The 144,179-nt window shown below is 38.8% G+C and overlaps 1 protein-coding gene across 1 annotated transcript; it reads right to left on the minus strand.

Moving 5' to 3' along the window:
- Window positions 1–18,227: 18,227 nt before the first annotated feature.
- MOXD1 (monooxygenase DBH like 1) lies at window positions 18,228–109,447 on the minus strand. The gene is made up of 12 exons (XM_036248802.1): window positions 109,129–109,447; window positions 80,497–80,643; window positions 78,566–78,733; window positions 78,326–78,409; window positions 38,364–38,543; window positions 37,976–38,078; window positions 36,442–36,608; window positions 34,892–35,083; window positions 33,660–33,719; window positions 27,795–27,937; window positions 18,846–19,014; window positions 18,228–18,551 (listed from the first exon to the last, which is right to left on the minus strand). Exons 1-12 carry the CDS (start codon window positions 109,390–109,392, stop codon window positions 18,384–18,386), a joined length of 1,845 nt encoding a protein of 614 aa, XP_036104695.1. The 5' UTR covers window positions 109,393–109,447; the 3' UTR covers window positions 18,228–18,383.
- Between the last annotated feature and the right edge of the window lie 34,732 nt (window positions 109,448–144,179).

The following is a 144,179-nucleotide window of genomic DNA, read 5'->3' on the forward strand; positions in this document are numbered from 1 at the left end:
GATGACCTCGCCCTCGCCAGCTCCGCCCCGGTGCGCTCACCTCACTGTTCCAGCGGCCTGCTGTGTCCGGAGCAGACCACAGACCTGCCTTCCTGCTGACACCATGGACCTGTGCTCTGGGCCTTTCTCCCTAGGTCCCTACTGTCTTTCCGGAAACACCAACTGGGATTCAGCCTCCCGGAAAGCAGGTTGGAACACAGAGCTCGGAGGCCGCCGGCCCGTGGTGCGCTGTGGCTGGAGCCGGTTCCTGCTGGATGATAAGGACAGCTTGGGGGTCCTGTAAGATTCTGCTCCCCCAACTTATGTCTGCTCTGAGCTTCTTATTGTTTTTTTTTTTTTCATCCTAAAAAGGAGATAATACAAATGCCCAAGGACCCATTAAGTATTCTCTTCAAAACCTTTAGCCTGGCACATGGTGCTAAGGGCAAGGGTGTGGAGAAAAGGGAACCCCTGTGCACTCCTGGTGGGAATGCAGACTGTGCAGCCACTGTGGAAAACAGTGTGGTGTTTCCTCAAAATATTAAAAATGGGACTGCCATTTGACCCAGCAATCCCACTTCTGGGAATATATCCTAAGATTTCTGAAACACCAATCAGACTATATCCACCCCTATGTTCTTAGTGGTGTTATTTACAATAGCTGAGATCTGGAAACAGCCCAGTTGTTCCATCAGTAGATGATTGGATAAAAAAAGCTGTGGAATACTATATGGTTGTAAAGAAGAAGGATCTGTTACCCTTTGCGGCCGCATGGATGGACCTGGAGAGTATTATGCTAAGTGAAATAAGCCAGACAAAGAGAGACAAATATCACATGATCTCACTTATATGTAGAATCTAATGAACAAAATAAGCTGACAAACAAAATAGATCCAGAGCCAGGGAAGCAGGGAACAGACTGACAGATTTCAGAGGAAAGGGGTGGGGGAGCCGGAGGAGATTAACCAAAGAACACATATGCCTGTGTGCGCAAACCATGGACACAGGCAATAGTGTGGGAGGGGTGAGGGCTGGATGTGGGGGTAAAGGGGAGAAAATGAGGGACATCTGTAATACTATCAATAATAAATAAAATTAAAAAGAGAAATAAACAATTCTTAAGTTGTAAAAAAAAAAAAAAGATAAATAATTAAATCCTTTTGAGATGTGTGGTTTTTAAGAGGAAGCTCCTGGAGATGATATGTCTTCACCAGAGAACTTGTCAGTCTGTACCAATATTCACCAAGTTCTCCTTGGCGTGTACAGGCCCTGCTGTGGGAGAAGAAATACGAAAGGGGCACAGTCGTGGCAAAGTTCTGGGCCTCTGAGTCCAGACGTAAGGGCATCCCAGCAGAATGCCAAGAGCGTGGGCCTACGGCTCAGAAGAAACTGGGTCTAAATCCCCACTGAGCATTCTTATTCTTTTTCGGAGAGATGAAAGGGAATTATTTAATCTCCGCGAACTTCTGTTTAGTCACCTACAAAGTAAGAATGATTATGTCTGCTTAATAGGATTGTTATGTAATATAGTAAATGACATAATTGAACCTCAAGCAATTACAGCTCCTAGTTATTATAATTGCATTATTATTATTATTATTATTATTATTATCTTTGTTATTTGTATCCCAGAATCTCTGCATAACTAGTGTATGACCTTTAACATGCTATACTTGTATGTCTGGAAACTCCTGACAGACTTTGAGGGTTAAACAAGAAAATGCAGGTGAACAAGGCGGCCCTGGAAAGTGCTCACCGAGACTCTGAGCCTTCCCGCAGCTTGTACCTTTGTGACATTGATGGTATCCCATGCTCTACTGGCCCCCAGTGTTCCTTATATTGAGACTTTTCATTTTACCAGACTGGAAATCCTGAAAAGCAGATTGTAAATTCTCTGCCTTCACTCTACTCTTTTTCTAAGTCCCTAGATCCTGCTAAGCATGTGGGAGAGTCTTGATCCACTGTGTGGAAGGAAGAATAGAGTGGTAGGTATTCAATCAGACCTGCGTGGGAGAACTTTTCAACCTAGCATTTTTCTAGAACACTGCAAATCGAAACCAAAGAAATACCCTTTTTACTTTTGTGTTCCAAAGTGAACAGGCCCCGCCTCTCCTGTGGAAAAGAGAGAATATAACTCCTGGCATACTTCATTCTTTTTGAATTAAAGTATTTATGTTAAATAGGTCTTAAATTCAATAACAGAGTCCCCAAATTGAGGAAGCAAAATCCAAAGAGTATGTTATTGCGCAGAATCCTGTCTTCCCAGATAGTCTGCTAATTTCCAGGCCTTCAGTAGCTTCTAAACAGCTACAGAATAGTTAACCGCAGCTCCTGAGGCAAAAAATCAATGCCACCTACTCTGTTCTGAAATATTTGTGCTAAGATAGTTATATGAAAAAGGAAACCGATTATATCTGAAAGTATTGTGATCTCAAATCTCTACCTTCTATCACTGGTCAGAAGACAGAAATAATCCTTGTTCATTTTATGTGTGAACATGACTGGCTAAGAGATGCCCACATGGCTAGTGAAATATTATTTCTGGGAGTGTCTGTGAGGGTATCTAAGGAAGAGATTAGCATTTGAAGTGGTGAACTGAAGAAAGCCAATTGTCCTCACCAATGCGTTGGACCTCATCCCGTTCTTTGGGGGCTAAACTGAACAAAAAGGCAGAGGAAGTGTGAATTAGTTCTCTCTCTCTCTCTCTCTCTCTCTCTCTCTCTCTCTCTCTCTCTGTGCTGGAGCTGAGACATCCATCTTTTCCTATCCTTGGCCATCAGTGCTCCTGGTTTTTGGGCCTGAGGTTCAGATCAGGACTTACACATCAGCCCATGGTTCCAGGCCTTCAGATTCAGACTGAATTATACCACCAGCTCTCCTGTTTCTCCAGCTTACAGACAGTCTTCTCCATCCTGTGATCCAATCCTACAATCATTTTCCTTTTAGAAATACCTAAATGTAACCTATTGCTTCGTTTGGTCTGGAGAATCCTGAAAATACACATCTCATAGGATAGCCATTCTGTGCAAACAGTTTTATATTAACTTAAAAGTTTATTTAAATTTGGGGAACTGCAGGGTGCGGGGGCACCAGAGAGGCCTGTGCGACCCAGCAGGGACTGTGCCATCCAGTTACCAGTGGAACCTGCGGGGTGCTGAAGCACCAGAGAGGACTGTGCAACCTAGCAGAGACTGTGTGATCTAGTTACCCCCAGGACCTGCTAGATCTAATGGATTTAATAGATATCTGCAGAGAATTACAACCCAAAACTGCAGAATTCACATTCTTCTTCTCAAGTGTACATGGGACGTTCTCAAAAATAGACCACATGTTAGGGCACAAACTAAGTCTCTACAAGTTCAAAAAGACTGAAATCATATCAAGCGTCTTCTCAGATCACAATGGCATTAAACTAGAAATCAATTGCAACAAGAACATGCAAAGACATTAGAACACATGGAGGCTAAATAGCATATTATTGAAAAATAAATGGGTTACCAGGGAGATCAAGGAAGAACTTAAAAACTTCCTGGAAACCAATGAAAATGAAGACACAACAACACAAAATCTATGGAATGCAGCGAAAGCAGTTCTGAAAGGGAAGTTCATAGCACTACAGGTCTACCTCAAGAAGCAAGAAAAATTTCTTACAGAATATCTAACCTCACAACTTAAAGAACTAGAAAGTAAACAAAAAGAAAACCCCAGAGCAAGTAGAAGGAAGGAAATAGTAAAGATCAGAGCAGAAATAAATGACATGAAGACCAAAAAAACAATTCAAAGGATCAATGAAACAAAGAGCTGGTTCTTTGAAAAGATAAACAAGATTGATGGACCCTTAGCTAGACTCACCAAGAAACAAAGAGAGAGAACCCAAATACACAAAATCAGAAATGAAAGAGGAGAAATAATAACTGACACCACAGAAATACAAAGGATTGTTAACAAATATTATGAACAATTATATGGCAACAAATTTGACAATCTAAGCGAAATGGACAAAGTTCTAGAAAAATATAGTCTCCCAAAACTGAACCAGGAAGAGACAGAAAACTTGAACAAACCAATAACAACAAAAGAAATTGAAGATGTAATCTCCCAGCAAACAAAAACCCAGGCACAAACGGCTTCATGGGGGAATTTTACCAAATACTGAAAGAACTAATAACCATTCTCCTCAAACTATTTCAAAAAATTCAAGAAGAAGGAAGACTTCCAAACTCATTTTATGAGACCAGCATAATTCTAATTCCAAAACCAGAAAGAGACACTACAAAAAATGAAAACTACAGACCAATATCCCTAATGAACATAGATGCCAAAATTGTGAACAAAATACTAGTAAATTGAATCCAGCAATACATCAAAAAAATTATTCACCATGACCAAGTGGGATTCATCCCAGGCATGCAAGGATGGTACAATATTCACAAATCAATAAATGTGATACACCACATAAACAAAAGAAAATATAAAAATCATATGATCATATCAATAGATGCTGAAAAAGCATTCGACAAAGTCCAGCACCCATTTCTGATAGAAACACTCAGCAATCTGGGAATAGAGGGATCATATCTTGACATAATAAAGGCCATATATGAAAAACCTACAGTCAACATTATACTCAATGGGAAAAAACTAAAAGCATTCCCCTTAAGAACTGGAACAAGACAGGGATGCCCACTTTCAACACTCTTATTTAACATAGTACTGGAAGTCTTAGCCACAGCAATCAGACAGGAAGAAAAAATAAAAGGGATCCAAATTGGAAAGGAGGAAGTGAAATTGTCATTACTCACAGATGACATGATACTATACGTAGAAAACCCTAAAGAGTCCATCAAAAATCTACTAGACTTAATAAATGAATTTGGAAAAGTAGCAGGATACAAAATTAACATCAAGAAATCGATGGCATTCTTATACACCAATGATAAAATCACAGAAAGAGAAACTAAAAAAACAATCCCATTTACCATCATGGCAAAAAAATTAAGATACCTAGGAATAAACTTAACCAAAGAAATAAAGGATCTATTCACAGAAAACTACAGGTCATTGAAAAAAGAAATAGAGGAAGATATAAAAAAGTGGAAGCACGTACCTTGTTCATGGATTGGAAGAATTAACATATTAAAATGTCCATACTACACAAAGCAATCTATAAATTCAATGCAATCCCATCAAAATGCCAATGAGATACTCCACAGAAACAGAACAAATATTTCAAAAGTTCATATGGAACCAAAAAAGACCCCGAATAGCCACAGCAATCTTGAAAAAGAAGAACAAAGTAGGAGAGATTACATTACCAGATTTCAGGTTATACCACAAAGCCACTGTAATCAAACAAGTCTAGTACTGGCACAAGAACAGGCATACAGACCAATGGAATAGAACAGACAACCCAGAAATGTACCCAAGACAATATGCTCAATTAATATTTGACAAAGGTGGCAAGAGCATACAATGGAGTAGACACAGCCTCTTTAACAAATGGTGTTGGGGAAATTGGACAGCTACATGTGAAAAAATAAAACTAGACGATCAACTTATACCATTCACAAGAATACACCATAAACTCAAAATGGATAAAAGACTTAAATGTGACTCATGAATCCATAAAAATCCTAGAAGAAAATGTAGGCAACAAAATTTCAGACATCATACGCAGCAGAATTTTCACTGATACATCATCTAAGTCAATAGAAACAAAAGAGAAAATGAACACATGGGATTACATCAAACTCAAAAGCTTCTGCACAGCAAAAGATACAATCATCAAAATGAAAAGGCAACCCACTGTATGGGAGAACATAATTGCCAATGATATATCAGATGAGGAGTTAATTTCCAATATATATAGAGTGCTTATACAACTCAACAAAAGGAAGACAAAGAACCCAATTAAAAAAATGGGCAGAGGAGCTGAATAGACACCTCTTCAAACAGGACATACAAATGGCCAAGAGACATATGAAGAAATGCTCAACATCACTAATCATCAGAGAGATGCAAATTAAAACAACAATGAGGTATCACCTCATACCTGACAGAATGGCCGCCTTCAACAAATCATCAAACAACAAGTGTTGGCGAGGGTGTGGAGAAAAGGGGACTCTAGTGCACTGCTGGTGGGAATGCAAACTGGTGCAGCCGCTATGGAAAACAATATGGTGTTACCTCAAAAAATTAAAAATTGAACTTCCATTTGACCCAGTGATCCCACTTCTAGGAATATACCCTAAGAAGCCTGAAACACCAATCAGGGAGAATATATGTACCCCCATGTTTGTAGCAGCACTATTTACAATAGCTAAGATCTGGAAACAGCCCAAGTGTCCATCAGTAGACGAATGGATAAAAAAGCAGTGGCACATATACACAATGGAGTACTACGCAGCTGTAAGAAAGAAAGATCTCTTATCCTTTGAGATGACATGGAGGGACCTGGAAAATATTATCCTAAGTGAAACAAGCCAAGCAGAGAAAGACAAGTACCATATGGTCTCACTTATTTGTGGAATATAATGAACATAACAGTCTGAGGAATGGGGTAGTCCCAGAGATGTGGAAGTGGGGTACAGACTAACAATCCCCAGAAAAGGGGGTGGGGGGAGAGATAAACCACAGAACTTATATGCATGTATGCATGAACAATGGACATGGACAACAAAGCTGGGGACAGGGTGAGGAGGGTGGAGGAGGGGGGAATTAGTGGGGGGGAAAGGAGAAACATCGGTAACAAAAAAAATTAATTAATTTTTTTAAAAAAGAAGAGAAAATTGAGGTTCAGTGAGAAACTCATCCAAATCTACAGGGATCTTAAAAGGCATTGGCAAGATGCTGACCTTTTTTTTCTAACCATAAATTATATCTTTCTTTTTTGGTACAAACATCTTTTGCAGCATATAGAATATTTTGGGGGTGGGGGAGAAACAATAAAATTAAAGTTTTTTCCTCATAAAAAAAAAGTTTATTTACACTTCATTTTTGAAAGTTGAAAAAATAGGAAAATTAGCCATAAAAGTATACTGCCTTTTGGAAAAACTAAATTAGCATGTAGTTTATTTTAAAACAAATCTACAATCTAAAAAATTATTTTTTAAAATGAAACATAGCAGTAGTTATTTGCTTCCTTAGTGAGTGTACTTCTAAAGCAAGGACTTTAACTTTTCTCTCTAGACAGCTTGTATGTAGTGCTGTACCTCACACTAATGTATTTAGCAGGCACTAAATGCATTTTTATCATAATGATATCTCTTCGAGTAAATTTAAAATATAAAAATTAATTTACACAGCTTTTATTATCTAACTCATCTGTTTCATGAGGACTATGAATTCTCGCAGACAGGTAATATAATGCTAAGCTTTCTATTCCGTCAGTGAAATTCAATGAAGACAACATTATTATGCCAGATATCTGCTAAACATTCAGATTCTTGGGACAGAAAATTTGAAATTAGCAGTATTTCTCATAAAGGGACATTAGCAATAATTCTAGAGATGTTTTATTACTTGTTTAATTGTTTCAACTTTACGTGGCTAGAAACATTTGGTCACGTCATTATGTTCAATAGATTCCACTAGTGTATACAAGACAAGAGACTAAAGAAAACACTATTTGGAGTCAAAACTAATATTTTATAACGAATGTCTTTCGAAAGGCTGTATTAAGATAAGCTTTCTTGTTCTTATTGCATAATACTAATAGAAAATGTGAAATTCTATTAGGGTTGCATTAAAATTTTATGCAGATCTTCTAATGCACACCCAGCCACTTAACAATATTCAAATCCTTCTTAAATTCTTTCTTGGGAATCCTAGAGAAAATCAACACTCTCTCTGCAAAGTGACAGTCTACCACAAGAGGGCACCATACCCCGAATTCACTGCAAAAGAAGCTAAAATTAAAATCACTCTGCCGTGGCTTACCGCAGATTCCAGATGTTGCAAAAAGAACGTTTGCACGTGTCTATTGTATTCGGATGGAGATGAAATAGAAGCCATTATGAGCTCAGTTCTTCCAAAGGCAAGAAAACAAAAGTAATGAGAACTATTGGTTTGTCAGAACATCAAGCCATTTTTCATTCGTCCACAAGGTGGCACCTCTTCCTGGATGATATCCGGGCTGACCAACTGAACCTCCTGTAAATTTCTTTTTTAAAACTTTGTCTTGACCGTCATTTTGAAAAAATAATATTTCTGACAAGTAGATGCTGTATTAAGAAACTTTTAAAGATTTTTTCATCTACTTATGAAAATATTTTATCTTTAGAAAATGTGTTTCTGTTGAAGATAATCAAATATGAGAACAATGAAATAGGGACTATTTTCACCAGTGCGAGCAGAGGTTCATTAACGTAGATAATTCTGACTCTCGTGTCTCTCGTTCCCAGTGCTCGGTTCAAGCTCTCTCAACAAAGCTGACACAAATCCTTATTTTAAGTAACAACTTAGCTATGAAAACCATGAAAAAGCTAAACTATATTTTGAGGACTGGGATTGTATTAGTGTTGCAGTTAAGTTTTAAACTCTGCTGAGTTTAGCTGGATACTTTTCTAACTCATAATGGTCTCATTTTGCCTTGTGACTTGCATGGTTCATTATTAAAGTTCTCAAGCTTGAGGCATTTCTTGGTTGGATTGTAGCTCCTTGAACTCTGGTCTCTTTTTGTCACATTAGGGTGACACACTCTCCCCTTCAGGAAGAGGAAAGAAGAGAGTGGGTTGAAGTGAGAAACGTAGACAGACATGATGTAACAATAAGAATATTGATGAGCATTTTTGAGAAACCACCACATTGCTATCATGTCCACTGTGAGTGTCCTAGGCCCGCCCCTTCAGGTTATGTTTCAGGAGCTTGGATGCAGGGACTGGCACCGGGGAACCTTTATTTATACAAAATGGGCAGGTGATTCTAACTCACAGCCAGGTTTTAGAATCACAGACAACGAAACTCTGGCAAAAAGCCTGTTGAGAGAACTTGAGGATGGCAGAAAACATTCAGGGGTCTACAAGACATCGGGATGAGCAGACAGACAAAGAGGATTAAATAAATGGGTGAAATCTATGTTGAGTTCAAATTTCAGTGTACTGAATGCGAAGAGTATGGTGCCAGATTACAAGAGGAAATAGATATGAACCTAGACTTTTCTGAGCTAGATGAGTTCCATTTGGGATATAATCACTTTGAAATATATATACATAGAATTGAATATATATATATTTATTTGCTATATATTATTATATAATAATATAATATATAATATAATTCATGTATATGTATTCCAAGTTGCTATATTTGGTCCAATATGTTGGATACCAGGAATTACTCTGACAGAAACAATGGTGAACCCCGTGGAGAAGACAGAACTCTGATGAGTACCAGAGTTTTAGCTTAGAAGCTGCTAAAGCACATGTGGTACGAGCTACTGAACATTTATTTAATTTAAAAAGATGAAATCTTGCCCTGGCTGGTATGACTCAGTGGTTGGAGTGTCGGCCCACGGACCAGAGGGTCCTGGGTTTGGTTCCCAATAAGGACAAGTACCTTGGTTACAGTTTGTCCCCGGCCCTGGTTGGGGTCAGGTTGGTGGCAACCACTCGATGTGTCTCTCTCGCATCGATGTTTCTCTTTCTCTCTCCCTCCCTCTCTCCTTCCCCCTTTATCTAAAAATAAATGCAAAAAAAAAAAATTGTCCTTGGGTGAGGATAAAAAAAACTATTGAAATCTTTAGTTGAGGCTTGTGTTCTTCAGTTTGTTCAGAGACCTCTTTATTTCAAATGTTCTTATAGTTGATAAGAATGTTTATTTATATTACGAACTTGGCCATGATGGTTATTGACTTTGCCACCCCAAATTCAAGGAGTGGGAGGGGTGTCAGGAAAGAAATACTGGGGAGAGTGAGGAGAGAACTGCATTGTGTCTCCAAGGGGGGGGGGTGTGAAGGAGAAAGAAGGGAGTGATCATGATTTTCAGTTCAACAGAGAAGTTAGACAAGGCTGGTTTCAGACACGATCTGATTTTTTATCTGATAATGTATGAAAGAATGCAATTATTGAATATTTTCTCTGTGCCTTGGGAACAAGTGAGATAATGATCATTATCATCCTTGTCTTCATGGAATGTACAGGCCAGAAGACAGAAGAAACATACAGGGAATACACAGCAACAAATTCTCTGACAAGTCACGGATGATGCAGTTGGGCAAGACGAGGAGCGGCTGACCCAGCGTGGGATGCAGGGTCAGGACAGTGTCCTGGAGGAAGGGACTCTTACAGCTGGCCATTCTGTGTGGCTGTCCGGCGTGGTTGCCTTGGACCAGTCTGACTTGGGCTCTGGCTGTCTGCTCCTGTGGTACTGCGCCTCCCTGGTCTCGCTGTTTCCTTCAAACTGGGCCCCATGAAACGGATGGAAACTTCCCCTCCCTCCTGTGCCCTTCCCAAGGAGCCCCACTGACCTGGTAGATAAGACTGTGTCCGTATCTGTGGGAAAGAAAGAATTCAGACAGAAACCAGTCATTTCGGATATCAACTCTTAAAGAGATGTGTTGACATACATGCTTATCCGTTTCGTGAGACTTCGTCTAAGCTGCTGTCTGTTGGAGCTCAGCGGTCTCCCTGAGTTGCGCAGACAGGACTAAGGTTCCAGGAAAGCGAGGATGCTCGAGGTCACGGGAAGAGCAGGAGACGGGAGAGAAATGCCCAGAGAGAAAACTCCGAGAATCTGCAGGGTTCCAGTCGGTATGCAGTGGACTGCTAATGAGCTCGTGCAGAAGCCAGGGGAAACCACCTGAAAAAATGTGAGGGAACAGTGCCTGGAAGTCACTCACTACTGGGCATGAGGCGAGTGCCTCTGGCGGCAGCCAGAGCGGAAAACTCATAATTCATGGGGAACTGGTTAAAACGCTGAGAAAGAGCTTGCTTCAGGAGCGGGGAGAAATTAACCCCAGACTAAATGCTACTTTTTTTTCCACCCACAGAGCTGAAATCTGGGGGTTTTATTTTTTAAAGCAAGATCTGGGGATTAAACTGCTTCTGGGTAATTTAAGAGTGTTCCACAAAACATTCAAGAATATTTATAGTAATACAAAGATATCCAACAACCAACAAGGCAAATTTCAAAATGTGTGGCATTCAATAAAAAATTACTGCGAAAGCCCGGCTGGTGTGGCTCAGTGGATTAAATATCCTCCCATGGACTGAGAGGTCTCAGTCTAATTCCCCATGGGGCACATGCCCACGTTTCAGGTTCGATCCCCAGTAGGGGGCATGCAGGAGGCAGCCGGTCGATGTTTCTCTCTCACATCAATGTTTCTATCTCCCTCATAAAAAAAAAAAAAAAAAAAAAAAAAACTACTGCAAAAAGTCCTGCAAAGAAGCAGTTCACAATGGAGAAAAAGTCAGTCAGTTGAGAATGACCTAGAGATGTGAAGGTGATGAGGTCAGGAGACTAGCACAATGCAGTAGCTACTGGACCTCTAGGCCAGGTGGCCAGGGAACTAGAGTAAAACTTGAGCATATTAGAAATAGAGAAGATTCAGCCCTGGCCGGTTTGGCTCAGCGGTTAGAGCGTCGGCCTGCGGTCCTGAGAGACCCGGGTTCGGTTCCCGCTAAGGGCACGTACCTCGGTTGCAGTTTGTCCCCGGCCCTGGTTGGGTCGTGTGGGTGGCAACCACTCGACGTGTCCCTTTCACGTCGATGTTTCTGTCTCTCTCTCTCTCCCTCCCACACTCTATCTGAACAAAAAATAGAAAAAATGTCCTCGGGTGAGGATAAAAAAAAAGAGAGAGAAGATTCAGTTCAAATTTCTAGAGATGAAAACCAGGGTATCTTTGATGAAAATACATTGGATGGTAATAACAGTATACAAGACATTGCTGAAAAGATATAGCAATAAAAATAAAACAAAACACAGTGAGAAAAAAAAAAGGACACACTGAGACAATAAATAAAGTCCCAGTAACCCTGGGACGAGTTTAAGAGGCCAAATGCACAAATGCTTGGAGTCCATGAAGGAGGAGGAGGAGAGACAGAAAAACCATTTGAAGAAATAGCCAAAATTTTCCCCAAGTATGATGGAAACTAGAACCCCAGATCCCAGAACCTCAACAAACCCCAACCACAAGAAACAAGAAGAAAATTACATGAAGTTGCTCAAACTAGTGATAGAGAGGCAGATAGTATAGATAAAGGTATAGGTATAGATACAGATATAGGTGTAGGTATAGATATAGACATAGACATAGACATAGATATATCTACCTACATACTTTTCTGTGGTTCTCCATTTTTTTTTTATTTAGGCTTAAAAAAAATTTGTAAGAAGTTGAAAAATCAGTACAAGCCCTGGCCGGTTTGGCTCAGCGGTTAGAGATTTGGCGTGCGGTCTGGAGAGACCCGGGTTCGGTTCCCGCTAAGGGCGCGTGCCTCGGTTGCAGTTTGTCCCCGGCCCTGATTGGGTCGTGTGGGTGGCAGTCACTCAATGTGTCCCTTTCGTGTCGATGTTTCTCTTTCTCTCTCTCCCTCCCACTCTATCTGAACAAAATATCAAAAAAATGTCTTCAGGTGAGGATAAAAAAAAAAAAAAATCAGTACAGACAGTCTGGGTACCATGCACCCAGCTTCCCGCAGTGATAACACCTTCTATAATCAGTATGTTGTCAGAAGCAGTGCATGGACATTGGCATAATACAACTCACGGGACTACACACAATGTTTGCATTTCCCCAGGATTCGCATGTGCTCTTTATTCTGGAGGAGGAGAGGGGCACATAGTTCTATGAAATCTCATCACACGTGTATATTGTGTAACTATCGCAGTCGGGAAACAGCTATTCCATCACCACACAGGCACATCCTCATTGTACTTCTTTAGGGCTAATGACATCGAGAACTGTCCCGTGCTTGAAGCAACACTTCATTCCTTTTCCCGCCGAGTTACCACTGCTGCCTGGAGCCCAGTGTGCTGTTCATTTATCCATTTGAGAACATTTGGGTTGTCTCCAGCTGTAAGTCATGACAAATAAAGCTGGTGTGAACATTCGCGTAGGTTTTCATGTGGACAGAAAGTTTCCTCTCTCTATAAATACCCGGGGATGTGGTGGCTGACTTACACGCTAAATGAATGTTTCACTTTATAAGAAATTCGCAAACTTTTTATTCAACTGCTTGTACCATTTTGACATTCCCACCAGCTAAGTGTAAGATATTTATGCATTTTTGCTTGACAGCCTCCCCGGCATTTTTTCAGTGTTTTCTATTTTCGCCATTCTCATAGGTGTACAGTGGCATTTGTGTGATGATTGTTCATTGGATTTTGCTCCTACTGGGCTGTCGATTCTAGAATGTCAGGAAACTTGTCATATCTATGGACTGACCAAGTTGGGTGCTCAATAAATGTGTGCTGTCTAGCTGCAAAGGACAGAGTTCTTCCTATGAGGACTAAGCGGTCTGTGGAAAGCAACATGGTTTTTGAAAATCCAGTGTGCCATCTGAGCAATGCGGCTTACAACTCGAGCAAGATTAAGAAATGACGTCAGGCATGGGAAGGTCACCCCGCTCTGTCCTGGGGGCTCCTTTACAGAGATGCAGAGATCCGGGAAATGCTTCCCCCTCTTGTGCACAAAGCCCGCGCTCACCGCTGCTCATGACTTCACTTAAGTGCTTCAAACTTTGATTAGACTAAAGAAGTAAATATATATATTTAAAATGTAGAACGAATGGACTAAGTAATAGATTGACAAGTAATACTTAAGATGGTTAGATCAGAATTGAAAGTGGACATTAATTAAAAAACAAAAGAGTAAGAGATAAGCGAGGTTAAAAGATAAGTTAAAGATCTAAATAATCTTAAAAGAGAAGGTGAAGGATAACACACAAGCTACAGTAAAATAACAATTTGGAAATTGAAAAAGGAGACTTCGCATCATCACAATAAAGGGTTAAGAGTCATAAGATTGATCGTAGAGCTAAATCCTCAAAGAGAACATTTTAACTTCAGGTAACTGAATTTAGAATTAGCCCCAGTAAATGTATAGAGAAGGAAGAGGCGCAGTTGGAGATGAGCGGGGTCACTCCAAGCCCTGGTGCGGAGCCGGCTGGATTTACAATCAGATGCACAATGCGCCCTCTAGTGGCTAATAGAGAGAAACACTTTCTTATTGAATACGGATAACCTCTCCTACCCAAGTCTTTTATTTCCCACGTCTTTGCTCATATTTTGGTTCACAGAATAGCATTATGTTCAGTAGGGTTATTTTAAAGAGTCTATTTTTTCAGACATAATACTACAAAAGAAGACATCTTATGGAGTAATTTCTCAAGGGGAGGTAAAGATATCATAATCAAACATGGAAGAAAAAAAACTCATGAAGCAATAAAAAACAGCAGAATTTTAAAGCTATTCACATAAAAAACTAGTCATATAAAAAAAAAGGAATTGGTTCATTTTAACTCTGAAGTAGCATTAGTTTCAATAAGAACAGATTATTTCCAACAGGGAAAAAAAAACCCAGCAAAATACAATGTTTTTTTGTTTTTTGTTTTTTCTTTGGGAACATAATGCACATACCAACAAGCCAGCCATTAAAAATTTTTTTTTGAGTGATTGATGGCCAAATTCACTCAGACCTGATATTCATTTGATTAAGTATCACTCAGCAAAAGTGGTTTGGTTAATATTAAATTTCAGTTGATTGTGTTTAAAAGGTAGGAGAGAAAATCTGCACTTTTTGTCAGATATCGAGCACCTTCAATGTGAGATATTGCTAAGGGGGGAAGAAAGTGAATACCAATGGCTCAATGTGCCAGGCGCTGTATCTTCATCATCACATTTAACCCACATGCAACTTTATAAGGTTAGAAATGATTATCCCTACTTTACTGACCGGAAAACAGAAGCTTTGTTAAGTCCAGGTAATTTGGATCTAGTTTATATAATGTAGTTTGTAAAGGAATTGAAACTTAGGTCTCGCATGCTTATTGGAGTACAAAGTGCTGTTCACCTTGCTTTTCTGAATGTAAGTATTCACCTGTAAGAACAATTTTAAACATTAAATGAAAAATATTGTAAAAGGACTGCAAATTTCAAAGCATATGTAAATTTATGCCATTAATTTTGGCTGTCAATATTTAATGGGATTATTTAAAAATATTAAGGGGGGAATTGGTTCAATTCATGCTTGCATCCTACATTTATATATTATTCTACTTAATTTCCAATTTATTTTCATTACTTCACATCCACACAATTAGTCTGGGCTTATAGTTTAAAACATTGCATAGACTATAGCCTTATTTGTCAGTATTTCTCAAATACCTTACTATGCCATGTCATTCATTTTAGTATATTCTTTTTTTAAGGGAAGTTCCCTTTTCTTTGCTGTCTGTAAATTGTACTAACTCTAGATAAATATCTTTGTTGGCAAAATAAAATAAAAGGACTAGACCAGTGAACACGAGCGAAGCCCATCTGTTGGGCTGTTTGGCAGTTGCCCGTGAACAGCTCGGAATCTTCAGGAGACGCGTTCCAGAAACTGGCCATGCTCCACCGGGAGAGCTGTGTGCCCCAAAGCGTGTTCCTTGGGGACTGTCCCCCCACCGCAACACAGTGCAATGGTCATGTTTCACACTGTGTGACTTCTCTTCAACTTTCAAACACACATTTTTATGTTACAGACTGAGAAGTTCTGCCGTCATCCTGCTGAACTTTGTAAACAATCTTCCATGATTCTCTGTATTTACCGTGGAACACAGCCCTGGCCGAGGGAGTTAGGGATGCTGCCCTGAGTCTATGCAACTGACTATTTTCTGCTCATAAAGTGCCAGGTTGACTGCTGGATTTGGAAGCAACTGTTGATCAATGTCTTGTAGGGCTAAGATGATCAAACTAACATATAAATTAAGTTTGTGGTCCAAATAGTCTATGGAGATGTGATGGCCTATGATGATGAATCAGCTTTTCATTAGCTAAAGGCTGAAAAAAATAGTATTAAAAAAACCTCCTGTACCCTTTATTCAGAGTCCTCAATGATCATTTTACCGTATTTCAATTATCATACTCTCTATGTAGACAGACAATAGATGGATATATTCTTTTCTTAACCCTTTGAGAATAATTTGAACAAGTTGAAGACATCTAGCAATTTCTATCAAAATTCTCAAAAATATACAATGATTAAGTCTGCAATTTCACTTACAGTATCTTATTGTAAGGAAATATTCATAGATATAAAAACGTTTTAATTATAAGAAAGTTAATCATGACAATGTTTATCCTATTGAAAAACTGGAAATGGCCAGTATGTCCAACAGTAAGCGTTTGGTTGAGCAAGTTGTACCGTGCAACTGTAAATTGCTTGTAAATGTCTTCCGGTCTGCCACTTGTCATTGGCCTCTGTAGCCATTAAGACAAAGTTCAAACTCCTAGTAGGTCTGCAGCTGTTGACCGCATGACTCTTTTTTTTTTTGCTTACTAGGACTCCTTTAGTCCTGTTTGATGTTTCTTCAGAGAAACAGATGACTTCAGACACCCTCACCCTCACATAGCCTGGGTGAATACTGGTTTCATCATACACGCCTCACCCACTCTCCCTGCACCAAGGATCAAACTAGGGACCATTGTGCATGGAGACTCCGTTTTGCCTCAGGTCTCAGGCCCTCCTAGCCTTGGACAGATAACGTGAGTTAATCCAGGGCAGCCATGAAAAGCCTGGGCTGCTCAAAAAGGGCTTCCTAACTTAGAATATAATCAGGATCCTACCGAATTTTCAATAGATAGCCTACCCTCATTCCAAAAAAAGAGTCAATTCCTCAAATTTAGATATATTCATAAGAATTCCTAGCAGAACAATGTCCGCTTTATTCTTAGTAACTTTGACTGGAAAACTAGATTCCTGTGGCTTCCAAAAGCTGTTGTCCTTCTCCAGTGGGTCCGTCCACCTTCCTTACCAAGAGCAGTTGAAAACACATATACTGTTACATAATTTCCAAAGGAAGTCATTTTACTTTGACATCTCAGATTCAGATGTTCTGAAGTAAAAATAAACATAAAATTTCAGATAGGGAATATGTGAGGTTATCATATTTCTTACATAAATATTGGAATGGAAAAATCAAAGAGTCTGAGCTAGCAGTTATGAAACAAAAAAAAAGAAAAGTAAACTATAAAATATGCCTCATAAATATTACAGACATTTCATTATATGGACAAAATTCTTAGAATCAGGAAGGAAACACACCCAAAACATAACATTTATTTAAAAGACAATGTAGTTAGTATTGAAGACATTGATTGTTGGGGAGAAAGGGCTTAAACACGGAATAGAAAATTGCAATGTGCTTAACTGATCCAATTAGAAACAGTACAGAATCACTTGCTTCTCAAGGAGTATATGAGACAGCACAGAAAATTTTACTTTTATTTTGTTTATTCATACGATCCAAACTTAAGAAATGAGGACAGGACACACAACGAGATTAACTGAACTATGTGAAGAGAGCCCAAAAAGTCACAATATTTTCAACCGGTAACAATTTGATTATGGGAAGTTCGCCTGTTAACTAATATAAAAATCAATCTGCAAGAGCAACTGTGACTCAGGTTGAGCCCAGAACGCAGAACTGCGGGCGGTCGGGGAGGGCTCCACTGCCTGGCCTTTGGCCTGGGACCTCGGAAAGGACCCTCCCAGCACAGGTGTGCAGCCAGTACACTTTCTCTGAGCCTGCCCTCAGGTAGCTACCGTTCCCGTTTCCCACAGCCCCTTTCTTCTTAGGTAGTGCAGAGCTCAAGAGAACCCGGCCAGTGCTGCGCAGGGGAGGACACAGAAGTCCTCCGACGTGGGGGAGGGCGCGTGGGAGTAACAGGCTCAGAGAAATGAAGAGTAAAACGGGCATCCCCAAAAGGCACTGAGGCATGCAATCCACGGGGAATTCACAGAAAGGACAGACTGGAAAGCGGTTCGGAGGGACCATTGTCACACTTGGAAAGTCACACCCACAGAGCAATAAAGAGGAAGGAAACTGGAGTGGAGAGCACTACCTTTTATATTTTTAAGAGGAAAATAGAAGCCAAACTAAAAAGTGTAATAGCAATGGTGGGTGTTTAAATAAAATGTGATCCAGAAGGAAGTATCGTTTTCTGTCTACTTTGTCCCAACTATGATAAACTTAAGAAATTATAAACTTATATTAAGTCAGGCCAGTTTTGCTTTATTGGTCATCGATACATTTTGTCAGGCATTTCTGAGGAACACGGAATAGAGGGAGACAGGGAGTGGGGAGGGAGTATATGCCACGTAAGCCTCCGGTCTTCACACTCCTTGGGCCCAAGGTGTCTCTGACTTCCACCTTAAATGACAGTTTTGCATCACAGAAAACATCGTCCCCAGGACAACAGAATTAGGCCCCCGAGTGGACGCTGCTCAGCACGCTGCCCAGCACTGTGAGGCCCGCCAGCAGCCCGGGGGAGAGGTTCCCGTGCAGAGAGGGGGAAGGAGAGGTGCACTCCGAGGGCTCTGCTCTGTGCGGTCTTTCTATAGCTGGAGGTGAAGCTGCCATCCCTTGGATCTGAAAATGAAGCAGCAGACAAGGCCAGTGAGCGTGTGATTTGCGAGCAGGGCTGTGGCCAAGTTTGCAGGGATCAAAGGGGTGCAGGACCGGGAACAGATGGCTGCCGAGGCTGTCAAACATCAGAGAGGCACACCTCGGGAATTCCAAGGGCAGTGGAGAGGAGGGCCAGACACGCCTCTGGGAAGGAATAAAATTCCTGTAATCTATAAAATTTATAGATTTTAACTGTTGTAGATTCAGGTAAATGGGATATCTGGTTTCCACCAAAGACTGAAACAAAGTGGGGCTTACCGACCACTCTGCATTGTCCGCCCTGGAGCATCTCACGGTCACCGGCAGGTCCAGGACAAGCTTATTAAAGGACAGACCTTCCTTTTCAGTCCATTTAAATTTATTCATTGCATCCATGAAGGAAAGGTTTTTATATTGCTTGGGGCTTTTGATAATGAAAGGCCAGGTCCTGAATTAAAAACAACAACAACAAAAAACACAGTCATTTTCAGAATAAAAACATTATATGTTTCCATTACTTTTCAACAGACCTCATACTTGTTCGTTTTTACAAACTAAGGTGACGAAATACATACCAAGAAAGGAGGCATCTTCTTGAAAAGTGAAACTCCTTGTTTCAGTAGTGTATGGGTATTACTTTTAGACAAATAATTCTGGTTCAGAAAGCTTCCCCAGCGTCTCACAATTCCTCATTTATGTGTTTTGACTCTAGCTAACAATACAACTGGTAGGCAAACAGTTCTAAATAGTGAAATGCTAATGGTGAGATAAAGAAATGTGGAGGATCTTAAAGGTACTGTTACAGATGGAAATTTCAGTTCCATAGAGCTGAGAAGCCTGACCCCTGGTGGCTGCCCTGTTTGGGCTTGCTGACATGGAGGTCCATTCAAAAGATTTGAAATTGAAAGAGTGTTTTTAAAATTTTACTGAGAAAAAAAATATTCTTCAGATGATATGCTTTGCTTCTATTTGCTGTTCTAAAAAAAAAAGTAAAACATGTAAGAAAAAAAAAAAAGTAAAACATGTTAAATGTCCAAGAAAGAAAGAACAAATCACAGAGGAATGATAGGACCAGCTCGAAAATATACTCTTCATTAAATACAAGTTTATATTACTGACTCCTGAAAAAGGAAAAGTAAGTGTTGGCAAATAGCAAAACTTTACATAAGCTAATCCATAGACCTTCTGGCAGATTATCATGGGTAATCAGGAGGTGTCTGGCTCCCATGGCACCCCAAGATGTTCTAGTAATTACCAAATAATTAATCTCTAGCTAAGAAATCTACAACTTACTATCTGATCTTCGTAATTTCTTCTTACACACAAACCTATTCAGGCACATTGAATATTATCTTTTAAAGTAAACATCCTTTATTAATTTTTTAGTTATAAAGATAAATTTTTAATGTCTAAATTAAAATTATTTCCTCCATACTCCAGTAATACAGTAGAAGCAATGCATAATACATGATGATTTTTCTATTCTTCAGTCCTAACTTCCTTTTTCCCTTTAACTGCAGTCAATATATGGTCACTTGGTTTTAAATGCACCGTTTGTACAGACTTAGAAATGAATGCCACAAAGAGCCACCAGATCACACTGCAGCATGCACGTCTACTGAGGGCCTCGGAGCCACCCCATTTTGGAATTAAATATGCTGTGAAGACTTGTGGAGATGCAATTCAGAATTAGTGTAAAATTAAAGCTTGACTTTAAAGGAGTCCATTATGTTTATATACAGTGTTCTTTTATTTATTTTTTCCTTTATTGATTTTAGAGAGAGAGGAAGGAGAGGAAGAAAGAGATAAACACATCAATGAGAGATAACATCAATTGGCCGCCTCCTGCATGCCCCCAACTGGGGATTTGGCCAACAACCTGGTCATGTGCCCTGATTGGGAATCGAACTGGTGACCTCTTGGTGCATGAGTCAATGTTCAACCACTGAGCCACACAGGCCAGGTACAATGTTCTTTTACAATAAAAGCTACTTGTAGGTTTTATTAAATATAAAGTAATTTTTAAATCAAATGATAAAAATAAAATTTACTTTTCAAAAGAGTAAGGTACCTGGAAAAAAGGAAAATCAACATTATAACTAGAGAAGTACTGGGGTGTGTGGGACCCAGGTAGGGGGGTTGGGGGAGATTGTCAGCCTGTAACCATCTAACACACCACAAGGTGACACTAGAATCTCTACTAAGGATCTCAGGTGGCTTAAATCCTTTGAATTTTCTGCAGACCTGCTGGTATTGTACCTAGATAAAATCTTAAAATCTTTGCTGCTAGAATATATCAGTAAACTCTTATTTCTTGACATGAGGTATAAACACATTTGTTAATTTACTATAAATATGTGGAAAGGATGTAAAAAGGAAAGCTTCAAGGGTTCATATGTTGGAGACAGCATAGCGTGACTGAGGAACCTGGGGATGGAGTCACCAACCTCCCTGAGATGACAGCACTGTCTCATGTTTGTCTCCTTTCCATCCCTACCAACATACATTACTCAGGCTCCTGCTCTATGCTACCACCGCTCCGTCATTCCAGCCTGACCTACACGCTTCCAGGTTACCCCTGGAGAAAAGGGCAAAGCAGACAGAGAGGAAATCCTGAAGAAGTGAATATTTCTTTAGTATTTTTCCTTATAAGACTTTAAACCAGAAATAGGTAACCGTGAAGTAGCAATTTCCTCTGCTATCACTGGGACTGGCAGTTAGTTAGAAATATTAGAATGTTCCAGGAATTAAAGCAGTTACATTTTTAGACATCTTGGTATAGTGTAAATGTCTACCCAAATAAACATTTTTAAAAGGGTATTATTTATATATCACGGTAGTTAATAAAAAATAAACCATGTTAATATTAATATTGAGTAATTTTTCTTTGTAAGTTTAATCTAATGATAAGTTGATTTAAAAGAATACAAAAATTAAATAAACTTAGGTTATCCAAAATAATTTTGGGAAAATAAAAAATGACAATGTTTGGGACTTCTACCCTCTTATTTAAAGACAAGCTATAAAACTATAATAATTGAGCGTGGCATTATATTAAGGTTAAACATATACAACAATGATATGGAATTCAGAGTCTAGAAATAGTCAACCCATGGTCACATGATTTTCAACAAACATTCCAGTGTAATTCAATAGGAAGAAGGTAGGTTTTCATCATCAAATGGTTCTTAAACAACTCGATATCCATACGAAAAACCACGAACCTCAGCATTTGTCTCATACCACACACAGATAATTTACTCAAAATGTATCATCAACCAAAATGTAAAACCTGAAACTATAAACTTCTTATGGAAAAAAAATAAAACAGAAGGAAATCTCCATGACCTTGGGTAGGCAAAGATTTCTTACAGAGCATATCAAAAGCACAAAACAAACCAAAAATGATAAAATGGACTTTAAAAAAACAAACAGCTAAAAAAAATGAAAATCAGATCATAGACTGGGAGAAATTATCTGTAAAATACATCTGACAAAGGATTTATATCCAAAGCATAAAGAACTCTTTAAAAATATAAAGAACTCGCCCGGTCAATGTGGCTCAGTGGTTGAGCATTGACACATGCACTAAGAGGTCGCCGGTTCCATTCCCGGTCAGGGCACATGCCGGGGTTGTGGGCCTGATCCCCAGTGGGGTACATGCAGGAGGCGGCCAATTGATGTCCTCTCTCATCCATGTTTCTCTCTCTCTCTCCGTCTCTCTCCTTTCCTCACTCTAAAATTAATAAAGAAAAATATTAAAATAAATAAATAAAAATATAAAGAACTCTTACAAGTCAATAATAAAACAAATAACCCGACTAAACAATGGGCCGAAATTTGAACAATGAGGAGGAACTTGTATACCTGACCAAGAGACAATGTGAAAAGAGGCTCAACATTGGTAATCATAAGGGAAATGGAAAATAAAACCACAATGAGATATTCCACTACATACACATTAAAACAGATGAAATTTAAAGTACTGGAAATACAATACATTGAAGGAATATTAAGCAATAGGAGTTCTTATATATTACTGGTGAGAATGTAAAAAGGTCCACCACTTTGGAGAAAATGTTGAGGGTCTTATGAAACAAATGTAAATTTGGTACTCAATCCAGTGATTCCACCACTAGGTATTAACCCAGAAAATTGAAGACATATGTCCATACAAAGACTAATATTAATGTTCATAGCAGTTTTTTTCATAATAGTCAGAAACTGGAAACAATCCAAATGTCTTTTACCTGGTGAACTGATAAACAAACTTTGGTATATCTACATAGGGGAATACTACTCAGCAATAAAAAAGAATGGACTGGTGATACATACGCTAGCATAGCTGAATCTCAGAAATCTCTAAGTTAAAAACAAACAAACAACAACAACAAAAAAAAAAAACAGGCACAAAAGAGCACATACTATATGATCCCATTTTTGTAAAATCTACAAAAGATTAAGTACTCTAGTGACATAAAGCAGATTCGCAGCTTCATGGAGCTTTGTGTGTGAGGTGCGATTGTCTCCAGATAGGACTAAGAGGGCTTTTGGAGGTGATGGAAATGCTCTATATCTCATTTGTGAGGGAATGAAATAGGTGTACACATCTGAGGAAACTTTATAACAAAAAGAGGTGCATTTTGTTGTATATAAGTTCTGCCCCAAGCAATTTGACTGTTAAATAGTAAAACAGAAATAAAAACATATTAACAAGCCATGAAAAAAGATAATGCCACAAACTTTCCAGTTTAATTGTTAAAGAAGGGAGCCAGCATAATCCGACTTGACAAGGTATAACTCCTGGTCCTCTTGACACTAAGGAAATGTGTGATGGGAAGTACACAGTGAGGCTGAGGCTCCCTAGAAAGAAGTGAGGAATCGAGGGCTGTAGCAGATGCAACCGCAGATATAAGACCTGGGACATTCCTCCATGGAGAGGGGTTCAGCCCTTACCAGTTAGCAAACCTCCTCCAACAGATTTTTAACAACATCTGTGGAAGGATCAACCCATGCATTGCAACACAGAGTATGCGGTCCCACCTCTATGCCCATAGCCCTTTGCCATCAAAATATTAAAAAGTATGTACATAAAACATATCACCTAAACCTCAAACTAGGGTGTCGCATGAAAGAAAGCTACTCTCAGATTTGCTTAGAAGGAAGTCAATACTTCACCTACATTTTATCAAAGAAGTTTTACAGAAAAGTGACTCAGCAGAAGTAAGAAATGACATAACCACCATGCAAACATAGGGCAAAAGGGAAGTTATTTCACACTTCATGTGAACAGACAGCAAAAACTGACTCTAGAGGACAATACAAACCAATTTTACTGGAGACAATTCCCACAAGTGTTTTATGTTATAAGCTTATTTAATAAGAACATGAATTGAATTAACCAAGAGCTCAAATAAAAGATCATGGAACAACAGAATGAGGTGAAAAGGGAGACAGCAGACCAAAGGAAATAAATTTAAGACAAAACAACTTTCTTAATCTTCTGGTAAATTAAAACAAAATTAAATGTTAATGTTCTCGTTTAAAACAGTGAACAAGTTATAATCTTTATAACAATAATCTATTCATCTTTATATTAATACCTACATGGGAAGATGTCAGCAATAACTTTCAATGAATGTTAGTATTATTTTTTCTAACAGAATTTGAGATGATGGCTTTTGTCTTTTTAAAACTTTTTTCTGCATTACCTAAACTCTGTAAAATAGCCTTTGTAATTTTCACACATGATAAACAGAAAGTGATTTTTCCTATAAAGAAAAGGAGAAACATCTCTCTTGATTCTTTTTTAGAAATAGAACAAATAACACAGGAGCTTTCCATCCTATAAACCTGCCTGGAACAGCATGGATGTGTGGTGTTGCAGAGAATAAAGAATTTATATAAACTCATTATCTATTCCGTTATCTAATCTTTGTGAGTTTTTGTTCTTCTTTAAGTCTTGCCAGATCTGTAGGAGGCAAAGAAAAACTGCATCTCCCGGAACAGACAAATCCTGAAACAGGATGTAGTTGTCTCTATTTTTCTACCAAGTCATCCTCTAATCTTAGGATTGCTATGGAATGTTTAAAATGAAATAGGGCACCTAACTAATTATTATATTAAAAGCACAAAATAAGAGATTTGGGGTTATATGTTATATGACATTCCTTTTTAGTATTATATCCTGAAACCAAATTAGCAATTTTCTTCTAAGCAAAACAGAAGCAGCACCCAAGCCATCCCTCTCCTTCTGATCTTTTAACCAGTACCCTGTTAGCTTGGCCTTCAATCAGATTTATGTCACTGGGATGATGAGCGAGATTTGAAAGTTTGATTTGAAGTTCAAACATGTATTTTATGATAGAGGCTCTTTTTCACTCATATTTTGAAGAACAAATATATTTCACCTGTAGTTAAATGGTTTCATGTGGGCAATGACATCTTAAAGGTGGCCTTGGTCTGCGAAGCAATTTTCCTGTCCTTCTCAGGAGGACAGACCCAGCCTCAGTCTTTCCTGGGGGAGGCCGAAGCGTGGACACTGGCCGAGCTCCCTGGGACTTGGAACCGAGCACCTTCAGCGGCTTCACACAGATGAACACAAAAGGGAAAACTAGACTATATCCTACCGTTTTTAGAATATTTTATGTGTTGTTTTTATTTTCATTACTATTTTATTTGTATATATTTTTAATAAAAGGCAGATATATACATATATATATAGAGAGAGACATTGACCACAATACAAACCCTTGCTCTGATACTTATTGTGAATTATAGAATGTTGAACAACTTCTCAATCTCTCAGTTTCTAATTCCTCCTCTATAAAACTAGGATCGCAAGTCTTGCTCTACCTATTGGAATTGTGTGGGAATAACTTACATGAAATCATGCATTTGAAAATACTTGATAAATTGCAAACTAATTTACATAAGCTTTTTGTTATTTGTATTTTAGTAGATCCAGACTTTTGTTGTGGCAGTCAATGGGTTGGGTAGATAGAAACTCAGTACAACACATCTATAAATAATAAGTTTAATGTAAAAAGAGTATTTTTAGTTCATAATTTATAATCCCTATAATATTTAGAAACAAAAGTAGACCATACTTGTATTCTCCTTTAGCATCTGAATTTTACTACATTCTCACTGTTCTTTTACCCTTCCTTAAATACACCCCCTCAAAAATTTATGCATAACTTTTGCCTAATTACATGTCTCTTTCATTTTGAAAATTACTAGAAAATTCTCTTTATATTAAAACAGAATATATATGCCCAAATCTCCACTAGGCACCCTGATTCTCTTCTGTGGTGTTATTTTTTTCTACATCTATCTTAATATATCTAAAACAGAATTTTCTATTTTTTCTTCATTTTTTTTTCTTTTCCTACACCATTCACACATCATTTTTCCTTCACTCTTCTCCTTCTCTGATCAACTCCTTGAGCTCCAATCAATCAACAAGTCCAGTGAGTGCTACCTTCAACATGTAACCTGAACGTAACCATTTCTCATTAACTCGACTGCCTCCACCTTGGTCCAAGGTGCCATTACGTCTCACCTGGGCAACCACAATTGTCTCCTAGTTGGTATTACTCTTTCCAATCTTACCCTCCTAGAGTCTTTTTCAACACAGTAGCCAAATTGACTTTTAAAAAATATGCTACAGTGGTTCCTCTTTTCACTTAAAAACTTAAGTCTTTATGTTGCCTATAAAGTCCTACATGGTCTGGTCCCATTAGCTGTCAGACCTCCTCACTCATTTCCACCACATTTAACTGCCCCCGCCAAACTCCCCTTCTTGTTGCTCTTTGAACATGCTAGCTTCATATCCACAAGAGGGTCATTACACGGACTCTTCTCTATTTATACAGTATACTTGGATATCTTTTCCATGGCTGGCTTCTCATCACTTAGGTCTCTGCTCAAAAATATCACCTCTAGCCATAGACTAAATGTGTGTCCACCCTAAATCCATGTTGAAACCCTAACACCCAATGTGACGTTTTTAGGAGATGAGGCCTTTTGGAGTCTCTGCCCTCATTTATGGGATTAGCTCCCTACAAAGGCAGCTTGAGAAAGCTCCTTTGCTCCTGCTGCCACATACGGTTACTATGAGAAGATGACCGTCCATGAGGAAGTGGGGTGTCACCAAGCACTAAATCTGCCCATGCTTAGTTCTTGGACTTTCCAGACTCTCAAACTGTGAGAAATCAACTTCTGGAATTTATTAATCACTCTTGTTTATGGCATTTAGGATACAGCAGCCCAGACTAAGACATCTCACCCAAAAGACTTTCACCACCCTATTGACAACAGCTACACACATCTTTCACTGTTTCGATTCCTTTCATAACATCTAATATCTGGAATTTTGTTTTTACATTGTTTGTTTGTTTAGTGTCTCCCCATTCTAGAATATAATCTTAAACTGTCAGGAATAATATTTATCTTGTTTATTATTTTATCATAAGTAGTTCCTATGATATGCAATTGTGCAGAAAGAATTGACATATGCCATGTGAGACTGTTACTCTTAGAAATACCTACTTGGATGGTTGACATGTGGCTGGCATCAGGGAATTTAAATAATAACTCACTTCCCATATTAATATAAAACTTTCTCTAAATGATAAGAGTGACTCATTGTGCCTAGACTGTTTGTTCAAACAGTGTAGTTTATATTGAACACCTGTTTTCTTCCTGGGAGTCTGGAATTCAGGTATTTGCTGAACAGAGGACACTTATGTGACCAGCTCTCAATAAAAGCTCTGGACACTGAGTCCCTAACGAGATTCTCCAGTTCACAACAATTCATACATGCTTTCATAATCTGATGCTGGTGGAATTAAGCGCATTCTGTGTGCCTCCACTGAGAGGGGTTTTGGGGAGCTTATTCCTGTTTTCCTGTTGACTTTGTCCCATGTGCTTTTTCTGTTTTGTTCATTTTTCTTTATATTCTTTCACTGTAATTAGTATTAGCCATGAATATAACTATATGTTGAACCCTTTAGGTCTCCCTAGAAAAATCTCTGAACCTGGAGGTAGTCTTGGGGGGCCTGGACAAAGCAACCAAGAAGCTCACTGGGTATTCCCAGTTGAAAATAATCAAATAGAACACCACATAAAGGAATTCCATAAAACAGTGATAAATCCAATATGAAAATAATGTCCATCCTTTTCTAAAGTACGTTGCCTCTACCATGAAATTCATTTATTACTTACGTGACTGGCCTGTAGATCTCCTTAACTCCAATGAATTGAAGTTGTTCCATAATGTCTAGAATACTTGAACATCGAGCAAGATTAATTCTTGGGTAATAAAGAATGTATGCAAGACACATTTCACTCCTGGTGCTTAGTCCTCCCTGAAATGGAGATGTTTTATTTAGAAAAGAATATTCCACTAACTGTCACACTTAAGCACACAAACCACCAAGGTCATACAGTTCCTTCCAATATTAAAATAAAAAAAATTTTAAAGCTGAATAATAATCTAAATGACAACTTAATTTTTTTTAAGTTAGTGACATTTAAAATTAATAGAATTACTTCTATCTCTTTAAAAGTTGCCTTTCTTAAATAATATCATAATCTCCTTAAGTTTCTGTTAATATGATGTTAACTTCTCACCACAGGGAACATTTCAGAGGCTTATGGGAGTATTTGGTTAACATGATAACAATCAGTCAGTTTGATGTAGATTTGCTCAGTTGCACTGGATTTTCTATAATCTTGCTGTCGTGTATGTAAACATCATCAGCTGCATACCACAGGGGAGACATATTTCAAATTCTAAATCTAGGTAGTAAATTACCTAGTAGAATATTTAAATATTAAAGATCCTCAGAAGAAGAGAATCTAGAATTGTTACAACTGTCAATTTTTCAACCAAATGTTATTAAATTTTAAAAGAAACAGGAAACTATAATCTGTACTCAGGAGGAAAAGTTAATCAGTAGAAACTAATTATAAGAGAATACAGATGCTGGATTTGGCAAAAACTTAAAAGCAGATATAAGTATGTTTGAAAAGTTAAAGAAAGATATTCAAGCAATTAAAGGTAAATATATTAAAATGAATGAAAAACAGAGAATGACATCAAAGAAAGAAAAACATAAAAAAGAACCAAAGAAAATTCTAGATTGAAAGATACCATAATTGAACAAAATATTCACAGGATGAGCTCAACAGCAAATTTGAGATGGAAGAGGAAAGAATCAGTGAATTTGAAGATATATCAACAGAAATTTTTCAATTTGAAGAATAGAAAAAGTAAAAAAATAAAGACTAAAGAAAATGAAAATTCCTCAGAGATCTGTGGAACAATAGTAAGTGTTCCAACATATATGTAATTGAAGTTTCAGAATGAGAAAGAAGAAAGGGTAGAAAATATATTTTTAAAGATAGCAGCTGAAATCTTCCCAAATTTAGTGAGAAACATTAACTTGACAGACCCCCAGGTACTCAACAAATGCCAAAGATAAATATGAGGAGAGGCATAATTAGACACATTATAGTCATATTGCTGAGAGCCACAGACAAAAAGAAAATCTTGAAAGCAGCAAGAGAAAAATGACATATTACATATGGGAGAACAATAATGCAATTGACAGCTGACCTTTCATCATGAGTGATGAAAGTAACAAGAAGATGTTGAAATTACATACTCAACTGTCCCAGAAAAAAAAGAAATTAATCAGGAATTTTGTATTCAGCAAATTATTTACCCTTCAAAAACGAAGATGAAAAATTTAGTAATATTTTTCATGGTTATAAATTAATGTAGTGGCAAACATGAAATGACTTTGCAAATTGCAAAAATATAATGTCTTACACTTGATGAGTAAGGCAGGATTGAGCAAAGGGAGAAGCCATTCTACACATGAGGCTACAATTGATGCCTCAGTAAATATCATATTTAAACTATTCTTGAGTTGGGGTGGCTATTCAGAGTTTTACCAAATTGTAGGAAGAAAGCTGGGTTTTCATAACCTCATATCAACCAATCATCAGCTGCTGGCTGCCCTTCTGGAGGAAGCGTAACTTTAAGTGAGGCATTCCCTGACACCAAGAACAATACCTAGCGACAGAAATAGTTGTGAGCTCTTATTATCTGATATTTCCAGTGGCTGATGTTTGCTGTCTTGGCCCTGAAAAGAGGGAGTATCCAGGCACCAAAATATACACTAAAATTATAATTTATTATATATTTAGCAAAATATTTCATGTAAACAAATTATATATAAGATATGAGAAAAATAAAGCCAATTCCCGTGTCTTGACTACCTTTTGTATGCTAATCTACAATTCTCCTCTTCCCCACCCAAACCAAAGATGATTATCTTAATATTTTGTTTATTATTCTTTTGCTATTCATCACACTTTACATTCAGTTCACTGAGGTATGTATGTATCCCTAAACAATATATTGTTTACTTTTGTATGTTCTTGAACTTCAGATACATGATATCACAGCTACATAGTCTGCTGCAAATTTACTCTTTTCAACAACATTGTGTTCTTCGGACACATTTAATAGACGAATAACTTTAGTTCATTAATTTTCACAACTACATACTATTTATATATTGTATGGCCATATTATAATATATTTATTTGTTTTTCTTTTGATAAATAATTGAGCTGTTCCCAGGCTTTTGTTCCTGGGTTGTTACATGTTGCTATGAATATTTTATATATTCCTTTCCTGGAACACTTCCTGCAAAAGTAACCTCAAGGTTAAATCCACATAGAAATGGAACTGGGTAGAGCATATATCAACCTCCAATTTCACTAGAAAATGCCATGGTTTTTTCCAAAGTGGTTTTATGAATTTATATTCAGCAGCATATGAGGGGTACAGTTTCAGTACATTGGATTACAATTATAAATATTGGCAAACTAGTACATAAAATATTTCATTCTGGTTCATATTTGCATGACCCTGGTTTCAAATAAAATCAATGATCCGTTCATATGTTTTTTATTTGTTTGGGCTTTCATTCCTATGAAATATTTTTATCTTTTGTTCTTTTTCTATTGTATGTTTGTTTAGTGTTATTGAATAATAAAAAATTTTTAAATATTGGATAGTAATGCTGCTTTAATCTATTATTGTAAATATTTTTTCCATTTAAAACTTCTTTTCACTTACTTAACCATGTTGTTTTTGTAACCAAAAGCTTTAATGTAGTCAAATTCATCAATTGTTTAATTCATAGTTTGTGCTTTTTATGTTTTGTTAAACAGTTCTTACCTATCCCAAGGTCATAAAGATATATTCATATATTTTTCTCCTAAAGATTTTAACATTTTGATCCTCACATTTACTTATTTAAAAATTTTGATCTTCATATTCACAGTTCCTCCTGGAATTGATTGTCTGTATATCGTGCAATATAAAAACATAATTTTATTTTTGTCATTTGGATACCTAATTGTGTCAGTATTCTTTAACAAAAAGTTGATCCTTTTGCACTTAGCTGAATGCCATGTCTATCCTAAACCAAGTTTTCATATAAAGGATTTGTAGGTCTGTTTTTGGGACCCCTACTCTGTTCCACTGTTCTAACCCTGGACTCAAAACATACTATTAATCACCATAGTTTTAAAATAAGTCTTTGTCTCCAATAGTTTGTTTCTCATTTTGTTCTTTTTAGTAGTGTCCTACTTATTATTAACACTTTGCTTTTCTATGTAGATTTTAGAATCAACTCCATGGAAAAGCAAAAACTGAAAAATGTTTTAAAAATTAAAAAAGTGGAGAATATCTTTGAAGCTATGGCTAGGCGAAATTTCTCAATACCCAAATCCCAAATCATAAAATATCTTTTTTACTGAAATTATATTATATGTATAGGTCGATTTAAATAGAATTATTGTTATTTTACTGAGCTTTTCTATCCATGAACACAGTCCTTCTTAATTTCTTTAGGTGTTTCCATGTCTTGCAATACAGATTTATAACTTTTTTCCATAGAGATCAAACACAGCTAATGTTAGATTTTATTTCTATAGAATGTAAGAGGTTTTTTTTTTAATGCTTGATGGCTTATTTTATTTTACCATTTTATTTTTTAATTAATTAATTAATTTTTGTTATAGATGTTTCTCCTCTCCCCCCCATTGATACACTTCTCCTTGTTCCTGTCCCCCCCTCCTTCACAGTATTGTTGTCTATGTCCACCGGTTATGCATATAAGTTCTTTGGTTTATCTTTTCCTGCCCTCCCCTCCTCTTCCTCTGAGGTTTGTCAGTCTGATCTTTACTTCCATGTCTCCAGGTCTATTTTGTTCATCAGCTTATTTTGTTCATTATATTCCACAAATAAGTGAGAACATGTGATATTTGTCTTTCTCTGATTGGCTTATTTTGCTTAGCATAATGCTCTTCAGGTCCCTCCATATCGTCTCAAAGGATAAGAGATCTTTATTCCTTACAGCTGCATAGCATTCCATTGTGTATCTGTACCACAGATTTTTTATCCAGTCATCTGTTGTTGGACACTTGGGCTGTTTCCAGATCTTAGCTATTGTAAATAGTGCTGCTATGAACATAGGGATGCATATATTCTTTCTGATTGCGAAAAGTCAGAAAACCTGAACAGACCAATAACAACTAAGGAAATAGAAGCAATAATCAATAGACTCCCAGCAAACCAAAGCCCCAGTCCGGATGAATTCACAGGGGAGTTTTACCAAACATTCAAAGAAGAACTAACACCTATTCTCCTCAATCTATTCCAAAACATTTAAGAGGAAGGAAGACTTCCAATCTCTTTAAATGAAGCCAGCATAATCCTAATCCCAAAACCAGATAAAGACACTACAAAAAAAGAAAATTAAAGGCCAATATTCCTAATGAACATAGATGCCAAAATCCTCAACAAAATTATAGCAAATCGGATCCAGCAATATATTTAAAAAGTTATACACCATGACCAAGAAGGATTTATCCCAGGGATACAAGGTTGGTACAATACCTGCAAATCAATAAATGTGAAATGAAAGATAAAAATTATATGATTATAAAACATAATTAAATTTAGATATTACCAATTTTGAGAAGATTTTTGATGCAGAAAATTACATATCTGTGAATAAAGTGTTTCTCCTTGTTGTTTCTTTTTTTCTGACCTAATTTCTTTCTTTTCCAGTACAATGTTGAATAGAAATAGTGATAATAAATATCCTTGTCTTCTTGATTTTCAAGAAATACATCTAGTACTTTATTTAGTTTCATATTTGCTACCGGTTTTTCATAACCAATTTTTACCTTAAGAAAATTCTCTTTTTCTTGATTTGCTAAATGTTCTTTTTTTCCTCCATGACTAAATTAAATTCTATGTTCTTTCTTCCCCAACTGAGGTAATCATATATCTTTTTCCTTTAGTCTCTTAACTGAAGAATGACATTAATGTATTTTTTAATTTAAACCTATTTGATATTTCTTAACAAAACCCAAATTGGTCCTAATATTACATTTTTATATAATGCAAGATTTGATAATACTTTGTCAAAGATATTTCCATCACGTGCATATTGTTGACCTCTCTCATACTGCCATTCTCAAGTTTTAGTTTAAGATTATTCTAACTTCATAAAATGAGTTGGTGGGAGATGTGTTCCCTGGAAGAGATAAGTAAGGCATGAATGATCTAATTGTTGAATGTTTAGCAGAACTCCCCAGTAAATCTGTTGGGATGAAATTTCTCTTTGGGTCAGAAACCCTAAGGTCATGCAATTCATTCTTCCCTTTGAAGTCTTGATTCATCTAAGTCCAAACTCATGTAAATGGTCATTAGTAACCACAGGTCTTTTATTCATAATATTTAGTGAGGAAAACTAAAAGACTAAGGATATCATTTCATGAAAGAGTCAATAAATTACAGTGCAAATACTACCATAGTATCATTAGTTAATCTGATAAAATGCTAAAACAGGTCTGATTTCATTTTATTATGTTTCATGTTCAAGACATTCAGGAATTTTGCTTCCCAATGGGAATGTTTTTCACTTTTTTTCCTCTGAAATCAAAGTTTTTTCCTTCCTCCCTACAGATAAATGTTAATAATAAAACTTTTCTTACCCAAGTCATCCAGGTTCTATCTTTTGTGTTGTAGCGACACTCAGTAATTAGATTATCTCCCTAAAACAAAAAAAGTATGAGCTTTCAGATTGGAGTTTTACACTGTTTTATTTATCTAGTACATTTGTAGGTCAAGAGTTTAATTTGTTATTTGAAGTGATGAGTAAGGAATTTGATCAAGAGAAAACCCTTGATCTATTAAATTCTAAGATAATAAGCAAGCAAACAAGTCAGCAGGCTGTTTGGGTTCAGGCCAGGCTCCATCTTGTTCTAGCTGCATGACCTTAGATAAGGAAATAAGTCACTGGGCACAATGTGTTCATCCAAAAAATAATGATAAAAATAGCACTTATTTTGCACAGCTGTTGTTAAGGGATTAAATAACAAAACACACATTTAATTCTTAGTAGAGATTAAACACTTCCTAAGTGTTAGCCTTAGATTCTAGATACTGTGATTATCTCTTCATTCACATTATTTTCTTTAAAGGGTCTTTAGTCATGTATTTCCTTATAACAGAATTGTGAGGCACATTAATAGTAATTTATTTTTCCAGTGTTTGCCAATTGGTGTCTCTCTCTCTCCCTCTTTCCCTCCCTCCCTTTTCACTCTATCTAAAAATCAGTGGGAAAATATCCTCAGGTGAGGATTAACAACAACAACAACAACAAAATGAAGCATCACAAAAAAACACTTTTTAAAGCCTTCATTATCATAAGGCATAAGATTCCCTTCTGTGTCCTTCTGCCATGACCCCAAGTATTGTTGCAAGTGAATTACATAGAACAGTATAATTAGTTATGTCCGAACACCTTTGCCAAATGAAAGAATTCTCCTTATAATCATGTTTACTTAAATGAAACTTCTAAAAAAATATCCCGTGGAATAAAGGAACTTCTGATTTTACCATCATCATAATTGCAGCCAAAAGTTTCAACTGGGGAGTTAAACAAGAAAAGAATACTGTTAGTGCTCAAAACTCTATTTTCATTTTCTTTTTAAATCAACAACTTGAAGTGCCCCTGGGAATAGTAAAAAAAAAAAAAAATTAGGTTTGATTTTGGAAGATCAAACACATTCCACATGGGTTGTGCAATACCCATGGTGGGTGGCTTCAGGAGTAAGGATACCATGAGCAATTCATTTCAGCAGTAGAAACCTTGCTAATTCTCAGCAGATATACAGCTCATGACTTTTATAACATTCAGTAAAAAATGACAAAACATTCATACTGGTAAGATAGTTCGTTCTTCCTTTAGATACTGAAACTCCTGGAAATTGAAGTCAAAATTGTCATCATAAGCAATTAATCTCATTTCTTTCCCTTTGCGAAAATGACGGAGCTTGATGCCTCTGCCAGCCAGGTGAGCATGGAGAAGAACAGCAAACACGTGGATTCCACTTGGCTTTTCAGCTTCCAGAGCCTGTGGGTTGGGGGCGGAAAGAGTGGAAGACTCGATTAGCCCAAACAAGTGTGTACTCAGAGAGTTCTTGTTAAAAGAGACTTGAAGGGACAACCGAGAAGAAGAGCTAAAACAATTTAAGGGAATGCTTGAGCCACCAAACATTTTGAAGTTATATTTTTCATGACATTCTTGGCAGAGTTATCATTGTGAAGCAATATTTGCTGGAAGAAGAGGAAGGAAACTAATGCTGACTGAGGACCTATTGGACCACTCCTAAATGTCATCTTTTTTTTCCCTTCTTTTAGGAGGTAAAGAAGAAGTCAACATTCCTGGCAAAAATATTCCAGTATGTTAGTAACCTGCAAATTAACATTCTTAAAAGGAGAAATTATTACCACATTTACAGATAAGAAAACCAAGTGGGAGAAAGGCTTTAAATGACTTGCCCGTGGTCCCACAGATAGTAAGTGATGTCATAGCAACTGGAGTCAATGTCTAAATAACTCAGAAGATCATGTTCCCACTTCACCAGCCTGCACACAGCCTACAACCATGCCATTTTTTAATTCACAAAGAATGTGATCCATGTTGAAATACTTTCATTCGAGGGTAAAGAACTACAAATGGAAGCAGCCATTATTAAATACTTATAAATGGATTTACCTTACACAATATGTTTGTATATTAGTTATTCTTGTTCTTTGGTTAAAGAAGGGAACAAAACTATAAAGCAAAGAAAAGGAGAAAAAAAATGGAAATGAATAATGGAAAAAACAAATAGAGATGAAAGGTAAAGTTGAGAAAGAAAACTACATAAATAGAGCAAAATATTTTAGAAGGTAAAATAGCCCTGGCTGGTTTTCTCAGTGGTTAGAGCGTCGGCCCATGGACCAATGAGTTGCGGGTTCGATTCTTGGTAAGGGCATGTGCCTCTGTTGCATTCGTTCCAGGCCCTGGTCGGGTTGTGCCAGAGGCAACCAGTTGATGTGTCTCTCTCACATCAATGTTTCTCTCTCTCTCCCTCCCACCACCCCACTCTATCTGAAGATAAATAGAAAAATACCCTCAGGTGAGGATTAAAAAAATAATAATAAAAAGAAAAATAAAAGGTAGAATAAAGTGTCAAATATGAAACAAACAAAGGAGGTGAGGCTAGGAAGGAAAAGGTGCTGAAAGTCATTCTTGTCTTCAGAATTCTACCCCGGTAGCCTTTAAGATTTAAAAAAGCAACAAAGGTCTTGGCAAAATTGTATGTAACGGTTTTACAGTGTGAAAACAAGAAAAATATCAATAATGAACACATGTGGAATGTTCCAAACAGTTTTCTAAGAGCATTGATCAATCTAAGCAGCAGCACACAGTGAGACGCAGCATACCTCTTCCAGGCATTCCAGAGTGCAGTGGCCCTCGGAATGGAACTCAGGCATGCCTGGAGGGATGGTATGGAAGCGGCTTACCCAGAGGCCAGCCTCAATCACCCCGGCATCATATTTCCTTACATCTGTTGTATGAAATAACCTCAGTCCAGAATTATCTATTAAGCCTGGAACAAGAGCATATAATTAAAAGTGAGTTTGCGTTCTTAAAAAAAAATTCCCTATATTTAGTTGAAGTGGTTCATTAATTTTTCCTAAAATCTCACAAGGAAAAGGAATACATGCAAAGATTAATGGAAGACAACATGCAGCTCCACACACGGAAATTAAAAGACATGTCACCGTATTGCCTGCATACCATGGGAGAAATGTTTGTGTTGTCTAGCTGATGCATTCCATAATGATCTGACATGAAATCCTAAGTCACTCATTAAAATGTAGAAGAACTCAACAAAAGCCTTATATTATTTTCAGGTAATGTTTAGTAACATTTACATAGAGGTGAAAACCGCTTGGTCAAGAAACCATCTGCTGATGGAGAAAATTATTAATGATTAACTTTCTTTATAGTTTGTCACCATTCTTTCAATCATTCATCAGTTACTCAATCAATACTAATTGAGACTTTAGTATGGGAAAAGCACTACAATAGGCAGTGGAATGAAAGATGAAGAAGACACAGTCCTTGCTATGACATACTTATAAGGAGGAAAAGGATGATTCCCAAACTTCATAAATCTGTTCCACTTATTTTAAATTTAGTTGACTCCTTCCTGCAGTGGTGACTTACCTACCTATGAATACCAAACTGAGCCTTTGGGTCAATTAGCGTATATTTTTAATTTTATATTAGCCGGTGTGATTATTTTATTATTTCTCTTTCCCACTGTACTATAATTTCCACAAGGTTGAAAACAGTGTCTATTTTTTCACAAACATTATATTGTTAAGCACAAACCCAGCACATAATTGGTGTTTAGTATTTAATGAATAACTGCATAAATCAATGTAAAATAACTTGATTATCTCAACATTTTTTGGTTTTGTTATATTACATAAGTAAATTCAGAAATCAAATGTAAATACTTACCCCTCTTCATTTCAATATAATATCACTCAGTGTCTCTGTATAAATACTTTTTGAGTATATTTATGGTTTTCCTATTATACAACAAAATACTTAATATTTTCTAGTGTGATGAATGGTAGTTTTCATATGAGTAGTTAGAAACGTTTCATAAGCACCCTGTGTGGCCTAATTTACATAACAAAGCAAAAAGTCTATTCTTCTACTTCCTCATAAGTTATATACAAATGGTTTCTTTAAGGTTAGTGACCAGAAGGCCCATTTGCCTTATTCATCGCTGGTAATGACTCTTGTCCCGGTGTAGTTATTAATAGCACCCCTTAATCTGGCTCACAAACATATAAATTAATTCTTTCTAACAATGGATGCTGTTTTATTTCAATTGTAAGACAGAAGTTACAAAACTTTTTAAAATCATAGACAGAATATTTGAAGGAATCAACTCACCTTCTATATATGTCGGATTGTCATAATGAACTTCCAGGAGCACATACCGAGGATCCAATGGCGTGCCGAGGGATAATCCAACATGAGGTGGATAGAAAAAACCCTAAATTAGGAAAATGTCATGAGACGATGTCCTATGAAAGTAGTTGAAGCTCTACTCCACTCAAAAACCCAACCATTCTCAAAGAGATGTCAACATCCTGGAACTCCATTAACCTATGGTTGATCAAACAAACTGGCTCAAGAAAAGAAATACTTTCTTTGGAAAGGAAAGTAAGCCACCCTCATATCAAAAATAGTGTATAGCGCTTTACTTATAAGTATTAGAATCACAGGGAAAAAACATGATCAGTGAATTGTGTTACATCTCAGGAATCACTAGCCCCACCTCTCCACCAATGGCCCAGGCGAAGAAAACGGTCTGGCAGGTGTAGAATGCGTCGGGCATGTTGGGGTGGTAGCACTCGTGGCCGTAGTCCAGAATGCTGTCGTTCAAATTGCTGTCACACTGATAGAGCAGGATGTGATGGACCAGACTCTCATGGCCTCTCTGTATCACTGGCTCAACCTAAGCAAGCACAGAGCAGAGGGAGGATGCGATGAATTAAATCAGCCTACCACCCCGCGCAATAAACATCAAACTAGCATAAGTGATTATCAGCTTTTCAAAGACATGGTTTTCTCAGTCAAGCGAAGGTTATGTGGCTCAAGTATAATTTGTTGTGAAGATGATGACCACGATGATGATGCAGACGACCATGACAGCAACAAAGAGATGACTGTTTACTCCAAGAATCATAGCACTTGACTAATCTGTCGTTTTTGTTTTTTTAAACTCTTGTTTCTTTCACCATCTGCAAAACAGATGTTTTAAAACTTGCTTTTCCTTTTCCAGGCTTTACTTTTCCTTTGTTCCCCTTCTCTCTCTCTCTTTTTGTTTAATAGAAAAAATTCAAGGCTATATAGGCATAAACTCCCTTAGCATCCCTCTCTTCTACCTCAAAATGTTATCTTTACTGATCCCTACTGGAGGTGTTAGATGATGTATAAGTCATCTATCTATCTATCTATCCATCTATCTATCTATCTATCTATCTATCATTTTATCTATCTATCTATTATCTATCATCTATCTATATCTATCTTTCTGATGCTAAGCATAGAGCTGGGCACAGGACTCAATAATGGATATTTTTATTGAAGATTTAAAAACAAATTCTATTAAAAAATTTACTAGTAGAATTTGGGAGAAAAAAGAAAACATTGTAGTGATGTGCTCCTGTGACACCCCTCAAATTAGGAGAAAGGGGGTGGAAACCAGTGAAAATAGACAAAGTGGTGGAGTTAGTCCTCATAGTGAAAGCACAGTCCATGTGAGCGTGCTCCCAATGATACCATTGTAATTAACCAGTCGTTAATAACAGGAAAGGAGCAAAGGGAAGGCCAAATAGTACAGGCATGTCATTCGGGCAGCTTCGCCAGGAAGCTACAACTTTGCACTCCTCAGGAGTCCAGCAAAGGGAAGCTAGCTGCATGCCCAGTAAAGCTGGGGGGACTAGTGAAGGTGCTAGCCTGTCAGTCACACCTGGGGACAGGTCATTGGCCAGGATGGGCATGGCCACTGAAATTGTGTGAAATTTGGGATGTTAACTCCCTGAACAAAGAAACTCTCTCTTGGTTGCTCTGGGCTCTCTTGGGACGTTGTTGCAGGGGTGTGCTCTCTTGGCTCATTTACCTTCGCCCACATGGCTGCCTCATAGCCACGTGGAGCCCACACACAGTGGACTAATGGACTGCAACTATCTTGATGTTGAACTGACCCGGCTCCAACATGGAATGGAAACTCTGGACACTGGCTTTGCTTTTAGCTCTACTGAAACCCCAACTACACCTCTTCTATAGCTGGACTAGGGGAAATGGAACTTTGGAAACCCTGAGATGTAATTCTATGCAAATGTAAATCACTCATTCTCCTGGGCAAGTCTCAGAAAATTCTTTTTCTCAAGATATCATAAAAACTTCACCCTCAGCACTCAGTAGGGAAAGGAATACCTCAGTTTCCCTGATAACACTTCCATTGGCCCTTCTGTGAGTTCCCTTTATAACACTCTTCAACTTCAGTCCAGGAACTCAGAGTGAGCTAAGCATAATCACATTACAAAGAGCCTTATATCCAGAGCAAATGCATGAACACTGTACTTAGCCTAGTTGGGTTATTGGTGTTGCCATCGGTTTCATGGTTCTTTGAATCATTTGTTTATCTGACAAAGAAGCCCTGGTGTGTCCCTAAATTTCCAAAAATGTAGCTGTCTTAGGGCTCATCCACATTTCTGCTTTTAGCCTTAACTACTCAAATTGCAAGCAATGCATTTTGAAATGCTTGCTTGTTCTCTGCTTCAGACATGCATCTAAAGATGGAGTGTTTTCAGCAATTTTCTCTTAAGGCTTTCTGTTTTAATTTTTTATGCACTTTTACAATTTTTTTTTTTAATTCTCACCTGAGGACTTTTTTTCCATTTTTTGTTCAGATAGAGTGGGAAGAAGAGAGAGAGAGAGAGAGAGATCGTGAAAGGGACACATCGAGTGGCTGCCACCCGCACAACCCAACCAGAGCCAGGGACAAACTGCAACTGAGGTACGTGCCCTTAGCGGGAACCGAACCCGGGACTCTCTGGACCGCAGGCCGATGCTCTAACCGCTGGGCCAAAATGGCCAGGGCACAATTTTTTTAAAAATAGTAAAATCTAAGCAGCAGACGAGGGAAATGGTACCCAGCAGGTAGACATCTGAATAGACAGCTAGGGACTTGAGTTTTGAAATCCAGCTTTATTTTGTGTTGCACAGTGAGTGATGCCTTACTTACCATATGTACATTTCTAACATCACATACACAGAAATGACACTGCACAGGCCGTGTCTGCACTTGTCTCGCCTCTAAAACACTGTGCACCCTGAAGGCAGAAACAATTTTCCATTTTGCTTGGAAATGACCGTTATTATCCAAGCCTGGTTGCATAATATGCACAAAAGGGTCACCCAGGATTTTTATTAGATTTTAGTTTCCATCTGCAGTTTAAGCTTTCTTATGAGTCTTGATTTATTTGGGCACCTCAGTACTCCAAGAGGGACAGGACACTGCTAATATGTCCATAGTAAAATATTTAGGCACGTGTGAGAATTTTGCTAAGTGCCTTATAAGTGCAGGAGGAATCTGTAGGTTGTACTGAGCTCTACGAGATAGGTCCTGGGAAGGAGTTGTTAGAGCAAAACAGCTGGCTGTTGCCAATGCAGCCACAGAAACTAGAGGTCTTCATCGAGCCATGACAACAGTGATCTAAGAGTGCGCATGCGGGGAAGTGAGGCTAGGTGGTGCCTGACATTAAGATGCTTAAAAAATGGGCAAAGAACCCGAATAGACACTTCTCCAAAGAGGACAAACAGAAGACCAATAGACATATGAAAAGATGCTCGACATCACTAATTATCAGAGAGATGCAAATTAAAAGCACCACAAGATATCACCTCACACCTGTCAGAACAGCTGTCATCAATAAGTCAACAAGTAAGTGTTGGCAAGGATGTGGAGAAAAGGGAACCCTCATGCACTATTAGTGGGAGTGCAGACTAGTTCAGCCACTGTGGAAAGCAGTGAAGAGTTACCTCAAAAAATTAAAAATGGAACTGCCTTATGACCCAGTGACTCCACTTCCAGGAATTTACCCAAAGAAACCCGAAACACTAATTTAAAGAATATATGCACCGCTATGTTCATTGTTGCATTATTTACGATAACCAAGATTTAGGCAGCCCAAGTGCCCATCAGCAGATGAGTGGATAAAAAAGCTGTGGTACCCTGCCCGGTGTGGCTCAGTGGTTGAGCGGCGACCCATGCACCAAGAGGTCATCAGTTCGATTCCCGGTTGAGGGACCCGCTCAGGTTGTGGGCCCGATCCCCAGTGGGGGACGTGCAGGAGGCAGCCAATTGATGTTCTCTCTCACTGATGTTTCACTCTCTCTCTCCCTCTCCCTCTAAAAATCAATAAAGGAAAAAAAAAAGTTTTTTAAATAAAAAAAAAATCTGTGGTACATTTACACACTGGAATACTACTTGGCCATTATAAAAACGGAACTCTTACCCTTTGCAACAGCATGGATGGACCTGGAGAGCATTGTGCTAAGTGAAATAAGCCAGTGAAGGAAAGACAAGTATCATATAATTTCACTTATATGTGGGATTTAATTAACAAAATGAACTAACAAGCAAAACAGTGAGACTCATAGATAGAGAACAGGCTGACAGCTTTAGAAGATGGGGGCAGGGAAGTGGAGGGATAGAGAAAAAAAGAGAAAACTCATGGACATGAACAACAGTGTGGTGACTGCCAGGGGAGGGGGGTGGGAAGGAGGGTAAGTGGTGATGGAGGGAGACTTGACTTGGGGCAGTGAACACACAATACAGTGTACAGATGTTGTGTTATAGAACTGTGCTCCTGAAACCTGTATGATTTTGTTAACCAGTGTCACCCCAATAAATTCAGTGAAAAGGAAAACAAGATGCTTCAAATAAACTTCTTAAAGGAAGCTTTGAGGGGCGAGTGCTTTGTTTTTTAAATGTAGGAAGTGCTCAAACTCACATCGAACTTCCAAGTTACCAATGCAGTCCAGGAATATTAACAGTAACTTCTGTCTTTTCTTCAGCACCTACTGTCTGCCAGCCACTATATTACTCATTTGACATATTTCATCTAGTTTTTCCAAAAAACTATAAAGTAAATGTGAGTCTCCATTTTACGGATGAGAAAACTGAAACTCGGAGGATTAGGCGACAAGCCCAAAGTAGCACCGCTAGGAAGTGGTAGATGGGGATTTGAAACAAGGCTCAGCCGACCCAAAGGCAGTACTGCTAGCAACAGTTATTGCAGGAAGACATACTGGAGAGGCTCCAGGGGCCCGGCACCTGCCGCGTGAGAGGGCGGGCGGAAGGTTCAATAAGGCACGTTGCCGACCGCTGTCAGCAAGAAGGGTGATGACACCACAGAGCCAATGCCAGCAGGTGCTTTTGGAGCCACTACCAAGAGTCACCACACAGCTCTGCCAGCAGAGGGGCACTACCAGACTGGTAGACTGGCTTGGGGGGAAGTCTCCTGCCCTACTTGCCAATTCGGTCCAAGACCCTTTGACCCGTAAGGGGAAAAGACAGACCTGTGGCCTTTCAATGGGTTCTTTCCAAAGGAGAGCAAATAACAAAGTCTCTTTTTGAAACCTGTTGAGGGCTTCAAGGAAAATTAAATTGTAATCCAATCTCCAGATTATAACAGTAACTTCTATCTTTTCTTCAGCACCTGCTGTCTGCCAGCCACTATATTAGTCATTTGACATATTTAATCTAATTTTTACAAAAAATTAGAGCAGAAACTGAAGACTTCCAAAGAAAAAAACTACAGTCACAAGACAACAGGAAAACTTTCTGCACACAAATCTGGGCACCCATCATAGGAAAAGATAAGAAGACTTGGAGGAAGCACCTCCTTGGCCAAACAGAATGAATGTGAGAGAAGAAAGGGACAACGAGGAGTGCCTGAGGATGATAATGTAGGAATAACTGCTTAATTAAGGGGTTACTAATATGGGAGAAAATATATGGGTTATCCAACTACTAAAGAATAGGAGAATTTCCAAAGAAGGAATTTTAAGATGACCACGTGTGCAATAATTAAGTGAGAAGGCAAGAATATTCCTGTGGATAGGCACAACCTGTTTAGCGCAGGGGACAAGCTAAAGGGAATGGGGACACTTTGATCAGGGTAAGTCAGGACCACTGGCTCACAGGGCTGACCATGAGCTAGAACTTCCCACAAAACTTCATTCCAGCCTTAGAGAGTCTGGGGAGGCCTGTGCTTTGTTCCCAGTCCCCAAATGATGGCTGTTCATGATCTTCTTCTGCTTCCTCAACCGGTTCCACAAACAGCTGAAGCAGACCGAGCATTTGTGTTTTATACCCTGTTGTGATATTCCTCTTTAGCCCGAGATTTGAGAGACTGTCTGCGGAAGGAGAGGGGGGCACACAGTACTCCGCAACATCCTACTCGTTGGCTGAAGGTGAGGGTTAAACACTACTCTTTCCTGTCTATTCAGTAATTGTCCATGGGAAAAAGCCTCTTCCTTTTCATCACTGTGGTGTTTGAAACAATGGTGCAGTTATACATTTCTGAGATGAATGAGGCTGTAATGAAACAGTGCTACAAAGAGTAGCACTTCAAAACGGTGCCCGATCTTGACCACTTTACAGAGGTCACATTCCTAGCACAATCAAATGGGGATGTCAGGGGTTTTGTCTGCTCAACAAATATTAAACTTACAGAATTTGTCAAAGAAGGTCTGGCAACATAAAGTATATAAATACAGTTAAATTTTGTTTTAGGCTGGCCCTAAGATTGCACAAGAAATAAATATAAAGGAATATGCAGCCGTGCATATGGAAGTGGGTGGCAATGCCACAAATACCGGATGACATATTATTGCTCATATTATTGACATAAGCATGTTATTGCTCACTGTGTTCTTGATCACATAAGTGGGGTTTACAGACCCTCCTTCATATGCGACAGACGCCAGGCAAGGATGGCTTGGCAGCTGGAGGTTATCTATTAACCTTGGTGCATAGTAAAGGAACAGTCCAGGAATCAAACCACAGATGAAAGAGAAGGAGGGAAAAAAAAATTAAAAAAAAAAAAAAAAAGGAGTTGCCAAGAATAGCCAAGACCAAGGTGCAAATTAACACTGACCATAAAACTGAACCTGGAAAGTGAAAAGCCTCAAATATGTATGCTGTTCCCTGTGACCCAACCTCTTCTCTTACCCTCTTTATCCAGGTCGAATGTGTCTGGCACAATCCCTGCAACACAGACTGCTTAATAGCTGTTGACTGAATGGAAATGAGTAAATACTCCATTTTCTCTGAAGCCATCATCAATAAGGCTGAGTCACCAAGTTCAAATTCATTGCCTTCTAATTTCTTGATTGTCTCCATTCCCTTGACCTGCCCTGAATCCCACTTCAGCAATCCCACTGTCTCATCCTGTACTTATAACCACTGAGGGCTACGCTTCCTCGGAAACCCTCTTCCCACCCCTCTTCCCTGCTCCTTTAGTTCTTTCACGCATTTCCAGGCACTCAACCCACCACTTTTCCCAGCAGGCCACTTGAACTACTTACTTACTCACCAGGCCCTCACAAGTGGCCCAGAAGCTCACAGCTGTGAATCAACCCTGCAATCTGCCCCTTCTGATTCTCCACTTGGGATCCTGAAGCGACTTTGGCAACCACTCATATGAGACCTCCACACTCATGGTTCACACTTGTGCCTCCATGCATCAGTCCTTCTTTCTTTTGCTCTGCATTCTGTTCCCTGGCTATGAATGGGCATAACCTGTTTGGCAGGATGCAATTTTCAGGGAATGTGAGAGCTTTGCTCCCAGTGCAGACCTGTGAGAATCTGTGCACCCCTCCTAGTCAGCCCCCAGGAAATGGCTCTATGATTTTGGGGAGAGAGGAATGAGTTTCTGTCTACTCTAGCTGCATGAGGCCAGTTGGTGGTAGAACTTGAGGCAAAGGACAAAATGATTGAAAAATCTTAAACATCAGCAACTTATTCTCCATATCCAGTTTTCAAAAAGTATATAAAATTGTATAAAGTAATGAAATGACCCAAAGGCCTTCAGGTGATGTTGTCTTATCCTAGTTAGGATAGACTTAGTATAGAATAAGAACGGATGAGGAAAAATAAAAACAACTTTTAAATGTCTCAGAATTACTTCGAACTTAGAACCAAGGCACTATTTCAGGACAGGAGGTAAGAAAATCTCAGGGGAAATGTATGTTACCGTCCTGTGATGGGAGCTGGGGCAGGGGTCCTTGGCAGAACTGTGCCTGCCTCCCCGTCCCCCTTCACCAGCACCTAGTATGACAGATTCGGTTCAAAAAGGACTTCCCCTGAAAGCCATTCAGCATCAGTAAACTTAAGAATCCATATTCTTTTTACCCTTCAAATACCAATGACCTAAACAATAACACGTACTGAAAGAAACTTTAAAAAAAACATTTTTCGCTTTTGATATTAGAGAGAGAGAGGAAGGGAGAGGAAAAGAGAGATAGAAACATCGATGAGAGAGAACATCGATTGGCCGCCTCCTGCATGCCCCTCACTGGGGATCAGGCCCACAACCTGGACCTGTGCCCTGACCAGGAATTGAACCAGTGACCTCTTGCTGTATGGGTCAACGCTCAAACATTGGGCCACACCGGCCAGGCGAGAAACATCTTCTTCTTCTTCTTTTTTTTTTTTTTTTTTGCTTAATTCTCCCATACTGGGTTGAACAGTATCCCTCCAAAATGTATGACCATCCAGAATCTCAGAATGTGACCTTCTTTGGAAATAGGGTATTCTGTAGATGTAATTAGTTAAGTTGAGGTTACACTGTCTTAGGGTGGGTCCTAAATCCAACAACTGGTGTCTTTAGAGAAAAGGAGAGGAAAATTCCCTTTCAGACACACAGAAAGAGGAGATGGTCATGAGAAGACAGAAGCAGATACAGGAGTCAAGCTGCCACAAGCCAAGGAATACCAGAAACCACCAGAAGCTGGAAGAACCAAAGAAGGATTCTTTCCCAGAGCCTGCGGAGGGAACATGGCCCTACTGATGCCTTGATTTTGGACTTCAGGACTCAGAGTTATGAGAGAATAAATTTCTGCTGTTTCAAGCTACCCAGCCTGTGGTTATTTATTATGACACCGTAGAAAGCGAATACATCCACCACCCTCAATGTTTTTATCATAAACTAACAATTTGCAAATATGTACATTTTATACCTAGGTCATCCTTGTCTCTCCATTTGTTTGTGACATGAACTTATCACAAATATACATCCTCCCCCTGGCATGACTGAGGTTAAATAAGTTTTATTGTGTGTAGCTAACTATATGTGTATCTTGCTTTAGTTTTATTTTGTGGGGCAAAAAAAGGTAGGGGTGCCCTTCTTGACTAAGCTCAGTGTGAGAAAATTAGGCTGTTAGAGGTCGTACAAACAGGTTCCCTATACTTACTCTTCCAAGTCTACCCATTTATGATGTTGCTTGTTGAAACATGAGTGGAACATAGCTCTCTACAAACGACTTGTGATTCAATAAATTAAAACTAAGACAAAAGGAGAAGGATGAGGGGTGGACTCTGTAATGAGCTAGAAATTTTGTAAATTCCCATCACTTTTCTTCCTGCCTGTTCTTGTTCCTGGCACCATGCTTTGTATGTTCACCTGAGGCACAGGCTGCTCTCCAGGTAGGAGCCAGTAAGCCATCTCCAACAGAGGTTAACCAAAGAGCAGCTGGCTCAGAAAGAGAGGCTGCCTCTGCGGACATTTCAGCCAGAGATAGCTGTGTAGACGAATGACTACAAGATCATGCTGATTATGGTAGTAGTAGGGTATCCAACTTATAAGAGGCAATTAAATGGAATAAGAAAATGATTGTCATCCAGCTGGTGTGGCTCAGTGGCTGAGCATCGATCCATGCACCAAGAGGTCGCCAGTTCGATTCCCGTTCAGGGCACATGCCCAGGTTGTGAGGATCCCCAGTGGAGGGCATGCAGCAGGCGGCCAATCGATGTTGTTGACATTAATGTTTCTATCTCTCTCTCTCTCCCTCTCACTTTCTCTCTCTCTAAAATCAATAAAGAAAAAAAATGTTTTTAAAAAGAGAATGATGGTCCCACAGCTCATCCACTCTGAAAAAGGTCAGGTTTGAAGCCACGCCTGACTTGCCGATGTGGTGTCACGGGGTCGTAGCTTGAGTGGACTTGGCAGCTAAAGTTCAGGAAGTGGTGGTCAAGCGGGATAGAGGTGAAGGAAAGGAGTGAAGAAAAGGGGAGAGCTGAGGAGAGTTCATTATTCTGGGAAATGATTAACCCCCTACTGCAACCTGGGTTTTTATGGGAAGTACCATCCTCAAGCACGAGTAGCCCTGCCAGCCACTGTTCAGCAGTTCAGGGATGGGTGCCCAGCACATCAATCTTTTCAGACTATGAAAAACAAACCAACAAAAACAAAACATCAGCCCCTAGAAACAAGAGACTGTAGAAACTGGTGTGTAGTGAGGTACAAGTCAGCACACAGTCCTGCAGCGTTCAGAGACCTAACAAGTTGTTTCCGGAGCTAGCAGCATCCGTTGTTCTGTGGCTTATCTACCCAACTGTTCCTCCTATTTCATGAGTCAATACATTCCTTTCTATTTCCTAAGCTACTTCAGGTTGGATTTCTGTTCCTTGCAACCAAGAGCCCTCATTAATAACCAAACACGAGTAACTATATACCATTAATGCATCAAGATGTATGTTAGTGCTATCTGAATTTATCTTTTTTTTTGTTTTGTCTCTTAGGAAACTTGCTATATAAAACGACCTTGTTATTGTTTTCCTCTTTTGTATTAATTAGATCTGGGTGAGTTAATAACGAAGTTACTTCAATGATCTTGAAAAGCAATATGAGCGGTGGGGATCACCCCCTATAACACACACAGATGGCTTTCTCCTTTGCTTATGGATTCCTGAAATTCCACGTAGGTACACAGATCTATAAGAATTACATTTTTTGTTCCTGTTCTTAAAGAAAATGCTTTTAATTTTTGCCCATTGAGTATGATGTTGGCTGTAGGTCTTTCATATATGGCCTTTATTATGTCAAGATATGATCCCTCTATTCCCAGATTGCTGAGCATTTTTATCAGAAATGGGTGCTGGATTTTGTCGAATGTTTTTTTCAGCATCTATTGATATGATCATATGATTTTTATCTTTCATTTTGTTTATGTGGTATATCACATTTATAGATTTACAAATATTATACCAGCCTTGTATCCCTGGGATGAATCCCACTTGGTCATGGTGAATAATTTTTTTGATGTATTGCTGGATTTTTTGATGATTTGCTAGTATTTTGTTCAGGATTTTGGCGTCTATGTTCATCAGGGATATTGGCCTGTAGTGTTCTTTCTTTGTAGTGTCTTTTTCTGGTTTTGGAATTAGAATTATGTTGGCCTCATAGAACGAGTTTGGAAATCTTCCTTCTTCTTGAATTTTTTGAAATAGTTTGAAGAGAATGGGTATTAGTTCTTCTTTGAATGTTCGGTAAAATTCCCCCGTGAAGCCGTCTGGGCCTGGGCTTTTGTTTGCTGGGAGAGTCTTGATTATATCTTCAAATTCTTTTGTTGTTACTGGTCCGTTCAAGTTTTCTATCTCTTCCCGGTTCAGTTTTGGGAGACTATGTGTTTCTAGAAATTTGTCCATTTCATTTAGATTGTCGAATTTGTTGCCGTATAATTGTTCATAATATTTGTTCACAATCCTTTGTATTTCTGCGGTGTCAGTCATTATTTCTCCTCTTTCATTTCTGATTTTGTGTATTTGGGTTCTCTCTCTTTGTTTCTTGGTGAGTCTAGCTAAGGGAAGTCTTAGTTACAGCAATCAGACAGGGAGAAAAAATAAAAGGGATCCAAATTGGAAAGGAGGAAGTGAAACTATCATTATTCACAGATGACATGATACTATATGAAGAAAACCCCAAAGACTCTATCAAAAATCTACTAGACTTAATAAATGAATTTGGAAAAGTAGCAGGATACAAAATTAATGTCAAGAAATTGATGGCATTCTTATACACCAATGATGAACTCACAGAAAAAGAACCTAAAAAAAAATCCCATTTACCATCGTGGCAAAAAAAAATTAAGATACCTAGGAATAAACTTAACCAAAGAAATAAAGGACCTATTTGCAGAAAACTACAGGTCATTGAACAAAGAAATAGAGGAAGATATAAAAAAGTGGAAGCACATACCCTGTTCATGGATTGGAAGAATTAACATCATTAAAATATCCATACTACTCAAAGCAATCTATAGATTCAATGCAATCCCCATCAAAATACCAACAACATACTTCACAGAACTAGAAAAAAATACTTCAAAAGTTCAAATGGAACAAAAAAAGACCTCGAATAGCCACAGCAATCTTGAAAAAGAAGAACAAAGTAGGAGAGATCACATTACCAGATATCAGGTTATACTATAAAGCCACTGTAATCAAAACAGTCTGGTACTGGCACAAGAACAGGCATATAGACCAGTGGAACAGAACAGAGAACCCAGAAATGGACCCAAGGCAATATGCTCAATTAATATTTGACAAAGGTGGCAAGAGCATACAGTGGAGTAAAGACAGCCTCTTTAACAAATGGTGTTGGGGAAATTGGACAGCTACATGCAAAAAAATTAAACTAAACCATCAACTTACACCATACACAAGAATAAACTAAAAATGGATAAAAGACTTAAATGTGACTCATGAATCCATAAAAATCCTAGAAGAAACTGTAGGCAAAAAAATTTCAGACATCATACGCAGCAGAATTTTCACTGATACTTCACCTAAGGCAACAGAAACAAAGGAGAAAATGAACACATGAGACTATCAATCTCAAAAGCTTCTGCCTTTCAAAATTGAAAGGCAACCCACTGCATGGGAGAGCATAATTGCCAATGATTTATCAGATAAGGGGTTAATTTCCAATATATATAGAGTGCTCATACAACTCAACAAATGAAAGACAAAGAACCAAATAAAAAAAATTGGGCAGAGGAACTAAATAGACACCTCTCCAAACAGGACATACAAATGGCCAAGAGACATATGAAGAAATGCTCAACATCACTAATCATCAGAGAGATGCAAATTAAAACAACAATGAGGTATCACCTCACACCTGTCAGAATGGCTGCCATCAACAAATCATCAAACAACATGTGTTGCGAGGGTGTGGAGAAAAGGGGACTCTAGTGCACTGCTGGTGGGAATGCAGGCTGGTGCAGCCACTATGGAAAACAATATGGTGTTACCTCAAAAAATTAAAATTTGATCTTCCCTTTGACCCAGTGATCCCACTTCTAGGAATATACCCTAAGAAGCCTGAAACACCAATCAGGGAGAATATATGTACCCCCATGTTCGTAGCAGCACTATTTACAATAGCTAAGATCTGGAAACAGCCCCAGTGTCCATCAGTAGACGAATGGATTAAAAAAAGCAGTGGTACATATACACGATGGAGTACTGTGCAGCTGTAAGAAAGAAAGATCTCTTATCTTTTGAGACGACATGGAGGGACCTAGAAAGTATCTTAAGCAAGACAAGCCAAATAGAGAAAGACAAGTATCATATGATCTCACTTATCTGTGAAATATAATGAACATAACAGTGTGAGGAATAGGGTAGTCCCAGAGACGTGGAAGTGGGGTACAGACTGACAATCCCCAGAAAAGGGGGTGGTGTGGGAGAGATAAACCATAGAAGTTAATATGCATGTGTGCATGAAAATGGACGTGGACAACAAAGCTGGGGACAGGGCAGGGAGGGAAGGGGAAGGGGAATCAGTGGGGGGAAAAGGTAAAACATCTATAACAAAAATAAATAAATTAATTAAAAAAATAAAACAAAATAAAAAGAAAAGTGATTTTTCTTCACGAGAACATAATATTTAGAACATGCCAAAGCAATATGACTTATTCTATTTCCTATTTCTCACCTTCAGAATATCCTCAAGTTACTTTCCAGTCACAGTAACCAACTAGCCCACAACTCCTATCCATTCTACTTGAATTATGCTAATAGCCACCTACTTATTTTCTTGAATGTTTAGGTGCTTTTCTTCTGGACAACACTCCATATTTCAGTCAGACAATTTTCCCAAATCAGCACTTTTCACCCTGTTAATCTGACTGACACTATTCAGTGGCTCCACACCCATTTTGTAGTTGATCAAGTCCACATGTCTATCCTGAGATTCAGGGCCCTCTGTCATTGACTGTGTGTAACCTACACAGTCCTACATGCACGAATGCCCAGTCACAGGGATCCCTTCCCTTTATACCCCGTGATCAGTATGATCTCCATGATTTCTTTCACACTATTTTTTCCATTCAATTCATCTTCTTATTCAACTTTGCTTATTAAAACCCTACTCATTCTTGAAAGCCTAGGTTTTGTTTTCACTGGATGCCATCTCTGATTATTTTGGCTCACATTTCTCTCGTTTCTCTGAACTTCTTTCAGCACTATGTGGTAGCTTGAAGCCAAAGATGTGGTTTTGAATCCAACCTCTGGTGCTTACTAGCTGTGTGACCTGAGGCAGATTGGTTAACATTACTGAAACTCAGCGTGTGTGTGTGTGTGTGTGTGTATTTAATTTATAAGATGGAAATACAAATAGACTCTTAATCTATTATAAAAAATAAAAGAGAAAATGGGTGTAGCACATAATGTATAGTAAGGAGTTGAAAGCTATACTCAGCACATATATTTTTTTCATTGAATGTAATTCTTTTGTACATGAATTTTTTTCTCCTTAATTGGAGGAGCAACTCATTGTTTCACCACTTGGTGACAATTCATTATATGAAGCAGACTTCTTCAAAGCCTTTATTATTTGTGTGTGTTGTAATTAAGAAAATGTAATATCAAGACAAAATCTTGCTAGCTATTCTTTAACATGCTGTTGCTTACATCTTTATGGGTGTAAGCTGTTTAAATGAAAAATGAGATTATTTTTAAGGTTAACCTGAATGTCAAAATCTGGTAACTCATGGAATTAAAAGTACATACAGTTCAAAATTATATAAAGTAGATATGACTTTGCCATTTAATACTGCAGAAAAATAGTTCAGAGAACTTTTCCAACAGTTTTATTGGTCAACACATGCTCTTTAATGCAACGATACATACATCAAAGGTGTGTGTATGTCTGGATTTCTGCCAGTCCTGTACAAGGTAGAGAGAATGCATGGACCAACATGTTTCCTGGAGAATAAAAACTGCAGAAATGGGGAACATCTTATAGGATTATAGCTCCACATCTCAGAATGACAGGCAAGACAAAACTGTGCAGTAAAATGCATGGACAGTCCAACTTTTATGTGACCCCTTCTCCTACCCTAGAGAAGTGAACTGAACGTTAATAGAAGAAAGAATTAGAAGCAACACTCTGCTGAGCTAAGCAAAGTAAACACTAAATTACCAAAACAATGAATATATTTGCAGCATTTATGTCAAACAAAGGGCTAGTACCCTTAATACAAAAAAGTTCTGATAAAACAGACCATAAAATCCAACAGTGAAAATGGGCAAAGTACATGAACAAAAAGTTTATAGTAAAGAGATTACAGAGAAGGGTGTCTGGGAAGAAAAAGGAGAAACATCTGTAACAAAGATAAATTAATTAACAAGAAAAAATAAATAAAGAGCATGTGGCATATTGTTATTTAAAAAAAGACAAATTATCTAAAGGATAGAATTATACCCTCTTCTGAGGTTCTAACAGAATTTCTTTTAGTCTTCATAGAAGGGTGCATGCTTACTGAGAGTAGCAGTTAAATACCAAGCAGAGGTTGTTTACTTGGAAAAAGTAATAGTGTTTTCAGATCAAGTGCACAATGACCAAATCTCTGGGAGAAGGAAATTGTCTGCCATTAGAACCTTACCAAAAGATGTACCAAATTAAATCAATAAATATTGATTTATCCACAGCAGAGTATGGATTAGGGCAAATGACTGACAGCCTTGAACTTTTATTCTCCCCGACACGATTATGTGACAGTCTAATTCAAATCAGCAACCTCTGGTCCATAGACCAAAACCTCTCCACCACCTGTTTTTGTAAATAAAGTTTTATTGGAACACACACACACATACACACAAGAAATTACAGAGAAGGTGTTAAACGTCATTCATAATTAAATAAATGAAAATGAAAATGACATACTTTTTTCACTTATCAGATAGACAACATTTTAAAAGTTTGTTAATAGGCAATGTTGGGAAGTGTTATGGTCTAGATGCTAAAATTCATGTCCTGAAGTCCCAACCATCTACAAGCCAAGAGAAGAAACCTCAGAACGAAAACTATCTTGCTGGCACCTTGAGCTGGGACTTCCCAGGCCTCCAGAACTGTGAGACAGAAATTTCTGTTGTTCAGAGCCACCCAGTTTTTGCTATTTTGTTACAGCAGCCTAAGCAAACTAATACAGAGAGAAAGTATGTACTGGCATAAAACTAGAAATAATTAAAGGTTGCCGATTAAATTATGTTTAATTTTTTTAAAAAACTATGTTTAAAGTCAGATAATAGACTACCACATAATCATAAAAGAATAAGATAGATCTATACAATACTGAAGTGGAACATTTTCCAAGAGATACTGCTAAATATAAAAGTAAGTTACAAAATATGTAGTGTAATCCCATCAGGGTCTAAAAATCAGAGCAAGAAATAAACAGAAATTGACATAAAGGTATGTGATTGCATGTATATAGAAAATTTCAGGAAAAATATGAGAAAATACTAATGATGTTTCTGGGAAGTGAAATGTGAGTGATTTTTGCTTTTCATTTTATAGTGAACATTAATTTTACAACATATTTTTAAAATTCTGTTTTCCCACTTACTAGCTGACTGGCCCCTACCAAGTTAATGAAACATGAGTCTACTTCCTACCTTACAATGTGATCGTGAGAATTACACGAGATACTGGAAAACCCCACACAGTGCACGGTATATACAAAGCATCCACCAAATATTCGTTCTCCTATTTCCCATCTGTAATGATGTTACATATGTATTGTATTTGTTAAGCTATTATACTTAATTTTATAATACAGTCTCCAGAAACCTTTGAAAAGTTTTATTTCCCTATACAGTGCAACATGATCTCTTTTATTTCATAATATTTTAAATTAAAATTTGTTATTTAGAGCAATAATTGACCAAGATGGATTTGGGACTAGGTTTCCAGAACAACATATTGTTACTCTGAAAACTCAATTATATCCTTTGAGTTTTTAGGCCCTTAGAATCCTTTTAAATGTTTTCCTCCCAAACCTGCTCTCAAGACTCCACAGCCGATGGCAGAGGTCACCACAGGCACCTCTACCCCGAGCAGGCGCAGCCCCTCCAGGAGGGGTCCCAGCAATGACACCGCGACCTTTGCTTGGTTCTGCATCAAACATTTTCTATCTCTCTGGATTGATTTTTGCTTTTTGGTTTCCTTTGAAGTTATAGCCACAAGTCTTCTTTTGTTGTTGTTATTGTGTACGGGGTTTTCCTTCTTCTTCTTTTTTTTTTTTTTTATGGTTTAAAGGACTAATAATTCCATCCATGAAAGGACAGAACTCAATTACTAACAGATGATCCTCCTGATAAAACTCCACAGCCCAAAATTAAGGGAAAGAAAAAAGAAGTTTTTTATTTAGCCCAGTACCCTTTACATATTATAATAGCCTATTTAATTCTGCAAGTTTTAAAGCTAACTTTTTAAAACTTGTTTTCATATCCTGAAACTTCTAGTACCTGTGTTTATATATAATTTATCATAATAATTTTGGCAGTTTTAAATAAAGCATATTATTTTAGCATTTATTCATCATAATTTAAGGATTGTACTTCCTGATGAAATTTAGTAATGGGCCATCTTTTTTTCCTCTGAGAGAAGAGAAATAATTATTGCAGGGCATTTTTTATTCCTCCAGGCATACTTTAAAGAGTAGATCTAATTGTAAGCAATACAAATAACATTGCCTCATGCAGAATTCTATTGGCTTTTATCCAGAGGTCTAGAATTCATTGCTCTTCAAATTTATAATATATTCTGTTTTATCCTATAATGAAAACAAGATAAATTAATGTTAAGTGTCGTTCTCTAAGATACAACATAGCTTGCTTTAGAGCTGGTAATAAATCCAGGTCTTCAAACCATAATTTACTCCATTGAATTTTGTATCCTTCTATGAAGTGTCTACAAGCAACACAGCAGTGCCCAAGTTCAAAGTTCATTTGTCCCAGGGATAAAATAGATTTTCTGAACATTGTTTACAACTCACCATCATTGACTTAAGTCTAGATTTGAGTCATTCATTCAACAAACATTCATTAAGCACCACTGTCAGGAACTGTGCCCGGGGCTGAAGACCCAAGGCTAAGCAGGGCACAACTGCCAGGGAGCTTAAGTTTATGGTCAGATAGAAAGACGAGTCCCATGGAAAATGTATAGGTGCTATGGTATCAATAATAGTTACGATTCGTATTTATGTGTACCAAGCCCATTACACATATTACCACATTTAGTTTTATTTCAGCTTCATACACTCCTGAGACAGGTATCATTGCCTTCTTTTCACAGACAAGGACACTGAGCCCAGGTAAGTACACTCAGCAAGCTCACGCAGCTGCTGATTGGATTTGCACCTCAGGCTAACTGGCTTTCGGCCCATTCTCTGGACGACTGTGCTGGCCTCCCCTCTCCCCTCGCCAGGCCGCAGTGGGAGTGTGGAGTGGGGAGGGATGATTTTAAAAAGGATTGGAATAAGGCTCACTATAATTTGGTATTTAATATAACAGTGCTGTTTCAAAGGCCACTGAAGCTTCTTACGGAGTCTTGCCCTTTGGTTGGAAAAGGAACGATGAAGACATGAAAAAGAGTATGCTTGATCTCACAGCATCTGTGACTGTTACTCCAGTTAAGGAATACTGTCTTTCATAGTTCAGGAAAGTTAAAAAAAAAAAAAATGAATACCAGGGGATGGCTTTTGTAATTCTAATTCCTCTCTGTTTCTCTTTTATTATCGATGTGTTTAAACATGAGGCCTCCATAAAAAGTAGTCCTCGTTTATAAGGCAATTCCATGAAAAAGGGAAAATGACAAACTGAACTCTGTCTGAGACGGTGGCTGCATTAAACACTGGTATTCTGTGGAAGAATCTCCTCAGCTCGATAACCCCATGTAAGGAAGCCTTTGCTTAGCTTAATAATCAGCTTCACACCTGTTTATTCATTTTTCAAGCCCTATGTCTCCTGCTGCCTCCAGCTATGTGAATAAGTAAGTCTTCTCTAGATGTACGTTTCTGCAGAGCAAAGCAAATGTCTTATTAAGCTTTGGGGTTATTTGTTTGCTTTTGATTTAATTTGGAAAGTTTATGTCCACAGAAAATGACATAACATCATAAATCAGCCACACAGAATTAATTAACATCTTGTCATTTTTACTTTGCGATTCATTTTTGTCCCCACTAATCCAGCACATTTCTCTGTTTCCACTAGATACTCGGAGGTGACCAGAATTGCCAAACTCGTACGTGAAGGTAGGTCTCAAAGACAAACTCGGGTAATTAGTCTTAACAGGTTTAATCTGTTTTTATTTTTTTCCTAAACATGTCAGTCATCTCCTTTAAATTAAACTTACAATAACTTTTGCAATGTAATGCTTTTTATCAGAGCGTAAATATTCTCAGGTGTGCAGTCATAAAAATCACACTAAAAATGGGTCAACTTATAAAGAAAACATGAAAAACGGGTGATTTATTTCAGATTGTTCTCAGATAAAAGCCACAAGCAATCAAAACTTCCTAATTTACAACCTTCACAGGCATTCAAAGAGAAATTTACAGTTTCCAAAATGTGGCCAATCTCCTTTCTTGGCAGTTTCAAGAAGAAACCTAAAAAAGATCTGATAAATTGAGTTCTGAAATGGTTCCAAAAGAGACCTCATCGTCTTCTCTACCCATGAACCATCACCTCTCTCGGATTTTATTAAAGTCCTCAGCCCTAACATCATATGCTCTGCCAAGTGTTTGATCTTCTACCTCCACAGCAAACCTGTGTGCATTTTCTCCTTACTTCCAAGGCCACTTTTCTTGTTGAGACTGCCTTTCCCCCTTTATACACTGTCCTAATATGTCCTGGCTAAAGTCTTGGCTCTAATCTTCTGTATCCTGAACTCTATAATGAATCATGCCATTCCTCCTACAAAACCCAGTAGTTCCACTTTGCCTCAAGAGAAACTCACTTCTTGGCCAACTATCCATGCCCTCAGCAATCTTGTCACAAGACAACCCTCTGCCCCAAATTAGTAAGCATGTCCGTCCGCTGTGCCTTTGATCATGGCTTTCCAGGCTTCTCAGTTCTGAATGTTGCAAAACTGAACTGCATCTCTCAGAACTTGAGCTGTCACTAGAAGGATAGCTACATGTTCTGAATGCCTCTTACTTGGAAAACATCTGGGTTCTCAAAACTTAAAACAAATTTGCCTTGAAACGTGTTGACAAGTTCAGTGAGAAATTAACAAAAATTTCCCCAAATTAAAAAGAATATAAAACTGAAGTCAAAGTGATAAACAAAAACAGAAACCAAGGCTCCTGTGAGAAAGTGTATCTACTTGTCACAAGGATAGGTTAATCCAACAATGGGAGAGAGACTGAACTTGACACACACCACTTCCCCCTGCACCGTTCATGTAAACATGGGACCTGGACGCTCCAAATGGACACAACTCCACTGAAGTGATGAAATAAAAATATATAACTGCCGGTAAAGGCAGCCAATGAAAAAGCCCCGTCTGTCTTTGCCATGGTTCTCAGTTATTGTGGACTGAATATTTACGTCCCCCTAAATTCATATGTTGAAGTGCTAACATCCAGTGTGATAGTATTTGAAGAAGGGGCCTCTGAGAAGTAATTAAGGTTAGATTAGATCATGAGGGTGGGCCTTAATAAAAAGTCAGACAGCTTGCTCTCCCTGCCCCTGCCCTCCATTGTCACACAAAGAAGAGGTCATATAGGCACGTCGTGAAATGTCAGCCACCTACAAACCAAGAGAAGAGGCCTCAGTATAAAACTTATCTGGCCAGCACCTTGCTCCTGGCTCCCTCCAGAACAGTGAGAAATAAATTTCTGTTGTTTACCAGTCTATGGTATTTTGTTATGGTTGCCAAGCTGACTAAGACATACGTAGAAAAAAAATAATAATAACAGTATTCTCCCCTGGAGATTTATAAACATAGGGCTACCTCATGTTAAGTAGGATTTGAATTTATAGCCCTGAATTGTTAGGTAAATCCCAAAATAAAGAATCCCTCATGGGTTATCTGAGCCCCACCCCCACCCAAACATTCTGGCAAAAGCATATATCAGTACAATACTTCCTAGAAGAAGCATCCTTTGTCCAGTACCTTGTGATTCCCATAAATTAGGTTAACTTAGTAAAATTTAACTAAGAGAAACAAGAGACTATCCACAAGGTGTTCAATATCCTTGATAATCAAGAAAATGTAAATTAAAACCACAACGAGATACAACTAGAAAAATGGATAAAATTTTTAAAGTGTTTATTCCAAGTGTTGATGAGAATATAAGCACCTGAAACAGCCCTACATAATTGCTGGGAATGTAAAATGGTGCAACTACTTTGGAAAACAGTTTGGCAGCTTTAAAAAGTGTTAAAAACATTGAATACCCTATGATCCAGACATTCTGTTCCTAGGTATACACCCAAGAGAAAAGAAAGCACATGTTCATAGAAAGACTTGCACACAAACATTCACAGCAGCTTTATTTATAATAGCTAATTATTATTAATATTACATAAATATCCATTAAGTGCACGGATAAACACATTGTGCTATATCCATATAATGGAATGCTACTCAACAATAAGAGAATAAACTATTAAAACCTATAAGCATGCAGCAACATGTATAAATCTCAAAACAATTATACTGAGTAAAAGGAAGCAGACCAAACAAAGTACATTATGATTCTATGATATAAAATTATAGAACTAATCTACAGTGACAGAAAGCAGATGTATGGTTGTGTGGGAATAGAGGGAGGGAAGGAGTGAGAGAGATTACAAAGAGCCATGATGAAATTTGGGGGACATGCTTACATTTTCAGTGTGATGATGATTTCAGAGGTAAACACATAGATCAGCACTTAGCAAATTATACATTTGAAATATGTCTAATTTATAATTCATATATCTTAACATAACTGTTAAAAATAATACCATATAATACTACTACTCCCTGTAGGATGGCTAACATGAAAAGTACTGATAATATCAAGTATATATAAGGACACAGGGCATTTAGAACTGTTGAAAACTGTATTGCATCTAGGCTGGAACTGTTTCTTAGGGCAACTGTAGTGGTGTGCCAATCTCAAGACCAGCCTCAATTGGCCTTATAGTTTCTACTCTCTCATTGGGAACCTTGCAACCACCATTTGAACAAGCTCAATCTAGGCCTCTGGAGAACAAGATACATAAAGAAGAGCCCACTTTCCAGGTGAGGCCACCTAGACCAGCCTGCAAAGAGCTGACTCCCGACCATGTGACAGCTCGGCCACCCGTCAAGAACTGCCTACACAACCCATGTCCACACAACCCAAACTGATTCTAGACCTAGGAATAAGCAAAACAATAAACAGAATCCCCTGGCCAATCTGTAAACTATAATAAATATGTATTTACTGAAAATCTTTAAATTTGGGGGTGGTGACCTAGCCAGTTTGGCTCAGCGGTTAGAGCATTGACCAGAGGACCAATGAGTTGCGGGTTTGATTCTATTCAAGGGCACGTACCTCAGATGCAGTTCATCCCCAGCCCTGGTCAGGGTCATGCAGGAGGCAAACAGTTGATGTATCCCTCTCATGTCAATGTTTCTCTCTCTCTCTCCCTTCCTCTCACTCTATCTGAAGATAAATAGAAAAAAATGTCCTCAGGTGAGGACTGGGAAAAAAATGTGGGAGTGGTTTGGTACATAGCAATATCTAACTGATACAAATGAATAACAAATCCTGGTATAGTCAGATAAACACTATAAAAGATGAAGATGAATGAACACATTATTTTCTACACACAACAGCCTGGGTGACTCACACATCATGTTGCACAAAAGAAACCAGACACAGAAGAGTACTATTGTCTGATTCTCTCTACATAAAGTTCACAACCGGCAAAATTAGTGAAAGGATTCTTTAAGAAGGAATTGGTAAAAGACTGAACAGTAAATTTAGCAAAGAGAAAATATTAATGAAGAGAGCCCCAGTCTCACTGGTAGTCTGCAAAAACTGAGTCAAAACAATTTAAAATATTTGTTTTCACCCATCAGTAGGGAATAAATTGAAAAGCCTGAAATATTCAGTACTTGAGAAGGTATGAGAAAATGTGTACCCATTGCTAGTGTGTGAATTTTAGAAAGTAACCGGGAAAGTATATAACTTTTACTCAATGCATTTAGTAATCTATACTATAGAAATGAAATGATTAATACATAAGACTATACTTACAAGAATATTTATTGAAGTACTGTTTATAGCAGCAAAAAAAAATGAAATCACCTTGAATGTGTATCAGTGTAGATGGTTGCAAAAATTGTGCTTTTTTTGCCCAGCTGATGTGGTTCAGTGGTTGAGCGTCGACCCATGCACCAAGAGATCGCCAGTTTGATTCCCGGTCAGGGCATATGCCCAGGTTGTTGGCCCTTTCCCCAGTGGGGGGCATGCAGGAGATGGCCAATCGATGTTCTCTCTCATTGATAATTCTATCTCCTTCTCCCTTCCTGTCTCTCTAAAATCAATTAAGAAAAAAATTTTAATTGCGCTTTTTATACACAATAAGGGATTTAATTATATAAATATTAAAATAAATGTGTTATTATATTTTGACCTGTCATGATAGGGGTGGTAATTTGAAAAAGCAAATTTCAAAGTAATATATGTAGCGGTCCAACTTTTGTTTAAAATAAAGAAGGAAGACTTCCGGTCAAGATGGCAGGTAGGTAAACGCGGTATCGCGTCCTCCCACAACCACATCAAAGTTACAACTAAACTACAGAACAACCATCATTCAAAACCACCTGAAATCAAGCTGAATGGAAGTCCTACAACTACGGAATTAAAGCAGCCGCATCCAGACTGGTAGGAGGGCGGAGGGGACGGGCTGGTCCCACACCCACGTGTGGCGGATAAAAATCAGGAGGACACCTCGGCTGGGAAGGTCCTTCCTGAGGACTGAGGGGTCCCCATCCCACACCAGGTGCCCCGCTCAGGGTTCCAGTGCCAGGAAGAGAAGTCCCCATCACTTCTGGCTGAAAAAACCAGCAGGAACTGAGGCTGAGGGAGGCTGAGGCGGCTGGAGCCCCAGGCAGCTCCTTAAAGGGCCCACGTGTGGATGTACTGAGACTCACACCCTCCAGGCCCCAGCATTGGAGAGGCAGCTTGAAAGGCACCAGAGTCATATGGGAAAGAACTGAGCTGTTTGGCACTAGAGCGAGGGAGAGGCGGCTTTCTCCTGCACAGACGTGCTGTCAGAGGCCTTTGTTCCTTTGGTGAGCCCTTCCCTGGGGTGGCAGACAGTCGCCATATCTGGGACTCCAGCAACCTGGCTCACACTGGTAGCCCCGCCCTGATGATTCTCTGGGTCCCGTCCCACCCAACTTTCAGGCCCACCCAAGCTGTTGCCAGTTGCTTTACCATAGGATTGGCCTGTCTTGGATCCTGCTTCAGGTTTTCCTAAATTCTTTCAAACAAGCAGCATCTGGTCTCAGCTAGCCCCACACCTCTCATTAAATAATACATAGAAACAAACAGGGGGAGGCAGTCAAAATGAGGAGACAAAGAAACAGGTCCCAAATGAAAGAAAAAAACAACTAAGCTAAATGGAGATAAGCAACCAAACAGATGCTGAGTTCAAAACAGTGCTTATAAGGATGCTCAATGAACTTAGTGAGAACCTCAGTGAACTTAGTGAGGGCCTCAAGAGCATAAAAAAGGACCAGTTAGAAATGAAGGAGGCACTAACTGAAATAAAGACTAATTTACACAGATTCAATAGTATAGTAGGTAAAGCCAAGAAGCAAACCATTGATTTGGAATATAAGGAAGCAAAAAACACCCAATCAGAACAGCAAAAAGAAGAAAGAATACAAAAAAATGAGGATAGTGTAAGGAGCCTCTGGGACAACTTCAAGTGTGCCAACATTCACATCTTGGGGGTGCCAGAAGGAGAAGAGAGAGAACAAAAAATCGAAAACCTACAATAATGGCAGAAAACTTCCCTAACTTGGTGAAGGAAAAAGACATACTAGTCCAGGAAGCACAGAGAGTCCCAAACAAGATGAACCCCGAGAGGCCCACACCAAGACACATCATCATCAAAATGCAAAAGGTTCAAGACAAAGAGAGAATCTTAGAAGCAGCAAGAGAAAGGCAGCTAGTTACCTACAAGGGAGTTCCCATAAGGCTGTCAGCTGATTTCTCAAAAGAAACTTTGCAGGCCAGAAGGCAGTGGCAAGAAATAATTCAGAGTGATAAAAAGCAAGAACCTACAACCAAGATTACTCTATCCTGCAAAGGTGTCATTTAGAATCAATGGCCATATAAAGAGTTTCCCAGACAAGGAAAAGCTAAAGGAGTTCATTACCACCAAACCATTATTATATGAAATGTTGAAGGGTCTTCTTGAAGAAAAAGATAAAAAACATGAACAAACAAAATGGCAATGAATACATATATATATATATATATCAATAATTGAATCTACAAACAAAATGACAAGCAGAACAGAAACATTCTCATAGATAACAGAGAAATTTTGTTGGTTGCCAGATGGGAGGGGGGTTGGGGGAATGGGTTAAAGGGTGAAGGGATTAAGAAGTACAAATTGGTTGTTAGACTGACAAACCTCAAAGGGAAGGAGGGTTGGGGGGTGGGAAGAAATAAACCAAAGAACTTATATGTATATATGCATAACCAATGGACACAGACAACAGTGTGGGGAAAGGCAGGAGGGGGATGGGAATGGGGAAGAGGAGGTCAATGGGGGAAAAATAAGGAACATCTGTAATACATTCAACAATAAAGATAAGTTTAAAAAATAAATAAATAAAATAAAGAAAGAAGATTTACTCAATAAAATCCTGTATCATTTTATAAATGTTTTCTTAAGCATAAAGTTAAAAATGATACAAATAAATCTGTTAACATTGGTTACCTCGGGGAAGTAAAATTTGGAGGAAGGGGGCCATCACTATTATTTCTTTTATACACTTTTCACTTTTTTTCTTGTAATAAGTACCTATTACATTGAATATGAAACAAGAACATGTTAGCACATACTTTTAAAAAGTTTCCCAGAATTTTAGTTAAAATAAAAGAAAGAACACCAATCACTTGATTAAATGCAGCTTACAAATCTTATGTCAAATCAGCACAGATAGACACAAACATCACACAAAATAGACCAAAGAAAAGGAGAAAACATTAAACATTCTCTTGAGAAACAGTGTACAGAACAAACTCCTTAATCTTTCCAATGATAAGAGATTAAAATGTAACTGCTGTGATCTCTTTTCAAGATTGTTAAAAGTCAGTCCAGGAGCCTATCATATCACATATGAATTGTATATAATTATTAATTCAAGATGAAGAAGAAATGAATTATTCCATAAAATATTTTTTAGCACTTAGAATAAATATACTTTGAAATAATGTGACCAAACCAACAATCTCTTAGAAAATTTTATTTGTTGTATGAGTGGAAAATATTACTCAGAGCACTGACATTTCCTGTTTATCATTTAAAAAAGAACTTAGTTCTCTAACCTTATAAATGTAATTCAATTGTGTCTCTTATGACATTTTTCAATGAGAGTTTGCCTTACATAACAAATAAAACGCATTTGGCCGGCCAACTCTAAAGCTTCATCTTAAAGGTGAATATAGAAGTAAAAAGCTAAGGTAGTGAACATAGTTAATTCAAGTTGTAAAGGAACTAATATACCATATAAAACCCAGTTGGATATAAACAAATATATTTCAATGTTTCCCTCTTGTTAATGTCTCAAAAAAGTCAATGAAATCAAAGTGAGTTTCACATCTGCTCTAAATTAGTAGATAATAACGTATGTAATTCAAAGCTTTCTCAAAAACTCTGAAAATTCTTTCATTATAGATTATTAAAAGATATCAGAGTAGAAAGGGATATAACTCTTGTGCAAATCTTTTGCCTTGATATTGTTTTGTATTTCATATATTGAAAGAGAGGTGCAGACAGTTAATAGCAATTTGGGATTTATGACCTAAATTTTAATCCCAGTTTCAATTAATTAACTGGATAAAAAGGGCAGTGTTTTCACTGGCCTATATTTTCTGTAACCATGAAATAAACTGTTGACAAAAAAAAAAACAACAGAAAATTTAGAGTGTCAGAGTAAAAAAAAAAAGTTACTATAGAATGATATTTCACATCTATTCTTGCCCCAGGTGCTTTATAATCATTTTCAAATAATTTTCACAGTAATCTTAAAAATAGAATAGATAGTATCTGCATTTTGCCAAAAAGACAATGGCGAACCTGAGAGGTTTTCTGTTACCCGAGGTCGTAAACATGGTTAAGTGAGAGAGACAGGATTTAAAACCAGTTTTAAGTGACCAGGAAGACAGGGATCTCCAAACTGGGCTCATGGAAGTTAAAGCAATTGTGCAAGTCCTCACTGCTTGGTGAAGAAAATGATGTGTTATAACATTAAAGACTCTGTGACATCAAGAAAGACATCTCATTTTCTGAGCCTCCGTTTCCTCATCTGCAAAATGTCATAAGTCGTGAGTAAAGCACATACCTAATGAGCAACGAACAAATACTTGTTTTCTCAAACTCAATATTTTATAGCACTTTCAGAGTAATCTTGAGAAGACAGGGATTGTTATTTCCATTTTACATGGGTATCTACTGATACTAAGATCACAACAACAAATCTTATGACCTGTTTTTGAATATGCCGGTTGTTGTGATGAAAAACCTGTGTTCGCTTTCCATTCAAAAGAACGGATTCTGCCTTGAAGTCATGAAGTTAAAATGAGCTCTTATGGAGAAAATACTCATTTCCTTAATAAGGATGGTTTCAGAAAGCCTATGGAATCTTTTTGTAATTACAAGAAACATACATCTTTAAAAGGTGGTTTTAAAGCAGTAATTTTTTTTTTTTTTCAAATCTTGGGCCATAAATAAATAAATAATCTCTTGAGATAGAGCTTTATTAGGCCCATGATTCAATAAAACAAAAAACTAAATGATACAAACCTCTTCTATAAAGAATCCCACATACATTTAAACTATTAAGAAACCATGATTGACATTGATAATAGGAATAGATATTCAACAACTCAACAATCAAGTCACTCCACGTGACCAGAGTTCTAGAGAAGACGCCTTTATTTCCAGCAGAACCTTAAGGCCATCCATCACTCAGTCTGGGAACAGTCTGCAGTTTCCTTTACAGAACTAAATGGTTATATGTATATGTGTGCAATTAAGAGGTAGCCTTGATTTCTATTTCGGAGAGTATGACGCAACTTGCCCGAGTATTAACATTAAGGAAAACTGGTAAATTCATGTCTGGAATAAAGCCACACAATGGTATCATTCAAGATAAAATCAGTGACCCCATTTAACTACTAAACGCCGCAGTCCACCCCTTTCAGTATTTCACACTGGCGGCTTTGGTATGGATGAGACATTCTCCATCAAAAAATGCAGTTACCCTGACAACAAGTCACTGCAGGGATTCTGCATTCTAATCGGACATAACTAGATTATGGATTTAAAAGTTCAGCGAGCTCCAGCAGGAGCAGATGCTGGTTGTAGCATCCAATATTCTTTGCTGCACGTGGAACCGGAGGAGCTTCCGCACAGACCCATGTGTGATACCCAAGAACTTTAACAATGAAGCCAAATTCCTATTTTTTGTGTGTGCATTTTCCACAGACCTAAAAGTTATGTTTTGAGGTTAAACCAGCAAAAATGCTCATTCATGTTTATTTTTAAAATATACCATCTTCCTCAGAGAAAAGTATACCAACAAGAAAATTATCAGCATTGGGCAAGTTATTTACCTAACCTCCCTGGGCTTCAGTTTCCTCATTTGTAAAGTGAGGATGATACTACCTACTTCCTAGGTTTTTTATAAAGATTGACAGTGCACGAAATGCACAGGGCTCTCAACAAATGCTGTCTTCCCATCTAATTTTATGTTGGCACTTGAGCATATAAACTGAGAGGTCACCTCCTAGCTATCCTCACCAACATCTCTAAGATCTATCTAGTTGTACTGTCCCCACATTATTCTGTCCATGTGGCATGGGACTGCCCTCCACTGCTCTTTCCTTTCTTTTTGCCTGTACTATATACTTGGACACCAATGTTTACTTGCTACCTTTAGGGGTTTTCTATTATTCATTCATATCTGCACCTCTTCTCCCCATGTGGACTGGGAGGTCCTTGGGCGTGAAAGGCTAAGTCTTATATATGACAGAAGACACAGCACTGAGCACAGTCCAAAGCAGGCACTCACTAGACACTCGTTGATTCATTCCCCGTTGTAATTTAGAGGTAATGTGAAGGGATATGTCCAGCTGCTTAAGATATACAGTGTATTAAGTACGCATCTGATTCCTGAAACATACCACAAACCAAGAGCCTTTCCTATATTCTTGGGACTTCCTCACACTAAACTAAAGGTGGAGAGGCTATGGGTAGCATTTATATACTTATTAACAGTTATGTACAGGGTCTTGCCTTCACTTAACATTTAATTCCACATAGAGCAACTCAGTGAGATTTCAGTGATGAAAAGGTCTCTTTATTGGTCGTGGAATGCATCAAAGTGAGCAAGGTGGCCTTCGGTACACAATTTCTAAAATGGGTCCATGACATGATGAGCATTAACGTACAGAGTTAACTCTGATGTATATATTTCACTGGAACAGAAATCTTTTTCCCTCCATAAAAGAAAGTATCCCTTATCTCTGAAGTAGTTCATGTTGAAATTTTACAATGAAAGTCAGCTGCAGCTCCAGAAACAGCTGCCATTTCCCCCTCTTCACTCCCACAAAGAAATATGCAATGCGTCGAGGAATAAGTGATCTCAAAACCATGAACTGCTGCAATCTTCTTCATGGGCAGACAACTAGCAGTGCATCTTATCATCGATGTTCAATGTGTGTTCAATTTTTACAATATTTGTGGGGGGGAAAACTGTGTGTTACTCGAAAAATGTGTATTCATGCTACTAAATATAAAGGGCATTTTACTAGGTGCTATAAAACAGAATTAAATACAGTCTCCTGGGGAATTTTAGTAAATATAAAACAGTGATTCTCAACCAGAGAGTTTGTATCAAAATCACTTGGGGAACTTTCCCGAAAGACAGCACCCACCAGCGCCAACAGAAGGGCTTTGTCGCCATGCCTAAAGATTCTTTTCAGATGAGTCAAGAACAACACGACTCAAAAGAGCAAGTCTCAACCATCACGTTTTTGATGTGTGACTGTAATATTTTTCTTCATAAAATAGATATATTGTTAAATTCATATATAATCTGAACTTTTGATATAGACATATATTTATTTTAAAAGCGCCAAGAGAGGCTTGATAGTCTAAAATGTATGGCTGTGCAGCCTTTATATAACTTGACTAGGGTTGTATAAAACTATCCTTTGACTTATGAGTTTTATAAACTTGAATAGTAAACATCTCATTTATTTAAATATCTACTTTTATTGATTTTTTTTTTAAGAGAGAGAGATAGAAACATCGATATGAGAGAGAAACCTCCTGCACGCCCCCCACTTGGGATCGAGCCCGCAACCCAGGCACGTGCCCTGACTGGGAATCAAACCGGACCTCTCAGTCCACTGAGCCACATCGGCCAGCCACATCTCATGTATTTAAAGTGAGTTTCTACTACATATATATTTTCTTCCAATTACTGAAAGATCCATTTATACAAACTATTAAATATTTCATTGTTGCATCAAAAAGGAAACAATGGATGTCATCTTGTTTTAATAAGTATATAATTTTTTACCTAGAAAACAGACATCAAAATAAAATTGGAATTTTATATCCTATGGAAACACACATAAAAATTATCTTCAGTTCTTTTACAACTTTTTAGAAAAGACTTTCAGTATAGTTTATTTTATAAATGTTATAAATGTATCAAATTTATATCATTTACTGTATACATTTCCAGTTTTGTCCATTCCAATATTGAACTGAAGTCATGGGATTTTAAGGGTAAAAGATCACTTAGAACAACCTCTCAGTTACGCAGACGTATAGTCTTTGAACTGTGTTATTAACATGAATAGAATTCATTCTCCTGAGGAGCACATGGAGCAGCTGCAGTCATGGCCAGCAGACCAGTGGTTAATGCTGGATTAGAACCTACACTCTCAGTCTGGTTCTTTGCTAACTCTGCTAGTTCCCGTCCCAACAACATGGTTCTTTTTTTTCTCTTTTAGGGTATTTTTCTCTAGGATTTGGCAAATTTAACTTTGAAATGAAAATGTTAGTATTTCTTCTCAAAAGTACTTTTTTATAGACCATTATACTGAAGGGGAAGAACATAGATCATTGCAATGCTTTTCACTTAACTCCAAAGAGGACTGTCATTCAGTTTAAACAGAAGGCTATGGGATTGTTTCCAATGGTCCTTCTGCTACAAGACATGTCCAATACGATTAGCAGGCTGCCTTCTTGCCACTGAAATTATTTCCAGTTCCTTTCTCCCTCACATCATAGCTGAGATTTAACATTTTGTAGTCATACACATACTCTTTCCCCTAATCACTGCAATTCTAATCTCATTCAAATGACTTCCTAAATCACAAATGAAACAGTGTATGTCATCCCTGTTAGCAAGCATTTTCCAACCCCAGGAGGGAGCACAGCAGGCCTCTGTGTACTCAAATGCCATGTGCCTAGATTTCAGTTAATTCCTAGGATCTCTGAATTCTGTCTCTGGAAGGTTCTGGTGGGATCTATTCATGTAGCCCTTGGTTTATGCGCTCACTGACTCCGTAGGACACACAAGTAGCCTGGATCCTGAGAGGCATGTTCACAGGGCCAGTGGCTTATGTAAGCTACCAGACATTTCTCACACAAATCATTTGTCATTGTAGCATATATCATCTAGAAAAACCATAAGACCTGAGCTACTAGAAATTGGGTAGAGAACGGTCCACCAGTTTTGCTAAGAAGATCTGTGTTTACTCTTAGCTCAGCTTCACATAATCCGTGTAATATTAAGCAAGTCACTTATCCATGCCATGACTCAAGGTGTTCATCTGGAAAGTGGGAGGCTGTGAAAATCTAACAAGATAATATATTAAATAGCAAAAAATGTGAATTTTACCTACATACTTCCCTGTATGAAAGTAAAAGTCATTGATATCCTAATATTATCATACTTCTTAATTCGATTATGCCATCAACATCTAGAATTTAACATACATGTCTTAGCACTCCTTCAATGACAGTGTTGTTAATAGCCCAGCCGGTGTGGCTCTGTGGATTGAGCAACATCCCATGGACTCAGAGGTCCCGGATCCATTCCCGGTTCTATTTGGTCCGAGCACATGCCCGGGTTGCGGGCTTGATCGCCAGTGAGGGGCAAGCAGGAAGCAGCCACTCAATGTCTCTCTTACGTGGTTGCTTCTCTCTCTCTCTCCCTTCCTCTCTCTCTAAAAAGCCAATAAAAACATATTTAAAAATGAAAAAGTGTTGTTAATAAAATTATTTACTAATTTTTATAACTAAGAATTATTAATAAATGTGCTAATGCTTTTGAATTTCATCATCCAACCTTTTGGACTACTTTTAAAAGATATACTAAATTAGGGAGAGAGTTGAGTGGTAAAAGAAAAACAAACAAAAGTAAATATATTTTTATGTCTGTTGAAAATGGCATGATTTAAGGTAATAGAATGGAAGGATAATCGGTGACCTTGGAATGCAAAAGAATATTTCCCAGAGGATAGTCACCAGCTGGGTTTTATCCTTACTTAGACAAGAACAGGAGGAAATTAGCTTAAATTTCATTTGGTTTAGAACAATGGAAGCAAGCTATGAAATCTAATTCCCAGGGAATCTTTTCTTCAAAATAAAATAGAGACTTGCTGCCTACCATAGTTTCAGTGCAGTCCTATGCAAAGTATGAGAAAATATTAAATGACGTTTAAGTCCTCCATCTCTATAATTCCCATCGAGAAGAAAACAAGCAATTACAAGCCTATTATGCAACAGGTGTTTTCACTTGTATTCATGTCATCTTCACTGGAAATTATTTTTCATATTTCACAAATGAAGATACAAACACCAAGACTTTAGTTTGCCCAAGGTCATTGACCTAATGAAAAGCAGAGTAAGACAAAAACCCCTACCTATCTCCAGAGCCCATGCTGTACATCCTGTACCAACCTATAGACCTTGCTCACCCTGGTGCTCTTAATTTCTATTCTGTATAAAAATGGCACTATTTCCAAGATGTAGATCACTTATTTATTTACTTAGATTTGTTATTTAGATTATTTCCAAGATTTAGAGGTACATGAAACCAATGTAAACTGGGAATATAGATAGCTAGTACTTATTGAGCTATCAAATAATATATGCCAAACATACAGAACTCTACAGATATTATCTCATTTAATAATAACAACCACCAGTAGAGACAAGTACTATTATTATTATTCCCATTTCAGATGGAAAAGTAAGCCTCAGAACATATGTGAAGAAAGGCCATGCCCAAGGGACTAAAGAAGGGGGCCTTTTAACTTTAAGGGAGGTAGCGGGGTCCTAGCATTTCACCCTGCCATGCCCAGGGACAGCGAGAAGCAAGTGTATCAGGAACTCAGACCATAGTACATCCAAACCCCAGCACACATTTCACTTCTAGTTTATAGCAAGTCATAAACATTTACAAGTAAAAAAGGCCAATGGAAATCATCTGGTCCAGTCCCTTTATTTTACAGACAAGGAATTTGAGAACCAGCATGAGGTTAAGTACTTTCTCTAGGGTCAGAAAGCTAATTAGTAACAGAGTTAACAATAAATCACTTTCATGAAAAGACATGCTTTCAAAGTGAATTAAATTACCTTGTACCCTCAAGTGGCTATTAAGAACACCCATGTAGCTAGACAATCCCCAGTATTTCGGTGAAGGAGATGTAACCAAGAGGATCTAAAAAGAACTTTGCAACACTGAGAAATCTAAGTCACCAATTTTTAAAATGTACTAATTTGTGTCAATTTAATGTTAGGGGCAGCATTCCTACCAAATTTTTTTTTGCCCAAAATTATAGTACCAGCCATGTAAATGCCCAAGTATTTTCATCTCTTCTCTAGTAGATAAAAAAAGATATATAAATTTTCATATACCTTTGGATATAAGGGTATAATTATATTGGTAAACTGTGGATAACACATTCTCAAAGAAGAGGATTCTTTTGAATGTATAACATAACATTTTCTAGAGGTCAAGAATCATCCATTTTGTCAATGAATAACAAAATCATAGGTGCCAGTGGTAATGCATTAGTGTTCAGAATTTAATAACCAAATACAGTGTTACAAAATACTTGAAAGGAATAGAAAGTATTTTCATATGAGGCCTTCTTTGAAAGTTAATTTCTTTCAACAAACTAAATAAATCTGCCTAAAGAGTCACAGATTTGCCTTTAGGAAATACTGAATTAGTAAAAGATAAATAGAAAATATCAGTAAGCCAAAAACTTACGCAATGTTAGAATAGAAATGGGTATAAATATGAGCCATCATTCAGTCAACAGTCAATAGCAAAACCTACTAGTCCGCCACATAATAAAGTGAAGCAGAAAGTGAACACATGAAAAAACAACGAGAACTAAAGAGGAGAATCTGGAAATGCACCCTGATGACAAACCCAAGAGCTATTTCTGTCAGGGGGGAGAAAATCACATCAATCAAAATATACTGTGAAATAGTTTGTGGAAAAAAGGGAAGACGATTTACTGACAGAGAAGAGATCATTCTAATAGTTGTCAAATCATGTAGTTTGAAATTAAGAATTCCCACAACGTACTAAGTTTAACCCTGAAATCTTACACATTTTCAGAAACAGAAACCCTCTATCACACTTGGCATGTCAGAATGTGTCAATGCTGAAATTCTGCGCTTGAGGGTGTCCTTTTAGTAAAAAGAAGGGGGCTGGGAGAAGGAACAACATAGAGAAACGGGGCTGGCTGGGCTGCAATGTCCATTTAACAAAGCACATGAAGTCAAATGTTCATACTATGTGTCTAGTATAGAAAAATCAATTTCTGAATGACTATTTGACTATTTCATGGCTATACAGTACCCTCGTTTCAAGGACGTTCATGGCTATTCAATGACAATTATGTTTAGATTTCTTTCCTTGTCCTATGAAATATTCCCCAATAAAATCATTCAGATTTACAAATACCGCCATCAGAAAAGAATAGTAGCATCTAATTTCATGGCAAGAAAAATGTTCTGTTTAGTAGCAAGTATAGAGCATAGCAATTTCTTTTCTTCCTGTATCTACTGATGAAGAGACTGATTGACCGTGTTCTGGTTACCTGAACTTCAGATTTCTCAGTAGCAGAAAGTTCTCAAGATGACCTCCCTAAATGAAATGAGTGACAATTTAGGTTTTATTTGAAACTCTGACTGTATGGAAAGTGTTGGCTAATTTGAGATTCCTCAGCAACCTAGAGATCTAACAAAGTGATCAACAGATTAACAATTGTGTATTGCTAGCGATTTACATAAACTTTATTTAATTACTTGATTTAACAAATACTGTGTGCCTGGCACTGTCCTAAATTCTAACAAATATTAAACGCTTTTGATTCACTTAATAGTCATAAGAACCCTACTGGGTGAGAACTATTATGCCCATTTTCCAGATGAGAAAACCAAGGCAGAGGGAAGTAAATAATTTTCCTAAGGTCACAACATGTAAAAGTAATCCTCTTTTAAAACTCAGCAATGGTCAGCCTTCTTGCATGATGCGCTATCCCTTTCTGAGCCTCCTCACTAAACAGAGGTTTTCAATGAAAAGCTATTCAGAATGCATCACTGAGAACAAATGGCCTACTAATAATTGGTGGGTTTATTGAGTTTTCTATGTGTCAGATACTGTGCTATTAACAGGTTTTTTTTTTAACTGATATTTAATCTTCAGTATAAACAATCATATAAGGAGGGTACTATTCCCATTTAAATGATAAAGTTAAACTGTGGATGACAGTTGACTTTCCCACAGTTAAACGACTAGTAATGGAAAGAAAGGATTCAAACCTGGCCCATTGGAGTGCACCACCCACCTACTATACCCTGAAGCTTACTGCCTCCCTATTAGGAAGCCTGTCCTTTAAGGAGAAATGACTAAGAAATGATGATTCAGTCTGGCTATTTTTCTTTTTCCCTTTTTAACATCATAGGTCATCAACTATTTATTATATTGAATAGGACATACCAAGTGTTTAATTTATCTATGAGAATTTCCTGACAATTATCCTAAAAAAAAAAAGAGTGTGTTAAACCAATTGATAACTGCAGCTTCTAACAGAGTATACCCAATCATTGCTGGTAGGTGATAACGATATCAATATTGACTAAAGAAAATGGAAAGAATCACTTTCCCCCCATAATTTTAAATTTAAGGTAAAGTCACATATCTGGCAAAGATTCACTAGGGTCATGTTTACATGAGAAGAGGTGGCCTAGACAGTGGTTCTCAAGACAGAGTGACAGAGATGACCTCATAGGAGAAGTGTGGTTTTAATATAAATTACCAAGAATTTTCTTTGTTACAATTTCCCTGTCTGCAAGTGTGATGTGCTGTCATCTGATGACACACTTTCAAGTCACAATTTTAAACATTTTTTCAAAGATCGAAATACAAATCAATGAACTAGAATGACAAGTAAATAGAAGCCACCAATAGTTTTTATCATAATTCTATCTTTACTGCAGATGAAATGTTTATCTTTGTCATTTTATAATTTTGGAAATTATTTATTGTATGTCATACTTTTAGTAGTAAACATTTTTATCATTACATGATTAAAATTTTTTTTTTTTTTTATCCTCATCCGAGGATATTTTTCCATTTTTTGTACAGATAGAGTGGGAGGGAAAGAGAGGAAGGAGAGAGAGAGATAAACATTGACATGAAGGGACACATCGAGTGGCTGCCACCCGCACGACCAACCAGGGCCGGGGACAAACTGCAACCGAAGTATGTGCCCTTAGTGGGAACCGAACCCGGGTCTCTCTGGACCGCAGGCTGACGCTCTAACCGCTGAGCCAAACTGGCCAGGGCAATGATTAAAATTTCAATAAAAATGTAATAAATATTTAGAATTTTAGTCATTTCATTAAATATATTCATGATTAAGGCACTGATTTTTTTTTTATCTCAACCTAGGACATTTTTGCATTTATCTTCAGATAGAGCAGGAGGAAGAGAGGGCGTAAGAGAAACATCAATGTGCAAGAGACACATCGACTGGTTGCCACCCACACGACCCCAACCGAGGCCGGGGACAAACTATAACCAAGGTACGTGCCCTTAGAGGGAACCAAACCCGGGACTCTCTGGTCCGCAGGTCGACGCTCTAACCGCTGAGCCAAACTGGCCACAGCAAGGCACTGATTTCTTTTATCTGCTTAGCTTTATAGTTATTACAACTACAAAGTGTATATTAGGTAATATGATCAACATTTAAACTGCAATTAAAACTTTTTCTTTGTTTGAAATAGAATATTTCTCACAATACTACTATAATCAATATGTTCTTAAAACTCACTGTAAATGACATACAGCATAATACAATATAAAATCAATGTTATTTTTTCTGAGAAAGTACCTTGGTTTGTATCAGAAAAAGACTGAGGCTTTTTGATATAGCGATTTGTGAGACATAAACTAATGAATAATTAGCATTTGGCAAATGGCTTTTCAAAACAGGAGTCTTTGATTCCATGAAAAAAAAGATACTCTTTTCTTGCATTTTTAGAAATCATCTCTGCTAAGGAAAAGAGAATGAAAATTAGATAATTTCTTAAGATAAGTTCTAGATCTACGAATTTCAGTAGAGAAATTTATTAAAATTATTGTCAACTGCCATAAGAGGCAAATTAAAACTGCGACCTACAACCTAAATGTTGGGATTTATTTTTCCAGTAAACTTCCTTGTTCTTTCTTTTTCTTTTTTGTCTGTTATCCTATTAGAATAAATTTTTGAGTTAAATGTTTTATAATATTTAATGAATTTTAAAATAGTTTAGGGTTTAACAACAAGCTCAGGACTTTATTATAAGTGGTATTCTTAAATCATGATAGAATTTTAAAATCTGGCCACCAACCCTCTGCCCCGCAAAAGCAAAAGCTTACCTCTGGCCCACTGCCCTTTCCCCAAATCTCCTTGGCTAGGATAAAGAAGTTTTGCCCTTTTAGAGACCTCTACACACTGCAAAAAATGCTCCACAGCCGTTCAAGTCACTGAGGGCCCCTTGATGCCTTGTGAAGACGGCAATGTAGACCCAAAAGTACTTTATTCTAAGCACACCCTTAGATAATAGGTGCCCAGAAATCTTAGCGTTACTAGGACATGTTTCTGATGGGACATCTAGCTAAGAATTCTTAGATGAGGAGCAAATGTCCTACGTGGAGGGTGAGAATATATACTGCCATCCCTTAAGGGTAGACAATTATTTTTATTTCATTCAATTTAATTGTTTGCATTAAGAATGACACAAATAAAAATGGATTAGTGTTAAGTGATTAAGGACATTGCATCCCATCAATTAACATTTGCTGAAAAATGGATCGCTTTTTGTGAAGCACTTGTTTTGGTTTCTGAACCAGTTTCCAGTTAAATTTACTGCGAATGGCACACAGTGATATATGACTCACAGTATATATAGGGTGGAGCAAAAAGTAGGTTTAGTTTACAGTTGTTCTCACGGAAAATAATACAATAATTAATAAATGATAATACAAGAGTTAACTCTGTGTTTTGCATACTCATTGCAAAACTACTTTTGCCCCACCCTGTAGACCTATAACATTCTCTTTTCTGAGAAAGGCTTTTCCATGGTATCAGGAAAGCATCAAGTCATTGTATTCATATATACAGCTAGAATGTGCATTCCCCTTTTACATGTAAGAAAGAGAAAATCACATTGCCCAGAGGCAAATGATTTATCTGCATTTATGTTGTTGGTGTGTTTTTTTGTACGTGCCCCTAGCGGGAACCGAACCTGGGACTCTCTGGTCCACAGGCCCACACTCTAACCGCTAAGCCAAATCAGCCAGGACTGTTGGTGTGTTTTGATTGCAAAAACATTCCACAAATATTTAGGACAACTTTACTAATTCAATAAACATTTCTCAACCTGCTCCTCTTGCCTCTCTAAGCAGCGATGAATCAGTCTGTAAATAAAAAGCAGATCTGTGCCACTGGACAAATATTTTAGAAGTGAACAAATGTAAGTCACTTCATAGAATACACTCAGTGTTTCCATCTCTGCCAAAATGCTTTGAGGTCGGTAGGGAAAGTGTTATGACCTGTTACAGATGAGGAGATTGGGACCTACAGGGACTGTTACCCGAGAGCATTTACCTGAGACACGTAGTTAATTAAAGAATGGACCTGAGAATCGAACCCACAGATTTTCCTCTGGATTCCAGAATTTACAAGGTTGTTCCTTCCTCACATCCACACTGCTTCCTTACACAGTCCGAGGGCTGACAAAGGGCTGACAAAGGGCTGGCGGTGTCTGGCCACCTGAATGTTTGCAGTACTTAACGCACTATTTAATCCTATCTTATCCTGTCTTGTGTCTTGGTCCTGACTCCTACAATCTCACTGCAATATTGAGGCCGTGGATATCTTCAGCCACCGTGGAACGGCCTCACCGTTCCCAGCACAGAGCCAAGACCTGTAAATGTTTTCAATACTTGTTCATTCACTAACTACAGGCAAAATTTGGGGGAGGCCAATGCCTGTGGGAGTGGGAGGGAATTACATGCCACAGGCGAACTGGGCTTATTTACCACACAGTACTGTATTTTTTAAATTCTGTAGAAATTCACTAATTTTCTTGTTTTCCTAGTTCCAGAACTACTGTAACCATTATTATTATGACAATATTCAATATATTCAATGGAGTAAATATTCTCAAACCATTTTGGTGGGCAATGTAACCTTCCTGGATATAATTTATCAGTACGTAAATATTTTACTTTTAGTTGCAATTCCAATGATTCCGATTGTAGAAGTGTTGTCTGAGAAATAACTAGAGGTGTTCAAATGCATCCCCAAACTTTTAGCCTGAGCATGTAAAATTAGGAGACAAAACCCAAAAAACTAGCTATAATCCAAACTCTCCCAAACTCTCTCAGTGACTCTTAAAATAGAGTGTGTGACAGATAATCCAGTTTTTTGTTCTCTACATACTTTCATAAAATGGAAAATCATTTCTATATAGTTGTTATCATTTTCATTTTAAGAACAATTTCTCCTCCATTAATAACAAAATAACTTTAGGCCTGTGAGTGAGTCACGTACCTTGACTACATGATGCTTTTCCTGGAACACAGGAATCTTAAACATTTGGCACCAATATGTCGTATCTTTGTTTGGGATGGGGACCTGTCTTAATAAAAAGGGGAGGAGGACACAAAGTCACATTCTCTTGTCAAACAGTTAAATACAGTAAGTAAAAACTCTTACACACTTTCAATACCCACCCCCCGCCCCCCACCACTACCACTACCACCTACTGTCACAAAACCCGAAGAAACTTACGTTCTGATGGACCAGGTCAAAGTATGGCATGGCTGTGGACAACACACTGGTTTTCTCAGGATTCAAAAGCCGCAGACTCTTGGTGCCACGGTTGGAGCTGTGGTACTTGGGACCATCTTCTCCCACATCTTCGTGGTGATAGGCCCAGATCACTTTCACAGTGCTCTCCTGGTGACCAGACAGGCAGGGTTATGTCTCAGCAGAGCACCCCCCTTACCAACAAGTTGAGTTTAAAGAACTCTATGTAAAGCAACATACAGAAGTGAAGGAAAGAGAATAATAACATTTGGAAGTCTCTAACATTAATTGTGTGAGTGTGACTCAGTCATTAAGTATCCAGACAAGTTTAGGGGGAAGATGTCTCTCTCAGCAGGCAAGAGTGGAGGACAGCTGACCGGTAGGTATGCTTTCATGCATGCAAAAACAGCGCAGCATTGTCATGCTGAACCTCCAAACCAGCAACTGGTAGTTACCAAGCAAACATGCCTGTTAAGCAGCTGGGATTTGGGAAAATTAAAACCCGTTTTAATGCTGCAAACATTTCTGGGAAAATAAATAAATAGAATGAAAACTGAAATTACTTTCCAAGTCAGAGATTCTACTTTCATAGACACTAGCCCAGTTACATGTATGAATTTGCATAAAATGCAAATACAGGAGGCAATCCTGATTCTGGGTTTGTTTGTTAACCTTGAATCTATCTAATAGCCATTTTAAGAATCCTGGGATTTTCTAAGGCATCAGTGTGCTATTCATCTCTACTTTAGAAGCTTACTAAGATGAATTAATTACAAATCCGATGAATCGCTATGTCCCACCTGGAGGAGATACTGTAAAATGGAATTAGTTTCCATTTAGCAACCAAGGGAGATTGCCCCAAAGGTGGGGGGCCGCAGGGAGGGTTTCCTGGGGTATAAAAAGATTATTCAGCCCTCCGACAGAAAGGGGTCTTTGCCAGATTTTTGTAATAAGAACTTTGCAAATAAATAATGCAGCAAAGGCTATCTATTTTAAAAGCTATGTTCTTTCTTAATAAGTCAAATGACAATAATTATTATTCCAATTAAAGTATAATTGTACTGTGGATTACATAAAAAAGTGATCCATGTCTTTGCATGTGATTTTTTCCTTCCTCTTTTACTCTTTAAGCTGAATGTTAATCAAAACAGCTTCAGATTTTTACATTTCTATTTTTTAAGCTTTGATTTTACAAATAAAAGAGAGAATTTTGTGGGCCCATTCGAAGTTAAACTGATCTAAGAAATCTGTGGGAACTCCCAAAGTACCATCTGAATGATATAGTCTCTAAATATTTAATTTGCATATGTATAAAGATATTATTTTTTGCATGAGGTCTGACAACAAGAAATTTTGTATAATATGTTGAGAGGCAATTTTAATCAGTCTACTACTCATCTTGATTTTAGAAGCTTCCTAAGATGACTGTGTTACAAATCAGATGAATTACATTCAGTGTCATACTTCTCTCTCCTGTAACATTTCTTCCCATCTTTATCTATTGTATGTTTTAAAACATTATAGAGAAGAAGCTGAAAATCTTTGATATCAAATCATACACACTTTATTTTTATTTATTTATTTTGGTACATGCCCCTAGCGGGAACCGAACCGGGACTCTCTGGTCTGCAGGCTGACGCTCTAACCACTGAGCAAAACCGGCCAGGGCAAATCATACACACTTGAAACAGCTCTTCAGAATGTTAGCTTCACACATAAAAATGCCTTTATTGATACATATTTATAGTCAGATTTTTTTGTGTGTGACTCATAAAGAAAATTCAGGAACAGTCCCCCAAAGACTATGTGACTCAAAGGTTATTTTTAAACATTTGTCCCTTTTATTCTGCAGAGGGTCTCACCCTGCAAAGGTACCTTTTATTCAGACATGCCTTCCCTTGGAGACTCCTTACCGTTATAGTCCTGTCGTTTTTATCACACGTTTGCAGATCTCTGGTAAATTCAATCACTGTGTGTGTGCTGTTTTCCATCGCATATTCTAGGTGGTAATCTTGCTGAGAATCTTTTGTCAACTCTCTATTTTCATTTGTAAAATAATCCTGTGGAAAATATGAGGGGGGGAAATCAGGATATTTAAATTCAGAAAGAAACAAAATTAGATTAAGAGCATTTATAAGACCTTTAAAAATTGATTCTGGATTTACTTATTATAAAATCCTGTATCTGTAGTCAGTTTTTAATTCCTGAAAAATACTAAGGGGCTGGAGGATTCCAACGGGGTGGGCAGTCAGTTCTCTAGGAAACTGACCCATCTCGAACGCCTGGCTCTTCCGGAAAAAGCGGTGTAAATGTAAAATACCATAAAGCATCAAAAGAGATGGAACATTCGCGATCCCTGTGTACTTTTCACCTCTTATGCAAATGAAAAGAGGAACTGTGAAAGTGCTTGCCCCAAAGTGAAACAACTGGTTCAGCTCGGAGCAAAGCCAGAACCTGCCCAAAGGCTGGCACTTTTTTTTTTTTAATCCTCACCCGAGGACATTTTTCCATTTTTTGTTCAGACAGAGCGGGAGGGAGAGAAAGGAAGAGAGAGATCGACGTGAAAGGGACACATCGAGTGGCTGCCACCCGCACGACCAACCAGGGCTGGGGACAAACTGCAACCGAAGTACGTGCCCTTAGCGGGAACCGAACCCGGGTCTCTCCGGACCGCAGGCCGACGCTCTAACCGCTGAGCCAAACCGGCCAGGGCATACTGCTTTCTTTCTCTCAGTATATAATGATACTTTATTTTTGGTAAATCACAAAGAGTTGATTTAGAATATACACACTGAAACATAATTATAATGACCTTTACAAACACTAAAATTACATTTGAAGAAATGATTGCTATGCCTGGGAGAGTAAATTTAGTATATAAGAAAAAAACCTTAAACCATCAATAAATGTCACACTCAGATGGATGGCATTGGAAATTTTTTTTCCTAGTACCTTTTTAAGGTAGATACCAAGTGTGTGTAAATTTGACATTCAGAGTCCCAGATACAGATGTTGTTCAAACCCCAGATTACTGGCAAAGCTGAGGGCCTAACTTTTTCAGTCTAGTAACAGCTAAAATTCACTGAGAACATACTATGCATCTGGTCCACTTTAAGCATTTTACATATATTAATTCATTTAATCTTCATATCAAGTCCATAAGATAAAGCTTTACTTCACAAATGAAGACACTGAAGCCCAAAGGGTTAAGCATCTTGCCCAGGACCACACTAGTATGTAGCAGTAAAGCCAGTATTCAAACCCAGGCACTCTGTTCTATACAGGGTGGCCATTTCTGGAAAAGTATGGGTTAGTTCATTTTTTTTTTTGTCTATGAAAAATATCTATATCAAGTTTTTTGCATAAAATGTTACTTTTCCTACTGCTCAAGTTGGGGTTTGTCAAAAAAAATATATTCTGAGAACTGGTTGTAATTGTGAAAGTAATTCAAATGAAATATGCCTATGAAACTGATTTTTCCCACTTCTGATTACACAGATTTTCAATATGCAAATGAAATAATAGTGCTTATGGACAACAAAGAATTTAGATAAATGAACTGTGCCTTTACACTAAGCTCACATCCCCTTACATGAATCAAGCAATCACAGCTTTTGCAAACAAAAAGAACACAGTACAAATATAATCAGTTCAAAGAGCAGAATAATTATCCTAGCCTTACAAACATGTTTCTAAAACCATTAGTCCTTCAAACTACCCAGCTGGCTTGCCAATTTTCCATTCATTCTATTTCCATTCACCAAAACCAATTTCTTTCAGCAATTCTCCTTTTTTTCTGGCTTTTCATATAACTTAGCTCTGAGAAAGAAAATGGGAGAACCGTCACTCGGGTCTCATTTAAAATCCTTGGGTTCATCTGCCCAGTGTAAGTGGCTGTGTTCAGTGTGCAGAAAAGACAGCTGCCAATTATGTCCAGGGTCCAAACTCCTGGAAAAATGTGATTGTCTAAAAGAGCTGATATCTTCAAGCTTCATGAGGGAAAACATGAAAGGATTTGATTACAACTAGAATTGAAATGTGAAACATTCCATTATAATTTTTCCCCGTTTTTCCATTTGTAAGCCCTATTTGGAAACATACTTTCAAATTAGCTATCCAAGCAGGAGTATTAGTTACATGTCTACTTCAGCTGGGCCCTTACTAATGCTTGTAAATTCATGTTATTCTCTTGCTATTTCCTCAGGAGACCTCCCACAACATATATCTCATATATCTTAAATCTTCTCTGTACGGGATGTCAACATTTCCCCACCCTCAGCCTATGATCATACTTTATTCTCTCACTTTACTGAGAGAATTTCAGTAATAATCTGTGAAAGCTCACATCTTGCCTAAGAGCTCACATTATTGTATCCTAAATAGTATCTACTTTATGAAATCATAAAACACACTCAATGTTAAAGAAAGCCTAAAAAGAGATAATTAAAACAAGAAGCAGATGGGAAAAGTAGAAAATAATAGATGTAAATAAAATGAAAGAGAAATATTAAAGTAGATCCTACAGACATCAAAAGGTTAATAATATTATGCACACCTTGATGCATAAAACTTGTATTATTTAGATGAGAAACAGGCAAACTCCACAAAAGACACAGAGCAGCAACTTTGAAAAAGAGATACTCTAACTAGCCCTATAATGTACTCATGGGTAAAAAGCTTCCTACAGAGAAAATTCTAAGCCAAAGTGCTTTTACTTGGGATTTTACCAAATATTTAAGGAAGAGATACCAATCTTTTACAAACTGTTCTAGGACATAAAGAAAGAAAGGGCACTTTGAGACATTTTTTTTTTATGCTAGCATTACCCTGATATCAAGTCAGACAAGAAAATTTACAGATCATTGTCTCTCATAGGTCTATATGCAAATTTTCTTAAAAACACATATTAGCAAATAGAACCCAATGATATAAAAAAATGGAAGGAGGGGATATTATGTCATGACCATGCAGAGCTGGTTCAACATTAGAAAATTAATCAATGCAATTCACTGTATCAAAAGTCTAAAAAAGAAAAACTATACATCATCTTGATAAATGCAGAAAAAAACATTTGAAACATTCATTTATGGTAAAATGTCTCAGTAAACTAGAAATAAAAGGGTAAACTTATAAAGGGCATCTATGGAAACCTTACAGCAAACATCAAGCTTAATGATGAGTTCTTCCCCTCGAAACTCGGAGAAAAGTCAGTCCTGAACGCAAGGCAAGGCGTCCACATTCCCCACTTTGAGAAGCCTCTGCTGTTGATTGCACACCTGACAGTCGGTCCCTGTCATCCCCATGTCCTAAAATGGACATTAAAGTTTTCTCTTTGACATTATACTCCTCTGTCTCCATATTTCTTCCTTTGGAAAACTCGCCTACTTTAAGAGTTTCCAATCATCATTTTTATTCAGTATCACATATCCAAAGTCTATTGGATACCTTCACTTGGAAGTCTTATGGTCCTCTCAAATACAATATATAAAAAATTATATTCACCTTCAATCTGTAAGACTAGTTTTCTTGATTTTCTTTATTTATACTGCCATTCTCCCAGCCATCCACATTCAAAACCACAGTCTTCATTAACTTCTTCCTCTGTTCCTCACAACTCCAAAGATAGCCCCTGCTCATATCACGTCTTCCTTTGAAAAAATAACCCACCTTTTCCTTCTACTTCAATACAACTTCTATCTCAGTTCAGACTCTACCACCTACATATTTCTGTCAAGGTCTTCCTTTAAAATCACTCAGTGTGTCAATACATTTAATTCAACAGTATATAGTAAAAAGTTCTATAATTTAGATGCAAGTTTCTCTAAAATGTAGCCTAACCTGGTTTTTCAGGATATCTATCATTAATCTCATCACATGATCTCTATTATCTATTTGTTATTCCCCTTAAATACTCTGCCTTTTTCCAGCTCTTTCGTTCACATTGTTCCTCTCTCTCTCTCCTCGCCCTACTCAGATATCCTCTCCACCAATTCCATCCATTGAAACTTCCTTGTCTTCCAGACTCATGACTCTATCTCCTCTATAACATCTTCTTTAATCATTCTCGCTGGAAGTGATTATTCCCCATCCGAATCGGTACTCCTCTACTGTATTCCTATGTAGCACGCAATATATTCTAGCCACAGCTTTATCTTCTCAATCTTGTGTCAACTGCCTAGAAACAGAGACCTCATCTTGTTAATCCAGTTAATATTGTGTAACTTTAGAATAGTGGTTTACATTGTAAATAGAACAAAAAGAGGGAGAAAACAGATTACTTTCTCACTTGCTCTCAATTATATTCACATATGGTTAAGATCTGATGTGAAATGTGTTTAACCAGATGCTAGAATGAGTTTGGGTCTGCGTGATCCGCCATGCAAACACATCTGGCACTGAACTCTGGGGATGTTGTTACAACCTTTTAGCCCCTAAATGGACATGAATCTTATGAAAATGACATCAGCATTTAGAAAAAAATGTTTATGCATGAAATCCTTTTACACTAGGAGAGCATTCCCTGCCCATTTTAAAGGAAAGGAAAAACAGAGCTGAAAGAGAGAAGCCATGTTTTAGAGTGTTTTCTAATGTTAATTTATATCTTCAGTACCTAGCAGAGTGACTTGGATAGAGCAGAGCCTCATTAAATGTGTAATTTTGAAAGGAACATCCTACCTTTCCTTTTGCTAAATCTAAATAAAAATAAAAAATAAGAACCCAAGAACCATCTTCCAATATTCACATATTTGTGGTATAGGAATAGTTTGACTTGGTGGGAGCAAAACGTTCCCCAGTACCACCTTTTTTCTTCCTTCATCCTATACTAATAAAATACATGGTCTATAATCAAACACAGTCTTAATGATGCCAATATTATACAATAAAAAACGGCATATTGGCAACCCTTAAAAGAACAATTAAGTGAGACAAGAGAAGGGGAAAAAGCCAAAAAAAAAAAACAGGCCAGGTCCCAGATTTCCTATCATTCAATTATTCTTGCTTGGAGGAAGAAAAGAAGGAAAAGAGAGTGGGGAAAAAGGAGAAAAAGGGAGGAAAAGAAAACAGTCACTCAAAGACCTGTCAATCTTAAAAATCCTTCATGTACCTGGCCGGTGTGGCTCAGAGGTTGAGCGTCGACCCGTGCACCAAGAAGTCACTGGTTTGATTCCTGGTCAGGGCACATGCCCAGGTTGTGGGCCCAATCCCCAGTGGGGGGTATGCAGCAGGCAGCCAACTGACGTTCTCTCTCATCGATGTTTCTCTCTCTCTCCCTCTCCCTTCTGCTCTCTCTAAAATCAATAAAGAAAAAATATTTCAAAAAAAAAATCTTTCATGAAATTGACTAAGCCTTAAAAAATATGTTCAGTAAGTTTAAGAGTTTCCTCCTGATAGTGTGACAAAGGGATAAAGTTATTCAAGTCAATAATTAAATGGAATAGGTATTTTGTAACATTTATTCTCTAGGGTAGCAGTTTTCAACCTGTGGGTCACGATCCCTTTGGGTGTCGAACGACCCTTTCACAGGGGTCCCTTAAGACCATCGGAAAACACATATTTCCAATGGTCTTAGGAACTGAGACACCGCTCCTCTATCCGTCTCCAGGCGGGTCCGCCCACATGCAGATACGCCCACATACAACATGAGGAACTGGATTAAAGGTCCCAGCATTAGGAAGGTTGAGAACCACTGCTCTATGGGGTAAAATAGAAAATAAACTTGATAGTAAAACATCAACCAACTAAGAGTTTGAATACAATAAGATCACCTAGAAATTTATATTCACAAAACCACACTGTAGTACTCGTGAGATATTTAAGGAAATTTCCCAGATCACTTTTACTGGTTTTCACCTTTAGAATGAGCATGGAACAGGGTCCCTCACCCCCACGCCCTGCCCCATTTAGCAAATGGACCCAGGTGCAGCTCTACTGCAAATCCATGGTGAAGGCCATTCCCCAGCTATCTTCCTATAGGACTTGACATTGCAGGACTTTAAAAATAAAAACAGGCCTGGCCGGTGTGACTCAGAGGTTGAGCGTCAACCCATGCACTAGAAGGTCGCTGGTTCAAGTCCCACTCAGGACACACGCCCAAGTTGTCCTGCTCAGGACAAACGCCAAATCCCCTGTGGGGGGCATGCAGGACGTGGCCAATCGATATTCTCTCTCATTGATGTTCTATCCCTTTCTCCCTCTGCCTTCATCTCTCTCTAAAGTCAATAAAAAAAATAAAAAATAAAAACAGGAATTTGATCACAGTGCACGCTCATTGTCATGAACAGCAGCCATTATAAAAATCTAATTGTACGATATATGTATTAAATATATTGCATATTTTATAAATATCATATAAAATACTGATAAAAAAATTAAGTAATTAAGTAATTTAAAATGGACTCTGAAAGCAAGGACATTGGGGCAGATTCGGAGAGTCGTGATTCTGTAGAGATTTTATAAGAGTTTAAGAATAAAAATATTTAGATGCTTTAATTACGTAAATATAAAAGCTGATACACAGAAGCCATTCTTTCTTGTATGTATTCATTGTAATGTTCTATAAAATGGAATGTGAATTAATGTTACCCTAGATCAATGGCTTTTATGTGGATAAAGAATAAATATTACCTATTATTACCCCTGAAAATCTGAGTTAATAATTAGACTCCAGCAACAAAATTAGTCTGCAGTGGTGTCCTAAAAAATATGACTCCTGAAACATGATCTCACAGGGTATTTTTTCTTTTGAACACTTTAAGCTTTGAAAAAATTATGAAATATATCATTAAGGTTTCAAAATGCTGTGTGGCAATAGTCAAGTCAGCATTAGCAGAAGTTGGCATTTATCATTAAGCATGATGGCGCTCGTACCGGCTGCCGCTTTCAAATTAACATAACAGCCCCCCAAAAGCTAGCTTTTATACTCTACGAAATCGCTATGACCTCTTAAAAACATGGTTACACAGAGTTAAATTGGTTCTCACTCACTGTCAGCCTTTTTTTCTCTCTTGAATAAAATCTCTGTAACAGAAGAGAGCTTTGGTGCTCTGTTAAACAGGATAAAGTGAAAACTCAGCGGTGTAATAAAAGATGTGAATAAACTGTTCAGCCTGGGGAACTGAATGTGAGCACAGCTGCACGCGAAACCTTGAGAAAAATGTTGCCATCTGTCATCATTTTCTTCAACAGGTGCTTGTAGTTTTTCTTCCTTTTCTACATCTCAAAAGCCTTGCTCCTTCAAACATTTGTTTGTCGTATCAATTTCCATGTTATGGTTGTTAAATAATATTGATAGTAAAATGATAAATATTTTTATGTTAAAGGGAATGCATTTTTCATCCACAAAAATCATAACTATACACAAACTATATAAAACAATCTTCAGAACTTCAAGACCAGCTGATTTTAATGTTATATTCTTCACTAATATTAGAAATGTGAACAAAATGTCAGAATGGAAGAGAAGGGGGCTTGCCTTCTAAAAAATCCACTCCGGGTAAAATTGAAACTCTAGGTGTTAATAAGAGATGTGTAGCCACCAGAATGCCAGAATGTGACACTGCCAGCTTGCGTTCCACTGAGGGACCCCCAGAGCCCCCCCGAGGGGCCCCCTAAACCCTGAGCCCCCCAGGGGCACCCCAAGCCTCCTGCTTGTTCTATAAGCACTGCCTTCTGAAAGTACACGCCCTTCATTTTCTCCCGCAGACAATCATCTCATCTCAATTTTATTGTACTCTAATACTTTGTTATCTCTATAGAATTATTAGAAATGCAGTGTAAAATTAAAATTTTGCCTCTTTAACAATAAACTTTAGTGAAAAAAAGCAACTTCATATCTTACCATTGAAATAAGATGTTATTTTACCTTCATCCTGTCCCATCATCTTAATTTTTAAAAATGTTTAGATGATGTCTCTTAACCATCTATGACCAGTTTCTGCAAGGAATGAATTTTGAGAAGAAAGCTCCTGTCTTCCTTCCTCACTTCTTCCTTCCTCTTCTTTCTTGCAACACATATTTTATTGAGTGACTACTATTCCTCAGCTCCTTTTGTAAGGCTGAAGGCACCTGGTTTGTACAGGAAGTAAACAAAGTCCCTGCTATAAAAAACTTATAGTTTAGGTGGGGGAGAGTGCAGACACTTTTTAAAATTTAAATAATATAACAAAAAATGTTTAGATACAAAGTGTTTATAGGAAAACAACACAGAGATTATAGAGAGGGAGTGGAGAGCCTTCAGGCTGAGTGATCAGAAAAGTCACTGCTGAGGCAATGATACTAACTCTGAGAAATAAACTACAATTAGAAGCCAACTACAAAAAAGTGTGGAGGAGTAGATTCCAGGAAGACAGAGCAGGTATTGGAAAGGACCTGAATTGAGGGTGGGTTTATCCAATTTGATGAAGCAAATAAAAGCCAGTATGTCTGAACTATGTGGTGCTCAGGATGGATCTATGCGGTGAACAGGGATCAGATGAGGCCCCAGGTGGTGTGACACCTTGTAGGTCAGTATGGAGAACTCAAACACTAGGCTTATATGAAAGTCATGTGAGTGTTCAGGAGCAAGAGGCATATTGTGATTGACATGAAAAATATATGCACACTTGTGTGTGTGCATGTGTGTGCGTGTGTTACTACAGCTACAGTGTAGAGAACAATGAGAAGAAGCAATACGAGTGGCAGTCGGGAAGACAGACATTGGTCCCAGTGGTTCCACCTAGAGTGGGAGCAGGTTAAAAAAAATAAGACAGCTTCATAGTTGCTAATGTCTTCCCTTTTATCAATTTCTTGAATAACCTAAAAGTATGAATGTGGAATAAAGTTATTTTCAGCATCATACTCACGTTGAAAGACAACCTGAAGGATACCTCAATCCCAACTCCCACCAAAGGATTTCTCTCCAAAATATTTCTTAAGAGATGATCATTTTTTTAATTGGGTTTTTTGTTTTCCTTTTGTTGAGTTGTATGAGCACTCTATATATTTTGGAAATTAACTCCTTATCTGATGTATCATTGGTGATTATGCTCTCCCATGTAGTGGGATCCCTTTCCATTTTCATGGTTGTTTCTTTTGCTGTGCAGAAGCTTTTTAGTTTGATGTAGTCCCATGTGTTCATTTTTTCCTTTGTTTCTGTTGCCTTAGGTGTTGTATCAGTGAAAATTCTGCTGAGTATGATGTCTGAGATTTTATTGCCTACATTTTCTTCTAGAATTTTTATGGATTCACAAGTTACATTTAAGTCTTTTATCCATTTTTAGTTTATTCTCATGTATGGTGTAAGTTGGTGTTCTAGCTTCATTTTTTTGCAGGTAGCTGTCCAATTTTCCCAACACCATTTATTGAAGGGACTGTCTTGACTCCACTGTATGCTCTTGCCACCTTTGTCAAATATTAATTGAGCATATTGTCTTGGTTCAATTTCTGGGTTCTTTGTTCTGTTCCACTGGTCTATATACCTGTTCTTGTGCCAGTACCAGGCTCTTTTGATTACAGTGGCTTTGTAGTATAACCTGAAATCTGGTAATGTGATACCTCCTACTTTGTTGAACTAAACTAACTGCTAAACAAAATTAACCGAGAGACATGGAGGTGGGGTACAGGCTGACAAGCCTCAGAGGAGGGGTGGTTTGGGGCGGAGGGAGAGATAAACCACAGAACTTACATGTATGTATGCATGGTCAATGAACATAGACAACAAAGCTGGGGATGGGGTGGGGAGAAAGGGGAGAAGGGTGTCAATGGGGAAAAAATGAGAAACGTCTGTAACAAAAACAAATTAGTAAATAAAAAATTAAAAAAGGAGAGATGATCACAGTATTGAATGCCTCCAGTGACAAAGGTCATAAACTTACTACCTCACAAAGCAAATCACTATAGTTTAAGACTTCTGATTGTTAGAAATGTATTTCTTATAGAAAGCTAAAATATTCTACCCTTGAATGTACAAGGTCTTTTATATTTCTTCTGGAGCCTGACAAGTAGCATCTAACCTATATTTCTTTAAGAAGACTGTCCACTCTTTCAAAGACAATAATGTCTTCTCTAACTGTTCTTTCTCCAGGTGCAACATTGCCAACTTTGTCCCATTACTCAGGTACCCAGTTTCCAGAGATATCAATCATCCTTGTAACCCTCCTTTAGGCTTCTCCAGTTCACCCATACGTCCTTTAAAACTGTTATTCTAGATGGTATCTTCTGGTGTGATTAGCCTAGTACAGAGCACTATATCAATATTACTTCCCTTGATACAAACGGTAGAGTTTATTAACTAATGTTGCATCTGTGTGTTGAGTAAACACATCATTTGAACTTAAAGTGAACTAATACTTATTTTTTTTCCTATGAATTCCAATTAAGTCTCATTTTACACTTTGTGGGCATACACAACTAATTTTTTAACCATGTGTTTAACTTTATTTGTATTGTCGTTGAATTTTTAATTTTTAGTTTTCTTTCATTATTTTAATAGATTACTATCTTTTGAGTCCTCATTCTGTAGCCTAATGTACCCAATTTGTTAGCAACATATTTGGGGTATGCATGTTTAAATATCTATGATTATAACTAATTCAACTTTATTAGTCCATCTTCTATGAGGACCTCATGAGAAACCCTGGTAATTAACTGCTATCATTGGATGAACCATTTATTTAATACCCCAATTACTGGCCTGCAAATCAATGCAAAAGAAAATGCATCTTGTCAGTATAATGTATAATTATTGAAGCCATGCTGGCATCTAGGTATTGTAGATTGCAAGTGTTCACAAACCAATTGCTTAAAGTTTGCCCTCAAATTTTCCCCCAAATTTCTATCTCCCCCATCTATACATTTAATAGACACCTTTTCCCACATTGAAAAGCTGGAACATTTGTCTCCATGTACTCTTCTGATGGCATTTCGCTAAGTGATTAATTCATTATCATATATCTTGTGTTTATTGAGTACTTTCAATGTGCCACATACTCTGCTAAGAGCTTTACATGCCTATTTCATTTATTCCTCACAAGAATCTCATGCATGATGTTACATTACCTCCCTATGACTTATTTATTGTATAACTGGAACAACACAGGGAATATATTTTATTGTATTGCAATGACTTGGTTTGGTAATTGATGGTACCAGGCTTATAGTGATCACATCATCAGGTATGTAAATGTTAAGTCACTATGTTGTACGCCTGAAAGTAACATCACATTGTATGTCAACTATACTTTAATAAATAAGTAAAACGGGCAAAAGAGTCAGGTTTAAACTACAACAAATCCCCATGCATTAGATATCATCATTCCCTTCTTTGTAATGAGAACTGTCACTTAGAGAGGTCAAGGAGTTAGCCGAGGGCGACACAAGGAAGAGGCAGCAAGCAGTGCTGAGATTTCCACCAGGACTTCTGCTTTTAACTGCTCAGCAGCCACCAGCAGGTATTTCTTGGGGACCTGCCAAGTGCATGGACTTGTTCCTGGTATCTTGGGAAGGTGTGACAGTGCTGACACAGCCATCAACTTGTAAAAAGTACTAATTATCTACCACTTCTGCTACTTTGCCTCCTTCTCCCTTCTGCAGCTATAGCCGTGGGCATTGCACTGGTTATTAGTAGCCTTGGAGAATGTGGGAGGGAAGGGAAAGACTATGTATTTATATAACTGGAGAAATACTTGAGGAGAATTTTTCCAAATACAAAGGGAGTTCATTTTGTTACTGTTAATTCTAATAAAAGCTTTTCAAGCAGAACACTTTTCATGGCTTAAATACGGACTGAGAATGATCCGGGACATTCCTTTATTAATGTTCTACTGATGCCCTGTGATCATATATAACATACATTTTAGGCTCTGTGTGGGCAAATATTCCTGTTGCTTAGAAATACAGCAGCAAGTACCAACTGACAAAAGGTGTGTAGGAATGATAGAGGGCTAGGAGGAGGAGGAGAGTCCTGGCTCGGCGTATTCATCACTACCCACAGTTCTTCCGTTGCTGCTCGTTTACCTAGGCTTGTCAATCAATTCATTAAATTCATCTCACAATTGTTTCCATTCTAAGAAAACCACTTTATTTTTGTTTTACAAAATAATCTTAAATACCAAATGCCAGCCCTTGCTTCAGACATCAAATGGTCACTCTGAATTGCTTTGTACGGAGTCCTGCTTGGCATCCCCACACCACGTGCCCGGACTCTTCCAAGCTCCTCCACGTGGCCCACAAAGGAATCGCCTTGTTCCTGTCAAAGAACCTGACCACATAAGGTCAGTAATTCCCGAACTTGTATGCACATGAGAATCACCAGGAAACATAAAAATATATCAATGCCTGCGTTCTCCTCCTCCCCAGAGATAGTGACTTAATTGCTATGGAGCGAAGGGACTTTGTGGACATTAAAAATTGTAAAAGGGCACCCAAGTGATTCTAACGAGCAGAGATTTCAGAACATCTGACACAGGAAGTGTCTTTCCCGGTTCTCAGTTCTCCATCAGCTCTGCCTACCTATCACTAGACTGCAACCTGCCACAGCAGAAATCCATCCTGGCCTAGACCAAAGGTGTCCAAAGTCCCGGAGGCCTAGCTTCTACATGGTTTTATCTACCATGAGTGTCCCTATATGAGAGAGCTTCAGTGCATGAACTTTCCGGGTGGGAGGGGTGAGTTAGCAATTTAATTTTATCTAGGAAACTAAACTTTAAAAATTTTACTTTAAAAATTGCCTAGAAGATGGAAATCTTCTCCAGACACATGTGGTTTTCTTGGTCTAGCTTCTCTACATCTTAAAGCTCTCTAAGACTATTGAAGATGAGAAAGAACACAGGGTATAAGAGAAAAACATTCACACCTAGTATTAAGAAACTTCTATAAAATCACCAAGTCTCTAGATCAAAGCTTGAAAGACTCCAGTTGAGCTCACTAAACATCTGTGCAACAATGCCACAGAAATAGAAAACAGAGCCCGTGCGGTTCAGACACATTTGAAAAAGCATTAATTATATTTCCTCCAGGTAGGCAGTTTCCCATATTCAAGGTCTACTGAGTTCTTTGAAGCCCATGCCAGATAATCTTCTTCATAGTATATAATATTTTGAATTGTAAACACTAGGGTTAATCCTGAAAACAGCTTAGAATCTTAGGATACTTATTTCCCTTCATGATTTGATCATAAGCATCCTAAGCTGAAATAGCCACACAGCCCCTTATCCTATCACTTTATTTTAATTCTTGGCACAGCACTTATCACTTCCGATATTTTTCTTGCTCATTTATTTATTTGTTTACCTCCATCCCCCACCAAAATATGAGCTCTATAATACCACTAACTTTTCCCCACTTGATGCTATGTCCCCAGCATCTAAAACTGCTCAATAAGTCTTCAGTAAATATTGGTTGAACAAATGAATGAACAGTCCAACATTCTTTGTCTATAGGTGAGTACTTTAATGAAATAGCAGAAGTCACAAATGATCCCCAAGCTGTGTGACCTAGAGGCTCAGGAATATACATCCACAAAATGGGAGAAATAAGATATTGACATCATAGGGCTATTGTGAGAATTACATGAGATAATACACCATAAGTACTTACCATGATGTATGGCTGGTTATATTAAGAACTCAGTGAATGAAAAGTCGTAGCATAGAAATGTATACCTATGACATTTATAGTGAAACAAAAGTAGTAAAAAATACCACAATTTTATTTTATCAGTCTGTTTAAAATGTACTTTATTACACATGTTCTTTCACTGTTGAGGAAGAAAACTGGAATATGTTTTATGTAAACTAGAGCTTGCTTGCAGGAGAAGAAAGAACACCTGAGTAGGGGGGAAACAAGCCATTTATTTAATTGCTACTCCAACCTCAGCTTCTTCACCTGTAAAATGGGAGGGTGTAATTAGTAGATTTGGGGGTAAATTATTTTTTTTAATTTTTCTTTATTGATTTTAGAGAGAGGGGAAGGGAGAGGGAGAGAAAGATAGAAACATTGATGAGAGAGAACATTGATTGGCTGCCTCCTGCATGCCCCCACTGGGGACTGGGCCCACAACCTGGGTTTGTGCCCTGACTGGGAATTGAACCAGTGACCTCTTGGTGCATGGGCTGAGGCTCAACCACTGAGCCACACCAGCCGGGTAAGGGTGATTTTTTATATAACCTCAACCAACCAAACTCCTGAGCTCTTAAGAGGCCGCAAGTAAATACATAAAACATCAACATTTAACCTGTAAAAGCAAGACCTGTTTAATTTTTACTCACGTTAGATCAATAAGAAGACCTCAACAGTAAATTGAATTTGGTCTATTCATTGTTTGGTAACACTCAGATATATAATCCCAAATTTACAGTTAACAAAAATTACCGATTGGATTTATTTTGCAAAACTATCTGCTTACGCGCTGTATACTATCCTTAGGGATAGCTTTTGTTTTGTTTTGTTTTGTTTTGTTTCTGTCTACTCTAGAATTTAACAAGTTACAAAGACATAGATTTAAAAGAAGCTTCCCAGAGAAATATTTCTCTTTTTAAAAGTTCTATATTAGTTACTGTTTTAAAGTTACAATAAACAGCATTGTGAGGCATCTGCATGCACCACTTAACATATGCATTAAACATTTCCAGAAACATGATGATGTACAATGAATTCGTTCCTTTTGCTAGCAACTTTATTTTAATAGGGCTCCATTACAAATGATGAATCAATAAACCACCATTCACTTTCTTTGAAGTGGAATCTTGCCTCTCGCCTCTCTCAAGAATTCAGAAATTGCCGTTGATTGCCTGAAGCCTTGAAATCTGTTGGTCAATTCAGATGCATTGTTCCCTTGACTCATAGGTCTGCCAGTGTCCTCAGGCTGGCATGAAATCATCTGTTCTGCCAGGGAGAACCACACACTGACAACTATCACCGTGTGTTGAGCCTTGCACTCGCCATGTGTGCGTATTACTAATGCACAAAGCATGAAGCTTGGAAAAGTCCCTTTGTCATCTGGTTATGGGGGCAGGGGGCATAGTCCAAAGACTTATAAATATCTCCTAACAAAGCCCCAGCTGAGCCGTGTCAGGGTTGCACACTCTCTTCATCTTTTCCTACAGCTTTTCAATTTGCTTTCCAAACATTTCTTTGTTGCCGTTGGCTGGGGTGCACTTGAAAGAAGCACATCGTTAACCACAAAGAATGCTCGCTGTTTTCTGTGATTTCAAATCAGTTCCAAGCACTTCCTCAGCTCCTCGGTGAGCAGCCCAGAAGCAATTACCCTGCTGCTGAATGAAGACTTACTTCTCCACAGAGAGGCTTCAGTTATAGAGACAGCCAACAAGCAAGGCTGTAACAAATGATGACACGTATTGCAGCCTCCATTCACTAGCGATTTACACCCCCAAAGGAAGAGTGAATCAATTTTTGTGCAAATTCAACAGCACATCCGACCGAGCTGCCCCCTTCTCTGACTCACACAAACTGGGCATTCATCAACCCAGATCACTTTCCTCAAATGGGGACTCACAGTGGCTAAGTGGCTCTGGTGGGGGTGGGATTGCTCTGTGTCAAAAAGGGGCAAAGTACAAGGAAAGGACACAGTCCATCAGGGAAATGAGCACGAAGTTAATTCATTGAGACAAAATAGTGAGGTTTTCAAAAGCCAATGCCAAAGGAAGGACTGCTTCCAACCCCCAACCCTGGCGATTTTGTGGAAGACAGTGTAGAAAGTGACTTCGACAGCATCCCAGGAGTCACGCCCCCCAAATGTAAGCCACCCCAGTGTGCTGACATGTTTATAGCTCCATAATTGATGATTGGTAAAATCACTGTGTACCTTCTAGCTGAACCTGTTTTGTAAGGAATTTAATTAACAGGATAGAGATCAAAATAACCTTAGTAAACTGGAACACCCATCCAAGAAATGTCAGGTTCCCAGATAATGGACCAAGAAATGTCAGGTTTCCAGGTTAGCCAACTGCCTAACTGTGTATTTTCGCTTCTGTACATGCTATGCCCTAGTGCATACCAGAATGTGGTTTTAAGCTTTAAAAGGTGTGTGTGTAAGGAGGTCGGGGTTGATTCCAAAGACTCTGTCACAGGGGTGTTCGGAATCAGACGCCGGCCAGCTAATAAACGGATCTCATTTGACTTTAGTTCTCTAGTGATCTTTGTTTTACTCTGTCATCCCACAACATTTGGTGGCCCCAGTGAGGTTCTCCCTTTCTTGGGAATCTTTAGACCACTAGACCTGCTGGGGAGGCTTGGGTCCATCCCGCCCAGGGAAAGACCTCTGAGAGAGGTCCTCAGCCCCGGGTGCTCGGAGGGCTCCTTGACTTCCTGGATGGTCTTCACAAATTTGTCTACAGATGGAGTTAAGAGCCATCTGGATTGAATCTCACCAGTGAGTACAAACCTTCGGTTAGTTCTGTTTGGCGCCATTCGGTGGCTGGAGGAAGGCCGGACGCAGCGTTACTTCCCCAGCCTGGATCTAGGATGGGACGTCACCCTGGACCCGGATTTGAATCAGTCAGGCCTGAGTTCTGTTCATACCAGTATCTATATCTGTGTTTTACTGTTTGTGTCTTAGTTCTTGTTGGTCTCTGCTGGTGTCTGTCCATTGTTCCGCTTGTCGTTATGGGTCAGTCTTCATCAATGCCTCTAACTCCTTTGCAATGTGTACTTAATAACTTCCAAGATTTAAAGAAACGACCGCTGGGTATGGGGCCATGGTAATGCCCTTTGACTTACAGAAATTCTGTCAACGTCCCTGGCCCACCTTCGGGGTTGATTGGCCACCCGAAAGCAGCTTCAATTTGCAATTGGCTTTTAAGGTTCAACGAAAAATATAGGGCAATCCTGGCCACCCAGATCAGGCCCCCTACCTAGATGTCTGGATTGACATCGCTACTGATAAACCTAAATACCTTAAGGATGCCAGTGTCCTATGAAATCCAAAAGGACTGTTCTCTTGACAGGACCTCAGCCTTCCCTGAAGGATAATAATTCCTCTACACCTAGAAGGAATCTCTATCCTGTCCTTCAGCCTCCAGCTGAGGACCCTCTGCTAACTGAGCCTCCCCCTACACGGGGGCACCCAGGCCACCACGCCCGGCCGATTCCCCCCGGGAAGCTCAGCCTCAGTCCCCCGCAAACCCCGGAGGAACCCCTTACCAGCCTGTAGCGGAGGCTGCAGCCCCTGACTCTTCATCGGCCACTATTCTGTCCCTCCGACAGGCTGCTCCTCTGCCTGGCGGGGATCCCCAAAGACCTTTTATGGTATATGTTCCCTTTTCTACAAGTGATCTCTACAACTGGAAACAACAGAACCCTTCTTTCTCGGATAAACCCCAAGGTCTAATCTCTCTGTTAGAAACTGTTTCCCACACCCACCAGCCCACCTGGGGTGACTGTCAGCAGCTCCTCCAGGTCCTCCTCACCTCTGAGGAGAGGGACAGAATATGCAGGGAGGCTGCCAAAACTGTCCTCGGGACGGACGGGCATCCCACCTCCGACTCTGACCGAATTAGTCGCCTGTTGCCTACCTCCAGACCTGACGAACCCTAATGACGATCGAGGTACGGAGGCTCTCGAACAATATCTCCTGGCTCTATTACGGGCATCCAGGGAGCGGCCAAAAGGCCGAGTAATTTATCTAAGGTGAGCGAGACTACTCAGCGCCCAGGCGAGTCGCCTGCCGCCTTCCTTGAGTGTCTCATGGAAGCTTACCGGTTATTTACCCCCATAGGCCCAGAAGCCTCTGAGAATAGGAGAGCGATTAATACTGCCTTTGTCACTCAGTCGGCCCTGGATAGTGGAAAGAAACTACATAAATGAGAAGGATTTGAGGGGAAGGTTTTGAGCAAACGGGTCGAAATCGCTCAGCAAGTATTCAACAACCGCGATGACCCAGATGTGACCCAAACTAAGAAGGTGGCAAAGATTTTGGTGGCAGCTATGAATGAAGGAATAAACCAGAGAGAAATGCCAGAAATTGGAACCAGAAAAAGGGTCAGAATAACAACAGGGGAAAAGGCCTAACTTAGACTCTGAGCAATGTGCCTATTGCAAAGAGGAGGGTCACTGGAAAAAGGATTGTCCTAAAGAAAAGGTAAACCAGATCAGAGGTCCCCATTTACTTGAGGAGGCTGAATGATGGGGCCAGGCTCCTTTCAACTGAGCCCGGGGAGCCCAAGGAAACTTTAAATGTCGGGGGCAAACCAGTCGAATTTTTAGTCTACACAGGGGCTACTTTCTCAGTCCTCCAAGAAATGAATGGACCACTCTCTAAAGACAAAATTCCAATCCAGGGGGCCACAGGAAAGACAAAATCTTACCCATGAACTAAAGCAAGAAAAACTCATTTAGGTAAAGAAACTACCACCCACTCCTTCCTCATCATGCCCGACTGCCCATACCCCCTACTGGGCAATGACCTCCTTCAGAAGCTCCGAGCTACCATCTCTTCTCATGGGGATTCTACCACACTCTCTGTTGGGTCACAACCCACTGCTATTCTCTTCTCTTGTCCTCTTTTTGAAGAATACATCCTCCTTGAAGAACCTATCTCTTCCCAGCCTAACGTCTACTCCAGGAACTTCAAGCAGCCATACCTACTGTTTGGGCTGAAACAAACCCCTCAGGGTTGGCCAGCCATCAGCCCCTGATTATAGTACTGATTGTAGTACAGCTATCCAGTTCTGCTACCCCAATGAGAATTCACCAGTACCCGATTAATCTGAAGGCTCAAATGGGATTGCAAAGCACATCAGGAATCTCTGCAAAGCAGGAATCCTGTCCCTTGTCACTTTGCTTGGAACACTCCTCTACTCCTGGTACAAAAGCCAGAGACGGATGACTTCAGACCAGTCCAGGACCTCCAGGAGGTAAATAAGCAGGTCGAGACCATACACCCAACTGTGCCCAAACCCTATACCCTCCTCAGCCTCCTGCCACTGAGCCACACAGTCTACACTGTCCTCGACCTGAAGGATGCCTTCTTCTTCTTACCACTAGACAAGGTAAGCCAACCTCTTTTTTATTTTGAATGGACAGACCCCAAAGGGGGATTCTCAGGGCAACTGACTTGGACCTGGCTTCCCCAGGGGCTTAAGAACTCCCCCATGTTGTCTGATGAGGCCCTTTGTCAGGACCTCTTTAAATAAAGACAAGAGCACCCTGAGGTTGTTCTCCAATATGCAGATGACCTCTTACTGGCTGCAAAAACTGTCTCTGACTGTTATGAGGCCACCATGGACCTATTGAAAGAACTACGTGCTCTTGGATATAGAGTATCTGCTAAAAAGGCCCCACTATGTACTGAGAATGCTACCTACCTAGGATATGAACTGAGGGGGGGAATGATCCCTCTCTACAAGCCAGATAGAAGCTATTTTAAAGATCCCCGGCCCCAAAGCAAAAAGCAGGTCCATAAATTTCTCGGGGCCATGTGGTATTACCAGCTTTGGATCCCTACGTTTGCTGAGATTGCTAAGCCCCTTTATACCAGCACGGGGAGAAAGGAAGATGGCCTAAATTGGACAGAAATAGAGCAGAGGGCTTTTAAAAACCTGAAGCAAGCCTTCATCAGTGCGCCTGCGCTCACTCTGCCTGATGTCTCCAAGCCCTTCCAGCTATATGTCTCTGAGGGCCGAGGCATTGCCAAGGGAGTTCTTACCCAGGCCTTGGGCCCTTGGAAATGCCCTGTCGCCTACCTCTCTAAATGACTAGACCCCGTGGTGGCAGGATTGCCAAATTCCTTGAGGGTGGTGGCGGCTACAGCTACCCTAACTAAAGAAGCATCAAAGCTAACCTTGGGGCAGGACTTGCAAATTGTAGCCCCTCATGCAGTAGAGGCTCTCCTTTGGAGCCCACCAGAGCGTTGCCAGGATTGCCCAATACCAGGTACTGCTCTTGGACCCTCAAGGATTCAGTTCCTGAAAACTGCTGCCTTAAATCCTGCTACGCTACTCCCTGACGATGACCCAGAGGAACCCACCCATGACCGCCTGGAGGTCCTCAGCTCTTTGGCCAATCTCAGAGCTGATCTAAGGGACACACCATGGCCTGATCCGAATGCTGAACTATACACTGACGGGAGTAGCTTCATGGCAGATGGAACATGGTACGGCGGAGCTGCAGTAGTCACCCATAATAAGGTACTTTGCGCCCAGGCCTTAGGCCATGGCACCTCTGCCCAGAGAGCTGAACTAATAGCCCTCACCCAAGCTTTACGGTGGGGGAAGAACATAGCTATCAATGCCTACGCTGATAGCAGGTATGCCTTCGCCACTGCCCATGACCACGGGGCACTCTACCAGGAGAGGGGCCTTTTGACATCAGGGGGAAAGGACACTAAAAAACAAACTTGAGATCTTAGCCCTATTAGAGGCTATCTGCCTACTGCAGAGAGTAGCTATATACATCGTAAGGGGCATCAGACTACGGATAATCACGTAGCCTGAGGTAACGCATTTGCAGACCAGACTGCCGGAGAAGTGACCTTAAAACCAGTGGGGCCTCTTCAGATTTTACCTGTATTACCCTCGAGGCACCTCTCAAATGCCCCCAACTACTCTGAAGATGAAATAGAATTAAATAATGTTTTAGGCGGGACACTGGACACCACCAGGTGGTATATACTCCCTGACCACATAATATTGCTGCCGGAGGCTCTGGGATTGGGACCTCATCCACAAGACACATCAGAGTACCCACTTAGGGGGAACTAAACTAATTGAACTTCTCAGGAGGGACTATTATATACCTAAGCTCCACCGCTATGCCAAATGGATTACAGCCCAATGCCCTGTCTGTGCACAAGTGAACCAAGCCCAGAAGGAAAAACTGACACCCGGGACATGGACCAGAGGACAAGGGCCTGGGGAACAATGGGAAGTTGACTTCACCAAGGTGATCCTGGGAAAATTTGGATTCAAGTACCTTCTAGTTTTCATAGACACCTTTCAGGATGGACTGAAGCTTTCCCCACCAAATCAGAGACAGCTCAGACAGTTGCTACAAAATTAGTTTTGGAAATAGTTCCCCGATTCGGCTTTCCCTTAGCAATGGGGTCTGACAATGGCCAGGCATTTATCGCCCAAATTACCCAAACAGTAGCTAAAATCTTAAACATAACTTGGAAACTCCACTGTATATATAGACCTCAGAGCTCAGGACAGGTAGAAAGGATGAACCAAACACTAAAAGAAACCCTCACTAAACTAAAACTAGAGACAGGCGAAGATTGGGTGAGTCTCCTTCCCTTTGCCTTGCTAAGAACTAGATGTTCTCCTTATATTCAGGGTCTGTCTCCCTATGAAATAATGTATGGGAGACCTCCACCTCTCCTCCCCAAGACAGGGGAGGAGACATTAGCTGAGTTAAATAATCATTCTCTTCTTAAGTCCTTACAGGCTCTGCAATTTATTCAACAGAGAAATCATCAGATAATAAAGGATTCTCTTCCTAAGACTTCTCTTCCAGATAATTCAGACCCCCACAACATCCAACCAGGAGATTGGGTCTGGGTCAAGAAAATTCAACCTGCTTCTCTCGAACCCAGATGGACTAGACCATTGCCAGTGATCCTTGCCACCCTAATGACCCTTAAGGTGGCAGGCTGCCAATTTTGGATTCACCATACTCAGGTAAAGAAGGCACACCCTGACCAGATACCAGAAAAATGGACCATCCATCCTACGGGGATCCCTTAAAGGTAAAACTCTCTCAATTCTGATTATCCTGATTGGGACCACTGTAATTCAAGGAAATCCTCATCAGCCAACCCAACATATTTGGACCCTCATTTGAATCACTGATGAACAAAACATCATTACCTACCCCACTTATGGGGCTCCCTGATTTCAATTTGATATGTGTAACCTCTTTGGACTAAAATGGAATATTAGACATGGGGGACATGTAGGGGTTCCAGCCTAAGGTTGTGGTACCATTCCTTCAAGGGATATGGCACTCTCAGCACTATATTTGCCCTGCGGGGGGAACCCAGACTGCCAGGGGCCAGATGAATATCACTGCGCTTCTTCGGCTTGTGAAACCTTGGCCCCCTGGACCTCCCGGGACTCAGATATTCAGTTCCTATGTCAAATCCAGCCCCCACCAGAAAGATGTACAATACCAGGGACTTGCAACCCTGTCATAATAACTGTAAACACTTGGAACCACCTCATTTGGCTGACAGGAAAGACTTGGGTCTGTGCCTGTATGTAACAGGTAGAGATTCCAGCCCTACTTTTACTATTCAAAATACTCCCATCAAGCAGGTTACCAAGCCAATAGGTCCTTATTTGGTTCTTAACCCTATTTTGGAGAAGGGACCTGATGCTCCTCGGCCTAATCTCCTACCCTCAACCTCAGAGACACTCTACTATACTACTGCAGAGTCCCACAGTACTCAGCCGATACCTCCCAAGAGGCCTCTCCTAGACACTCTTGAAGCAGTCTACAGATTTATAAACCAGACTAACCCCAGTGCCACCTCAGACTGCTGGTTCTGTCTAAATCCATCCCCTCCATACTATGTGGGGATTGGGACAAATGATCCATAGGTTCCTCTATGAATCAAATCAGAAATATTTTCATAAAAAATATCACACGGGACATGAGTATGTGTCGCTGGGGACAGGAACCAAAATTAACTTTGGGAGACTTACAAGGACGGGGACTTTGTCTCATATCCAAGGGCTACTGGGTGCATAACTCAACATATTGAGACTCTTGTCTAGGAATAATCTATTATAATTCCTTTAATAGAATATATAAATAATATTCTATTATATAAATATATAATAGAATAATCCTTTAATAGAATATATAATAATCTATTAAAGAACCCGAGAACTCCGACTCCGACGAGGGCTCCTTTCTCCTAGCAGCCCCTGAAGGGACTTGATTGGCTTGTACTACTGGTCTCACCCCCTGCCTCAACCCTCGCGCTATGACTAAAGTTGGCCTCTGTATACTAACCCGTGTTATTCCACAGGTTTATTTCTACTCTGGAGAAGGGGGACGGGAACATTTTGGATTACAGATGCAGTGGACCAAAAGAGCCCCTATCCTGTGCCCCGCCTAGTAGGCACAGGGTTGGCAGGTTCCACTGTGGTAGGAACTGCTGCTCTTATAACTGGAGACAAAAACTTCAAAACTCTAAGTCACGGAATAGATCAAGAGCTACAAGACCTAGAGAAGTCATTCTTCCATTTAGAAAATTCATTAAACTCCTTGGCAGAGGTAGTCCTCCAGAACCAGAGAGGACTTGACCTACTCTTTCTAAAACAAGGGGGATTGTGCCTGGCCCTGGGGGGAACCTGCTGTTTCTATGCCGATCATTCTGGCATCATCAAAGACAGCCTATCTAAGGTGAGACAAAGACTGAGAGAGAGAGAGAAATAACAAAAAACGGTGACAACTGGCTTGAGGGATTAAATAACTGGTCCCCATGGCTAACTACTCTCTTATCTGCTGCTGCAGGTCCCCTAATACTAATCGTCCTGGGATTGTTTTTTGGACCTTGCATCATAAATTGCTTCTCTGCATATGTTAGAAAAGATTCCAGACTGTGAAACTTATGGTCTTGTGGACCCATTATCAGCATATCTGTACTGAAAATGATGAGGAAACAATGATTGATTCCTCCAAAAAAACCAGTGGGAAATGTGCTGACATATTGATGATTGGTAAAATCACTGTATGCCCTCTAGCCAAACCTGTTTTGTAAGGAATTTAATTAACAGGATAGAGATCAAAATAACCTTAGTAAATTGGAATACCCCCTGTCCAAGAAATGTCAGGTTCTCAGACACTGGACCAAGAAATGTCAGGTCTCCAGGCACTGGACCAAGAAATGTCAGGTTCCCAGGTTAGTCAACTGCCTAACTGCATATTTTCACTTCTGTACGTGCTTGCTTGCTATGCCCAATGCGTACCAGAATGTGGTTTTAAGTTTTAAAAGGTGTACGAAAGAAGATCGGGGCTGATCTCTGAAGACTCTGTCACAGGGGTGTTTGGAATCAGACACCAGCCGGCTAATAAACAGCTCTTACTTGGACTTCAATTGTTTAGTGGTCTTTCTTTGACTCTGTCACGCCACAACACCAGGACAATTTCTCTGGTAGAGCACACTGAGACAGGTTTCACTTCGCAACCACATTTCTCTCTCTCTTTTCTTTCCCATTTTGATAGTACCTGGTTCTACCCCATTTCAGGAAACATCTCCAGACAGGGCCAGAGGGTTACAAAGTGGGCAGGGCAAATTCTCCCAATGCTTCCTCACTGGATATAATAACTCTGTTGCCCTTCAAGGGACTTACTAAATCTGGGTTTTGACTCCACTGACCTACAAGCAAATGTCACACTGCCCTCTGGAGGTAGTCACGTTGGGTGATTGGCAACCATTGAACAATGCGGGTTGTGGAAGTTCAGAACTCATTGTGGGAAGTGAGGAGGAGGGAGAAGGAGTGGAGGGAGCATGGAACAGGACAACAATTGAAAAATTATCAACCATTCACTAACTTCTTATAGTAGTGGATTAGTGTGTGTGTGTGTAAGTGTGTGTGAGAGAGAAAGGAAAAGGAAAGATGAATAAATAAACACTGTCTCCAGATCTCGTCAGTGTCAAGAGAGAGTGGATGCATGTAGACAGGTAATCAAAAGTTCATGAGACGGTGGCAAGTCTGTAAGATGGGTATGGTACAATGTTTTTCTCCAAAGATGGCCACGCTAATATATTTCATTCCCATGTGACCTCCTTACAATATGATGTTGAGGTGGAGTCTGTGTTTCCTCTTGACTCGGATGGGACTAAGACCACAGCAGGAGAGATACTACATGACTCAAAGGCTAAGTTGGAAAGGCTGTACAGTTTCCACAGGGGCCTCTCTGGATATTCACTCTTGAGATCCATCCACTCTGCTGTGAAGAAGCCCAGAAGCCACATGCAGAGGACACATTCCCACCACAGTATCACCTAAGGCCCCACACAACAGCCAACATCAACCACCAGTCAAGCAAGCAAGTGAACCAAGCTTTCAGATGACTCCAACCACTCACTTGGAGTTGATACCAGGTGGAGCAGAAAAGATGTCCCCACTAAGCCCTGTTCAAACTGTAGATTTGTGAGCAAAGTAAATGCTTATCCTTGGATGAAGACACTATATTTTGAGGTGGTTTGCTACACAACAATAAACAATCCAAACAATAGGCAAGATCCCCTCTGACATTGGACAGAATGTTCCTGGAACAGAATAAACCTGGCCTGAAAAGAAATGGAACCCATCTCTCTGCCTTTCATAGGTTCTTTTGATTGGGGCTGATTCTTCATTAACATTAGCTTTTTTCCTGTTGGTCCCAGATTAAGTTGTCCACGAGATCTAACTGAACTGAAACCCTGTGCGTATGTGAGCACTACAAGGTGCTTTGTACAAATTTGAATTGTGGCCAGTATTTAACAGTCAAAAGTTTTTATTGCACACACACACAATTAAATTTCTGTCTTGTCTCAAAAAACAAACAAAAAAACCTAGACGATCTGGCAAAACTTTATCTGCATTCACACATAAAAGTAATTCACTTGCAAAAACTCTGGTTTCCTCCATCTCTTCTACCCTCTGTTGCATTATATTCTGCTTGTTCCGTTCAAAACCTATCACTCTTTTAGATTTGCTGTCTGACCTCTATAGGCATGTGAGTTTGTGACATCTATTTAGCCAACAATTATCCACCTGGCTGGTTGAGACTTGGTCCTATATAGTTATCCAGCAGTTAACATCCCATTGAAAAGAAGAGTTTAAAATAATCAGAAAAATAAAATTCAGAATAATAAAAGAACAATAAAAAAAAATCTGAAAGTCAGATCTGTAAAACTTAATTAAGAAAGGATGGCCTTGGCTGGTGTGGCTCAGTTGGTTGAGTATCATTCCATGCACCAAAGGTTGCCAGTTCGATTCCTGGACAGGCACATATCCCAGTTTCGGGTTCAATCCCTGGTCAGGATGTGTAGGGGAGGCAACTGATTGATGTTTTTCTCTTACGTTGATATTTCTCTTCTCCTCTCCCTTCCTCTCTCTCTAAAATCATTTCTTAAAACTTTTTTAAAGGATGAAATTAAATAATAAGCCATAAGGAGAAGTGACTGGGATGTCAGCTTAGGTTATCACACAGCCTGATGCCATCTCCAACTATCGGTAGCTGCTGCACATGCAAAGATGCCCCAGAAGCCAATGCTTTTGCTTCATTGTTTCATACAAAGTTTGTTCTCCCTGGAAGTAAAATTACACAAAATTCAAAGTCTACTACTGGAATCGCATGTACTATGATTGGGAACAGTATTTACCTTTGCGTATATTTGCATAGAATACCCTTATCACACCATTGCATGAAGACTCTCAAATAGTTTCTAGGGAGAAGATTGAATGTCAACTGTTGGAAAATGGAATCACCCAGGTCGGATGAACAAGCTGGAACTGATACATTCTTTGTATTTTAGTCTTTAGTGGCTTTAGTTTTATTAGAGGTTTTTAATAAATTGTCTTTGAACTTAATTGACTAGCATAATTTTATTGTAACCTAATGTCCTAAAGTGATTAGGATGTTTAAGGAAATGAAATAGTAGAGAATGTCAGGCAACTAAGAATATGATTATCTTTATACATGAAAATAAAGATTTTTCCTTAGGAATGAAAATGGAGAGGAAAATCCTATTTCTTGCTCATTAAATAAATTGGGAAAGTGTTTAGTTTAAGGTTTATCTTATAGCGATATGTATTTACTAATTACTTTTTTTTAAGTTCTGTGGTTCAAAATCAACCTAATAGCACTTAATTAATTCTTATGCAATCTTTATAAAGAACCACCAGCAGTGTGAAAACACTTTTTAGTTTATCAAAGAGTATGTCTATGGCATGTTGAAACAGGATTCTACTCTTGGCTTTTCATTTAATATCATATTGAGTGGGTTTTCTAGAAATGCTACTCTTTTGGGGAAAACAATGTCAAGTTATCTTTGATAGTATACCCTGTTTTATGATATTATTTTGGTAAGATTTCCCAGGTCCCCTTCAACAAAACATGCAAGGAGAGTTAAGGGGCATATTGCCCCCTTCCCCAAGGAACAAGCAAAAAAAACCAAAACAACAAAAAGATTTGGCTCAAATAGATATTTATATAAGGTATGGTCTACTTCATATCACAAGAGAGTTAAATTATTTATCTAGTGAGACCTGTGTTTGGGATCAAATTCGTGGTTTACAAATTTAATGTTTGAGATGCTGTAGCAGAGAAAAATTTATACACCAATGACTTCAACAGAGTATATATAATCCTCATAAAACTTTATTTTATTGGAGTTGTAGAATACTTAGTTTGGGAGGGAAGAATTCATTTATGGGGAAAAAATTAGAGAAGAGAGTGGTTTTGAAGTTTTAATTGCTGCCATTTTCTTTATTTCTGGCCAACGTGAGTAACCAGTGCCAGAATTAGTGTTCACATTTATGGCATGTCAATCAGAACATTGTAGAAATCAAACTTAAAAGCCAAGAATAAAATTACTGAGAAGTGCATTTTGGAATCTATGGGGTACATTGACTTAACAGCATCAATGACTAACACAACGCCAAACCCAACAGGAGTTTTCATCAGAATCAAGGGACTTTTAGTTTCAAAGGGCAGTATTTATGGATGAATTTTGATAAGTAACAACGGGTGTGTATTCAGGACATTGTTATGCCATCGCGGAAAAGTGTGTAAATGTTGGTCACGATCAAATAAACAAAGATGTCCAGAGAACTTTACCTAATCACTCTGGTCATCTCAGGATCCTTTTCTCCTATCCATAAAGACGTCTATGAGTAGACAACATCTCTACTTGGGCTCTTTCTAAACAAATCGCCAGCTGTCAAACGAGCTTTGTTAGCTATTAAATTAAGTGAACAGTTTTGCCATTCAGTAGGGGATTTTGCCTGGGGCTCTAGGTTTTGCAGATCTTTAAATGTGGTTTCTTAAGTGACTCTCAGAATAGTATATATCTTAAATGATTCTTGGAGACTTTCATCTGTCTGAAGTAGCTGACACCCGAGACCGGTGGTTCCCAAGTAGCCTTGATTTGGGAAGCTCTGTCAGAGACCCCGACCCTAGGCACCAAGTCAGCAAAGTGCCTAAAACTCTCTGGCCCCTCCAACCCTGAGGGCAGTCGTTAGGTCCCCAAAGCTGGGGTCCCTCTCCTTTCCCACCAGGACCGGAGGGGGATGCGCAGCAGGTGTGTACGAGGTCTGTTAGGTGGGGCGGAAAACGGCCTGCAGTCGCCCGTGCTCAGTTTCCCGGGGCGAAAACTCGGAGTGGGGCCACGGAGGCGGGAGCGGGAGGCGAGCTCCACCGGCTCCTCGGGCTCCAGGGGTGCAGGAGCGGATCGCAACCAGGAGCGTGTGCCGGGGGCTGCGCGGAGCGACGGCTCCAGTCTGGCCAGAGAGCCAGCGGCGGCCAGGGTGGCCCTGCACCCGCGCCTGCTCCGGGTCAGGACGGGACTGGACTCAGCGGCCGGAGCGGGCTCCCCGAGGGGATGCGCTTACCTGGAGGTAGGGTCGGCCCTGGGCCACCCCGCCCACGACGATGTCGGCTGCAGCCATGCCCCCAGTGGGCGAGAAGCCTAAGCCCACGTAGCCGGCGGTGCGCACCTCGAGGCGAAAGGCGAGCCGGTCGTCCCGCCGACCCCAGCTCAGCCAGTACTTGCCCTCCGCGTCGAGGAGGGTGCGGTGTGGGTAGGTCTGGCCCGAGCCCCCCGCCGCCGAGCCGGCGAGCAGCGCCCACAGCAGCAGCAGCAACCAGCGGCACATCCTCGGCGCCTCCTGACCCGCAGGCACCTGGGCTCCTGCCGACTGGAGGGGCCAGGAGGAGGCACAGGGGTGGCGGCGGGAGCCGGAGCCTGGGAGCCGAGCCTGGGAGCTGGGAGCTGGGAGCTGGGACCGCCCCTCCACACGCCGCTCTCCGCCCGCAGGGAGGGGCAGGACCCGCTCTCCCGCCCCAGCCGTCGGCCTAGCTCTGCCGACTCTCCCTCGGTCCCGCCCTGGCCACCCAGTCACCTGCCGTCCTGCACCCCCAAGTGGGTCCCTGCGGTCTGGATTAGTGGGAAGGGAAGCGCAGGGCGTCCTGGAAGGAGAGTAAGGAGGCAGAGGGGAAGGAGGAGGGAGAGCGCTCGTGGGGGAGGGCGTGGGCACTTGCTGGGCCAGTGGGGCCGCGGGATCCCTGCGGAGAGAAGACTTGAGGAGAGGGCAAGTTTATCCTGGCCAAGGAGAGGAGGAGTTGAGTGTGGGTTTGGTGTAGGAAAAGTGAGAGCAAGTCCTTTCCAGGGTAACTGTTCAACGACCTTCTATCCATTGTTGTTGATTTGCCAGAGCCATTGTACCCAGCGGTGACCCTACCCGGTGGTGGGACACAGCTCACCTCCAGCGCATTTCTGTCACCCTTTCGCTCTGCGGGGGCCCCAAGTCTGGGGAAGTCTTGTTCTTGACCTCGGGACTCAGCATCCTGATACTTGCCTTCCTCCTGGGTTTGGTTTTGAGGGGACAATTCTGCCTAACTGCTTTGCCATCAGCAGAGTAGGTTAGTTAGGATTAAAGCACCATTCGCAATTAGATTTTCATTTGCAATTAGATTTTCATTTGCAATCCTTTTTTTCCTGCTATTTCAAGTTCTGGCCATAGCCATGTTTATCAAAAAGTGTTTTGCCTCTACTTTTGACCTCATCACTTCAGTCTTCACAAGGCTAATTACTCAACATGGCAACTGCAAATTACCTTTATTTATTCATTTATTTATACTCGGCCATGTTTTAAAAAGTAGTTCTAAAGTGGCTTACAAAAATACGAGCAATACAAAATAGAAAAATAATATGAGAGAATAAACCAAAAATTTGGGTAAGAAGAATACTACAAATATGTATTATTTACTCTGGATTCAGAGGCTCCACACAAGCCGCCTATGCTTCTTATTCTCTCTCTTCAAGACATATGTCAGCCTGCTTTTTCTTGCTCCTGCCTTCTCTTTTCATTTCTTTCCCCATAACTTTTCTATAGTTACCAGTATGCATCAAAACTGTGTTCTCCCGAAGGTTCAGGCATATCTGACTGAGTCTGGAAGGCAACCATCAAGTGGTTGCTTAGCAGGGAGATCGAGGGGCTACCTAGGAAGGGACTCATCCCAAGAAGAGAGGGCTTTGGGTCCACAGCTTTAGCCAATGACCACAGGCCAACGTCAGGAAAGACTGATGTTGAAACCTTGGGGAAAGGCAAGAAATAAACGTCTGGGAAGCCTTAAAAGAACTGAAGCATTGAAAGTATGAACTATCAGCAACCACAGGGCCCACAGGGCAGACAGGGCAGAGCATCAATTGCAGCAACCTAAGAGCTACAACCTGAGAACTGAGTGTCTACAAAACCAGGGGCTTGGCTAGTACTGCTGGCTCTGGCCATGAAGTGGAGAATATAGAGAGGGAAATGAATGGTGAATATGCAGGCCACGAAGAATGGTTCATGGCACCATGTAAGGCCCACTTACCACAGGGGCAGGATTTCAGGGGAGTTAAGTTACTCTAGAGTGATCAAAGGCAAACTTCCTGTTTTGTGACCCTACTTTTATTCTTAGCACAGAGGAGCCTGGAAACATGGCTATACCTGCTTCCTGGGGTTTGCTATACAAATCCCAAATTCTAGAATCTCCCTTGTTTACTGTTCTAGTTTCACCTTCCATCACCCTAGAGGTCAGTGGGTGAATGACACTGCCCTCTAGACATAAGACAAGGACCTGGAGAATTCTCGAAGGAGAATCCTGCTGTTTCATTCACATCACTGCACCTTTTCAGATTGCCCCTCTCCCCAGATTGCCTTTTCTCCCTGTCCTCCTTCCCACCCTTCGTGGCGGTGCCTGTGGAATGGTCTGTGCAGACCTGATGATAGCACCCCTACTTCAGTGTCTGTCTGGGTGCTCGTTTGTCTCCAGCAGCCTCTTTAGGTCAGGAACAGCTGCTGGTTCCTTGTTTGAACCCCATTGCCAAGAATATGGACCGGCATGCTTGAGGGGCTTATACATAGTTGCATTTCCTGATCCTCCTGGGAGAGGAGGGTTTTCGACAGAAAGCTTGGCCCCCAGATACGATTAAATATTCTTCTCTGCATACATCTGAGGCAAAAATAAGAAAGAAGATGATACATAAATATACAAAAGAGAAAGTCATAATGGTTTTCATTCTTTCTTTAAGTAAGATCAGGTCGTTGAGTATGAAGGGGTTGTCTTTTGATGGTCTATGACTGGCATTGCATCTAAAACACCCTGAGTGTTCAAAAAATATTAAAATTATATAATCATTTTAAGAATTGGTCAACAAACAGAATATTATTAGCATAATTCATACTCAAGAGACCTACTCTTCTTTGGTTTGAATTAACACAGTAAATGAAAACAAAAGAGAAAATTTTATGTAAGTGTGCTTCATAAGCTGCCAGACTTCCCTAGATCAAAACCAACCCCTCACTCAGTTGCATAGAGGTCTCGGTTTCCCAATTTGGAAATAATTGTTTTTGTAATTCTTGTTTTTATTTTATTGAATTCATTGGGGTGACATTGGTTAATAAAATTATACAGGTTTACAATTCTATAATACATCATCTGTATATTGTATTGTGTGCTCACCACCCCAAGTCAAGTTATTATATAACTGCTTGTCTTACATCTGTAAGGAAAGCAGGAAAAAGCATAGATCCATTAAGAGCTTGGGGTGTATGGCAGAGAGAAGAGTGAAATCAGTGGTAAGTTTTAAATTTACTTTTTTAAACCATGTCTTTGTATTTAAAGAAAAAGTTCGGGAAATTAAAAAAAAAAGTAAACTAAAAAAAAAAAAAAAATCTGAAATTTCACAACCCAATAATAACTCTGTGTGTGTTCTGTTCTGAATACATCATTCCAGAACCTAGTTCCATTAAAACCTTGAAGAAACAGCTTGTTGGACAAGAATGTGCAGGTGAATTAATCTTCTAAGACTCCACTTGAAACAAACAGAGTGACTCTAAACATGCCAGTTACAGTATTTTTTTTTTTTTTAAGATTTCTTCTCTCCACGTGTATCCAAAAAAGAAACAGAGCAGGCACAACTAGATATTCAGTGAGGTTTTATTTCAGGTCAGAACACTCAACCAAATTACTCATTCTTAAAATGAATCATTTTCTCACTCTTTTCAATTGGGAATTTTAAACGTAATGTTTATTTTGAATCTTCACCCATTCTGATACACAGCTTGGGACCAACCTGTGTGACTGCACCCTTGCTGAGCTGCTCCCTTGTTTATTTACGTTTCCATAGTCGTCCACTGTAAGGGGAGGAAGGGCAGAAAAGAAAGCCCAAGGGACAGGAACAAGCCAATGCAAAGTTGCCTGGTATAAATGAACTAGGATTGTCTGAAGTAAGTTACTTCTTACGTAAATATGGGAGTATCATCATTTTTTGTCTACTTGTGCCTAAGGTGGAACAATAACACTAAATATTTATAAAGTTCCTGTCTTCCAGGGAGCTCAAAGAGAAACATTTATATAAGTGATCTCAGCAGGTCTCCAACAACATTAAAATAGGGAAGCTGAAGCATTTTCTCGCTTTCTCCTCTTTTCACTGTGCCTCTTGTGTGGATAGGTGACTGGTTCAAGTTAATACGATGAGTCAGTGGCAGAAAAGCCAAAAATAGAACTTTGGTTTCTTTCCTTTTTTTTTTTTTTAACTGCATACTTTCTCTAGCTCTCACCTCATCTCCAATAAAAATAATAATAATTTTTAAAACCACCAGGTCATCACCATGAAACATTCTTTCAGTAGGGCTGATTTTTCACATGAGCAAGACACTAGTAACCCAATGTTATAGTCCTCATTTTAATGATGGATGACACTAGTGATACTGGTGGGGTGATGGTGGCATGGGTAAAGACTATGAGGCTATCAGACATTGATTTTTATTAGCAGGAAACTGAGATGGGCTTAACTGAGTTGAAGTTGTTTTGAAATTGAGTGATAGTTGGCATTGAAAAAATCACTCTTAGTTTCTTTCATATGAAAATAACAGCAAGCAAATCACTTTCTCTGTGCAAAACCTACACTTTGGTATTATCTGTAAATTCTATTTGGAAATAAAACTGTTTCAAGTTAAATAGAGTCCAGGAAAGTAAAAGTAATACTTTTTAAAATTACTAATGATCATTTATTAGAATTTTCCTTTATAAGGAGCCATGATATATACTGATAATATAGTAGGAAAGAAATTAATTTATACTGGTACTCAGCCTATATTATTGTAAATCCATGTTTATAAAGTTGCTTGGGTATTGATGAGAGCAATAGGCCCTGGTATTGTTCTCTTTATCAGAGTGATCTTTACGAAAAATAACCATATTCTCAACATTTTGACAAATTTCACTTCTGTGGGGTTGAAGCAGCTGGAGCTGTGTGTGATTCTGGGAGAAGAAGTGAGGGAGTGATACAATGTGTTGAGTTGGTGCCGGAATGTCAGCCTTGAAAGGAACTTTAGGGACCCTCTAGTCCACGCTCTCATCTTGCAGATGAGAAAAGTAAGTCCTGGAGAGAAGTGAGTTGTTCATGGTAACAGTTTTTAAATAGATATAAGCAAGGAGGTTGGTTGCCTGGCACCATTACCAACAATGTCCTGCTCCTTCCACTTTTTCCTCTTAACAGTTATTCTTTTGGATGTCTCCTGTTCACCACTGGTATTTGGTTACACCACTTTTCAACTTACATAAACATTTTGGGAGGAAGAGTGAAGAGGAAGAAGGCATTGTGAATGCAGTGATAGTCTCCCCCAGTGTCGGACTCCTTAGATATGATCATTCTGGTTATGTAGTCGATTTGGCATTTAATTATGTGTGTTTCTATGTGTTTATACTTCTATGATTATCAATGTAAAGAAAAGTCTAAGTGCTTAGTCAAAATGAGCAACCAGCCTCATAACTGAATACAAATTTAGCTCCACACTGAGAATGATGAGATGATTCAGCACTACTTGATTCTAAAATTCCACATGTGGTTTTGCAAAAAATGTAAAGAAATCTGTACTATAATAATGATTAAAAAAACCTAAAAATTAGAAATATAAATTTAAAAATTTAATTACCCAAAACTTAATGGAGGTCATTACAATTATTACTAAGCATAATACATAATGAAAAGAGGTTCTGCAAATGAAAAACTGACATAATTAGCAATTATTTTTCCATATGGAAACTGGCAAATATAATAAGATATAGTCTGGGAATGAGTGTTAAACAGGGCATAGAAACTCTCTAATCAATACTAGGATAAAGAAGAAAAATATGTGTGTTTATTTTTTATGCTGGAAGATTTTATTTCTTCTCATTTCTAAATCTATGCTCTAGTCCCAACTCTTTGGAAATTTCCACATTTAAAAATCCAAATTATAAATTAAAGATTAATTAATCTAGTTTTACATAAATGTAACTTGATTCCTAGAAGGCATCTTTTACCTTACTTAGATAATTAAACAAAAGACGAAATATTAAACCAAATAATTAGATTGACTGATGGTCATTACCAAAATTGACCAGATAATTGCTGTCACCTCTCTTCCAGTAGACTTTGCCCAAACAGTCTATCAAAACCCCAGGCTATTACAAAATTAGCCTTAGGAGTAAAACTATCAATAATAATGACAGTACAGCAGCTTAACAGATGGGTAATTTCTAGGGAGCCCTAAACTTGGGGCGAATATCACTGTATGTTTTCTTCCTCCTGACTCCTTCTTCTTCCAACATATTTATTGAAGTTAATATTTGATAAAACCAATTCCAACAGGAAGCTTGAGACACCAAAATAATAAAGAATAATTGTTGAGGATATAGAAGAAGACAGATATTACTAGCCTTAAGAGTAAAACCATAATAATAATGATAATTAGGATAACAATAATAGTACATTTATTGAGAACTGCAGTTATATTACATGAATTGTTTTATTTAATCTTTACAGTAACTTTTTGAGGTCAGTGGTGTCTTCTCATTTGGAGGAAACAGAAGAAAATTGCTTTTCAATTATATAAGAGCAAAGACAACAGGATCTTCTCTCAACTGTGAAGGAAAAAATTTCTTTTAATATTAAATTATTAATACAGTAAACATATATTTGGAAATATTTATACATCTATCAAGCAACTCTATATGTAGTATTTTTATTAAATACAAAAACAAACAAACAAACAAAGAAACACAGAAAGCCAATTTGCTAGAGAAGTTTGGACCTTTCCTTAATACAAATCTCTAATAGTTTATGTGGTTACTGAGTTCCCAGAGGAGAAGCTATGTACTAAAGTTGGTTATATGGCAATGGGAAGTGTAAACATGTAATTTTTAAAAGGTCATGGTGGGGATATCACGTGAAGAGGGGAAATGAGTTTGAGTGGAACTGAATAAAGTGAGTTATCTTTTTAACAATTTCTCTCTGATTCTCTCTCTCTCATACATTAAAGTTAATCAATTTTTCTTGTTAAAGGGCACAGTAATTATTAATCCATTCTTTTTTCCAGGTGTGAGGGAAAGGAAACTAGACATGTTGTAATTTAAGCTTCATGCAACATTAAATGAGAGTCAATGTCTTGGAAGGTATGACGTAGACAAACATAAGTAGCTCTCTTTCTTAAATATATATATAATCAGTGCTCAGAATTCACAGCAGCAAAAAGTTATGGAGAAAATTGCCATGATCCTGTTTATTCAGATTGTAGATTTATTCTGTGACTCCTAGTGACATTACAGAGTGAAGGCATTTAGAATATTCATACCATGACTACAGCATTAACCAGCGAGTGGGTACAAAATATTTTGAATACCTAATTTTAAAAAGAAAATGTGTTCTTAAAAAAAAAAAAAAAAAAAACCCGACAATTTTTATTGTTGCTACTCACGTTGCAGAACTAACTACAGTATTAAGTCAGGAAAAAAATCTAAGGGAGTCTGAAATATGATTTGGGTTATAAACCAGAGATATCAAAATATTATTTCTGTAACTCCAATATTGTTAAAAAAAACTTTTTGACTAGCATAAAGAATGTTTTGGTTTGAAAATATTTCAAAAATATCAACCCTTGTGAGGTAAGTGGATCCATATAGGAGCCCTGCATATTCCAAAGAAGGGTGCTGGCATGACTGGATCACTTTGCCTGCCGCCCACAGAACCAGCTCCTGCTCAAATAATCAGAACCAGCTCCTGCTCTGTTCTTTCTTCCTCTTTAAAAGTGATGCCTTCATTCTGTCTTGCAGAAATTCCTGGATCAGTATATTTGCCAAGGAAATAATAAGTAATACTGGGTAAAGAACATTCATTTTTATTCTCTAATTCACGGTAAGAGTAAACACCACGTGATAAAATGTACATTATTTGAGGGTAGCAAAAGTTAGGCAAACTGATCAATTATATGGTAGTGATTTCTTAAAGTATATTTATTGTCAATGCTGAATCACCTATGACCCCTCTTATATGAAGAAATTACCTAAAATGTATTGATCACTGGTAAAAACACAGAACCTTGAAAAAACTGGTAGCTATTCACAAAAGGCTGAATAAAACCAACTTTTCCATTATAGAATGTATACTGTGAACATTTTTTTCTATTAAATATTTGAGTAGTATTTTTTAAATTTTAAACTGTTTAAAACAGCTCAGCCGGTGTGGCTCAGTGGACTGAGCATCGTCCCATGCACTGAGAGGTCCCGCTGGGATTCCTGGTCAGGGCACTTGCCCAGGTTGCAGGCTCGATCCCAGTGGGGAACATGCAGAAGGCAGCCGGTCAATGTGTCTCTCTCACATGGATGTTTCTATCTCTTTCTACCTTCCTCTCTTTCTAAAAAATCAATTAAAACATATATTAAAAATAAATAGATAAACTGCTTAAGACAATTTTGAACTGTCTAATTTAGTGTGAATTTTGTATGTTCCTTTGGTGGCCAAGAATGAAATAAGAGAGAACTAGAAAAAGTAACAGACAGAATTCCACTGAATGAGCCAGAAGGGTGGGAGAAGTGTACAAATGAAAGGGACAAGGGTGACAGGCAGCAGGATGCCAAAGACCTGTCAACATCAAGCACAGGGCCTCAGCCCACATTATCTCTCCCTCTGCAGATAGCCAAGTTCAAGGGAACTCTCCCTTGATATGGTCATTGCCTAAACTTGGCTAGTTTATGGCATTTCACAATAGAGCTTTGAAACCAGGAAAACGGGAAGCTTAGGATGTTCCAACAGCAAACTGAAAATTAAATAGATTACCAAGCCAGCTATGCCAATAGTATGAGAGGGAAGACAAGTTAGTACAAAGAGATAACAGTTGTAGAATTTATCTAAAGATCCTTCCTGAAAAGAAAAGTTAAAGATTAAAATAAAATGTTAGGTGGGAAGAGATTAACCAAGGACTTCATATGCATGTATGCATAGGCCAAGGACACATGTATGGGGAAGGCCTGGGGTGGGTCATGGATTGGGTGAAGGGGGGAAGTAGGGAGAAAATAAGGGACACCTGTAATAATGTCAACACCAAAAAATAAACTTAAAAAATAAAGGTTGTGATACTATGTCTGATTAGCGATGAGTCATGTGTGCAGTTTTGTTTAGAAGAAAGATCACCGTCTATGGGACAAATTTTAGGTTGGGGAATGCCAGAACTTTAAAATCAGAAAGTCTAAGAAAATTGAGATTTTTATAGAACAGTTTACAAAGATCAAAACTATTCAACTACATGTATTTAATAGAAATATTCACAGTATACACTATAATGAATACTTTTTTTTTCAGCCTCACGAAGTATTAGAAGAAGAATCAAATTATAGGTAGTCAAAGCCTGACAGGTTTTTTTTCCTCCTTTGAGTTGGATATGGGATGCATTTCTCTTTAACACAAAAACATTTGGGAAATACTATTACTTTCTTGTTTTGAGTTCCTTAAAAAAAAAGAACGCAAAGAGTCTGTTGACCTCGGCTGACTCCAACAAGAGAAGTAGTCTACCCCAGCATGTCGTTAACTGTGAACACAGAGGTGAAGAGTTCCAGGACAAATAGCTACCAGTATTTATAAGTGTCTGTATTTTTATGAAGGATTAAAAATGATTAAAGCCCTGGCCAGTTTGGCTCAGTGGTTAGAGCGTCGGCCTGCGGTCCGGAGAGACCCGGGTTCGGTTCCCGCTAAGGGCACGTACTTCGGTTGCAGTTTGTCCCCGGCCCTGGTTGGTCGTGCGGGTGGCAGCCACTCAATGTGTCCCTTCACGTCGATGTTTCTCTCTCTCTCTCCCTTCCTCTCTCTCCCTCCCACTCTATCTGTACAAAAAATGGAAAAATATCCTCGGGTGAGGATAAAAAAAAAAAAATTATTAAAGCAGTTGATTTGCATGAGAATTTCTAAATAAGCAGACAGAAAAAATTTTGCATGTGTTGTAAACCAAAGCCAATTCAAGAAACCATTATGTTTACACAGCTCTATAAATATTAATCGTTTTAAACATTTTTTGTTTGACATTTGTGAGTATTTGCATTTAGATTGCATTCCAGGATGTTAGTTTATTCATTTATTCACAGATACTTTTGATAACCTATTGTGCGCATATACCGTGAGGTATCCCAACGAGGAAGAAAGAGAAACGGAGCCACAAAAGCGAGCAAGAAAGTGTTATTGAAGCGTTCCTGTGAGGGTCGCTGGTCCCCGAGGAGGGCCAGGGAAGTCGCACTGTTATGGCCGCCAAGGGAAGTTTTATAGGGGAGGTTGAGGAAAAAAGAGGGGAGGTACTTGATTCTGCATAATGAAAAGGGGAGGTATTTGATTGGTGGTTTCGATTTCTCCTTGGACCACCCATTTCCCCCCCGTCATGTGACTCCCCAGAGCCCACAGATTTTACATATACTTCTTGACATTGGGGAACAAAACTCATTTTAAAAAATCTGCTCCATCATGGAGCTTGCATTCTAGTGATTTAAATAACTCACGAAGTATTAGAAGAAGAATCAAATTATAGGTAGTCAAAGCCTGACAGGTTTTTTTCCTCCTTTGAGTTGCATATGGGATGCATTTCTCTTTAACACAAAAACATTTGGGAAATACTATTACTTTCTTGTTTTGAGTTCCTTCAAAAAAAAGAACGCAATAAGGGCCTCCATTCTCCTAAATAAATAGTGTTGAAATGTTTTGCTCCATGTGGTAAGAATTATCGGAACATGGAGAGTAACTAAAACAAAACAAAAATTTGGGGGAAGAGTATTTGTATAAGAAAACTGCATCAAGATACTTTTAGTGGAGCCAAGACACAAAGTTCAAACCACCATAAAGAAATAATGTGTCCAAGCACTACAGAAACAAATGGAGCTGTCTCATTCTAAGCAGGACTAGAGTCTAATGTTCCTGGAGGTCACAAATGCTGATGCATTTTGTTATGTGATACCCCAAAGCACAGGCTAGAAGTTATCAAATTAATTTATTAGGAAACAAATTCAGTCAACCAAATGAATGTTGGACATGACATTTTGAATTAGCTTTGTTATGTAAAGTTTTCATCTCCTCCTGTTTTATGTTTACTCAAATTGTGTCACACACAATCGTTCTTTCTCTTCTCCCTTTTTCTCTCCCCCTGCCCCTTCCTGCATACTTTCTACTTGCAGAGTATACCAATAGGTAACAAGATACGGGTTCAAATTTTTAGAAAAGTTATAACAGATTTTGGGGGCAGGGATGACCTGGAGTTGAATCTCAACTCTGCCACTTGCCAGCTATGCAAACTTAACTAACATTGGTAACTTGTCTGTGCATTTTTTTAAATCACTTATAAAATGTAGCTAAAATGATTAGTTATCTCATAGGATTGTTAGTTACAAGAACTCATAAAGTCATTAAGCCTGGCACCAGGAAGTGCTATATAAGTACATGGTAAATAAGATAAATAAGCCTAAAGATAAAACTGTTCTTCACTCCTAGAAATAATTTCCCTAGAACAAAGGCATGGAAATTCATCAAGCCAGCCAGACTTTCGTTTGTCTCATTACACCTGTTCCTGCATGACAAATATATTCTTTTTCAAGAAATTGAAATTGATTTCTTTTGTCCATTTAATTCACATTTGTAAATATAAATTCCTAAAGGTATCTATTGTTTACATTCCATTGGTCATTAATAAAAGGCAGGATTGTTTCTGAAATTCATATCAGTAGAGGAGTGGAAAGAAAGAAAAGTAAAGAAGTGACTATAAGTGACATACAGGAAAGCAGAAGAAAACATTTTTAAAAATCCTATAATTAGAAGCACGCAAAGAGTCTGTTGACCTCGGCTGACTCCAACAAGAGAAGTAGTCTACCCCAGCATGTCGTTAACCGTGAACACAGAGGTGAAGAGTTCCAGGACAAATAACATCAAAGGCAAAGGAAAAGTGTGATGGAGTGAAGGGGCCCCACCCAACCTTCCTGGATGAGCTGGGTTTAACATCATTTTCCAGCGGACTAGCCAAACCAGCAGCTTTAACCCTAAGTGTGAATTTTCACCAACTTTGGCAGACATGCCTGCAAGTACAGTTACAGGCAGCTCCTCTTGGGAATCAAAAAGCACACTGAAATGAGAGACAGACCTTTCATTCCCTTGTCTCCGAGGGTGACTGGAGTTTGGCATGGATGAATGAGGCCCCTCTCAGACTTCCCTAAGGCTTTGACATCACACGCAGAGTAGGCGCTCGTTGCCCTCTGACCTAAGGGAAAATCTAGTTCCTGAAAGAATTCTGAGATAACTGCTCATTTGTAAGAAAGTCTGTGGGCTTAGGGAATCATTTTGAACTGGCCATTAATTTTGGTAATTTAAAAAGTGAATGTCCTCAGTTATTTTTATTAATCCTTGCAAGATTTACTCAGTCACTATTTGATATCTACTCTCAAAAATAAAATTAAAAAATGGAGAAGTAAAAGGTGTAGCAGAAAAAAAGTCTTAGTATTTTATTTACAGTTATCAAGAAAAGGCTAGTCATTTCTTTTGAGATCAGGAGAAATGTGATTTCTTGGTATAGTACAGAAAGGTAGTTCCATATGTCTATGATGACATCACGGTATGATTCTTAGGGTACATAACTCTCCCTACCAATGGCCAACCAGCAGCCTTGTCCTGAATGTGCCCATTTCTGAACATGAAGTCTTTCTAATCAATTCATTTAAATTGTGAAAACTTTCTGCCACACAAAAAGATAAAAAGAATAATATAATACACTTCTAAAGAAAGATGGTCAGCCAAACACTTGGTTTGCCCGACTTGCCTCCTGCAACTCACTAAGATAATTTTCCAATGCCCTAAACCCACAATGAAAAAGAAAGTGTAAGGGGAGAAAAGAACAGCAAACTTTTTGAAACCATTAAGCATATGGATCAATGGTAATCAATTTAGGAAACCTGAGAAAACGAAATCGTAATCTGGCAATAGAGAAAGTCCAGGAGAAAGGTGATTTAAATTACACGATCTTCCAATGACCCAGCACTGGAGACTCCAGATACCGGGCGAGTGAAAGTGATGGGGTGGGGAGGACAGTGAAAATAGGAAGATTGTGTGAAAATTTAGGAAGCAGTTAAGCAATCAGGTTCCCTCTGTGTTGCTCCCCTAGGCCAATGACCCTCCTCTGTTCCAGCCCCAAACTGAAAAATTATTCTCCAGAAAGGGTAAGAGAAGAGCTGTGATTGGAGAGGGGTGAGGGAGCAGGCAGCACTGCGGGCAGCAGTCCTGGGAAGGAAGAAGGGGAATAAGTGAATTACGGAATGTACAGTCCTTTCTCTGCTAGCTCTAGACCCTGAGAGCTGATTTTAACCCTCTACACAGATTAATTACTCAGCCTAGAGACATTGTTGTTGGAGACTCGCCAATATAATTGTCAGATTACCTCACCATGAAGACCACGGTATACAAGCCCTAGAATTTCCTACTGAATTCTCCAGTACGAATGAACTGCAAAGGATCACAAGGTATTTGAGGAAATCCTCTACTATTCTAAAATAAAAGTCAGAGACTCCCCACCAAAAGGGAAAACAAATCATCAAAAAAATAATTTTAAGTGCAACTTGAGGAAATGGAAATGATCCTGAGAAAACAAAATATAACAAAAAACTATCATTAACATCTTCAGAGAGCTAATAATTAATATAGCATCTGTGAAATAATAATAGCAAGTACTATAAGAAAGGAAAAATCAGATAATAAAAGGACTATGAAAGATTTAAGATAGCACAAATGAAAAACTCAAAATAAGGCTTGGAAGATAATGTTGAAAAAAAAAGATAAAAATAACTACTTTTAATAACACCAAATCAGTTTTTAAAAAAAAAGTTTCTATACATATAATAAAAGTTCCAGAAAGAGAAAGCAAAACAATTTGGGGAGGAGAAGAAAGTTATCAAAAATTTCAAGAAAAACTTCCAGAAATATAGAAGTTGGTCCACTGGGCCCAAGATGAAAATAAAACTACACCAAAAATAAATAAATAAACAAACTACACCAAACATCATCATCATGAAATCAATATACATTATAAAACAAACTGAAAACTGTCAGACAAGGGAAAAATTTACCAAAAAAAAAAAAAGAAGAAGAGAATCAGATTAGCTCAAACCTCCCAATAGCTCACTGGAAGCTCATTGGAGCAGACATCAAATTCCTTAAGGGAAATTATTTCTAACCTAAAAATTTTAGACTTAGCCAAATGACCAATTAAGGATGAGGGTACCAATAAAACATTTCCAGGCTTGCAAAAATCTCAAAAACTTATTTCCTATGCATCCCTTCTCAGAAATACTCTGGAGGGAATACAGCAAGAAAGGGATGATTATGGAGCTGTCAATCATGGTCTCAGAGACAAGAGACAAAGGAAGAGCAGCCCAAGAATTTGATGAAGAGAGATCCAGAGATGACCACTCTGCCATAGAAGGAAATCCATCCCCATTGGCATAGAACAGAAGGCTCCAGGACAACTTACAGCACTCTGAAATTGACAGGATACTGGTGTGTTTGAGATATTGAGAGGGGATTGATATAACTGGGAGAGTTTAAGGATAGATTTATGCCAAATTCATAGACATCTAAGCAAACACACATAGGGCAAAAATATTAACGCTTTTGCATTTAGGTCTATGATCCATTTGAATTAATTTTTGTGTATGATATGAGATAAGGTTCTAAATTCCTCTTTTTGCCTGTAGATATTCAATTGTCCCAGTATTATATTTTGAAAGGACTATCCTTTCTCCCCAAAGAATTGCCTTGGCACCATTGTTGAAAATCAATTCACCATAAATGTAAAAAATATTTAAATTTAAGGATTTTAAATTCTGTTTCATTGATATATAGGCCTGTTCCTATGCTAATAAATACTACATTGTCTTAATTATTGTACTTTTATACTAACTTTTGAAATCAGGTATTCTAAATTCAGCAACTTTTTTTTTTTTTTCAAAATTGTTCTAACTGTTCTGGACTTTTGCATTTTCATACATATTTAAGGCAAGTTTGTCAATTTCTACAATTCTTCTGCAATTGAGAATTGCCACCTTTATACTGAGTCTTCCAATCCATAAACATGAAATGCCTCTCTATCTATTTAGATCTATAAATTTTCTCAGGCAAGTTTTATAGTTTTCTGTTTACATATCTTGAATTTCTTTTGATAAATTTCTTCCTAAGTATTTAATTTTTTAAATAAAATTGTGAATGGAACTGTTTTTCTTAATTTTATTTTCAGATTGTTGGAGTATACATAAATAAAATTAATTTTTATATATTAATTTTTGTTGTTGTTAATCCTCACCTGAGGATATTTTTCCATTGATTTTTAGATAGAGTGTAAGGGAGGGAGGGAGAGAGAGAAACATCGATGTGGCATGTCCCGGACCAGGGTCAGGGATCAACCTGCACCCCAGGTACATGCCCTTCACTGAGAATCAAACCTATGAAGCTTTGGTCCGGGAGCTGACACTAACCACTGAGTCAAACTAGCCAGTGTTTTTTGTGTATTAATCTTGTATCCAACCTGGCTGAACTTGTTTACTAGTTCTAATAAAATCCTTGTGGTTTTCTGAATACCGGATTATGTCATCCGAATAAACACAATTTTACTCTTCCTTTCCAAATCAGATACCTTCTTGCTAGAACCTCTAATACAATGTTGAAATAAGTAATGAGTGGATTTCCATGCCTTGTTCCTGATTTTAGTGCAGAAATATTCAGTCTTTCATCATCAAGTACCATGTTATATATAGGTATTTTTACAGATGCCCTTTATCAAGCTGAGAAAGTCTCTATTTCTAATTTGTTGAGATTTTTTGAAGTCATAACTGGCATTGATTTTCTTAAATGTTCTTTCTGTGCCTATTGAAATGATCACATGCTGTTTTGTCCAGCTTTCTGGTTTCTTCTTAGGGAGAAGATTTACTTACCTCCTTGCTCTGACATGTCACAATAGGGGGTCCTTATGAAATTGTAATTTTGATTATTATATATCATGTATTCCTAGTTGGTTGTTATTATTTCTTTTCAGATATGACTGATCATTTTATGTGTTTATTTAATCTTTTCTTTCTTTCTGCCTTTTTAAAAATAGTTACACTTGATTTTTGTTTTCATAATTCTTTATTCTGAAATCCTGGGTGTTCAATCCTGTAGTTTATTGTTTCTTTTGATTCTCACTCATAATGGCTTACTTCCTTGTGTGACTTATAATTTTCTAATGTATGGTCATATTTATTCAGCAGATACAATATATAAACCATTTTTCCCCCACCTGAACTCAGGCCAATAAAGATGGCATTATTGTTCTCCTTTCTCAGTGGATAGATTTTTCTAGTTCCACTTTTGCTAAGCGTATACTCTTTCATGGTTCCAGCTATACTGTTCGGTTTATTCTAAATCCCGACCTTTTAAGGGGTCTAAGACTTAGTTATTAATAACTGCTGTAGTTAAAAGATTGTGCCACAGACCCAGAAGATGAAGACTAACAAATCCCTTGGGGGTAACTATTATTCCAAACTGCTCAGCATTGTGATTTTTTAGCTTCCTTTGTTTTTCTTTACTTCTTGAGTACACACCTATGTATATAGAGCAGTCTGCATCTAGTTTCCAAACAGGCCTTCAATGACACTCACTTTTGAGTATTCACATCCTTGTGAGTTCCCTCCCACACTGAAGGATGACGGGGAAATGAGGTGTGTTTCTTCCAAAAGGAGGTCATAACACTGTGCAGCTTCCATCTTGGCCTCTCTCAGGGATCTCTTGCTCTAGGGGAACCAGAATCATGTTGTAGGGACATTCAAGAAGCCTGCAGAGAGGCCCACGTGGGGATCCGCCGAGGCTTCCATGGACAAGCAGCAGCGACTTTCCAGCTATGTGAGAGAGTCATCTTGGAAGCAGATCTCAGTTATGCTGCTTCTGAATTCCTGATCTACAGAAACTGTGCGAGACAATGAATGTTTACTGTTGTTTTAATCCATTACGTAATTTGTTATACAGCAATGGAAATCTAATACAGGTGGCATTTAGTATAGCGTATCCACATTTAAAGATGATTTCTAGCCCTGGCCAGTTTGGCTCAGCGGTTAGAGCGTCGGCCTGCGGTCCGGAGAGACCTGGGTTCAGTTCCCGCTTAGGGCACGTACTTCGGTTGCAGTTTGTCCCCGGCCCTGGTTGGTCGTGCGGGTGGCAGCCACTCGATGTGTTCCTTCACATCGATGTTTCTCTCTCTCTCTCTCCCTTCCTCTCTCTCCCTCCCACTCTATCTGTACAAAAAATGGAATAATATCCTCGGGTGAGGATAAAAAAAAAAAAAAGATGTTTTCTAAAGGGAATGTTCACAAGTTTTAGTTCATCACAGTCCCAGAAACAGAAGTATTGGTTGTGAAATAAACAGAGATGCTTTACTGCCTTGAGGTTTTTTCACTTGCTAGTCCCTTCCCTGGTCATCTTATCTAACATTTTCAAGCCTTTCTCTCATATTTCTTATCCTCCTTCCCTGCTTCCCCTCCCCCCCCTTTAGCATTAATCACTATTAAATGTACTAATAATTTCATTTATTTTTAAAGTGTATATATTTCAACTACAACATATACTCTATTTATTTATTTTTTTCTTTATTGATATTAGAAAGAAAGAGAGGAAGGGAGAGGGCGAGAGAGATAGAAACATTGATGAGAGAGAACATTGATTGGAAGCCTCCTGCATGCACCCCATTGGGGATCAGGCCCACAACCTGGGAATGTGCCCTGACCGGGAATCGAACCGGCGACCTCCTGGTGCATGGGTCAATGCTCAATCACTGAGCCACACCAGCCGGGCCAACATATACTCTATTAAGAGCAATGATTTTGTTCTGATCAGTTCATTGCTGTGTCCCACGACCCAAGAACAATGCCTGGCAAACAGTAAGTGTCTAACAAATTATTTGTAGAATTAGTAAAGGTGTAGATAATATTTTATGATATTTTAGCATAATCTTGATAAAACCTTCTTATATTATACTCCACTATCTCCCCAAAGCTTCCATGTCTCCTAATATCATCACCTATGAAGTCCCGGTTTCCCAGATTTGGAGGTAGAGTGTACCATGCTTTTCTTCCCATGTATTTATATTCTTCTTAATTTCTACAGCACTCTTCTGGTTATTAATCAATGAAAGTTTTTGGCTAGTAAAATTCTGAGTTTCCCATTTTTCTAGACAGGGTTTGCTTTGGTTCAAGTTTGATATCTCCCAACTACGTCTTAAATCTTATTTGGATAGAACCTACCCTCCACATTGAAACTAACCCCTTTTAGTATCTCTGAAGGGGGAAAGGGGGTATAAATTTTCATCTACCTCTGTTTACCTGGGTTCTACATTTCCTCCATCACCTCATCTAATTCTCTAACTTAGACTTGTGAACCCTGTTCCTCATAATATTAAATCTTAAAAAGCAGCCTCCTGTACAGAGTAATATTAGAAAACTCCAGAAAGAGCCCTGGCCGGTTTGGCTCAGCGGTTAGAGCGTCGGCCTGCGGTCTGGAGAGACCCGGGTTCGGTTCCCGCTAAGGGCACGTACTTCGGTTGCGGTCTGTCCCCAGCTCTGGTTGGTCGTGTGGGTGGCAACCACTCGATGTGTCGCTTTCATGTCGATGTTTCTCTCTCTCTCTCTCTCTCTCTCTCTCTCTCTCTCTCACTCTCACTCTATCTGAACAAAATATCGAAAAATGTCCTCGGGTGAGGATTAAAAAAAAAAAAAATTAATAAAAGGCTATGAATGTTTTAAAAAAAAAAAAACTCCAGAAAGAAAACTGAATACTACAGAGGCTTCTAAGAGTTGTAGTTCTCCTTGAATACTTAGCCAAAATGGCTTTTTTTATGTTAGTTTAAATTCCACAAAAAAAAGTATATTTATTTTGTTACTCTTTACTAAAATAAAAAAGAAAAGTTGTGCTTGTTACTGTAAGTATTAAAGTGGAGAAGAATGCTTGTTTCCAAATAACAAAAACGGGTCCTAATTAGGCTTATTCCTTGGTTTCCTCTTACAGATTTTTGTTGCGCCAGAAGAACACTGATCAAAGTATGTCCTATTATTGTATTAAAGAGAAAACAAAGGAACAGTTGGTTTTCAACTTAAGCAATATTGTCTTGATAAATGCTACTAGGAAGTATTTACTTGACTAGAGTATGGAGAAGAAGATTTCTGATCCCTAGAACATATGGATGTTTTAAATAAGCCACAAGACTGTTATTTATTTGGCTGACTAACGTCAGATCTCCACATGGCACATGAACTAAGCCAATTACACTAGAAAATTCTTGTTGGTTTTAGATTAATTCAGCTGTCAAGGTGGTGGAGCGATACACCAGAGAACCAAAAATCACTTGGAATAAACAGTCTGCCTACCAAAATAGAACCAAAGCAGCTCTCAGGTTTTTATCATGATAATATAGAAAATTTAAAAAGAAAACATGGACCAGTCCCCTTTGGTGCATTCCACTGATGAGGATACTATTATTGTTATTATCAGTTTTAATGGAACAGTCAATATACTTCTTTTTTAAAATTATTATTTTTATTTTTTAATTAGAGCTGACATGCAATATTATATTAGTTTCAGGTGTACACCCCAGTGCTTAGACATTATATAACTTACTATGTAATCATTCTGATAAAATCTCATACTCATCTGACACCATACATAGTTATTAGAATATTATTGACTCTACCCTATGCTGTACTTTATATCCCCATGACTATTTTGTAACAACTAATGTGAACTTCTAAATCCCTTCATTTTTCCACCCATCTTCCCAACCCCCCACCTAATATGCATCTTAATTACATGTAAAACATTCATTGTTTTGAGACCAACTCACCCTTTCTGAAGTGAGTTTAGACTATTTTGAGTTCACTAGAAGTGTTCAGGGTGTACACAGGGGCAAATGAAAGCAGGTATGTGAACACACAGAGGGAGGGAGAATACTTGGCACCCCTTTCATTTGTGATTCTACCTGCCACCCTGAGGTCAAGCTGACAGGCTTCTGTCGTTTTAGCACATGGGGCACCTTTCACTGAGTTGCTACAAAACCTAAGTGTCTGCAATTTGCCTGCAGAACAGTCCCCCAGTGCACCGGTGCCTGCAGATGTCCCTCTGGTGGGTACTCTAGCTACTGTCTTCCAGAAAATCAGAGCTAAATTTAGTTTACGTGAGCTAATGCGAGAATTGATGTACAATATGGCTTGGCTTCCAGTCAAGATGGCAGCATTGGTAAAAGCAGTGCTTAGAAACCTCCTACAGCCACATCAAAATTACAACTAAACTATGGAACAACCATCATTCAGAACCACCTGAAATCTAGCTGAACAAAAGTTCTACAACTAAGGATATAAAGAAGCCACACAGAGACTGGTAGGAAGGGCAGAGACAAGGAAAAGACTGGTTCCACACTTCCGTGTGGTGGTTCAAAATCGGCAGGGATATCTCAGCTGTGGAGGTCATGCCCTTCCTCCCGAGGAGCAAGGGGTTTCAACCCCACACCAGGCACCCCCATCCTAGGGTTCCAGGGCCAGGAAGAGAAGTTCCCACAACTTCTGGCTGTAAAAACCAGCAGGGGTTATTGCTGAGTGAGACAGAGGCTTCTGGATTCCCAGCCATTTCCTCTTAAAGGGCGTGCACACACACTTACTTGGACTTATTCCCTCTGAGCTCTAGCACTCGGGCAGCATTCAAAAGGTACCAGAGACTTATGGAGTGGAAATGAACTACCTGGCATCAAAATGAGAGGTGGAAGGGCAGCTTTCTCTCAGACAGAAGTGCTGGCAGAGTCCATTGTATCTTTTCTGAGTCCTTCTGCCACAAAGCCAGTAGGTGGGCACCATATCCGAGTCTCCATTAACCTGGCTATCACTGTTCACCTGCCCTGGTGATTTCCTGAGACCCCACCCTACCCAACCTGTCAACCTACCCAAGATGCTTCAAATGGCTTTTCCATATGAATGGCCTGTTTTGGCTTATGTTTGACATTCCTGAAATCTCTCAAACAAGCAGCATCTGGCCTCAGCATGGCCCTACCCCCTGTTAAGGGTCCCAGGCCCAGCATTAGCAGGAACCATCCTTGCTTTGCAGTGTGGCCTCTCCTTGGCAGCTCCAAGCCCAGCAAAAGTAGTAGCCATCTGCAGATAGCTTTGTAGCTCATGCTGGGTGGCCCCAGGCAGAACACTGGCAGCTGACCTATGCCTGCACTTCTTGGGAGGCCCTAGAGCCAACACCCAGTGGACATCTTCAGACCATATTGAGTGCATCACCCAACTACCTCCACAAGTGACACAGTCAAGGGATGGATTCAACAGGCACCAGAACTCTGCTGAAATAAATCCTGCTCCATGGGGTGGGGCCCTGCACAGCTGATCCTCCACATTAGTAGCAACCAGTCCTTGCAACCAGTCAACCTGGGAGTAAATCCTTCCCATTGAGGTGTCAAAAGCAACAAAGCTCAACTACAACAGGATGGTGTACACAACCACATGGGTGTGGGGAGCACACCTAAGTGTTCAGCTCAAGTGAACATGGAGGCTATACCACTGGACCCTACAGGACACCTACTACATTAAGCCACTCTACCAAGCCTGGGAGGCACAGAAGCTCTACCTAATACATAAAAACAAACACAGGGAGGCTGCCAAAATGAGGAGACAAAGAAACATGTCCTAAATGAAATAACAGAACAAAACTCCAGAAAAGGAACTAAACAAAATGGACACAAACAATCTACTAGATGCAGAATTCAAAGCACTGATTATAAGGATGCACAATGAACTTAGTGGAAGAGTAGATGAACTTAGAGAGAACTTTAACAGCATAAAAAAGACAAGAAAACCATGAAAAAGAACCAGTCAGAAATGAAGGATATACTAACTGAAATGAAGAATAATTTACAGGGAATCAACAGTAGAGTAGATGAAGCCAAGAATCAAATCCCTGATTTGGAATATAAGGAAGCAAAAAATTCCCCAGCTATGTTTCAGAAAGCAAGGAATTCAATGCAGAAGTACATCGGAAGGACATCATGGGTCAGAATGTTGCAGATTATATGCGCTACCTAATGGAAGAAGATGAAGATGCTTACAAGAAACAATTCTTTCAATACATAAAGAACAACGTAACTCCAGACGTGATGGAGGAGATGTATAAGAAAGCTTATGCTACTATACGAGAGAATCCAGTCTATGAGAAGAAGCCTAAGAAAGAGGTTAAAGAGAAGAGGTGGAACCATCCCAAAATGTCTCTTGCTCAGAAGAAAGATCGGGTAGCTCAGAAGAAAACAAGCTTCCTTAGAGCTCCGGAAAGAGCTGCAGAGAGCTAATAATCCAAACCACAATTTTCTATGAAGATTTTTCAAATAGACAATAAATTTATTGAACAAGCAAAAATAAATAAATAGATAGCCCTGGCCAGTTTGGCTCAGCGGTTGAGTGTCGACCTGTGGACCAGACAGTCCTGGGTTCGGTTCCCGCTAGGGGCATGTACCACAAAAAATAAATAAACAAATAAAATAGATAACTAACTAACTAAATAAGTAATGTTGGGAAAATTGGACAGCTACATGCAAAAAAAAAAAAAAAAAATGAAACTAGACCACCAGCTTACACCATACACAAGAATAAACTCAAAATAGATAAAAGACATAAATGTAACTTGTGAAACCATAAAAATCCTAAAAGAAAATGTAGGCAAAATAATCTCAGACATTATACATATAGCAGAATTTTCACTGATATATTGCCTAGGGCAAGAGAAACAAAGGAAAAAATTAACAAATGGGACTATATCAAACTAAAAAGCTTCTGCATGGCAAAAGAAACCAGCATCAAAATGAAAAGAAACCCACCCTCTGGGAGAACATATTTGCCAATTATACATTGGATAAAGGGTTAATATCCAACATTCATACAACTCAACAAAAGGAAGATAAACAATTCATTTTAAAAATGGGCAGAAGACCTGAATAGACACTTCTCCAAACAGGACATACAAATGGCCAGGAGACATATGAAAAAATGTTCATGCCCTGGCCAGTTTCGCTCAGCGGTAGAGCATCAGCCTGCAGACCAATGAGTTGTGGGTTTGATTCTGGTCAAGGGCATAAACCTCGGTTGTGGTTCATCCCCGGCCCTGGTCACGGTCATGCTGGAGGCAACCAGTCAATGTGTCTCTCTCATATCAATGTTTCTCTCTCTCTCTTTTCCTTTCTCTCCCCCTCTCTCTCCCTTCCACTCTATCTGAAGATAAATAGAAGAAAAAAATATGTTCAACATCTCTAATTATCAGAGAGATGCAAATTAAAATGACTATGAGATATCACTTCACACCTGCCAGAATGGTGGCCATCAACAAATCTTCAAACAAGTGCTGGTGAGGATGTGGAGAAAAGGAGACTCTGGTACACTGCCAGTGGGAATGCTGACTGATGCAGCCGCTATGGAAAACAGTTTAGTGCTTCCTCAAAAAATTAAAAATGGACTCACTGGTGTGGCTCAGTGGATTGAGTGACATCCCATGGACTGAGCGGTCCCAGTTTGATTCCTGGTCGGGCACATGCCCAGGTTGTGAGTTCAATCCCTAGTAGGGGGTGAGCAGGAGGAAACCTATGGATGTCCCTCTCTCACATATATCAATGTTTCTATCTCTCTCTCCTTTTCCCTCTCTCAAAACTCAATAAAAAATATATATATAATATTAAAAATGGAATTGCCATTTGACCCAGTGACTCCTCTTTTAGGAATATATCTTAAGAAGCCTAAAACACTAATTAGAAAGAATATAGCACCCTTATGTTCATAGTAATGCTATTTACAATAGCTACGATCTGGAAACAACCCAAGTGTCCATCAGTAGATAAGTGGATAAAAAAGCTGTGGTACATTTATATAATGGAATACTATTTTATTTATGTTGCTTCTTACTCTTTGAGATAACATGGAGGGACCTGGAGAATATTATGCTGAGCAAAATTAGCCAGAAGGAGAAAGACAAGTACCACATGATCTCATTTATTTAGGGAACATCAGGAACAAAGTAAGCTGTCAACAAAAAGCGATCCAGAGTTATGGAAGTAGGGAACAGACTAACAAACTTCAGAGGAATGGGGGGTGGGAAGGGTGGTAAGAGATAAACCAAAGAATGTATATGCATATATGCACAACTGATAGACACAGACATTAGGTTGGGGAAAGCAGGAGGGGAATGGGAGTGGGGAGAAGGGGGTCAATGTGGAAAAAAGGAACATCTGTAATACTTTCAACAATAAAAAATAGAAGAAGTAGAAGAAGGAGGAGGAGGAGGAAAGGAAGAGGAGGAAGAAGAAAAAGAAGAAGAAGAAAGATAATAAGTATGACCAGCCCTGGCCAGTTTGGCTCAGCAGTTGGAGCGTTGGCCCACAGACCAAAGAGTTGTGGGTTTGATTCCGATCAAGGTCATGTACCTTGGTTGCAGTTCATTCCCGACTCTGGTTGGGGTCATGTAGGAGGCAGCCAGTCGCTGTGTCTCTCTCGCATCGATGTCTCTCTCTCTCTCTCTCTCTCCCCCCACCCCCTACTCTATCTGAAGATAAATGAAAAAAATATATCCTCAAGTGAGGATTAAAAAAAAATATGAACAATGTAATGGCAATAAATACATATCTATCAATAATTGAATCTAAAAAAAAAAAAAACAAGATAAAAAACAGGCACAGACTCTTAGATACAGAGAACATTTGACACTTGCCAGATGGAAAGGGTTTGGGGGATAGTGAAAAGGTGAAGAGATTATTAAGTACAAACTATTTGTTACAGAATAGTCATGGGGATGTAAATTACAGTATAGCGAGTAGAGTCAATAATGTTCTAATAACTATGTATGATTTCAGATGGGTATAAGATTTATTAGGATGATCACTTAGTAAGTTACATAAAGTCTACTCACTGGCGTGTACAGCTGAAACTCATCTAATATTGTATGTCAACTGTAATTGAAAAATAAAACATAACAAAGTAAAAGTTAATAAGTTAAACCATTAAAAAGGAATTTATATATAAATAGAGCAAAAAGCAATGTTATTTTGAGTGGTAGAGTCAACAGGCACTGAGGAGATAAAGAAACTAGGGTTTCACTGAGGTTGAGAAGAGAAAGACTGTGTTAACATTTAGAAAATCTCTAAATTTGAATGATGAAGATGATGAAGTTGGGTTAATTCTCTTTATTTATTTAATATATGTACTTGTACATAATAAATAATTGGAGATAGCAAAGTTGTTGGAGGATGGAGTATTGCAATTGGAATGGAGAAATGTTGTAAGGGAAGACCAGACACACAGTAGGACTTTAAGCCCTTACATGGAGATATCTAAGCATTTAGGTCTCTGGGACCCTGCCTCTATCAAAAATAGGCCTGAGAGCCCTGGCCAGTTTGGCTCAGCGGTTAGAGCGTCGGCCTGCAGTCCCGAGAGACCCTGGTTCGGTTCCCGCTAAGGGCATGTGCCTCGGTTGCAGTTTGTCCCCGGCTCTGGTCAGTCGTGCGGGTGGCAGCCACTCGATGTGTCCCTTCACGTCGATGTTTCTCTCTCTCTCTGTTCCTCTCTCCCCCTCCTACTCTACCTGAACAAAAAATGGAAAAATTTCCTCGGGTGAGGATAAAAAAAAAAAAAAAAAAAAAAATAGGCCTGAGAGGAGCTCAAGATGGCTTTTTCTTGGGCATCTTCTGAAATATAAGAGAAAGGAGTTGATTTCTTGACCCAAGGGATAGTAATTCCTTACTCCTACTCATATTTGCACCCAACAAATTTTATTGATGTCTGTCCCCCCTTCTAAACTGGAAGTCCTAGAACATGTGTGCTTGAGATACTTCTTCATTAATTGTACTCACTCAGCTGTTCTCTCCAAACTGGAAACGATAAGTGTATCAACTGACTACATATTAGTTATTCAATAAATGTGGGTTTTTTTTTGAGGGGGTGGTGCAAAGAGTAAAGGGTTAAGGGTAAAATATAAACATGAAACTCAAACCCTACTTGAACAGTCTCATTTTGTTTTAAATTTTTTTAAATTCCAAGGTCAGACTGGTAAAACATCTATATCCATAATGTATTGTTCTGTACACAAGATTTAATACCACATTCTATATTAGAAAGTCAATAGCTTATCTGGGTAAAATATTTTTCTGTGTTCCCTCTTGTTTCTTCTTTTTTTATCCTCACCCGAGGACATTTTTCCATTTTTTGAAACATCGATGTGAAAGGAACACATCGAGTGGCTGCCACCCACACAACCGACCAGGGCCGGGGACAAACTGCAACCGAGGTACGCGCCCTTAGCGGGAACCGAACCCAGGTCTCTCAGGACCGCAGGCCGACGCTCTAACCGCTGAGCCAAACCGGCCAGGGCCCCTCTTGTTTCTTAATTATGAGCCTACCAACTGCTTTACTTTTTGTTAGATTTTTAAATTATTCTTAAGTGGGGAAACGTTTTGAACACAAATATAATGTAAAATAATTATGATCATTGTCTGCTCTGGAAATATGGCTTCACTTAGAGTGTTTATAGTTATTAAACTTTAGGAAATATATAATTGAAGGGAGGTAATATGAACATAAAATAAAATTTACTTGTGTTTGTAAATCTCTTTAAATCCATTAAAAATAACCTATAGTGAATTTTCTCAAATGTAAACAGTGTTGATTTTCAAATGTCAAAAGTTGCTCAACTGAGTTCTTTCTTGGTGTGGCTATCATCACTGTACAGTATTATTTTAAACGTAATCTGAGGCTGCAAACAGGAAATGTCTTATTTCTATTCTTCTTTAAAGGTTAACTGTTATAAGATTTAGAAAGCAAATTTGGTATTTTCTAGTATTTTATCCTTTGTGCTTTTATTTTAGATATTTGCTATCTCTAACTCTGTTATTTATTGGTTTACAATATGCTTTTTAGTATTTATATAGGTTATTTCCTGGACTAGTTAATTGAATTGATTTTTTTTTCTGTGAAATCTCTTTACCTATATTCATTTATTTATCTTCTCCTGAATCAAATTAGATAACAAGTAATGTGGCCTACAAAATAAAAAAGACAGTTAACTGAGTTTTTTTGTTGTTGTTGTTTTAAACTAGAAATAAACAAATAAGCATGCAATTCAACATTTCCAGTTCTGCTTTAAAATAAAATCATGTTATTATCTTTGAAGTAAAATATGTATTAATTGTGTGCCAGTTTTACTCCCTGCATCCTGTATAAGCTTGATTCTTTAAGCATACATGTATTTAAAAACCATAATGCTACACAAATATCCTCAAAACGATAAACCAGTTAAAACAAGTTTTCACATCTTCCAAGGCTAAGATTATAAATGAATCTCTATAAGCAAGGCAAATGTACTCATAGTCATGTATCTCTTCAGGAACCAAAGCATACCTCAAAGGGATTAACATGAAAGTGGGCTACCATGACTCACGGGGTTTTGAACTGACATCATCAGGCAGGTTTTTGGATTGAAACAAGAGTTACCCTCCTCACTGAAGCTTTCCAATGAACCAATAACCTGTGTGATTCCTGGGAGATCCTCTACTCAAGCTAAGAGAAAGCAATCCCTTTCTCTGATGAATACATTGGAGAAAGCATATTCTACAGAAGACTTTTTTTTTTTTAAGTTTTGAAGCCAAGTTCTCCATTAAGCTGTCCATTGTTATTACTATTACTATTATTACTATTATTATTATCATCATCATCATTTGGGAGGTGATGGATTCATGCATCCCCATGAAAATTCAAATAATCAAGCATCAAGAAACAAGGATGAAAGCGAGTGATGTGAGAGAGTGGAAAATGGCAGAGGAGTGAATGGAAGCTACACAGACCGTCTCCTAGGACCAAACTGAAATTACAACTAAAATAAAGACAAATCATCAGGAAAAAACAACTGAAAAGCAGCTGGAGAGAACCCAGACAACCAGTGACAGAAAGAGGATGCCAAATCGAGCCTGGTAGGAACTGCAGAGTTGTGTGAGGGCAGGCTGGGAGCCTATGGACAGCAGTGGAGATCTGTATTAGCTGTATGTGCTTCCTGCTGAGAAAGCAGGGGTGTTAAAGAGCACCAAATCAGTTACAGCCACTCACCTTAGGTTCCAGCAGAAGGAGGGTGGACTGGACTAGAACTGTGTGGAGAGAGACATGGGTTCCTGGCTCAGGAGAGAGCTGGAGGGGTGAACACCAGGAGTTTTGTGCTGAATTACTCTCTCACAGAACAGTAGCCATATTACTCAAAAATCCCCTTCCCAGAGCCCTGGGAAGAAGCAACAGCCCCTCCTGCAGGAATTCAATACCACCAGTCCCGATCAGAAAAATGCAAATTGAGGCTCATTAATATCGAGTCTCATAGCAAGCAAGTGCCCCACCTGCTGGAAATCCTATTATACCTGAGGGATTTTTTATTCAGCTGAGGGCTACAAATCAAGGCTCATCAAGTAACTGAGACTAATAGCCTCTAGGCAAAAAGCTAGAGGATAACTGAACCTTTCCTTGGCTTGCACATCTATCCAGAAAAGTAAGACCTGACAGTGGTGTTTAACGTGGGTCCCCCCACATTCATCCAAATCCAGTAGAGGAAGCCACAACCAGTGAAACACCAACACCCACAGGGAAAATTTGGCAGGTTCCAAAACCCACTGAGACAGCCAAAATGCTGAAACAAAGAAACAAATTTCAAATGAAAGAACAAGATAATTCTGCAAAAGAAAGAAATGACAGAATTAAGCAAGATATCAGAGGGAGAGTTCAGAGTAATAATCTTGAGGAAGCTCAACATCATGAGTAAAGATCTAGAGACACAGAAAACCAACCAACTGGAAATGAAGAATGACATAGCACAAATAAAGAGCACATTGGAAGGAATAATGAGCAGAGTAGAGGAAGCCGGATCAGTGTATTAGAAGACAGGGTAGAAAAAAATCACCCAATCAGAGAACCACAAAGAAAAAACAATTAAAAAACAAGAAGACAACCTAAGAGAACTGTTGGACAATATAAAACATAACAACATCTGCATCATAGGAGTGCCAGAGAAAAAGAAAATGAGCAAGGGTTAGAGAATATATTTGAAGAAATAGTGACAGAAACCTTCCCTAACTTGTTGAAGGAAAAGGGCATACAAGTTCAAGAAGTACAAAAAGCCTCAAGTAAGAAGAACCCAAACAGGCACACACAAAGACACATAGTAATTAAAATGCCAAAAATTAAAGACGAAGAGAGAATCCTAAAGGCAGCAAGAAATAAGCAACAGGTTACCTACAAAGGAACCCCCATAAGGCAATCACCTGACTTCTCAACAGAAACACTACAGGCCAGAGGGAAGACATGAAGTAATCAAGGTCATGAAAAACAAGGATCTGAATCCAAGACTACTCTATCCAGCAAGGCTATCATTCAAAATAGAAGGTGAAATAAATAGCTTCCCAGACCAAAAAAGGTTAAGGGAATATATTAGCACCAAACCAGCACACCAAAAAATGTTAAAAAGGACTAGTGTAATAAGCAGGAAAAAAAAAAAAAGGAAGAGAAACATAACAGTAATGAACAAAAGTGACAATAAATAAGTACATATCAATAATAACTTCAAACATGAATGGATTAAATGCTCCAATGAAAAGACACAGAGTAGCTGATTAGATAAGAAAGCATGATATATATATATATATATATATATATATATATATATATATATATATATATGTTGTTTAAAAGACACCCACCTCACAACAAAAGACTCACATAGGATGAAAGTGAAGGGATGGAAAAACATTTTCCAAGCAAATGGAAAGGAAAAAAAAAGCTGGGTAGCAATACTCATATCTGACAAAATACACTTCAAAAGAAAGGCAATAACTAGAAACAAAGAAGGCCACTACATAATATTGAAAAACTCTATCCAACAGGAGGATATAACCTTGGTAAACATATATGCACCTAGTATAGGAGCACCAAAATACATTTAAAAACTTTTGGAGGACTTCACAGGAGAAATCAATCGCAATACAATCATAGCAGAGGACTTCAACACCCAGCTGACATCACTGGATAGATCCTCTAGACAAAAAATTAACAAGGAAACAGAAACTCTAAATGATGCACTAGATCAAATGGATTTAATAGATATCTAAAGAGAATTACACCCCAAAACTGTGAATTTACATTTTTCTCAAGTGCACATGGGAGATTCTCAAAGATAGACCACCTGTTAAAACACAAACTAAGTCTCTACAAGTTCAAGAAGATTGAAATCATATCAAGCATATTCTCAGATCACAATAGTATGAAACTAGAAACTATGAAACTAGAAAACTGTGCAACTAGAAATTATGAATCATAGTATCAATAGTATGAAACTAGAAATAAATTACAACAAAAACACCCCAAAATATTCAAACACTTGGAGGCTAAATAGTATGTTATCAAACAACGAATGAGTTACCAAGGAGATCAAAAGAAATTAAAAACTTCCTGGAAACCAATGAAAATGAACACACAACAACACAAAATCTATGGGATGCAGCGAAAGCAGTCCTGAGAGGGAAGTTCATAGCACTACAGGCCTACCTCAAGAAACATGGAACTTTAAGACTCAGATAGGCTGGGTTCAAACCTTCTCTACACATTAATTAGCTGTGTACCTATGGATATGTTAACCTTTCTTAAACCTCGTTTTCCTATCTGTAGAATAATGGTGGCAATAATAGCTACTTCACAGGGCGGTTGTGAGGATTAAACAAGGTAATGCATGAAAGTTCTTAACACAATGTCTGGTTCCTAGTAAGTACATTTATAAATGTTGCCATTAAAGAGGATGTACACCATAATGATAATTATTAATGATTGTCATAAATAGCACAGGGCCATGAACTACAACCAAGAACAAGTTAAATCTAAGAAGTTAAATGCATAATACGAGCAAGGATTCATTTCTGTATTTTCTTCAAAACCCCAAACCTTCAATAATGTTTGATGTAACACAAAATATCTGAGTAAAACCTTGGAACACAGGGAGATGAGACAGTGTTCAGCTGTTGAGGAAAAGAAAACCAGAGAAAAGCTATAGCAATCAGCAGGAATCAAGAGGCAGCGATACAAATTAATAAGCAATTAAGCTTGCTCAGAAATCACTGAAATACCTGGAGAAAATGCTGGATTCCCAAAACTACGTAGGATGGAGACTCAAGCTATTTTACTTAGATGTTAATGTAAAACATGACCCCAATATCCTAGAAAACATGGGAAGATTTGAGTTGCATAGATATAGATATGGATGTTTATATCTATATAAAAAAATGTGGAAGGATATAAACCAAAGTGTTAAACAATATTTATTGGGAAAGGGATAACTGGAAACCTTCAACTGTCTACTTTTTCTATTTTTTACATTGTTTAAAAATAAACATGGATTATCTTCATGAACACGAAATTAATAAATATTTTCATGATCATTATTTTCATGTATTGGTATAAAATCTTAATCTAGAAATTATGTAGTTTACGTTGTTGTTTAGAATATACAAATTTGGCCATTCTCACTCCCTCTGCTGGCTGGTCAACAGAGGATGGAAGCAACCTTGACTGGTGGGAACAGAACAATAGCACATTCTCATTAGAGGCTGTTGATTGAAGAATGGGGACCGTATTGCTGTCCATTTCTTAGTCTACAGGGAACCAGGTGACTTTTGTGTAGGTAGTTTTTCCTGGAGAATTCTAAGGATAAAGGCAATTCAGAATATGTCACCTGGTATTCCTCTAAATCCCACCAATGGTATCTTATGTATAATGACTTTTCATCTTAAATTTGATAGGTAGATTAATAGGTTCCACTTATCAAGTGAGAAAATCTCTTTCCTTCTTGTGTCTGTCTGGAATTTTCCAGGAAACAGAGTATGTTGCACAATCGGAACCTCATTGGTCACTTTGTACAGCAGATGTTCTGCCTTCAAGGAAAACCATCGCCTCCTGAATCCCCAGCTTCTTAAACATATGCCCACAGGCATGCTAGGAGACCTGTGGGTTGATAATGACCCCAGTGTGCTCTCCTGGAGGTGCTGCCCAGTAAAAAGAAAAAAAGGGGGGGGGGACAGCAAAGACCTAACCAAAGTGGACCATCTCCTGTGGCAGGGGCCATGAACGTCCACACCCAGTGACATCAACAGGCTGGGGTTTTCCCAAGATTTTCCTAACCACTGCCTGAGCAAGGTCTCAGGTGTGGCATTACCAGTAATGAATGATGAAGGTACAAGAAAGCTTTCTGATGGCTCAATTTCCATCCATCATGCTAGAGGAAAGATTGCTTATATATCTAGTCTGTCTAGAGAAAAAAAATGATAAGATTTTTCATATGGGGAGATAAACTAAGTGGGTACAGCCCAAAAATGTAGAAAAACATCATTATAGAGGTGTTAGGCAGACCATCATCATCACCATCATTATCATCATCATGATCTATTCATGTTTCTAGATTTTTGTGAGGTTTGTGCTATTTAACCCACCCAATGCCATTTTTTCTTACATTATGATGGTTTGTATAAGGAGAAAGGAGCTAGGGTTCTCCCTCTGTTGGTTTCAGCTGTGGAAATGAAGTCACTACCCACAGAAGAGAGTCTTAATAAGAAAACTACCCCTTCGCTGTTTCAAAGGAGTGGCCTAGGGAATGGTGATAGAATGTCCGTGTAAACTAATGAGTATTGTGGTTCAATTATAGTGTTCTCATTCCTTTTTGAGATCCTCTGGTTGTGTATTATAATTTAAATGGAGACAATGATTTAACTTTATCCCTTTAATATATTGCTATTAAAAGGCTGTCCTCTTCCTGTTAACTATTTTCTCCTGGAGGCCCATTTCTCCCCGCATCTGCCAGAGCTTTTCCTTCCTGCCTCTAGGTCTTTGGACTTTAAATGGTGCTGGCTGCCTCACCTAAGGTATGCCCATGGTGCTGCTGATCAAGACCTGGCCTGTGCTTCCCTGGGGCACCTATCATGCTCTCGTTTCTGCATCCTCTGCCTTACATGCTCACTGTCTGCAATATACTGCTTCACCCCCAGTGTTGACTGCATTCTCTCCCTGTGTCCAGCTTTCAAAGAGAAGTTCTTACAGCAGGCAAATAGCCCAGTGGCAATTCATTCTCGTCTTCCCTTTCCTCTTAGCGCAACCTCATGTTCTAAAATAAACCACTCAAGCACTGTTGATTAGTCTAACTGCTAGACAGCTTAACTGCTACTGGGATTTCCCCCAAAGTACCCTCTTGCCCCCTCTACAAACTCTTCATTTCTGTATTCATAATCCCTCTCACCCTTCTCAGTCTGTTCGTTGGTATATCTTCATTTGAATAAACTGAAACTCAGAACTGATTTCAAGATCCTTTATAGGGATGTTAGGCTAATTGCCTTCTGACATTCTGTGACTGGGACGCTTTCAGGATCTGTCAATGTAGGTAGACACCTTCAGAAAGATGTCAGCTGTGGTCAGAGGAGGACTTATAAATTACCATGTTGTTAATGAAGCTTAATCTTTAGGAGCTCTCATCTGCACTATTCTAAGACTGGCTGTGTAAGAAGTGGCCATTTTCATGAGCAGGAGGCAGGAAGTATTGCCTAGCTTGGTGGGCACCCTCTATAATCTGGGGATGACAAGGGTAAAGAAGTTCAGTCTGGGAGAACTTAGTATAATCAATGACTCAAATGAAAGCAGTGACTTGGATGCTATTCAACAGATCAAATTGTGGCCTGTTTGTGTGTCTGTGGGTTGTTTCACCTCAATAATTGTTTCAGCAAAAATAATAATGCCTTCCAAATAGTACTGTCTTTATATAAAAGATAATTAAACCATTAAATTAGATAGTTTGGAAAGCATTTTAAGCAGAAAAACAAAAATTAAACAAAAAGTATTGAAAGATAAAGTACGGAACTGAGATTTTTTTTGTTTATAGCTAATGATTCATCCAACAACAAAAAGAGTCAACTTCTCTTTGCGCTATTCCATAGAGCTCAAGGAGGTTTTAGATTTTAAAGAAAGAATACAAATGTCATATTGGAATCATTAAGTGGGAGCTGTTGGTCTTTTAATTTGCTCTTAATACAATTTTTTAAACAAGATTAATAGTACTACTTTACAAATCATAAAATAGCTTTGGGGATTAGGAAAGAGTAGACTCTTAAGCATTTTTCATTTTATAGTCAAAATGACTGGCACAACCTCAGCCTAGTTCTCTGAGGCACATTACTACCAAGTCTTGGAAAAGCAAATCAGCAAAAACCCTGACCCATGGATCTCAAAGATCCTTACATAAGTGTGTCCTCCAGTCATGTTTAATTTAAATCAAACATTGTTTAGTACCAAGATAAAACCTGCTCTGTTTTGATAAAAACCCATATTACTTCACCATTGTGTAATATCTTTGGGATTCAAGTTTGCTTCTTATTGGAATTATTCAGGAAGAAAGTAAGCCTCGGGGACCCCCAATCAAAGAATGCTATTTGCTGTGAGTGATCAAATTCCTCTCTGAAATAAGCTTCTTCCCCTCCATCCACACTTTGAAAATTACAGAAAGATTAATAGATATTTGTAATGCAATCAATGTTAAATTGTTATCCAAGAGGTAAGTGCTTAGGATACAAGCAAAGCAGAGGAACCAGAAATGACCAAGAAAAGTTTAATTGTGATGAATTTATACAGCATCTCAAAATAAGAATATATAGAAAAAAGTAATTTTAATTTAAGTTTTATGACCTTTTGAAAAAAATAATTTAAAAAAATTTAGATATGGTGTTGTCATCACAATCTTTTTCGTATTTGAAGCGTCTAACATTCTCAGTCCAGCCCTGGATACCAAAACTCTAAACACCGAGGGTTAAGGCATCAAAGATGAAAGCTAGTACACTTACAACTATTTACATTGCAAAAGCTTTGCCCTTCTGCAAGAACATGCAGTTTCCCAAACACTAACCTCCCTTTACAAGGTTATGCTTATTAGCTGGGATTTGCAGCTCAATAGCAACACTGTTCATCCTTGGTTCAATTC

This window comes from Molossus molossus, unplaced genomic scaffold, assembly GCF_014108415.1.
Source record: "Molossus molossus isolate mMolMol1 unplaced genomic scaffold, mMolMol1.p scaffold_m16_p_8, whole genome shotgun sequence".
Taxonomy (NCBI): Eukaryota; Metazoa; Chordata; class Mammalia; order Chiroptera; family Molossidae; genus Molossus; species Molossus molossus.

Bases quoted from the DNA above. Each gene is read 5' to 3' on its own strand.
- MOXD1 (XM_036248802.1), bottom strand. From the start codon at position 109,392: ATGTGCCGCTGGTTGCTGCTGCTGCTGTGGGCGCTGCTCGCCGGCTCG. The intron at 35,084-36,441 runs GTATGCTGCGTC...CCCAACCCACAG, and splicing joins CTCTGGAATGCCTGGAAGAG to GCTCTGGAAGCTGAAAAGCC. The intron at 27,938-33,659 runs GTAAGAAAAGTT...TCTCCATTTCAG, and splicing joins ATAGAACCTGGATGACTTGG to GGAGGACTAAGCACCAGGAG.